The sequence below is a fragment of the Rattus norvegicus genome, chromosome X (genome assembly GCF_021556685.1).
Source record: "Rattus norvegicus strain SHRSP/BbbUtx chromosome X, alternate assembly SHRSP_T2T, whole genome shotgun sequence".
In the NCBI taxonomy this organism is placed as follows: Eukaryota; Metazoa; Chordata; class Mammalia; order Rodentia; family Muridae; genus Rattus; species Rattus norvegicus.
Window position 1 is genome coordinate 141749844 of NC_141554.1, and position 126765 is coordinate 141876608.

The 126765-nt window shown below is 41.0% G+C and overlaps 2 protein-coding genes across 27 annotated transcripts; one reads left to right on the forward strand and one right to left on the reverse strand.

Moving 5' to 3' along the window:
- Positions 1-16486: 16486 nt before the first annotated feature.
- Positions 16487-42434, reverse strand: Pabir2 (PABIR family member 2). 14 transcript variants are annotated; one of them, XM_087600576.1, is made up of 10 exons: positions 42005-42177; positions 39371-39449; positions 34246-34289; positions 34084-34138; positions 33734-33835; positions 33366-33448; positions 32479-32540; positions 27198-27294; positions 19200-19340; positions 16492-18420 (listed from the first exon to the last, which is right to left on the reverse strand). In XM_087600576.1, the coding sequence occupies exons 1-10, from the start codon at positions 42100-42102 to the stop codon at positions 18351-18353; spliced, it is 831 nt and encodes a 276-aa protein (XP_087456702.1). In that variant the 5' UTR covers positions 42103-42177; the 3' UTR covers positions 16492-18350. The 14 variants fall into 14 exon arrangements, with proteins under 14 accessions (NP_001160058.1, XP_087456702.1, XP_087456712.1 ...); XM_087600586.1 differs by lacking the exon at positions 19200-19340 and adding an exon at positions 27015-27090; XM_087600575.1 differs by having other exon boundaries at positions 32479-32543.
- A 5104-nt stretch (positions 42435-47538) lies between these two features.
- On the forward strand, positions 47539-111172 carry Pabir3 (PABIR family member 3). 13 transcript variants are annotated; one of them, XR_015646451.1, is made up of 12 exons: positions 47563-47633; positions 51795-51996; positions 56582-56660; positions 68055-68111; positions 68942-68985; positions 69086-69140; positions 77880-77975; positions 80908-80960; positions 102492-102563; positions 103366-103415; positions 105953-106003; positions 111051-111168. XR_015646451.1 is itself a non-coding variant. In NM_001433117.1 (9 exons), the coding sequence occupies exons 2-8, from the start codon at positions 51812-51814 to the stop codon at positions 80932-80934; spliced, it is 543 nt and encodes a 180-aa protein (NP_001420046.1). In that variant the 5' UTR covers positions 47563-47633; positions 51795-51811; the 3' UTR covers positions 80935-80960; positions 111051-111172. The 13 variants fall into 13 exon arrangements, 5 of the variants coding, with proteins under 5 accessions (NP_001420047.1, NP_001420045.1, NP_001420049.1 ...); NR_197332.1 differs by lacking the exon at positions 105953-106003 and having other exon boundaries at positions 111051-111172; NR_197334.1 differs by lacking the exons at positions 80908-80960; positions 105953-106003 and adding an exon at positions 108016-108108 and having other exon boundaries at positions 111051-111172.
- The last annotated feature ends 15593 nt before the right edge of the window (positions 111173-126765 follow it).

A 126765-nucleotide genomic window follows, 5' to 3' on the forward strand; every position in this document is an offset into this window, starting at 1 on the left:
CAATACAGAACCTCATGTTCTTTAAATCTATTCCCTGAAGAGCAAATTAACTCAGAAATTGCATATTCGATGTTCTTGTGTGCGTGCGTGCGTGCGTGCGTGTGTGTGTGTGTGTTTGTGTGTGTGTGTGTGTGTGAACTTGCGAGTCTATTCCACCCAGTTTTTTATATGAAGAAGACTTCAATGAGATATCAACTGATAGGGAGTGGCCTCTGAACAACTGAAACAGTTTTGCCTTTTAGAATAAAGAATATTATTCTTTATACATTAGAAACATGTTGAGTTCTACTCCTAGCAATTTTAAAACTTCTTTGAAAACTTTGTTTACTTGTGGCCCCTGTACTTACTAAGGCAGCTTGATGTCTTTATTATTATTATCAGGGCTTAAGTGGAGAAACCTTGATATTTTATAACCAGTTGCATTTCTTCTTTTAAATTATTGTTTTATTATTTTATGTGTGTACACATGCTTATGTGTGTGCTAGTGACTTTTCTATTATTGTGACCAATACAACTTATAGAAGAAAGAACTTATCAGGCTTCCGGCTTCAGAGCGTTACTCTATGACCATCATGGTAGAGTGCATGACCAAAGACAGGCAGGCATGGTGCTGGAGCAGTACTGAGAGCTACATCCTGATTCATAAGTACTAGGCATAGAGATTGCTAACTGGGAATGGCCTAGGTTTTTGAAATCTTGACACCCACCCTAGTGACAGACCTCCTCCAACACGGACACGTCCCCTTAATTCTTCCAAAACATCTCTACCAGCTAAGGATCAAACATTCAAATATATGAGTCTATGAGGGTCAATATCATGCAAACCAGCACCGTGTGTGCATGTACGGGCAGGCGAGCATGTGCAAACAGCACGTGCAGAGATTAGACTTTGGAGAGAGCTTGTTCTTTCCACTGTGGGATCTAGGGTTTGAACTGAAGTCAAGCTGTCAATCTTGAATGGCGAGAACTTTTTACCAACGGAGCCATCCTGCTGCCCTGGACTGCTTTTCTTTAAGCATGAAATGACTGGCAAGAAAGGAAATGACTTAGGTCTGATATTGGCAAGTTAAGGAGCCAACATCTGTTTTATTTCCCTTCAATCCTTGGCTGGAATGATAAATAATGGAGAGACCCTGATGCTCTTTTCTGACCACCAGGCTATAGTAAATGAGACGTGTGCTCGGTTTTAATCTGATATTGGAGGAAGTGTTCGAATAAGGATTACTCATAATGGGCTTTTGACATAATTTAGCTACTTCCAAGAGTATGAGGATGCAAAGAAAAATGAGACAAAGCCTAACAGGAAAGCCTAATTAAAAGACTTTTATTTCTTCTGTATTTAAAAATATGAAATTGAGGGCTGGAGAAGTGGCTCAGTGGTTCAGAGCACTGACTGCTCTTCATGAGGACCTGAGTTCAATTCCCAGCAACCGCATGGTGGCTCACAACCCTCTGAAATGAGCTCTGATGCTCTCTTCTGGTGTGTCCAAAGACAGCGACAGTGTACTCACATACATTAAATAAATAAATCTTTAAAAAAATATGAAATCGAGTCAGGCTTAGTGGTGTTGACACATAATCCCAGATACTCAAGAGGGTGAGACAGGAGGACTGAAATTCATGGCCCATAAGGACAACACAGAGTGAATTCAAGAACAGCTTGGCCAGTTCAGTGAGACCGTGTCTTAAGATCAGAAGAGGGCTGGAGATGTAGTCAGTGACAGTACACTTGCCTAGCATGTGTTATGACACTAAGTAGAGAAAACAAGAGAAGGACTGAAGAAATGTTTCTGTTTTTAAAGAAGAAAAAGTTTTAAACTTCGTTATAATTCTTAGGCTTAAAAACAAACCCCTGTAGTTCATAAATTTTTGAAACATACAGAAAATTCTACCTAATTAGTTTCTATATACTCATTCATTTTATTTTTCTTCTGTACAAAAGTACCCATGTCGTAAAAAGTTTCACTTGACCCTGTCTCCCATCCCAAGAACATCTACAAAGGGTATTTGTTAAATGGAAATGGATTTACACTACACTGTACTATAATACTATACTTTTTATGTCTGCATGGAAACCCCTGCCAACACTAATCCCATCACCAGAGATGGGTGGTCACGTAGCCCTAAGCTTTGAGAATAAGAGGTAGGCAATGGAATCTGCCAGGTCACCTTACCTTGACCCTATCAAGGCTTAGATTTACCAGAAAAGAAAAAAAATTAGCTAGGCAATGTTTAAATTATGAAACACAGCTCTTGGAAATACACTTAAGCATAACTTTCTAAGATTAACTACACAATAACCCCCTCTATGTATCCTTTACTTTTCTTTCTTATTTCATAAGAAACTTTCTCTGGAATGAACACCCAATTAGCCTCATATAAATTTGAGTCATGTTGGGCCATAGTTTATGCTGCCAACTTCACATTTATTTCCATCACTGTCCTGTTGTTCTTTATATTGCAAGAGTCTAACTTTCCTCCTGAGTCTCCACCCCAGTCCTCTTCCTCACAACTTGACAATTACATTGATCAAAATTTGAAACTGTGGTCAGAATTCCCCTCCCCAAACCCCAGCAATGAGCATCTTGGGGCACATCTCATCAGGTGAAGTTTTTAAGTTGTACTGTTTGTATATGGGTGGGGAAAATGCATGTGTGGATGTGGAGATCATACTATTCTCATCACAGAAAATTCTACTAAACAACATTGGTTGCTTTGCTTGGTAGGGCTCTCTGATGTCTTATGTCATAGCCTACTGATGATCTTTTTATCCAACACCAATGAGAACCATCGCACAGGGACTGTCCTTCTCTCCTAACCACCAGAGCCTAAGATGCCACCAAAGTTTTGGAATAAGTGCCACTTTCCTTTCTTGGTCTTGCAGGATCTGTCTAGTCTGCAGAAATGGATCTAAGACTCTACAGCATTCTTCACGGGGTTTTTTCAATCATTACCCTCCTAAAATGTCTTCTCTGGTCTGTTCCTGCCACCTCTTGTCTCTTTCACATCACCAATGCTATAGATGTGCTGGTTAAGGCAATATACACTTGCTTCCCAGGTCACTAGGCGCTTTCCTCCCACCTTTCCTCCATCTTCATGGTCTGGTCTTTTGTTCTTCAGTCAGCCCTCCACTTGTGAGCTCACCTTCTCTCCTTTGGCTGTGTCTGCTCATGAATATGAGTTAGCGCTGTCCTATTCAGCAGAGGCAAGATATGAAAGCAGCCTAGATAGCCACAAGCACATGAAAGGCTAACGAAAATGTTATCTATATATATAGTGAAATTTTAAGCAGCCATAAAGAAAAAATAAAATTGATTTTTTTTTTATCCACAGGATCTGATGCCTTCTTCTGACCGCTGCAGTCACCAGGCATACACATTGTGTGGTGCACACACATGCATACAGGCAAATATTCATAAACATAAAAATGTTAAAAAAATCTTTTCCAAGAATTAAAAAAAATAATAAATCTTCAAAAACAAACATATAAAAATAAGTCTCAATCTTACCATTTAAGTGACTAATTCTCACCTATATGACTGGCGTTACAGAAAAAGCACCAAGAGCAAATGTTGTTTATATTACCCGTGAATGGAGCCAGTGATACAGTGAGACTTTTCTCCCCATCCCAGTTCTTTCTGCCGTTGTACCACCATGGGGGACATCTAACTCCGAGCAATGGTCTGTCCTTTCTTTGTGGCTGTGGGGGTGGCTGAAAGAAAACCTGCAAACTAAAAGGCCCAGGACATTCCTAGTCAAAAGGAAGAGAGCTGTGTTACTCTGCCACAGTCCTTTCTTCAGGACAGCATGAAAAATGCCTTCCCCTTTTTCTTGTTTCTCCCTTTTTGAATGAATGGAGGAATGGGTTAACGGCTTCTCTCTTGCTTCTTTCTAGAGAACCCCACAATTGCTGCCGATCGTAATGGAACACCGGTCACTTCACCAGGGCAATACCGTGCCATAAGCCTGAAGCAAATTAGACGTGGGTGTTAGGTGAAGAAAGCTGACAGGGCAGCGCGGGTTCCCTTCTCAAAACGCACACAGAAAGTACACGGCACCGGATGCCGAGAACTAACTGAGAGGGAAGGCTTTTTTCCAGCCTTGCCTCCCTCTGTCGCTTTCAGTACACACATCGCTGTGCTGATTACAAGGCTAAGCACACGGGAGTTAGGAATATACAGCTTACTCGGTTCCGGGAAAATAAAAGAAACACTGACAACGTGGGCCAAGATCCTTGATTTCTCACATGTAACTAAAAGAGCAGGGGTCCCCGGCCAATATCCTTAAAGTGTAAAGTCAATATTACGAACCCTTAAGTGACATTAAGAACACTGGGGGAAAAAAAAAAAACGGGAGAAATTTATGTTGGACACACGTGGGATGTCCCGATACTTCGCGACCTTTTATAGCTGCAAGGTCAAGGGAGTTTTTCACAGTGATTTGCACAGTTTGCTTACAAAAGAAAAACAGATTTAAGAGAGCATTCAGCTACGTACAAAATAATCAGAGTAATAAAAGGTAACTTCCCAAATGAACCCTGACTGAACAATTGAGACAAAAATTCTATAAAAGGCGGATTGCTCGGGCCAGCCGCGCAGCTTTTGTTGCACTGGAAGTAAATCAGTAGGTGAGGAAACTTCTTTACAAATAGAAAAGGGAAAGAGGAGAAAGGAAAGGAGGAAGGCCTCCTGCTTCACATCTGTAACCCCAGCATTTAGAAGGCTGTAGGCAGAGTGACCATCACGAGTTCAAGGGCAGCCTGGATTACATCAGGGTTTGATACCATCCTGGGCTACAGAGTGAGAGACCGTTTCAAAACTATCTAAATTATAAATCAAAACGCACTAAAATAAAAATGAAAAAGAAATGGAAAAATCAATAAATTGATTTTTTTTAAAAGAAACTTACTCTTCCAAAAAGGCTGCCTTCTCTCAGCCTTCTGCCAAACAGATTCTGTTGCTAGGTAAACATAAGCTAGCAACAGTTTATGTACACTCGCGCGCGCACACACACACACACACACACACACACAGACACACACACACATGCACACACACACGTGCGTGCACATACACATATTTATCTCTATTATATATAATTATAGTTAAGAGGAAGCTTATGAGCTTATAAAGCAGATGGTAGATTTGTGTCACAGCCTTGGAATGAATGGTTCTTTTGATATGAGAAGCCAATGCAAGTGTATCTGACAGTTTCCTAGCTGAATAAATGTTCTGGCCATACATGTCTGGAAGATGGATAGAAGGGAGAATCCTGCAGGGCAGAGAAGATGAGCCACAAGCATCGGCGACACTGATATTCTTTTATGGTGGGGATTTGAATTTTCAGCTTTGTGCTCAAACATGTTTTACCAGCAGAAAGTAAACCAACCTGGCTCAGAATGCAACATGGGGCTGGCCATCTGGTTTGGAGTCAAGTTTAATAAACCCAAAGACATTAACTCTACTTGTCTAGCACTACAACTAATCAAAGGAAGGCTGGTCAAAGCATCAGGGATGGGAACAAGAGGACATAATTTATGAATTGTGTAACTAGAGTTTCCATTGCTGTTTAAATTTTGAGAGGGGGGGGGCACGGGGGGGGGCAGGAAGAGGGAGAGGTTGATTGATTTCAGGCACATAAAGGCCGTTGCAGCTCATATTTCTCATCGACAAGGAACTGGTGTTTGTTTACTAAGCAACTGGTTCACAACTGGGCTTCAACTGTCTGAGCACGTCCTGGAACACGCTGTTGAATCACACTCAGACCCACACTGACATCTGCAGGTAATTGAAGCTGGGCTTTCCAGGACTGCATTCGAGACTCTGGATCCTCACTCAGGCCTTTCCGCTTATCCCAGTAGGGTGCTAACCCATAAAACGTCAATATCCTGCATGGCAAGGAGTTTCTTTCCAACAGATTCTCAATGTTTAAGTGCTTCCCTTCAACAAATTAATGCAGCATATAGAAAATGTGCTTGATTTCATAGCAGAGGCCACTGACACGGCTGTTTCCACCTGGTGTGATTCCAGCAACTTTTATTTTCACTTTACACTGTTTCCCCTTCTCGCAAAGTCTCCAAGTGGCCCACAGCACTTTCTCAGTACCTTATGGAACGTTTATTCCCCAAATCTAAACTCAGGTTCGTAGTTATCGTACCTTTAGTTCACATCCATGAAAGTGTTTAAAAACACACACACACACACACACACACACACACACAGAGAGAGAGAGAGAGAGAGAGAGAGAGAGAGAGAGAGAGAGAGAGAGAGAGAGAGATAGCACAATTTACTGTAATAAATCTTTGCTAATCGGCACGTTTATTCCTATAGTCCATTAAAACTCTAAACCACCTTTGCTGCACCATTCTGTCTAAGCATTTAATTTGTCTATAATGCTTTTCAACCTGGCAAAAATGACAAAGTAATGTTTATTAGGTTGATTTATAATTACTGTGTTAGCAACAATAGGATTTGTTGGCAAGAGGCTCCTTTTACAATGACTGTCTTAGGGAAAGCCTGGTTTTCCAGGCTTGTAAAATCAAGTGACTCATTCCACTTCTGAGACAAAAATCTGCATGTAAAGAAGGCCTTATTCTACACGTTGAAAACACAAAATTAAAAAAAAAATTACATCAACAATGCATGAAGGATTTCCAGTGGTAAGAAACCAAGATAACTAGGATGAGCGGGTGTGGTTGTGCACACCCGGAATCCCAGCAGTCAGGAGGTAGATATGGGATGAGTGTGAGGATCAGGCTATCGTAGTCTGTATAAAAACAACCAAGCAAGTTAAAAACATTTATAAAGGCGAGCATGGTAGCTCACACCTTTTAATCTTAGCACCCAAGTGACACGGTTATCTGTGAGTTTGAGGCCAGCCTGACCTACATACTGAGTTCTAGGCAATCAAGGGTGACACAGTAAGACCTTGTCTCAAAAAAATGATTTTAAAAAGAAAGAAAGAAAAGAAAAGAAAAAGAAGGAGAAGGAAGAAATGAAAAAAAAAAACCCAAAACAAAACCATGAGGGTAATTGCTAGCTTGAAGGCTAATTAATACATTCCATCAACAGGCACTCAGAAATAGACAGTTGCCCAGTTTGACAATGTGTTCCATTTCAAATATTTGTTGATATATATATATATTTTTTAATTTTGGGTGCCCAGAATGTATTTTCTTAAAGAAATGAAGTTATAGCGGTTAGAGTTGCAAGTTAATTAGTGAAAGTTAAGATACTGTATGTCTGCAATGAGAGGGTGGGAAACAGTTGTGGCAGTAAGAGGAAACATATGTTGGAATGATTTTAGCCCTGGTTAGTTCTCAGTGTTCTAGTTTGCTCCATGAGGACATCATTACAGAAAGATAAGAAAGCAGGACATTTCAAAGCACTTTATATGCTAGTGTCTGATTTCACTTGAGAATTTCCAACTTTTCTTACTTTTGATGACGGCCCGTAGTTTATGCACATAGGCACCGCTGAAGGTTTTATTTCACAAATGGAAACATAAATTGGGGAGAAAAGATAGAATGGAGATACTGGCATGGAAAGAGAGGAAGTGGGGAGAGAGCTGGAGAAAATATGTATTTAGACTCCAGTCCTGCTCCCACGTGTTCATTATTTCTTCTTTCACCTAATATGTGGTGAGCTGTATTAGTGAGTTTGAGGACCACCTAGTTCCATCATTTATTCATTTAAAAAATGCTAACTGGGTATTAATATTATGCAGGGATTAAAGTATAGCAGCCTGAAGCAGATAGATGAGGTCACTGCCCTCACAGTGGGACAGCTAGCAGCATTAAAGTAAGGAGGCTAAGTCTATCTCTGACTATCTGCTCTTGAAGGCTTCAAAACAAGAACAAAACACTAACAAGCAAAAAAAAAAAAAAGCAAGCAAATAAATGTAAACTGATGCCCGGAATCCCAGGTACTTAGGAGGTTGGAGCAGAAGGATCACCACAAAACAGAGTCAATATAGCAAAATCTAAACCAGCTAGGGCTACACTGTAAACATTTCTCTGTCTCTCTGTCTCTCTTAGTCTGTCTCTCTCCCTCTCTCCCTCTCCCTCTCCCTCTCCCTCTCCCTCTCCCTCTCCCTCTCCCTCTCCCTCTCCCTCTCCCCTCTGTGTGTGTGTGTGTGTGTGTGTGTGTGTGTGTGTGTGTGTGTGCTCACACGCATGTGTTTTTAAAAGTTGAGGACCAGTCTGGGAAGCAAAACTATATCTTCAAAACCAATAAAGAAAAATAAATCAGGGTCAGAGGAGCCAGGCAAGGTAGCACAATCCTGTAATGTAAGCGCTTGGGAAGTGGAGGTAAATAGATCAGGAGTTCAAGGCCAGCCTCAGCTACAAAGTTTGAGGACAATGTGGACTACATAACATCCTGTCTAAACCTAATCCCCACTCCCCCCCACACACACAAAGAAAAGTAAAGAGCAAGTATAAGTGCCAGGAAAGGCGAAGCCAGCCCTCGGCTTGCCTCTTGGCAGCACAGTCACTCGTTTCCACTAGATGGCTAAGGGTAGCAGCCTCAGAATACCAGCTGGAGCCAGGACAGCAGCTGGTCTCCAAGTGACTTAACTGATAAGTTAACAGCAGTCAGGCTGGGCCCTGAACAAAAGAACCATCCAGTTTACACACAGAGCACTGTGGAAAACAAACAGTTGTTAGTAAGTCTCATTTTCAAGGGGTAAGGTAGTCTATTTTATGACAGCTCATCCGGCTGCTCAGGATACATCAGTCCTGTAACCCTAGTGTTTGGGAGGCTGAGACAGCAAGGCTTTTTTAATGAAGAAAATTTTGCTGTGTATCATTTTTAAAATCCATTCTTCCATTATGGCCACTTGAGAGATTTCTTACTTCTTTTTTCCCTACCATAATATTTTTATTGATCATTTAGAAACTTCACATAATATAGCTCAATCACACTCACTTCCCAGTCCTCTCAAATTTGCCCACCTCCCCATGACACACACACACACACACACACACACACACACACACACACACACACACACCAGAAGAAGAAGAAGAAGAAGAAGAAGAAGAAGAAGAAGAAGAAGAAGAAGAAGAAGAAGAAGAAGAAGAAGGAGAAGGAGAAGGAGAAGGAGAAGGAGAAGGAGAAGGAGAAGGAGAAGGAGAAGGAGAAGGAGAAGGAGAAGGAGAAGGAGAAGGAGAGAGAGAGAGAGAAGGAGAAGGAGAAGGAGAAGGAGAAGGAGAAGGAGAAGGAGAAGGAGAAGGAGGAGAAGAAGAAAACAAGGCCAATTTGTGTTGCCCACATACTCACTGGAGCATGGTCAAATTCTCAGTGGTCAGCCCTTTAAAGAAAACTGAGTCCTTCCCCACCCCCACCGTGCCAGAAACCATCAACTGTGAAGAGGTACACAGTCATAGTACCCTGACTAGTGTCTTCTGGTCTCAGAAGCTAAATGGATTGGTCGTGCAGGGTTAGTGCTTGGATAGGAGACAACAGGAGTTTTTAGAGGCCAGCCTGAGCCACATTACAGGCAGGCCATATGAGAGTGAAATTCCTTTTCAAAAATAATGTTCCCCTCCATGCCCAAACAAATAAGCTGCTTATTGTGCAAAATGTTGGAGGGAGAAAAGAATATGTGGATACTTTTTTTTTGTACGTGCAAACTTTCTCTGCCAGTGCGCAGGAGAAATGGAAGACAATTGCTTCTGGGGGAAAGGAGCTACAGTAGATGGGACTGTGGCAGGGAATTCATTTAGAATTTAAAATTTAGAAGCATCTGAATATATTTCCTATGAATGAATGATATCTATTCTTTATACTGGGGTCTTTCTAGAATCCTCAAATAATATCTAGGGGAAACTAGGAAATCATAAACTGGTATAATCTTTGTAGTTCGAAGGCATGGCTTAAGCAGTGCCTATAAAAATATGCAAATATGTATGCAATTCCCAGAGTATTCCTGTGAGAATCTGCCAGAAGCTGTTAGCATTGGTTGCTTTTGAGGGGAGATATATTATACCCTTTTCCCTATATACCCTTTTCACAGTTTGATTTTAATTTTAAAATTTAAAATAAAATGTTTTATTAATTCATTGAGAATTTCATGCATGCAAACAATGTATCTTGATCATATTCCCCTCCACTCAGCCCCTTAAACTCCTTTCAAATTTACCTTCCCACACTATTCACATCCAACTTTGTGCCTTCTTGTTTTTTTCTTTTTTGTACCCACTAAGGTCCAATTTTGTGCTGCCCATATATCTCTGTCCATATATCGACTGTCCACTGGAATGTAGTGGATCTAGTGGGAGCCACACCCTTAAAGAAAACTGAGTCTCCCTCCCCTAGAAGCTATCAATTATTGGTAGTACCATGGCTAGAGGCAGGGGGGGGGCTCATGAGCCCCACCCCCGCCATGCTGGAAACTCACTGGTTTGTTCTGCAAGTTTTGTGCAGCCAAGCACAGAGATTTTAAAATACGTACTAAACTTGCATTGTCTTTCTGGGAGGAAACAAAGTGAAAATGCACATGTCTTTTGACCTAGACATGTTAGTACACAATTGTAATCTCAGCTACTCGACAGGCTGAGGATCAGAAGTTGGAAGTCCAGTCTCTGAGACACAGTGAGAATCCTTGCCTCCCCCAAATGTTTCTTACAGAAATACAAAAAGAAACCAAGATGTAAGATCCTTAAGTTATATACACTAATATGTTACTTAACAAACCATTTAATGGGGCACGTGAGATGAATCAGTGGGTAAGGACATGAGTACAGTCCCCCAAACCACATGGTGTAAGAAAAGAACTGACCCCCTCAGGGTGTCCTCTGACCTCTAATACTGTGGCGTTCTCTACCAGGCCCATACACACGAACAAGTAGGAATTAAATAAATGTAAAGAGAAGTAGAGAACCTAAATGACCATCAATTAAAGATTAATCAAAAATGTAGACTGTTCATAAAAGAGAATACTATAGAGATATGAAAAATGTATCCATAATTCACCACCTTGCTCAACTTGTAATATATTTTTGTTTGTTACAGGGCCTCACTGTGTAGCCCTGACTGTTGTGGAATTCACTCTGTAAACCAGACTGGCCTGGACCTCACAAAACCCACCTACTTCTGCCTCCTGAATACTGGGACTAAAGGTGTGTGCCACCACACCTGGCTAACACAGAATATTCTTGAACTCTCAATGAACACCCCTTCCAGTCATCATTTTCGAGGAACAATCACAAACTTTGTAAACCTTCTTGCCTCAGCATCCCACGTGCCAGGATTGCAAGCACATGCCAACACACATGGCAGAAAGCCTCGAATTCTTGACCCTTCACCAACAAACACTGTCGACTTTTCAAAACTCCACAGGTCCCTGAGGAAGATAAGTGTGTAGAGTGCACACCTCTTAGGTTCAGTGTAATCATCTTGTCATCAGAAGACTTAGGATGAAAATTCTTTGGGCCCAAAGCATTAGGCCTCAGGAACTAAATAAAACTAACTAACTAACTAACCAACCAACCAACCAACCAACTAACTCTATCTGTCTGTCTGTCTGTCTGTCTGTCTGTCTGTCTGTCTGTCCGTCCGTCCATCCATCCATCCATCTATCTATCTATCTATCTATCTATCTATCTATCTATCTATCTATCTATCTATCTGTTTTTATATATAGCAACTACATATGTTGCTATACTCCATATAACAACAAATCTATAATGTTTCAGGATCTATTTTTATATGTATGTGACACTTCAAAAAATTTTAAGCTAGATGTCGTGGCTCAGCCTTGTAATTTCAGCACATAGGGGATGAAGCAAGAGGATCTTGAGAGCAGGTTTGTGGACAACCTGGACCCTGTATGAAGACTCCATCTTCAAAACTTTGAAAAATGTTTTAAAGTGTGTGGGAACCATCTCAAATGTCTTTGTGTGTGCATAGAAGATGGTAATTATGTGTATAAATAAAACAATCAGACTATTTGTAAAAGGTATGTAAGAAAAGGGAAGATTAACTTCAACATTTTCCTGATTTGAACTTTTTCTCCTGATTTTTCCCCTTAACTTAAAAATGAAATAAAATAAATATGGAATAAGAGAATTTTTGAGACAGAGTCTTACTATATAGGCCAGGCTGGCCTCAAACTCTCAATCCTCTTGCATCAGCTTTCCATGTGCTAGGATTACAAGCACATGCCAACACACATGGCTGAAGTCCTAGAATTCTTGATCCTTCACCAACCAACATGGTCCCCTCTCTTTTCAGAACTCCACAGGTCCCTGAGGGAGAAAAGTGTTAGAGTGCAGAGTCACCCCAGTTAGATTCAGTGTAGTCATTTTGTCATCAGAAGAGTAGGGCTGAAAATTCTTTGGGTCCAAAGCATCAGGCCTCAGGAACTTGACCAGACTCTTCTTTCTCTGAGGAATCCATTCGGACCTTAGCTCTCCTTTAATTGGAGAGATAAGAAGTACAGGCCTTGAAGGGCATTTTAAGCCCCGATGCTGTAAGCCTTATGCAAGTTCCCTCTTGTCTTTGAAGACAAGATGGGGTGGTGTTTTAAGAATGTAAGGGCAAGGGTGAGGCAAGCAGACCTTTTTCTTACCATACTTTACAAATAGTAGAATCCCCAAAGGAGAATCCAAAGACCCCCTAAAAGCCTATTCCACAAAGACTAAACAGCTTCTCTTTTCCACACATCAACATGACCCACTGTGTTTCTGTATCAGTGTTCTTATATATATTTATCCCTAAGATTTTGTCCATATCTAAATACTGCTTAGGACCATTGCATCCCTAGTATGGTTTTTTAGGTCAGCCTTTTCTTTGCTATTTATTTTTTAAAACACAGGACCTTAGAAACCTTATTTTCTACATTTAGCTCAATAGAAAACTTCATACTATTCATATAAATGGAAAACGAGGATCAGAATCAAGAGAGAGAAAGAGAATATTAATAAATATTACCTAAGATGGAACTCCTTGTCAAAGGCTCCTCATGCAAGTTCTCCTCAGAGATGTCTGAAAGGAGGGCCCCTAGTACTCCTCCTCCTAAAGGTTATAATGTCTGGGAAATACTCTCCAGGAGATTTAGTTTCAGCTTCTCCTATAGGTTAACATCCCCCTGTGATTTTCTTTTAGCTCCGCCCATAAGTGAGAGTGACATTCTTTCAGCTCCCTCTATAGGTTAGAGTGTGGGATTCTTAGCCAGCACAATTTTATTGAGTGACTATTCTTTTTCAGATACAGCGCTAACTGCTTGAGATACAGGAGAAAAGGGAAGATAAACTGTAATTGAGCCCAGATGGAGAAAGGCAAGCGACAGGGGTGCGGTTAGAAGACATAGGACAGACTAAACACACCAATAGCCTGCATCTTCTGAGCCCATCTATTTAAACTATGACTCAAAGCACACTGGCAGGAATGACTCAGGGACTTTCAAATGATCAGATACAATGTGAAACTATCAGCCCCAATGTTAATTGACCTTAGTAATCACTCCCTCCTTTGCTTCACAGAAGCAGTTGGCTGCAGGGATTTCTCCTAGCTCCCTGCCACCTTCTCTCTTCTTTAACCAGATGCCTAAACGTTGATGGTTCCCAGGATTTTCCCCTTCACCGTCTCCTCTTGATCTTCCTGTTGACGTCTGCACATAGCTTCTACCTACACAGTAAGCTAGATTCCCAGACCCCAAAAGAACACAAAAGTTGTTTCCCTCTCTGTTCAGCCTGTTCCCTAGCTCCATCTACCTAATTCCTGTTTCCATCCCAAGTTTGTTCAAGGGTCAGCCTCAAGCCACTGAGACACATCAACTGTGAGAGCATTTGAATGAAGACCCAGCTCCAGCCTTCACTGTGCCTTCCGAGAAGCCTTCTGGAACTGCAGCCTTTCTTTATATGTTCCAAACACACTCTACTCAGTCCCTTTGCTGGTTATTATCACTATTATTTATTTATTTATTTATTTATTTATTTATTTATTTATTTATTTATTTATTAGAGAAGGTCTGTGTCTAGGCTTGCTGGCACAGACCTGTAATCCAAGCACCTGGGAGGCCAAAAAGCATGAATTCTAGGCCAGTTTGGGCTCCAGGGCTAGAGAAAAAAATCTGTCTCAAAACAAACAAACAAACAAACAACAGAAAGAAAATGTGAGCTGTAAATAGTTAAGTGTAAATAAAAAGGAACTTGGAGGCATATGGGGTTAATCACTGGTGTTTAAAATGAGGTTTTTGTTTTGTTTGCTTATTTGTTCTAGCCTATTTCTTTCCTTCTGTAGGGACACCAATGCAGGGAGCCACAAGGTCAGTCCTACAAGAGGGCTCGTGCTAAAGAAGCCCAGTGATGCCTGGCAGGACACTGGTTACATATCTTATAAAGGAATAAATTATTTTTCAGATAAAGGAATCACATCTTTAACTGCTAGAAAATGGAGTTGCAAAGGTGTTTAGTGAAGACACTGAAATGACGCTTGTGATGGTGAATTGAAATCAGGAGTGCTAGCATGAACTCATAGGGTTTTTATTTTCTTTTATTGAGTCAGGGTCTAAATAGCTAGGCAGTCCTGGAACTCAAGATCCTCCTGCCTTAGTTTTCTGAATGCTGGGATTCCATGTGCATACTATAACAGAACTCATGATCTTCTTTCTTTTTAGTCTTTTTTTTTTTACTTTATGTATATGAGTACACTGTAGGTGTTTTCAGACCCACCAGAAGGGGGCATCAGATCCCATTACAGATGGGTGTGAGTCACTTTGTGGTTGCTGGGAATTGAACTCAGGATCTCTGGAAGAACAGTTAGTGCTCTTAACTGCTTAGCCATCTCCCAGCCCCAGAACTCATGATTTTCAATAAACAGACACTCAGTCTGTGCAAGAACATTTAGGTGGTATAATATGCTTGTTGAGGCCTTTGAACAATTATGCCCTGGTGGCAATAGTGATCATTCCTAGTGCCTTACCTAGTTTTCAACATCACTCTCTATTCAAATGAATCAGAGCCTCTTGAAGAAATGGCTGGTCTCAGAGGCTAGGATACAGAAAGTACGAATCTGTGATATCTTGTAATCAACAGCTTAAGACAAAAACCACACTTATAAACAGCATCCGGTAAAAGGACACAGAAGGGGCTGGAGAGTCTGCCAAGTGCTTGAGAGAATTTGCTGTTCTTCCAAAGGGCCCACGTTATGTTGCTAGCGCCCTACCTTGGGCAGCTCACAACTACCTGTAACTCCAGTTCCAGGGGATCCAATGTTTTCCTTTGGCCTCAGCAGGCACCCATGCACATTCAGTGTACACATACATACACACAAAGGGTGAAGGACACATATTTAGAAAGAGTGATAAAACAGATGTGGTTCAATATTAAGAACTGGGGGTGAGGTGAACATGGAATACTAAGAACTGGGGGTGAGGTGAACATGGAATACTAAGAACTGGGGGTGAGGAATACTAAGAACTGGGGGTGAGGTGAACATGGAATACTAAGAACTGGGGGTGAGGAATACTAAGAACTGGGGGTGAGGTGAACATGGAATACTAAGAACTGGGGGTGAGGTGAACATGGAATATTAAGAACTGGGGGTGAGGTGAACATGGAATACTAAGAACTGGGGGTGAGGTGAACATGGAATATTAAGAACTGGGGGTGAGGTGAACATGGAATACTAAGAACTGGGGGTGAGGTGAACATGGAATATTAAGAACTGGGGGTGAGGTGAACATGGAATACTAAGAACTGGGGGTGAGGTGAACATGGAATATTAAGAACTGGGGGTGAGGTGAACATGGAATACTAAGAACTGGGGGTGAGGTGAACATGGAATATTAAGAACTGGGGGTGAGGTGAACATGGAATACTAAGAACTGGGGGTGAGGTGAACATGGAATACTAAGAACTGGGGGTGAGGTGAACATGGAATACTAAGAACTGGGGGTGAGGTGAACATGGAATACTAAGAACTGGGGGTGAGGTGAACATGGAATACTAAGAACTGGGGGTGAGGTGAACATGGAATACTAAGAACTGGGGGTGAGGTGAACATGGAATATTAAGAACTGGGGGTGAGGTGAACAGTACATGGAAAGTCTGGGTGTTCTTGCACTTCTTGTGGACTTAAGAAATTATTTCACAGTGTAGTCTTTTAAAAGTAAGTTGTCTATTTCTTTTAAAAGTACTGAAAAAAATCAAGTGTTTATAATGTGAAACATGCATTAAAGTCTTTATTTTTGCCTGTTTATAGAGGCTTATAAAGGTTTTCTTTAAAGATAAACTGAAAGCAAGGAAGAAATTACGTCACCCTGGCCAAAGCCATCTAAATTGTTGAATTCGACAAAATACTCTTGAATTGACAGATCGTGCGGAGAGATTTCTACTCCGCTGGGATAGACAGCTTGAACTTGAGGAGAGCTACCTGTTAGTCGTTGCATGCAGCATAATCTTTTACTCAAAACAGAGAATAAGCCCCTGGGATATGGCAACAGAAAACAATATTAACAAGGAATAAGAGCGGCAGACTTGTATGATTCCATCTTTTTATACACGTATATATACTTTATTAAATTCACAATCTCAGGATATACACTAGGTCAACATTTCACAAAACTTTCTATTATTCCAAAAGCAGTTATCATAAAACAGTGATTTATAAGTCATTCAAGCAAAACCAGTATCTATAGGATTTTATTATGGTTTCATTTTTGTAGTAGTTTTCAAATAGAACCTTAAAATATATGATATAATATGAGAATAGGAAGAAAGAATTTTACTTTGTAACAATAACTACATTTCAAATATTAGACTTTATATAAAAATAAAGGGGTACTGTCAACAAAGCTGCTCTGTGGATTAGCATATTACCATTTTTATTTGTTTCAAAACAATCCCTGCACAAATTTAGCTTTCTAGTCCATTTAAACAATAGAAGACAACAATAACAAAAGGTTAGTTCACAAAGGAAAAAACAAGAGTGTGGCAAAGGAATCTGTAGAAAGAAGTGGTGACTGATGAGTAGGAGAGAGATGAGGGAGGGTAGGGAGCAAGAGTGATCAGAATGAACTGGATACGCTTATGGCAAAGAATGAATTTAAAACACTCAGTTAGAATCATTAGTAAAGGAGTTGGTCTAAAACAGTAAACTGAATCCTTCTGCCTCTTTCGCCTCACCACACCATTGGGACGATTTCAATCTCCTGCTTTTACCATCGAATTTTAAACACACCTTCAGATAGCATCACATTTCAACGATTATTTCTTAACAGGCCTAAATTTGGACTCTAAATTTGAACTGCAAAGTGTCCCTTTAAGTCAAATAAAACAGAAGAAGAGTGAAGGCAGACAAATCTCCTGAAAGAAAAACTCATCTCTTATCATTATGAAGGCAAAAGCCTTTCAATATGGTTCATTAACAGAGTGGATACACCAGTGCTATCAAAGAGACGGTTCTTTAAAATAGCACACAAGTGAGTGATTCTTATAACAGCACGTTTATGTTAGGTTTGGAGGATTCTGAGCTTTTCACAGGCTAAAGTAACATGGGAACTCAAGCCAGTAATAGCTGTTATGACAGTGATTACAATGTAAACAGAAGAACAAACCCGATTCTATAATGGAGCTGCAGCAAGCTAAGTGATGTTCTGTGATAATTAGAATAGAGGTTTTGCTTCAAGCACACGAATTTCTAGTCTGTAAATACCATCAAACCACCTCCAACGATTTTAGACTTCAAAAGACTTAGGTTTAACAATTTCTGTTTGTTTCTTACATTCACTTAATATCACGATTCTAATGGGTAAATTAAACAAATAGTCCACCCACCAGGTTGAACATTAAAAGAAATCTAACAACATAAACATTGTACTATTACACTATTACACTATTTCTAGTGTAATACATAATAAATAATGCCACAATAGATCACACTTGGATTTCTTAAATATTTTAGTCAGGAGTTTTCTCTTGTAAAAATGACAGAGTATATGTTACGTCACACTGCATATACACTGCTTAGAGCTCAACAAAACTTCTGGAAGCAGAGGGCACAGGAGCACACTGACCTTTTCAGCTCCTCAAAGCTTCCTTAGAGATATCGAACTGACCTCTATAGGGCAACGAGGACAAGAAGAGGGTTCTGACTCTAGCACAATACAAAACCAGAACACCAGGTCACCACATGACAGAACAAACGCAAGGACAATAAGGAATCGGGAACAAAGCAAACAGAATAGCAGCCACATACAGAAAGCTTCCATTTCCACAAGACCCTACGACACATGTCCCCTACATGACGGCAACGTACCCCAAGGCACCTAAGGCCTCATAATACTACCCAAGACACTGACAGCTTCATGGACGCTTGCTTTTGTACAGTGCTTTGTGTAAATAACTATTCGTTCATTTGTAGATGCTCCACACATCTGGTCAAGGCAGGAATTTCTTCTCCTTGATAACACCACCTAGAAATATCAACAATATTTTACATATTCCTTAAGGCACCAGGTTTGGGGAGAGAAATAACAACTGTGGTAGCAATGTCCTAAGAACCTGGGGTGACTAATGCAGGCATCCTGTGAGTCTAGTCACATTCTCCACTCTACAATCACTCTCCACTGCATACATTCCAATAGCAAAGAAGCAATATGGGTGGTGATGGAAGCGACTATGGGTTTCTTCCCCATGGTGAGAAATGGCAAGGAAGCAGCTCAAACAGGCAAGGGAAACAAAACAATGTCCTTTAAAGCTGATGCAGAAGAAATGAAAATTTGATAGCAATCAAAAACAATTTGAATATTACCATGAAATAAAGAGATGGGAAAGTATGTAGTCAACAGAATTTTTATCAATCTCTCAAGCAAGAGAATTTCTGATCAACTCTGTTTTGCCACTGTGAGGGAAATGAACAATTATAGAAAATATGCATTAGTGTTCCCCTTAAATGTTTGAAAGTAGGTGCTCTTTGAGGCACTAGGGAAAAAAGTCATCCAAGCAATCAAAAATGTGTATTTGAGTTTTAGTCATCAAAGGCAAAATGAGGTCAGCCCAAACAGATGTTAGTAAGGTGACTGCTTGCAAAATTGAACTTTAGAGGAGAGATGCCCAGAAATAGGCGCATCATCGGAATGGTTGCAATCTGCCAAACTTTAATCCCCACTGTGGATCAAAGTTCTCCGCATTCCTCACTGAATGTTTTATGTGGGAAACAGTTAAAACACTCAATCAGAAATGGGTAAGTCACTTGGGTGAGAGATCATCCATCAAGATGAACGAAGAGCATGGATTGGAGCATGCTACTGGAGACTCTGCGGGAGCGCTGCCTGTAGCCAGTGAGTCTGAGGACAAGCCACTGCTGACACTACTGCCATCCAAAATATCTGAACTGAGGACAAAGCAAAAAGAATTATAAGCGAATGCATGTATCAGGGTCAACATAACATGCAATGACATGATTTCAAGGACACACGCATCAGTACAGCATTGGTAACTAAGAAGAAGCATAAAGGCCACAGCGCCGAAATGCATACTGCACTATGTTGAGAGAGCTGTGAAATTCATAAAGCCACAGAAACCCAAAGTGAGACGTGCCGTGCCATCCTGTATTATTTGATTTTCCTTCTGTAGGCACCTGACTGACATATGATAAGTGTTCCTCTGGACGTGCCATGTTTATTATGAAGGGGGTCCTGACCTCTGTCTAAACCATTTCTCTCTTCATATTTATCTTCTTACCTTTCAAGAGCCCTAGCGCAAGAAAAACTGCTGTTCTTAATAGTTACTAAGCTATCTGTTCTCAAACTTGCTGAGTGTGCCTTCAGACATAGCACTGCTATTTGTTGAGGAAAGTCTTTCAACTGCCCCCAAACTGACCATTTTGCTTGCCCACACCCAAGAGGCTTCAAGGCACATATTTTGAATGATTTCCCCCTTTGCTGTTCTCATTTTATGAATCTGTTCTCCTGTTTCCTTTCAGACCCAAAGATCCCCCTGCTCCCCATAAAAGCCTCCTTTTCTTCCAGCTCTCAGCTCCTCTCCAGCTAAGCTTCTGAAATGCTCTGTTCTCACAGTCCCCATCACATCCCTTTAATCTGAACAGCTGGCCTCTGGTCTCCTCTTCTCTCTGAAACTGATGCGGACACCAAGGGCCTCCATAAGCCATCCCAGGAATATGCTTCCCACCCAGCCCAGAGGCTCACTGTTCCCACAATCAACCTTGTCCCACCTTAAAAAATTGGTTTCTTTATACTTTTCATGGAAATGAAAGCCTCTGCCTGACATCGAGCTGCCTTTCTTGCTTCGATTCTCAGAGCTCTATGTTCTGCATTTGCCTTGAATTTACTCACTCACTTATTCTAATATTTACTAAGTGCCCACCAAGTGGAGAAGTTAGGTAGATTTACAGGATAGTAGAGGAGACAGAGATTTAACTATTCAAGTTCATATGAAAATAATTACACTTTGTGACATGAGTAATACACAGAAAAAAGATTCAGGGAGTATAAGAATCTGATCTGATCTAATGTGGAGTAACAGTGAAAGGATTCTCCAAGGTGAGATCTGTGTTCTCATGTGAAAGGTGAGTAGGCATTAAGTCGGGAAGGGTTAGGAAGAAGCAAGGATAGTTCTGGAATTAAAAGCAAGCAAGTACAGAGGCAGGATAGAGTCAAGAGAACATAGTGCGAGCCAAGCTGAAGGAGTAGTCCGGCAGTTTAAGTTTACACAGACTTTTTTATTTTTTGAAATGGAAGAAAAACATAGAATCAGAGAAGGAATTATGACTCAAGGCAATATGGGTTCTAGTCTGCCACTAACTCCTTGGCCAAAGCCCATTTTGTTCTTATAGGGGGGATTGAAATGTTTTGATTTGATAATTTGATATTTGTGTAAGTTTCCAAGTTGATTTCTTTCCATTGTAAAGAAGCTTACAGTACACTTGTAAGTCTCTGGCCTACACTGTCCTTCTGAAAGACGACCTTTCCTCTCCTGCCTTTCTACTCATGCTTTGTGAATGTCATCTCTTTCTTTCATGATTTTACCTGCAGTGCTAAGCATGGGGCCTAGGCCCTCACACATGCTGGGCGAGCATGTTATGAGTGGAGCTACAGCACAGTCCCCTCTGCCATCTCTTTCTGTTGCCTGGGGGTTGTTTTTAGGTGGAGACAGATTACAAATAGGTTTTGGAAGACTAAAATTTAAAAATGGAAATAGTCTACTCCACATTGCCCCTACACTATGTGCATGGCTGTCAAATGCATCATTAATAATACCACTTTTAAGGAAGAAGTCTGGAAAACTAAGTTGGCACTGATATTTGCTAAACTACATGGCCAAATGGTCCAAAAATATGAATTATTCAACAAGTGAAAAAAGTCACACAGATAATCCAAGACACTGGAAAATCAAAAGGACCTTTCTATTTGCCTTTGGAACATATGTGGATTTTCCCCTGCAGCTTTCTGCCTAGACTAATATTAAAATGAATTGACTTTCCTAAGGCACATATTGGCCAAGCAGCACAAGGGCATGCTCTATGCCATTTGGCAGGAAGAAAAAGACTTAGATTAAAATTTGGCCACCAGTTAATCTGAAGATAGAGAAAGAATTCCTTATTGCACACAGCAGAATGACAACAAGCCTAGGATTAGAAGATTTTATGTACCAAGACCTGGTAGCTTAGGTGACTCCTGTATTCATTCCAAAACAAAATAAGACTATGCAGTGAAATGGTTTTCTTAACATTGTTGATTACTTACAAGAAAAAATACTGACAGAGACGTTACCAACTAGAAAAAAAAAACCCTGAACATTTAGAAATGTCTTCTTCACCACTACACCTGAAAGTGTCTATTTTTCTCACTGTTGGAAAAGTGGCATAGCTACACTTTGTCTCCACGATAATTTAGCTTCAAAACATAGTAAAGATTAAAGTAGATATTGCTACTGAACTGAGACCGGGCTTCTGTTCTAGTTAACCTGGCAGAACAATATATGGTCATAGAAGCTGAGACTGCAGGCACATCGCCCACCTCAGGTCATTACTTAGGTCCATGTAGAGCAGGGCTTGTGCAACTGTGTGAAGGTAAATTGGATGGCTCACCACCACATCTTATACCATAGCTTCTAAAAGCAACAGAGTTTGGCCAATTTGAGGTTTTATTTTCTTCCACCACCTCTGATGAGACTGCTAATGGCAATGAACCTTACTTTCACTAATGGCCCAAAGCTAACCAATCATAGGAAAGGAAAGACAATTCAGACTAGACATAGGACTCTCTGAATTGAAAGTGAACTAATTCATTCCAGCCAGGATGGGTGTGGTGAGATGGCTCAGTGGGTAGAGGCACTTGCTACCAAACTTGAGGACCTGAGTTCAAAGGACAGAACAACTCCTGATCTCCACATTTACATGCCCCCACATAAAAAATAAATGATAAATAAATAAATGTAGAAAAACATCTAGTCATGGTGACACATGTCTGCAATCCCAGCATTTCAGAGGCATAGGTAGGACCACCAGGAGCTCAAGGTCATCATCCTTGGCTACATAGTGAGTTTAAGGCTAGCTTAGGATAAAGAGTAAGAATTCTACTCCAAAAAAATTAAAAAATAATAATGATAGCTAGAGTGTGAGAGCTCATGCCTGTAGGCACAGAACTGATGAGGCCAGGGCAGGGAAATCTGAAGTTCAAGGCTAGACTGGGCTACACACTAATTTTCAGACCAGCCTGAGCTATGTAATGAGAAAACTCAAACTATGAGCATAACTCAGAATGTTAAAATTAACCATCACATTAAACACTGATGCACAAGGCACAAAACTCAATATTTTTTTCCACTTATGGGCAAAACAGGGTACCACTTAATCTTTACCACAGGGCCGGGTAGCCTGAAAATACCTTAGTTTGCTCTGCAGTTCTACAGACATATACAGTCTTATTCCCAGTTCAATAAGGAACAAATGGGGAATCTTATTATGAAAAACAAAATAAAACAAAGTACCATACAAGGCATATTCTGAATTATGCTCAAACTCTTGATGTTCACAAATACTAAATGTAAAAAGGTATAATTCTAGCTTTGTAGTAGCAATGTTCCCTGCACTTTGTTGACAGTGACTTTGGGATTTTGTACTTTTAGGGGGGAAACTGAGCTAAAAATTGTTCCCAAATGGACACAAAGCCTAAATGGGTTTACATTCAAAGTTCTAATTTAATTTATATTTCAAAGACGTCAGATTTTAAAGATTATTAAGTAGCACATAAACTTTAAAGACTGTAAAATATATCTTCTCCTTCTCTTTGTGGTATGGGACAGGGAATAAAGAAAAGTTTAAAAAGATGAGATCATGGGCTGGAGAGATGGCTCAGCATTTAAGAGCACTGACTGCTCTTCCAGAGGTCCTGAGTTCAATTCCCAGCAACCCACATGGTGGCTCACAACCATCTGTAATGGGATCTGATGCCCTCTTGTGGTGTGTCTGAAGACGGCTACAGTGTACTCACAGACATAAAATAAAATAAAATCTTTAGAAAAAAAAAGATGAGATCATATCTGCTAGTTATCAGATTTTGAGATACTCTCTAAAAGATAGTAGAATGAGTCCTTACTTATCAAGTATACTGCCACATTTAGCAGCAGAAATAAGGACACAGGTGGTTCTTATCTCTGGACCTATTTCTAAGAATATGGATATCCGATTTTGACCAATTGAACTGCATTAAGAGACAGATGTTTCTGACAATGCAGAATCCAGATTCAATATTAAGAATAACTCACACAAAATCTCCTCACTGTAGACATAAACGTCAGCATCCTTAGTATTTAAGGTGCCCCACAGATCTTAACACAATTTTAAGCTTTAAGATGATTTGAGACTCCACGAATTTAACTAAAAACATTCCTTGAAAGCTAATTAAGTGCTTTTGCAAGGCTTGTGTATGTATTTGTATGTGTAGTGCATTCACGTGTGTGCACATGAATATTCATGTCTATCACTGCTCGTGTAGAGACCAGAGGCCAGAGGATGCTGGATGCAGGGTGGTCTGCTTTATCACTGTGCCTTATCCCTGGAGTTCCCAGTTTCTTGGCTATGCTGGCTAATCAGTAAGCACCAGTGATGCATCTGCTGCTTCCTCTCCCCCAAGCACTGAAGTTATAGTTGTGTGTGGCCATGCCTGGCTTTTATGTAGGTGCCACAGATGCATGCGTGTGTGTGTGTGTGTGTGTGTGTGTGTGTGTGTGTGTGTGTGTGGTGTATGCATGTGTGTGCACAGAGGAAGCCATTGGGTGTCATGCTTTCACAGCAAGTGTTCTGACCCACTGAGCCATCTTTCTAGTCATTGGTTTTTGTTTGGGGGAGGGGAATCTCCCTATGTAACGCGGGCTGAAAACTGTTAGGCTCTAAGATCCTTTCAACTTAGCTTCCTGAGTATCCAGGGCTATAGACATGTGCCACTAGACATGGCTAGCACCTGACAACTTACTTTTTGTGAATTGTGAAAAGTAAGTTTCTGTATTAGTCAGTGCTGAGCCAGGCTTCCACAGTCTATAAATTTTCATGAATTAGGCAGATATCTTTGAGGTGATACTTTTTTCCGTTTTGCTTTTGCTTTGTTTTTGAAATGAGGCAATCATGTTTGAGGCTGGTCTGGAACTCACCATGTAGCTGATGCCACTCATTCACTTTAAGTTTCATTTAACATTAATGTCCATGTCTCCAGGACTTGCACAGCTACTACAGGTTTACTCATGGTTTGCAACAAAGCACTGCCATAGCCAGCTAAGGCTGCTTAGAACATGAGTGCCCGCACAAGGAGTGAGAACCGCAAATAAATACTGTGACTTTCCCTTTTCTTTCTTGTTTCATTTTGGTTTGAATTTTGGTATTGTTGTGGATCAAACTCAGGGCTGCAAGCATGCTAGAGAAGTGTTCTATTATTGGGCTATGCATTCCTGTTTTTCTTTCATATGATACAGACTTACTATATAGCTGAGGCTATCCTGTTTCACTAAGTAGCTTAGGCTGGCCTCCAACATGGCAGCCTGCCTCAGCCTGCACTGTGCTAGGATTACAGGCCTGTGCTACCACAACCAGCTCCCTAGCCTTGCTTTCTAATTTGCATGAACTTCTTTTGCTGTTTTGTGGCAATGTAAAAAAAAGACATAAAAAAATAAATATATATAAATCTCACCATGCATTATTTTGCCATGCTGGAGAGAGAATGCAGAGCCTTATAGAACCTAACACGCAGTCTACCACTGAGTTACACTGGCTCCTCATTATCTTTGTTTTCTGCTTGGCAGAATGCTGTGAACTTTTCCCTCATTGGATCGGTTGATAAACAAGTGGATCTGCAAATCTCTTTATAGTCATGTGCCTATGCTTGCACTTTACCATAACAGCCACATGCAGTCTGCAGCAGGTCAGGTATACAGTTTCATCCACTAGTCCTCCTGAGCAGTTTCAGGAATTGCTCTTTGCAAGCTCTCCATATCTGAGAAGACACTCTGCACCAAAATTAGCACACTGAGCTACCAAGGACACATGGAGACAGTGGAAGATACAAATAGGAATGATCTAGAAGGCATTCCAACAGTACCAGTCAGCAAGTCTCTTGAACGGTAATGAGCTAGGACTTGCTCACCTACAAGTACAAGTTATCTTAAATAAAATAATACACGTGCAATTTAGGAAGAAGGAATTGTCAGCCCTTAGATGAGTGAGTGGCTTTTATACCTTTTCCATTTGGAGAGTACCATTCTATTTTTAAAGTGAGTGCTCCCATGAGTTTTTAAAAAAGGATTCTCATCTTTAAAACCCAGGGAACAGAAAGTCCTAAAAGGTGTTACACAATTGTATATAGAATATGGATACTCAGTGAGGTAACTAGGATATCCTGAAAGATTACAAAACATTACCTAGGAACTGCTACTATGCCTTCCTCCCAGATGTCTGTCGGCTTCCAACTGCTCAACTTCAAGAATAGGAAAAGAAGTCAATTCTCTCATAAAACACTGAAAACCCTTACATTACAGACCTAAACTAGAAGAAGACTATTTAGTCATGTGACCTGAACCATAAGAATAAGTAACTGTTACTAACAAACCTCACATTTAAGCTGGGGTTGATGGGACATGCCCATGGTCCCAGTACTCAGGAGGCTAAAGCAGGAGGGCTATAAGTTCTGGACCAGCCTTGATTACAGTGAGCTTGAGGCGAGCCTGGGTTATAAAGCAAGACTACGTTTTGCAATGTAAAGAGAAACTGCAATCTTTTTTTTTTCTTTTTTTTTTTTTTCGGAGCTGGGGACCGAACCCAGGGCCTTGCGCTTCCTAGGTAAGCGCTCTACCACTGAGCTAAATCCCCAGCCCCGAGAAACTGCAATCTTAATGAGCATTCTGATTGACTACTATAAATTTCCTAAAAAGATGTTACCACATTAGATCACGTTACTTAGCAAATACCACAGGCACAATGTTTTGAATATGAAATGTCTCGAACCAGCTCATGTGTTGAATGCTTGATTGCTTGGGCACTGGCACTATTTTGGGTGGCAGAAACTTTAGGAGGGGGAACCTATTTGGAGCAGGGAATCTACTGGGGGCATGAACATGAAAGTTATACCCTGTCCCTCATCTCTTCCTTCCTGGCTTTTATGAGGACAGTGGCCCCTGCCAGATGTTCCTACTCATGATGACCTGTGTCACCACAGCCTCAGAATCAAGAGAGTCCGACGACATCAGACTGAAACCTCGAAAACCATGAGCTGAAATAAATCTTTCCTCCACTGTTTACACCAAGGGCTTTGTCACAGTGATCCAAAGGTCAACTGATCTACGTCGTGAAGATGTAGCCATCTCTTATAAGTCAACAGCCTGGAGCATGAAGTGCAAGGAAAGCAGCGATGACCAATACATTTTCTCCACAGGAACCCAGAGATTCTTTCTCAGACCAGTCGGTTGATAATACTATATACCACACCACCCCATCATTGAGAAAGGCTGACCTAACAGAAGCTAGGAACAAAATTAAAGGTGGAAAAAAAAGGATACATACACTTCCAAAGTAGTACTTGGGACTTTCAGAGGACCTGGTCATTCAAAAATCACTTACACCTCCGTGGAGACTCCCCCTATGTGAGCATGGATTATATTTTACATTATCTCAATATTCTTTCAATGTGGTTCTTTTTAAATGTGAGTCATCCCCTAATAGGTTTGTTTTTAATTTCATTTTTACCATGAACTGAAATCAGACAATTGTGTAGCATCTGTAGACAGCATGTTGGTTGCTCCTTGGAACGGTCTCTTAGGCTGGCTTTCTATCTCCATTTCCCCTACAACAAAACAAACAATTTTACACACACAGGACTGGTGCTAACTGACGGCAATATTTGCTTAGTCAAATGAGACTACTTTTAGATATTATGTAAAAAGCTCCCGTGAGTGCCAGGTGCCTAGAGTTCCAGACACTAAGACAGAAAGATCGAGAGTTCAAACCTGGGCTACATGGCTACTTCCAGGTCGGCTTGCTCCATATAAAATCACCTCTCAAACCATGCCCCTACAACAGTGACTTTCCCATGTGCTTTAACATAAAAGAAATATACTTCTAGATACTTTGGCCAAATATTAATAACTTTTTATGCATTCTGCACAGCATGTTTTATGCACACACATTTAATAAAAGAAAACAATGATTTTATCAGACAACTTAAATAAAAACTAACCAATGGTAAAGTAGATATTCCCAAACAGTTAAAATGTTCAGCGAATATTTTATGACTAGCAAAGAAGATTTATTTTATATCCTTTAATATCTTAACATTTCTTGAGACAGCAACAAAGTGTATTTTCTGATAGGGTAGAAAATGGAATGTTGAGTTGGAAGATATACTAAACATAGAAATAGAGTTGAAAGCACAGCTTTGAGAAAGCAATGGCAGTAATTCAGATCACACATTTGCAACTATGCTGGTTTACTCAACCCCAGAGGTTTTCACAGAACCAGTAACCACAAAGGGCAGCATCCACAGTAAGAGCGCCTAACACTTGGTTGCTAACTACTGAGCGCTGTTTGCCTCTTCTCCCTGCCCCCACGCTGTTTTATTTCTTTTCTTTCTTTTTTTTTTTTTTTTTTTGGTTCTTTTTTTCGGAGCTGGGACCGAACCCAGGGCCTTGCGCTTCCTAGACAAGCACTCTACCACTGAGCTAAATCCACAACCCCCTTATTTCTTTCTTTCTTTTTTTGGTTCTTTTTTTTTTTCCGGAGCTGGGGACCGAACCCAGGGCCTTGTGCTTCCTAGGCAAGCGCTCTACCACTGAGCTAAATCCCCAACCCGTTTTATTTCAAATGTGAACATTTTAAAAATTTGATGCTGTTTATATGAGCTTAAAAAGAGAATAGAAAATACAATTTAAGATAAATGTGAATATGTGTGCAATCCAGCATTTGGGAGGTAGAGGTAGGAATATAACACCAAGTTTGAGAGCAACTGGGCTACCCAGGAAGTCACTGTAGCATGCACTACAGAGTAAAACCCTGTCTCCAAAGAAGCAAAGAAACAAGCGAAAATTATCAAATCTGTCTACACTTCAGCAGAACCATGGAGCCGGACTGAAAACTATATGAACTACTTATGACAGAAAAAGATCCAAGAAGAACACATGTAGCCTTTATTTTCCCCTATTATGAATGAAATCATATTATTTTTCTTCTGGAGCTACTGTGAAAATTATTAAAGTTCATAAAAGCTATGTTTCTTCACTTGCTTTGTTCAGTGCTTCAATATGCAGCTTTGAAAATACAGGGTCTTAAGCTCCAGCAAAGAATCCCTCCACCTACTGGTAAATACTGGAATAGCTACTAAATAAACACTCATTCCATTAACTTTCTGGACAGATTTGACTTTAATAATAACAATAGATTTAGCTTAAAGTGTACTTTCACCTAATACTCCTGAGAACATTCCTAAGGTTATAAATAATTGCTTGCAAGATTAAATAAAGGAACTTTTATTCGCTAAATACAATTATTGTCACTATCAGGATGTACTTTCCAAAGCACATCATCTTTAATATTTTTTGAGACTTTCATGTATATATAAAATTAAAATGATCATATTTACCCCGAACTCCTCTCTCCTACTCTCCTTAAGTCTTTTACCCACGTCCCCATTCCAATTTCATATCTTCCTTATTTTTTTATAACCTATTAAGTCTAGTTGGTATTTTTATATATGTATGAGTTTGAGGCTGTCTACTGGAATATGGGCAGTTTACTCCACTACATAGTGGTCCTCCTGCCTCTGACTTCCAAATATATGCAACAACATGCTGGGTATATCCTCCCTATACCCTGCCCCTGGGCCTTTGTGTCTTCCCAACCCTCTTTCTTTCATAAACATGCTTTCATGTATCCATCCTAGGCTGGTTTTGAACTTCCCAGTTAGCAGAGAATGACCTCGGCTTCCTGATCCCCCTGCTTCTATCCACCAAGTGCTGTCATTACAGGAATGCACCAACGAGCTGCTTATGCCACAATAGAGAGGAAACTCCGGTTTTCATAATGCTGTATCTGCTACCAATTATGCTATGCCCTCAGTCCTATTTGATTTTTTGAGACTGAGGCTCATGAGGCTGTGATGACCTTGAATAAATCACTAGGAAGAAGAAGAATAATCTTGAACTCTTAGTCCTCCTGTTTCCACTACCCATGTGCTATGATTACACAGTTGTATGGTGCCATAATTCTAAGTTGTCTTAAATACAATACTTCTGAATGTGTGGTGTGTGCTAGGACTAGAAATACTTCACCAAAGCCACATTCCTAGAATTACTTTATTGCTCCTGAAGGTGATCTGAATTGCTTATTTTTGAGGATTTGTAAAGCAGATTTGTTGAGTTTTATATGTGTGAGTGTTTAACCTCCAAATCTGCATGTGCACTAAAAGTGTGCCTGGGGCCTGCAGAGAGTACAAGGTACAAGGGAAAGTATCAGATCCTCTGGAACTAAAACTGAATCCAGGTCTTGCAAGGGCAGTAGTCATCCCAGCCACTGAGCCATCTCTTTAGCCTGCCCTTCCTGCTGTTTAGTTTCTTGACACAGTTTCACTGTGTCCAGATTGGTCTGGAACTCACAATGCCCAGGATAGCCCAAGCCCTAGCAATCCTATTGTCTTAGTCTTCCAAGTGCAGAATTCCAGGCATAAATCTCCACACTAAACTGAACTGCTTTTTTAAAACATTAAAGATTTATTTTGATTATTTTTAACTGTGCATGTTGTCTGCATTCTTGTTGGCGCGTGCACGAGCAGAGGAGGCTTTGGAGGCCAGTGGTACCAGATCCCCCCTGGATCTGAGGTTACAAGTGACTGTGATCCACCTAACGTGGGTGCTGGATACAGAACTCAGGCCCTTTGCAAAAGCAGTGTGCTTCCTTGACCACTGAACCATCTGTTCAGACCCAGAATTACTTTTTTTTCCTTAAGGCAATTGTTAAAAATCTTCTTTAAAATGTCATCTGCTTATACCTGTAGCTTTAAGAGTTTTCCTCTAGCAATTCCAGTATTTCAGGTTTTATATTACAGTCTGTGATCTATTTTGTATTGCTTGTTTGTGCAGGATGAAAGATATGGATCTAGTTTCATTCTTCTGTATATAGATGTCCAGTTTTCCCAGTACCATGTGCTAAAGAGGCTGCTTTTTTTCTCCAATGTATGTTTGGGACACCTTTAAAAAATTAGGTAGATGGGGGCCAGAGAGATGCTCTGTGGTTAAGATTATTTGCAGCAGTAGCAAAGGACCAGGGTTCAGTCCCCAGTACCCAGTGGTAGCTGGCAGCCATCTGTTCAAACTCCAATCCCAGAGGATCCAATACCCTCTCCGTTCTCCACAGGCACTTCATGCATGTGATGCTCATGTATGCAGGCAACACACTTCCACATAAAACTTTTAAAAAACGTTTAAAATTATATAAATAACTAATAGTAAAAATAGTAATTAATTAATAGTAAAATAGTAAAAAATATGTAACTGTGGGTATGTGAGACCTGGAGATCCCAGATTCAATCTTTATATGTGTACATTTATTTTTTTAAAAAAGATTTATTTATTTATTTTATGTATGCGAGTACAATGTAGCTCTCCTCAGACACACCAGAAGAGGGCATTGGACCCCACCACAGATGGTTGTGGGCCACCATGTGGTTGCTGGGATTTGAACTCGGGACCTCTGGAAAGGCACTCGTGCTCTTAACTGCTGAGCCATCTCTCAGCTCCACATGTGTATTTATGTGTGAGTGTGGATGTGGGTATAGAATATGAGACTAGAATAGGTCTAAGAAGAAAAAGGAGGTCTTCAGTGGAAAGGAAAAAGGAAGATCAAAGATACAAATAAGCAAAGCACTAGGAGAGGGGAAGAAAGGGGTGAGGTCAGGAGGGGAGGATCCATGTTACTAAGTTTCTGTAAAACACATAAAGAAACCCATTGTGCTGATCCAAAAAAGAAAAAGAAAACTAGATGGATGTGATTAGCACCCACCTAGAATCACAGTTTGGAGGTAGAAGCAAAATGACCAAGAGTTTCGAGGCCAGTCTTGGTTATTAAGTATATTCATTGCCAGCCGGAGTGAAACCAAACCAAAGCAAACCACTAATAACAAAAAGCAAAATAAAATAGTGCCTGGCACTTCTAATCATACAGTCAAATTGCCAGAAATAATGACTAAACCAGTATCAAATATCTCAGCCATGTTTAAAGAAACAGATGCTATCAAGGGCCTTACATAACCATCTAACACTACTGCTGACTGAGAAAACTTTAGTGCTTTGTGGTTCAAAATAAGCTATCGACACAGCACCGACATACGTAAAAAACTTAAGAGATGTGACTAGTTGGAAACTTTATTTTGCTGACGCGTACTTTGCTGATGGGGAAGTGAATCCCACCTGAGCGAATTCCATATCTACAGATCTATTTGCTATGCCAGGGTAGATTTCTGCACACAAGTCTAATTGTGCATCTCTTGGATTCAGATCACTGAAAAGCAATTAGTTTTAGAATATATTGATAAATATATATATATATTTTATTGGAATATATATTATATATTGAATATAAGAATCTGATTCCTATGTGAATTATAAAAATATAGACAGCATAAAATGGTTAATTTATATAATTTAGAACCCATAGAGCATGTTGAAAATATTTAACATTTCTTTGGGAAAAAAGTAATTCTGTGAATTCATTTCAGACCAGAATTCTAGTTTCTAATACAAGCTTGGCTCAATTCAATGGCAGAAGCGTGATAGATCCTCCCCCCCAATATTGCTAAGGTAAATGTATACAGACTTAGTAAGGTGTGCAGTGTCAGGATCTGGTGCATATACAAATACCTCTATCACCACACCTACTTTACCTTTTACCCGGTGGATGGGAAGCACATTTAGGATCTTCTCTTGCAGTAGTTTTAAAGTATATAATATATATAATACCATCAACCACAGTTACCACATACCTTTTCTCTTAAGAGGACCAAGAACGCTGGGCCTAATGCACTTGACTGGGCTCTGACTCCTCCTGCTTTGACAAATAAACAAACAGGATGACATGAAGTGCTTCCAAGATGAAAAGCAAACAGCATCATAGCTCACATAAGTAACATAAGTCAGAGACGGAAATACAAAGTGCTTTTATTGTGGGGCGATTTGAATTGGCAAGTGGCGATACGAAAAGACATGGCATTTTAAAGCCATTTAAAAAAATTCTGTAAGACAAAATACACACAATTGCTCAAAAAAGTGTCTTATTAAAAATTTATTTGCATCTTGATTTACAATCTTTTATCTTTAAAATGGGTGCTAGTATGTAAGTGTGTGGATGAGTGTGTGTGTTTATGTGTGTGTGCATTTTCTGATCAATATTCTTGCTTCAAGCCTCAGTATCACAATCAATCCATCAATCAGCATTAAGTCTCAAGCACAGACTCTTGTAAAATGTTAATGCCTCAATATAAGTGGTGAACATGTTTGTTCATTATGAAGTTCTAACAATTTTGATGTCTATCTGAAAAATTCCATAATGAAATTAATTGGAGGGAGCTTGCGCATGTTCAAGTTCACATGCTTGTGTGGTAAAGCTATTGCAGGTCAGAGGAAAATGTTCCTCACTCTCCACCTTATTTCTAGGAGATAAGGTCTCTCACTAAATCTGTAGCTAGGCTAAGCATCCAGCAACCTGAGCTATCATCCAGATTCAACCCCTCTAACTGCTGGGGCTACAAGTGTGAGTGGCCTTTCCTATGGGCTCTACAGTCTAATTTCAGATCCTCGTGTTGGCAGAACAAGTGCTTTACCCACTGAGCCATCTTTCTAGTCTTCGCATTTAACATTCAAATTCACATACCTTGAAAAATGTCTTGGATTAGGAACAGAACTTGGTGGCACCTCACTGCTGCCCACAAACATTTGCAAGGATGGCGATGTGCACTGTTAGAGAAAGTACACGCACTGTTACTACAGCCACAGCACTTCTGTTCTCCAAAGGGGCTTTGCTTTTGTTCTGTTGTTTTTCAAAAGGTTCTTTTGAAATATGACAGAAGCAGCATAGCTATGCAAGTGCTTCACACATATGACATTTTTTCAATTTACTGACACAGTTTTTCACTGCTTCTTCAAGTCTGTGGAGACTTGAAGCGAGTTGAATTGTATATGTGTATTAGAATAAACAGCTTGCTGTGAAGAAGACAGTTAATATCTTGTCAACAACCGTACCTTTCCAAATCCTCTGGTTGGGGAAGGCGCTGGAGAAACTGGAGTGAAGTCAATTCTCTTTGGAGAATATAATTTCTCTGGCTTGTCAAAATCACTATCGCTCTGTAAACATAAAGCATTAGCCTCGTTCAGCATATCACAGATCTGAGGAACCACTCCAGTAGCATGCCTAGATTCTGAAGAGTACAAATGGACGCAGTCAAACATTCTGCCGATTAAGCAGAGATCAAAACCAAGAATCACTCAGGAAGCAGGAGGAACATCAGTCTAAGAAAGAATCGAGCAAGTCAGGTGAACAACACAAAGCTTTCTGGAAAATGACAACACAGGCCCACAGCGGGACACTTTACCAGGCTTAAGCTTTCGTCCCATGAGTGGCTTATCTGCATTCCTCCTTGTGGTTCTCTAAAAAAAAAAAAAAAAAAAAAAAAAAGGTAAACATAAAAATAAACGAACTGGAGCTTACAAACAAGGCACATTAGGGGCTAGGCCCTACCTTGTTAACCACTAACCTTTCATTTGCAGTTTCTCTGTTCATCAAATCCAGGCCTTCTTCCTAGAAGGATAAGCATATGTGCTAAATCATACCATTCGCTCATGGGTGTATCATTCCAATAGACCTGAAATAATCCTAGGATCAAAACTACCATCCTTAGATCCGCGGCCGTGCTGGGCCAGGATTTGGAGTGTTTAGAGCTAACTGGAGCTGCATCTTTGATGATTTGTGAGATTTTAGCCTTCAATTTAAGACTGAGCTAGTAAGTTAAAATGACCCTTCAGATTTGATGCAGTCTGCTACTAAGAAGAGGATTAGGTAACGGTGGCAGCAACTGGGAAGGAAATGTAAACATTTACTACTTCTATAACACAAAGCATCAGTTACCATAGTGTAAAACCTCTTCCTACATAATTCTTCATATTCTTAGAAACTTAGCTCTTCGAACCCCTAAACATTAATACACTAGAGGCAATGCATGCAGTCTTTAGAAAGTACACCAGGTGTCCAACCTCAAGGTACCATCTGTCGCTAGACAGGCACTGACTTTAGCACTTTTCCCAAATGACTGGAAAGCTGTGTAAATCTAAGGGAAACAAGTCTGCACCTTGGAAGTATTCATTATTCTACTAATATAAAATAAGAAGCTATGTGAAATGGGAAAGAAAACAGTGCCAATGCTATCAATTTTTATTACTGATGCACTAATGAGTAAAGATAGGCTAACAGACCCAATGTAATAGTTTCTATATGATTAATGGTCTCCAAAATACTTTAAAATGGCAAGAAGGACATTTTGCTTCCATGCTGTAAATCATATCTAAGGTTTTGAGTTCTAATGCTATCACTGTGAGTCATAATAGTTAAAGAGAGAGCAGCTTTAGGAAAGTTTGCCCTGCATGCACGCTGCTCTAAGTTCAATGGAAAAGGCAAGGTTAACTTTCAAAATAACTGCAGCTTTTGCTTACACCATCATTTCTTCTCTTCTAGACAGGGTTCCATCCATGTAGCCCAGGCTGGCTTTGAACTCACTGTTTAGCTGGGGGTGATGTTGCACTTATGATTCTCTAGTCTCCACCTCTTGAATATCTGGGGTGTGGAGGGCTGAGGATAAATAAACCTAGGGCTTTTTACATGCCAGGCAAGGGCTCTAGTAATGGCCTCAAGTCCCCGGTTTAACATCACAAATCTGAAATGATTTGGAAGCCAAATTATGTTCCTTCAAAATAATCACCATCTTGTCACAGAATGTAAGATATAATTCAAGCCAGTGGATCTTACAAGATTGTAACAGTTGTAATGTAAATAATTAGTATTTTCTCCTAAGAAACGCAAATGAACTTGTAAGAGTATAAAATCAAACAAGACAATTATTCTGCTTAAAAAGCTTTATGCTATTACAATTTAAAAAACAATTATAATGTAGCAAGTGGTATAACAATGGGCTTTTTAAGCAACAGCTAATTCAAGTAAAATTATCCACTGAGACATGATTTTACCTTAAAAGATATACTCCCATTACTCACCCCTTTTGTATTTTTCTCTCCTAGTTTTGAAACAAGAAAAATTTTACAAGTAAAATCTTTTGTAATGTTTTGTTGGTGGTGACAGGTTATTTTTTGTTGTTATTTTTTGCATTATGAAAGCAACACAAGCTTACCACTGAACTTTTAATGAGTTCATTGAAAAATTATAAACTACCAGGTAAGGACACAAAACAGGGTTGCTCTAACAGGCTGATGACAGTCTGAGGTGAGAAAGCACACATATGTGGGTCAGTTCAAGAACTAAAGATTGCCAAAAGGTAGTGAAATCATCTGCAGAGCCAAAATGTAGAGGAAGTCAGAATTTCAATGCAACATTGATAAAATATACAACTTCTCAATATTAGACAAGTCTACAAAATGGCTCAGAAACAGAGAGATAGGAACAGAACTATATTTAGAACCAGAAACAAGAATAATTTAAGAGCTGAATTTTTTTCTAATAGCTTTAGGGAGATGCTGGCTAACGGTGTTAAAGAAAGCAAAGAGCTCAAGTGGGATAAGAATGAGCCCCCTGACACTGACACTTAAGTGGGCATTAGTGACATTTTCAAGGACAGCCCTTAATGGAGTTGTGGAGAAGCAGCAAGATTACCAACTAGAAATTAGAAGACAAAGAGCTAAATACAGTCAAGGCTAGATTATTCTTTGACAAAGATCAGAGAAGGGAAAGGAGAGACAGATTTATGTGAAAGAAAGCCACTGTCTCATATAGTATGTGTGAGGAGAAGGTGGGAGCCAAAGATTTGGCAAGGAGGAAACTGAGGGTTTAAGACAGGCGACAACAACTCTGCAGAGTGGCAGGAGCATCAAAACCAAACCAAACCAACAAAACCCAAAAACTGTACTATCAGGGAGAAGCTTCATATGTGAACACAAAGGTGTTTTAAGAACAAGAAAAGTAGTATTATAAAAGACAGGTGTTAGGGCAGGAGAAGCAGCTCAGCAGTGACGAGCCTCTGCTCTGGCAGAGGACCTGGGTTCAATTACCAGTACCCACATGACAGCTCATGACTGCCTGTAACTCCAATTCCAGAGGATCCAACACCCTTTTTGGCCCCCATGAGTGCACTCTGTGTACATATATTCATGCAGTCTCACACACACACTAAGAAATAAGTTTAAAAAACTAAAAGGTGTCTGTTTTATCTGTGAAATCAAAAGTGTCTTTGGCTGGAAGTGAACAGTGGTAAAGCAGGAAGCTGGCAGAGACTAAACAACAACAGATTTGGAGAACAGTGCAGAGGCACTGGGACCTTAGCCCCTGAGAGAGTTAAACTACCCATCCTTTCAGCTTCTCTCCGTGTACTCAAGGCAATACCACTCCCTCCCTGGTCACAGTGGAACAGAATTTCAGTCAGCTGGAGTCCTCCTTCCCCTAGAATTGTTATTTTAAAAAAGTTGTAAGAGTGTAAGGCTGCTTAAGCAGAATAATTGTCTTATTTGGTTTTATACCATTACACATTCATTTGTGTTTCTTATGGAAAATAGTAATTATTTACATTATGACTGCTACAATCCTGTAAAATCCATCGGTTTGAATTATATCTTACATTTTGTGACAGGACTATGATTATTTTGAAGGAATGTGATTTGGACTCCAAATCAACTGCTAGCAAGTATTGGCAGACTTTTTAACCCAAATGTATCCCTTCTGATTTGCTGCCTCTAACAGAGCACTGAGAGGAAGCTTACTATAACTGGGTATAAATGTTCGATGGTTCATATATAGCTAATTGGTTGGCAAATTCTGGAGGTCCTGCCTCTGCTTGTCTTTTTAGCATCTCAGCTCTTCCATTTCATTTGCCAGCATTTTACTCTTTGCTTGTTACTATGGGACACGGGTGAGCACATTAAGATTTATACGGTATGCTGTAATATTAGTATAGAGTGTCATTAATATCATGATGGTGCAGGAACGTGTACAAAGGAGATAGAAGGATTAAACTAGGTTTCAAAGAAGCAGAAATGCTAGAAAGGAGGAGGACGAGGTTGATGGGTAGCATAAGGACCAGTGAATTACCAGGGCCCTTTAGAAAATGAGGCATCCGAGCAAAGGATGGGAAGTGATGACAGATGAGCCTACCCAGAGCGGATAAGCATCTTCACCTCTTAGAAAAGAGCTAAGTGAAGTGGAGAGAGGCAAATTCGTTTTTCCCGTCTTTGCTATGCTGCTCTTATCAGGAGCACAGCTGTATAACACATAAGAACATTTTTCATATATCCAACAAAAATAAGTACTTATATTTTCAAGTATCGTCAGGGAAGTAGGTGAAGCAAATCAAACCTTTAGATAGCTAACATCCACTTTTAGTATTTTTAGCCAGTTCAGTGGAAATCTTCCCAAAATGTGTAATAGTGTTCCCTTTCTCAAACAGGTTACAGCAATCAGAATGGCACTGAAGATCTTTATTCCAGGGCCAGCTCTGCCACGTACTACTGTGTGAGCCTAAGCAAGTCACTTATGTCATTTGAGTCAGTTGCTACAGCTTCTAATTGGGGAAAAAAATACCTTTTGCCTTGTCTCTCCTCTGCTTCATGGAGACTGTTACATGAACCAAATGAGTGAAAGTACTTTGTAACATGTAAAATACCATCGAAGTGTAGATGTTAGTAGAAATTAAGAAAAGGTTAATGACCAGAGATCCTTAAGAACATGACCATATGCTTCTATACTGGTGACACCCTTGGGACTATCAACAGGCTCCCAGCCCTTGTGCCAAACCACAAACTTATTGTGAGGAGGGAAAAAAAACCTGTCTGCTTTCTGTTTCTCCCTTTCCTCTCTTGCTAGCAAGTATTAGCAGACCTTTAACCCAAATGAACCCCTTCTGATTTGCTGCCTCTAACACACCACTGAGTTGGAAGCTTATTATAATTGTGTATAAATTTTAGATGATTCAGAGGTCAGAGAGGCTGTCCTATAAATAAATGGATGAACCTTTGTGCACAGACTATGGAAATCTAGTTCAGCCATTTAGAGGTCTGTGTGCTTACTTCTCAGATGTCTAAAGCTGCCGGCTGAGTGAGCTCTGCATGTGAAGTGCTACTATATAAAAACCTCTTCATAATTTCCCCAGTGCAGCTATCTAATCCAGTGACTCCCAACAGCTCTGGCTACAGAGAAAATACACACTCACCCACTCTTCTGGGAATATAAACACATATTTTACAGGGGTCTTTATTTTAGACAACCAGTGTTATCTGACAGATGCGTGTCAGAAACACTCAGCCACAATTTGATTTTTTTTTACATCCTAGGACAAATAAAGACCACTGTGCTCAGCTATATTTGGAGGTTACTCCTGATTTACCTCACGACTGTGACGCAAGTAGAAATAAATAACAATGAATAATTTTTTTTTACAAATACAAAGCCCTAGAGCAATGAAAGCAATTTTAAACCCTCTCCCTCTCCTCCCCGCTCTCTCTCTGTACCAAAAGCTGAATGGCCCTGGCAAAACTAGTAAGCAAGATGTGTAAATTAAGTCTTTTTTTCAAAAAACAATTGTGCCCAGCACATAATTTCCCAGAAAGAGCTATATTTGAGAGTATTTTCCAGTGTAAATCACCCCACATACTTACTTTGACACTTACCAAGCTATGATGGCTCATAACTGTCGCACTGTTCCTCCCAGTTCTAAGTGGATATGGCTCAAAAACCTGGGAAAGGTCACTGCAAAGGAAAAATATAAAATAAAAGGATTAGCGTCTTCTAAAGGAAGCTATCATTCAACTGAACTCAACACCCTCTAGTCTGTATTTAACAATGGAATCTTCAATGGCTCCTCATTTCCTACCGACTACGAACTCCTTACCTTCCACTTGGCTGAGCCAGGCTGGTATGCTGCAGATTCAGCTTTTGCTAGATACTTATCTCCTCAGTGGTTGGGGGACAGCTCTGAGAGGTATAGGGCGGAGCTCTAGACTGGTTCATTCCAGCTGCTTCAGGTCAGAACTACACCCCCAAACCAGTTCCTGTTAGATGTGAACAGCTCGTCTCTTTACCCCAGAGAACCATGAGGATTACTTTTTGCTCCACATGGCCTACCAACTGAGAAGAGCTGGGGAGTTCTTAAGACTGAAGTCTGACCAACATGTCTGCCCTAAGCACTGGAAATACTGTTCTACCTCGGACTCCCGATGTCCAAGTGAATAGATGGAACTGAAGAGGTTTGCATTTTTTCTTTCTATTCATGTTTCCCTCTGACCTCACATGCTGTCCTTCTTACTATCATCTGTGAAAATCCTTTCTCTCCCTCCACACCTACCCTAAGAGCCTTACGTCCATGAAAGCATAGCACAAATTTCTCTTTATTCTTATTCTACAAACGTAATGCAACCATTGCCCATTTTGAACTCAGAGAAACTGGGAGATGGTAAGCTTCATAAGACGGCTCCTGGCTTTTCAAAGATGTGTCATCCGGGCTTGTTTTTGAACTCCTGGGCTCAGGTGTACACCATCACAGTCGGGTAAACATTCTTTTTAATTTTGTCTTCAGGACTAGAGATAGAATCAAGAACCTTGTATATCCCCATCTAAAGCTCTACCTCGAGCTATGCCACCAGTACGATACGCATGTCTGTATGTTCCTGTGGATGAAGCCATGGCTTTACACATGCTAAGCAGACAAGCACTGCCAAACGGCTATATTCTGAGCTCACCTTCTATTAAAAAAAGGGAACCCCAGCATAACAACAAAAGTAGAAAGGGGATAAAAGGAAAGAAATAGAAAATAAGTGTAAATGCATATTAAGTTACTTGGGAGAGGCGCTTTATTCATCTTCGTATAATATCACTAAGTGTCTAGCAGTCTGTTCTGCACATGATAAGAATTCAAGAATTTTCAAAATTGAGCTGTGCTGGGCTCTAAGAGATCACTGGCAATACCTATTTCAGCTATTCTCATTTTAAAAAGAGAAAACAGACATGAAAAGGTTAAATAACTCACCCATTAGCACAGCTAGTTGGTGACAATTGAGACCAGGCCTGGTCTCTTCTCCTCTTGTCTGTCACATCATGCTATCTTCCAAGTAATTACTTAAATTGTGGTTCACAAAACAGTGGGCTTTTCCTCAATTGTCTAAATGCAGGTCAGTGGGACAGCCCAAGGCCTTAGCAATTGCTTGCTTACCAGACTTTCACAAGACAAGGAGAGGGAAGGTGGGGTAGCAATGAGACAAAGGACACAGTTTCCCCTTGTATATCCCAGAATCCCTTGATAATGCCAAGGATAACATTAGAAATGTAACTATCACTTCATCATTCCCCCAGTTTCAAAATTGTATTTAAATCTAGAAAGAACGTGCTTGCCTCTCTGTTAAATACAGATGTTATAATCAGTTCAATTGAAGGCAAAGCATTATGAAGTCTTCAACTGTGCTTGAAGAAAGGTTTGGGGCTAATATTACTTCCATCCTCTGTTCTGTCCTGAAGTAATGTCCTCTCTGTGGGGCCTCAAAATTTACCTCAGATGAATTGTCTACTTACAAAGGGGAATTCGAGAGTTTCCTTTAGGTAAGCCAACTAGCCTTCACAATCTCAAGCTTTTACTTTAAACTCCTTGGTGTTTGTTCACACGAAAAGACAACATCCTGTCAGTAAAATTAAAGGAGTGATTGTTCGCATTATTTTCTCAAACCTGTGTTTTACTGACTTAAGCTATAAACCTTCTCCCTCTCTTTTTTCTTTTGATCCATTGCAATGCATTTCAGTCAGCTTCAAAAACTATAAACACTGTAACAAATCCAAATCACTTAATAGGATATGACCACACCATGTAATCCCAAGTTATTAGATAAACTGTGATTTCTTAAAGCAAACCTCTGTTAATGCCAGGGTTCCTAAACTCAGCTTAGAAACAGCACCTCTTAGAGACAGGCATCAAGTTACAAGCCTAATTCAGGGGATTCAGCTTGACTTGCCCTGATGGAAATAAGCCAGAGCAAGCAACCTGTCAGCAGACCCAGAAGGTTTCTACATACGCTCTCTTTTAGAACTGCACAACACAGCCCCCCAGGTACAGGGAGGGCCCCTTTCTCAGACATGGCCAGAGTGTGAGGTCAAACTTTCCCTCCATCCAGGGAACCAAGTCACTATGAAGAAAATAAGACCTCGACTCTTCAGTTTGGAGTCAAGATGAACTCGAACTAGCACTTTCGGGAGGGAAGACTTCTTGCCCAGGGACAAACCTCTGAACCCCACACTCCGTCCTCCCCAATCCAGCTCACCTGAGCACATGGATCAGGGGAGCACTGTTGGACCGTCTCAGGGTGCCCCCCTCAGATGTGTCAGCCTCAAAATCCAGCTCCATTTTCTCCTGAGCCATTCGGAGACTTGCTAGCCAGCACAGCCGGCAGTGCTCTCAGCTCCTGGTGCTTTGCTATGGACTCACTGCAGGACTGAGCTGCTGGGGACTGGCAGCTGGGGGCGGGGGCTAATGGGCGGAGGCTTGGGCGCGAGGGCGGAGAAAAGTAGGAGAGGAGGATGCAGATGAGGAAGGATGTGGGGGGCGGGCGGAGGAGGATGTAGAGCTGGTGTTGCGAGGGTGACAGGATGAAAAAGAGGAGGGAGGAGAGACAAAGGTGGGAGAAGGAAAAAGAGGCACAGGGGTTGATAAAGGATAACTGGAAATGCAGGGCATAATGGAAGAGGATAAAAGTGGGAAAGGAGGACAAGGGTCAGGGTAAAGGGGCACAGGGATGGGAAAAGGAAGAGGAAGGGGAATGTGGAGAGGAAAGCACAGAAAAAAAAGAAAGAGGAGGAAACTAGGTAGCAGCAGAACTCATGCTGTCATTTTTCCCGCCTAGGACCGCAAGCGCGGCTCGGCTACATTTACAGTCGCTGCCTTTGCAGCGCTAGCAACGAGGACTTGACAGCTGGCCAGGCGGCCTCGGCTGCTCCACCTCCACATGCTCAGGGTCTCTGTCCAGTCCGCCATGCTCTGGGCCCCGGTCCCCGGGGCCCCTCAGCGCAGGGATGGCGCTTTTCACTCCCTGGTCCCTGCCCGCCTTCAGGAATTAGAAGAGGGATAGGCCCTCTGCGCCACCGAGGCTCTGCTTCTCTCTCTTATTGGCTCTAATGACCCGTGGGACCCTCTGGAGCTCAAACTGATTTCTATAACCTGCCGCCTCTTTTTGCCTCCCACGCTTCAGAAATGGGAGCCTCCGAGGGGCCAGCTCTTCCGCATCTTGTCGCTCATTGGGCATTGCGCATGCGCCTTACAGCTGCTCCAATGGGCCTGCGGCCAACGCGCAGGCGTAGTAGCCTCTCTCCGCAAACCGCCTTCAAAGGGGAGGGGCGTATCTAGGGGGGCCCAAAATCTTCCTGCGTGGCATTGGTCCGGGAACCCTGGCGCCCTATTTCGAAAAGAGCCAATAGTTTGGAGACTGAAGCTTCAGTTTTTAGTAGTTTGGACTAATAGTCAAGTAAAAGCGATTTTCACGTTATTTCACTCCAAATTTGTACTCTGACCTTTGTGATCCACAGTCTTTAAAAAAAAAACTTATGTGAAAGTCTGCGTGAGTATGTGCGTGAGCGTGCATGCGTGCATTCCCATGGAGGTCAGAGAGGTCGTTGGATTGCCTGGAGCCGCAGTTGAAGACCATTGTGTGCTGCTAAACATGGGTGCTGGAATTGGAACTCAAGTCCCCAACAACAGCAGCAAGCACCCTTAACCTCTGAACCATATCTTCAGCCCCCCTTATTTGTTAAATTCCTTGGTTGTGTTGGTTTTCTGTTTACCAAGGTTTGATTTTTTTTCCAGATCATCTGCTTCAGCTCCATTAGACAAAAATAAAAGCTTGGTTTTCTTTCCAAGGCTCATGGAGATTCTAGCAATCATAATATGATGCATGTGCCAGCCGGAATTGTTTTAAAAACACATACATGGCTCTTACTACATGCAAGGAAGTATTATAACAACTGAGAAAATATTAAATCATCTAATCTTAACTGCCTGAATATCCCTTCTGAGATACTACATCTTTTCAATCATCCAAACGTACAAAGTATGGGAGATATAATAGTTGTGAAATTGGTTTGAAAATTAGCAAAACAGGGCTAGAGAGATGGCTAGAGAGTGGGTGAGAGCTCTTATCGCTCCTCCAGAAGACCTGAGTTGAGTTCTCAGCATCCCTCTCAAGCAGCTTCTTAAGCTCCTATAAGTGGTTAAGAGCATTTGCTGCTCTTGCAAAGAACAGTTAAGTTTTCACCATCCAAGTCTGGTGGCTCGCAACCACCTTTAATTTCAGCTCAAAGGGATCCAATGTTATATTTTAGCACACACACACACACAGAGAGAGAGAGAGAGAGAGAGAGAGAGAGAGAGAGAGAGACAGAGAGACAGAGAGACAGAGAGACAGAGAGACAGAGATAGAGACAGAGACAATTGGGTGATCTATATTAAAATTATCTTACACAATTGTCATTTTACAACTCAACATTTATGCTTTCTAATTATAAAATGTGAATTGATGTATTTATTTGTTGGTTTTGTGTATATGTGTGCTATGGCCCACATCTGAAGCTAAGAAGATAATTGGAGGAAGCCAATCTACTCTTTTCACCATTTAGGTAGGTCCCATGGGTTGAACTCATGTTGTCAGGCTTCTCAGCAAGCTCCCTTATCCTTGTGATCCATCTTGTACTAGAGTCCTAGAACATTGAGCCAATTTTGTATATATTTTTAATCTCAAAGTTTCAACAATGCTCATTCCTCTTGCTAAATAGTTTCCTTCCCAATACCTACCAAGACATCTTTGTTGATCATATTTACTAGCTCTAGCTGTGACAAGTAAAACAACTGTTAAAATGGTCTCTGAACATATAGTCTTTAGTAGAATGCCTAACTTTTAAGAGTTTAACAATTTAGAAAAAGTTTAAGTATGTGTGAGAAAAAGGGTGCTATTTTGGACATCATTTCTAGGTTTACTTGGGTTTTTTTAAGTTTTATTTGTTTTACAATTATTTATTTTGCATTGTCTTTCTGTGATCATGGACATGCTATAAAGCACACATGGAGGTCAAGAAACAACTTGTGGGAATTGGGACACTCCTTTCACCACATGAGTTCCAGGGACTGAAATCAGTGTGTCAAAGTTGGGCAGTGCCTTTATTCACTGAGCCATCTTGCCAGCCCATTTCCAGGTTTTATATATTATTGATAGAAAATGTCATGCATTGAATGGGTAGCCTCTCAGGGCTACATCCCTGAAGAAAACTGACTCTCGTTCTCCCAACTGCCCTGTTGTGTTCAGCAAGCATTTTTGCTGTAGTCATCCACAACTTTGTCTTTTATAATATTTCCACTTCCTCTTCTGAGATAATCCCTGAGTTTTGGGATACAAAATTGTGATATAAATGTCCCATTTAGGGCTGAACACTGCAATCTATAATTTTCTGTACATTGATCAGTTGTGGATCTCTGGACACCAACATCTGCTACAAGAAAAAGCTTCTCTGATGAGGGTTTAGAGGTGAACTTATCTCGACAGGTATAGTCTTTAAAACTTGGTTTACCACTATACCCTCTTGGCAGAATAATAGCAGTAGGTTCTCCATTAGGACCTATGATCTAGTTCTTCTGTTAATGTTACCAGGCACGAATTTTGTCTTTTGGACTAGGCCTTAAATAGAATCAGAAAGCAGTTGGTTCCTGTCTTTGTTTTCTATTGCTATGAAAAAACACTGTGACCAAGGCAACTTGTAAAAAAATTTAATTGGGATTACAGTTCCAGAGAGTTAGAGTTTATGATGGTGGAGCTACTATATGCTAATAAATTAATGAACTAATCTCCTTGGTGGAGGAGATTTCAAGACAGCTCAATATTTCCTCTGTCACATGGTTATTAGTAATCATTCATATGCTGGTCATATGAGCAAGTCAGAGAAAATGTACAGCTTGAAGAGAAAAGGAGCGCTGGGAAATTTGATGTTGGAGTCAACGCCCTGTGCTCAAAGAGATAAGGAGATCCAGGTGAGGCCTGATCTGTCTTGGGATAAAGTGAGAAGTGACCTCAGGGCAAGATCCTACCCAGATAATCTCAAGACTTTGAAAAGAAAATGCCTAAGAATTTTTCTGTTTCTAAAAAGCAACAACAAACCAAAGCTGTGGTTCAAGGGATTCAGGGTTCACCTTGGCAGTCTTGGCCACACGCTTCTGAACTTAGCGTCATGACAGATGCATGAGTAAAGGGATTATGGAATCATCCTGCACAGTTTAGGAGAACTTCTGAGGCCAAGCATATGTCAAGGAAGTCTTAGCATGGAGACCTTTAAGGGCCATTGCGTAAAGCTAAAAGTAAAGCACGGAATATGTTGGAGACCACAAGATGTTGTAGATGTCAGAAGTCATAGGATGTCTGCCACGGAGAGCTCCATATAAAAAGTTGAATCAGCCTAAGAAAGAAAAGTCTATTGCAGTCATCAAAGTCAGAAGGATAGAGCCATCTAAGGACTTAGAGTTTTCTGCTTTAGTTCAGTATTTTCTCATTATGATACCAATTCCTTCCTTTTAGGATGGTATTGGTTATTCTGTGCCATTGTATGTTAAAAGTATATAATCTGCTTTTTGATTATATATGGGTTGCAATGAAGAGGTTGCCTTGAGTTTCAGAGAGACTTTGACCTTTAGACTATTAAACAGTATTGAGACAGAAAGACTATTGGGACTTTTGAAGTTAGACTAAATGCATTTTGAATTATGATATGACCATGAGCCAATGAAGGATGGGAAGAAGAATGTGACAGTTTGACTGACAATGACTTTGGCTTTTTAAATACTGTAGCCATTCCCAGTGTGCCCTCTGTCTCCTTTCAGATCAAGGTGTGAGCTCTCGGTTCTTCCTGTGGCCGCGTTTTTGTTCTACCATCATTGATGCTAATTCTCTGTAACTATAAGCCCAATTAAATGCTTTCGTTCATAATTTGTCTATATACTGTGGTGTTTGGGCCCAACAATAGTAAAGTAACTAAGACAGTGAAAGTCTTTTGAAGACTCAAAGCCTTCCATTACCTCTAACAAGGGTTACACCTTGTAATCCTTCCCAAATACTTCCACTAACTGAAGACCAAGAATTCAACATTTGATCCTATGAAGACTATTCTCATTCAAACTGCACATGTACAATTCTATTGTACCAGTGAGCATATCTTGCCAGGCAGAACATTACTGTACTCCACATGGTTCTCTGTTGGGTAGAAATAATGATTATATTTCTCTCCTAGTAATCTTCATAGCACCTTTCAGCACTATGAAAACTTGTACCAGATCGACTGCCCCATGTTATTTGATTCTAGTATGTAGTTTTTTTCAAAATTAGGATCTTACCATCAAGTTCTGGAGAGTAAGTAGGAGTGAGCAATGGCAATAGTTTATAATGTTTGAGATTTAGTGTGTGTGTGTGTGTGTGTGTGTGTGTGTGTGTGTGTGTGTGTTTTCATGTGTCTGAGAAGGCCAGAGATATCTGTTCCCTCAGGGCTTAAGCTACAGATAGTTGTGACCAGCCTGATGTCAGTGTTAGGAACTGAACTTAGAGCAGTACAGGCTTTTAACAGCTGAGACTTCTCTCTAGTCCCCATGTCCAGTTTTATTCATACCATCAGTGTCTACCTAATTTTTGTTGCCTTTCATGTGAATCGTTTAAGAGGTATGGGTTATTTGTGGTTGGTGACCAAGGATTTACTTGGCTTGCTCTTGTGGGAGCTAAAGGTTGAAATGTTACTTTAAGGTTGCTGTGACAACCCACCAAATAAAGAGCTGTTTATGACACGTCTGTGGGACAGCTTTATCAGATGAGGCAATTGGCATATGGGCAGCAGACTGGGACATACGAAGAAAAAGATAGTATAAGTTTTAAGGTAAAGGTCCAAGCAAATCATTGATCTGAGACCATGGCCTATTGTAGAAGAGAAACCACTGAGGGCGAGGATACTAATGTGTAGGCAGAGGTGTAAAGAAGTAAGACTAATCTCTTTAAATATTTTTGTTGGCTGTAATAGGGTACTGTGTTTCTTTGGCTTTGTAGTACTTGATCCTTTTGATAGTCTCACCTGAGGATGTACTGGGGCCTGTTTGTGTCTTTATAGGCTTTCAATTTCTAACGTGAAAATCTTCTCTTGAGAAAGAGAATTCTTCTTTTGAGTAATAGAATTAATGTCTTCTCATATAGTCAGTCATTTTCTATTTCTTTGCCATCCCTTTCTTTTTCTATTTTTAAGCATAATGTCTTTTTATTATTTGAGAATTTCATACATATATAAAATGTACTTTTATTATTCTCATACCCTAATCCTTCCCCCAACTCTTTTCATGTCTTCCATACCACTTCAGCTTCCCACCTCCTATCCCCTTCAACTTCACTTTCTTAATTTTTAAAACCTATAGAGTCCAGTTCAGACTCTGGTGTGGGGCCAACCACTAATGTATGGCCAATCTACTAGGGATCACATCCCTAAAGACAATGGACTCTCCCTCAGCCACCAACTGTCAGTAGCTTTTCAGTTAGGAGTAGGTGATTGCTATCCCTTCCCTCCTGCTGGAATGTGGACTGGCTCAATCTTTAGGTAGGCAATCACATCTGCTTAATTTCAAAAGTCTATCAATCCTGTCCTGTCTAGGAAACACTTTCACTCAAGCCCTTCCAAGGTGCTGGTACTTAAAACTGCCACACCTCTTTCCCAATGTTCTTTAAGGCTTGGGTTGAGGGGTACGGTATAGATGTCCACTTTATGTCTGAGCACTTAAAAAACACTTAAATCTCTACATTTGGACCAGTTGCAAGTTTCCACATTAATTGTTGTTCACTGTACAAAAATGTTTCTCTAATGAGAATGGAGAGTACTGATTACATACCAAGAAACCATATTTAATGGGTAGTTTATTTAATTAAATATAGCAAGTTCACCCCTGACATCTATGAGCTCCACAGACATGGGTTCTTGGTCAGAATTACAACATATGGCATGGATTTCCTCTTGCAGAATGGGCCTTAAATCCAATTAGAAAGGAATGGGTAATACCCACAGCATTCATGCCACTATTGTACCCAGGAGCATATCTTGACAGACCAAACATTACTGTGGGTCATACCATTCACAGTTAGGTAAGAGTGTTCATGACTTTTATTTTTTAAACCTTAGCAGTCTATATAGCATGTTCTAGCACTATGAAGCCTACCCAGTGGGCCTGAAGCTTCTCAGTCAGGATCAGCTTCATTCCTCTATGTACTGTGACAGAGGGTGTGGTATTTTCATCAACAGGGTCTTAACATCAAGTTCTGGTAGGAAAGAAGAAGCAATGTGTACAACACCTTTTTTTCATAGAAACATAGTTTCTGTTACATTTTCCTTGTTGTTGCTTCATGTTTGTTTCTTAGTGTTATTGAATTTAGATATTTAAAAACTGTGAAATGCAAAGGTATATGAAATTTTGTCTATTTATTCAAAATACAGTCATTAAAACATATTAACTCCAAGGATATTAATATACAACACGAAAATTAAGATAGAGGCAGAAACTTTTGTTCATAGTTTGGTTACACAGTTTTATCTTGACCTATTCTGTCTTTAAGCACCACACTTTTCCTATAATCTCTGATTACTCATTTTTTTGTTTTTTATTCTTTTTTTAAGATTTATTTATTTATATGTATATGAGTACACTGTAGCTGTCTTCAGACACACCAGAAGAGGGCATCAGATCTCATTACAGATGGTTGTGAGCCACCATGTGGTTGCTGGGAATTGAACTCAGGACCTCTGGAAGAGCGGTCAGTGCTCTTAACCTCTGAGCCATCTCTCCAGCCCTCATTACTCAACTTTAAATAATCATTTTTTTACAAACTTTCCAAATACTCTGGGAATTTTCACAATGCCTTTCAGATCATGAGTGGTAAACCGGATTTTACTGGTTTAATCTTTTGGGATCTGAATGAACTGTTAAAAAGTAGTAGTGCATATGTTTTGCAAGACAACTATGAAGCATAGATTATTTAAATTTGCATGTATGTATTCATATAACAACTTAATAAATATGTATTGAATGCTTATTAGTATAGAAATCCTGTTTAGACAAACATTCAGAGGTGCCTCGTCTATGTTTTTACCTTACCAGAAAGGCACAAGAATCTTGTCTTTGCTACTCAGTAATTGGAATTTGAATAACCTCTCTGATCTTTGGCTTCCTCCTTTGAAATATAGGCATTGCAATGGTGCCTACCTCACAGAATTATTGTAAGCTTTAAATGTGACCACATATTTAAAGTGATTAGGATAGTACCAGGCACATAAGTGCCCAATAAATGGTAGCTATTATTAACCTGTCTTACATCAGGAGTGGAGACTCCAAATCATCCTCATGTCTGGGATTTAGATAATTTAATTCTGCTGAACATAATCAAGTTTTTCTTCTTCTATTCCCAGAATGAATGAAAAATAAGAGATTATGATCTTACATGTCATAACTTTTCACAAACTATCTCAAGACAATTCCATTAGTTTAAACTCACCACTGATTAGCTGAGCAAGGCTGATGACTGAACCAATTGAGACATATGAAAACATTTTATAAACTCTAAAATGATATTCAAATATTACAGCTATTTTAATTTTTAAAAAATCCCATTTCACTAGGTTTATTTACTTTTTTGGCCAATTCTGTTTATGTTTCCTAAAATGTGCAGCTATATATTATTAACATGCTGAAGTTATACCTTAGCAGTGAAGCCTTTTCCTAGTGTCATGCTCTAGGTTCAGTCCCCAGTATTCCCTCCTTATCCACACACACTCAAACACAGAATTAATTGTGGACATGGTGGCTTACGCTGCTAAACACTCTTGAGGCTAAGTAGGAGCATTGCTACAAGTTCAGGATCAGCCTGTGCTACAGGGTAAATCCCCAGTGAAATTGGGCTACAGTGTGAGACACTGTCTCGATAATCAAAGAAACTTCCCCTAATATTACTAGCATGAAGTTAGGATTTTAGCACTGGATAGGAGTCATTACATGATGCTGAACAAGTCTAGATGAAAAGTTAAATGTGAGATGCAGAAGCAATGCTGAAATGAACACAGCATCAATAATACATAAAATGAAACACTGATTTCGATGTATTCTGAGATTTTTGTTTTAAGAAAAAAAATAAGCTTCGCTATGTTATATCTGTAAATCAGCCGAGGACTTGGGCCAACAGTCAGTTCTAATACACTGTAAATATTCATATCAGATTATTGTAAAAAAAATAGTTACAAAACGATGATTTATCTGCACATTTGGTTCACTTGGTAAAGCAATTTATCAAAGCCATAAACACTTAGCATTTTGCTCTTTTCTCTTTCTGGACTTGAGTTGTGCTTTCTAATTACAGAGGTGTAGTTTGTTATAGGAAACACACATGCATGTCATTAAGCAAGTTTGTTGGTTTCAGAAAGGTAAGAGATCAGTCCTGGAAAAACTGAAATATGGGGCAAAAAGCAAAGAATTCTTCATAACACACACCTCTGAACTCTTTCCTGAATGCCATAGTCAGCATGGGAACAGATAAATGACCTTAGCACAGCACTAGGAAGAACACAGAAGAAAGGAGTCATGGACGGACTGTTCCTAGACTGCACATGTGCTACTCTGCTACTCTGGTCTTGAGCCATAAAGGATGGTAATTGCTTTCGTAGATAGTGTGTATCATCTTGTATCATCTGACTTGACAACAGACATTGGTGGAGGCAAAACTGCCCTGTTTCCTCAGGACGGTAAATCTGTAGGGTTTTTTTTTTTTTTTTGACAGTTACTTGTTGCCATGGCTTAGAAAAGGGAGAATTTACTCAGTCATTTGTATTAGTGATTTAGACTTTTTTGGCAATTAGGGGTTCAGGTGAGAACTAGGAGATTTTAAGGGGGTTCTGTCCAGATTTATGTCCATCGGTATAAGGGACACCAGGGCTTCAAAGGTGAGTGGCCCTACTCACCTAATGGCTTCTGCCACAATTTTCTCACTCTTCTGCCATTGGTTATTTTCTTTACAGCGTCTTACCACCAAGACATGTCCTTAAATGAGCAGGAACCAGATACCATCCAAAATTTCCAACTTGGCAGAGGCTTTATCCTCAACACTGATGTGACTCAGGAGACTATGGAAGTGGATTTAGGCCTGGTACCAGCTTCCAGCACCGTAGAAAACATTCACCTTAGAAGATCCACTAGCATCCCTTTGGTCAACGGATTTGGGTGAGCATTATGTACCCGAGGGCAAAGGTGGGGGGTGCTGGATACAATGACATCCAATAGAATTTCCTCCCATATCCCTGGTGTCTAAAGACCCCACCTCAGCCTAGTAGAGGAGAGGGTGTGGATGGGGCAAACTGAGGGGCAGCATTCACCCCATCTTTACCCATCCTTAGCTTAACACATGTCTGAACCTCACCATTCTCTTTTGATGGGTCTATATGGACCCAACTGTAGACACCAGTTGGTGTGGAACACTACATTCTCGAGATTTCACTTTATCCCTCAGCTACTCCTCTGAAGAAGCTGACCAACCCTCCACTCACACTGCTTTTTCATTCTCTCAGCTCACTTGTTACCTTTGTTTGACCTTCACCTCCTGCACACTGAAGATGGAAATTGTTGTCAAGAAAATAAACCTGGACGTTTTTAAATACCTAGCTGTTTTTTTTTTAAATTTAGATCCTACAGAAAGTTGACCTCTTAAATTACGCAATCTCAGTGGGTAATACCCCCCGTGCATGCGCGCATGAAGCACAGGTATACATGTGATATATGAGCAGATAAGCAGCACATAGGTTGTTGTCTTAGTTCTTTCCTATTGCTGGGATAAAGCACCATGACCACGGCAACTTAAAAAGGAAACATTTGAGGCTGGCTGTTTCATATTTGAGAGTCCATGACTATCCTCTCAGGAATCGTGCCAGCAGCCAGGCAAGCCTGACACTGGAGCAGAGCTGAAAGCTCACATGGAGACATTCCCCAAAGCAGAATGAAAGAGACACTGGGGATTGCTCCAGCCTTGACACCTCAAAACTGGCCTGCAGCAACACATCTCCTTCAACAAAGCAGTATCTCTTAGTCCTCCCCAAACAATCCCACCAACTAGGTACTAAGTGTCCAAACTAGTAGCCTGTGGGGCCATGCTCATTCAAACCATCACAAGGTCATTAAAGTTTTCTCTCAGGGCTGGAAAGATAGTTCAATGGGTAAACTGCTTGGTACACAGACATGAAGATCTGAGTTCAGATCTCCAGAGCCCACAATAAAAGCCAGGCTTGGCACTTAGACCCTGTAATGCTAGCTAGCACTTAGGGTCCATAAACAGGTAGATCCCAGGGACTTGCTAGCCAAGCAGACAGATTAGCTTAAATGATAAGCTTTGTAGCTTTAATTCTTACTAGATAAATTGCCATTAACTCAATTTTCTATACAAATGTTACTTCATGCAATAAGACCTTGAGTGATGGAATTTATCTCAAATTGCATATTGATATTAAATAAAACCCTTTAATCCTGTGCATGACAAAGGAGACTATGGAGAAATACCCCCCCTCTCTTTGTGTATGTGTGTGTGTGTGTGTGTGTGTGTGTGTGTGTGTGTGTGTGTGTGTGTGTGTGTGTGTGTTGGTGTTGGATATCTTGCTCTATCTCTCTCCACTTTGCTTTTTAAAACAGGGCCTCTCACTGAATTGGGAGCTCGCCATTTCACTTAGCCAAAACTTTTGACCTTGGTATTTTTACTAATAAATGATGTTCATAAAGCATGGCAGGATGTTTGACTTGTTTGTTTTGAGAGTCCCAGGAATGAAAACTAGAGCCTGTAACATACTAGGTAAACTCAATACCACTGAACAATTTCCTCAGCCCAGGAAATTCGCTTCTGTAAATAATGCTTCCAGAAAGATATACTTTTCTATAAACAGAATTCGATGCAAAATTAGACAATCACTTGGAATCCATGTGGCAGTGTTGAGCAAACTGAAGATAGAATTGTTCACTGTTAGGTGTAGCTTAGAGAGTAGGAGGACACTAAGAATTTGAGGCATGAGTAAAGGAATATAGTGCATATGCAACTGGAAATCTAAGACAGGGAAATGAATTTGACTAAGGCTCAGTACGGTCCTGCTTTAGACCAATTGTCCCTTCAGAGTAAGACTCTGACTTCACCCTAGTTCATAAATATGCCATAAACAACAAAAAGTCCTCACGTAAGCAAGTCTCTGACTTCGTGCATGTCAGACGTGATTCTTATGGTGTGTCAAATGCTTTGGTAGCTGAGTGAGGTGTCTCATACTTGTATTCCCACACTTGGAAGGCTGGGGCAGAAGGATCCTCATGAGTTCTTTATACCTTCAATCTCCACTTACTTAATTTCTAATGTCAAAACTTTGGGCAGAGTGTTACAGAACAGGCTGTGTTTAAACTGATGATCTATTCCCTCCACCACCTAAGTGTTGGGATTAGAGATAAACACCCCCATACCCAGCAGATAAGGTAGTTTTTCAACACTACACTTAAGGTGGCTTTTCAATACTATATTGGAAAGTAAGGTTTTTAAATAACCTCTTTTCTGGCCCTTATTTTAAAGCTTAGACGGTCGGAGAGGGGAATGACTCCCCAGCAGAGTACTCACCTAGCATGTATGAGAACCTGGGATCGACTGCCAGGATTACACACAGGCAAACGAAAACACAAACCTACCCAAGCTGCAAAGTGAGGCCAAACCAGCCCAGGCAACTCAGGGAATAGAAAGAGGGCTGAAAATAGAGCTCAACAGTAGATCCCTTGGCTAGCATGTTCTAGGTACTGGGTTCAATCCCACAATCTAAGTATAATAATAAATAATTAAACTTGTGGTCAATAATATTTAAAAGAATTAATTACTATTAATTGTACATATTTGTTGGCTACAAAATCATTCAATATTTGTGGATGATATGTAATAATCAAATCAAGGTAGTTGCTATTTGTATTTCCTTAAAAATTTTAAGTTTAGATTAACACAAATAATTGCATTTTCAGACTATATATATGTATATGTATATATGTATGTATATTATGTGTGTGTGCTGGTCAAATAAGACTAATATTCTGCACTCTTGGCTACTTTGTGTCTGTAGCCTCTAAGCTCCTCTCTTGTAGTTGGTTCAAAACTACAGACTAGGTGGTTGTGAACTCTGCTCACTTCACTGTGCTATACCCGGCAAAAGAAAAACAGAGAATCTATGTTTATGTCTACATTTTGTTCGGAAATTCTCCTAGCCCCTGAAATCCTGAAGTCTGTAGCCAGAGTGTGGAGGGCTTTGAAAGTCATAATAAAGACCTGAGTGTGGCAGATAATAGCCACTGGAAATTGTGAGCTAGAGAGCAAGCTGTTCTTTAGGAAGGTGACCCTGGCAGTCTGCTAAATAGCTTGGAATAGGGAAAGAACAGAGGTGAGGAGGCCAAAGAGACTATTGTGCAGTTTGTGTATAAGGAAAAATGTTTTGAAGTGTTTTTGGCTACAATCCTAAAAAAGAATAAGATGGATAGAAAATAGAGTTTATGGGTACGGCGTAAAAGACACTTGATTGGATATAAACAGCAAGCAGGAAGTGTTACAGTTTTTGTTTTTTTGGTTTTTGTTTTCTTTTTTGGGGGGGAGAGAGAGGCAGAGAGACAGAGACAGACAGACAGACAGACAGACAGACAGACAGACAGACAGAGACTGAGACAGAGACAGAGAAGGTTTCATGTAGGTTCAAATTCAGTATGTAGCTGAGACTGGCATTGGATTACTGATTCTTACTGATTCTCCTGCCTTTACTTCCCAAGTGCTGGGATTATAGGCATGTATTACCAGTCCTGGCTAAAGACTAAATTATTTGTAGTCAGTGGAGAAACCTGGATAAAGAGTACATGGGAACCATCTGTATTCTTTTGTGACTTCTTTGGAGTTAAACTGAAAAGCTATGATAAAAAAGAAACATAAAAAGTAAAAGATGACTTCTTCGGGGTGACAGGGTCAAATAGGATTGAGGCCACCTGTGAAGGCAACAGTCAAGCTGGGAACATAGGCTCCATTTTCAGTGGGCAGTAGTTGGCTGCTCAACTTGTCTGCTCTTGTTTGCAGTGTGGGAATGTGGCCCGGGGTTGAACAAACTTGCAAATTTTCTATTGAAGACAGAGATATTGAGTCTGGATTTTTTCATGTGAAATCTTTTAGAGTACACAATGAATTTAAAACCATTTTAATACCCTAGGGCAAAGTTTACCTGCAGACAATGGCAGACCCTGTGAGCCCTGCTATTGGTTATGGTTCTTTTTTGGAACAGTTCAGATATTAAGAGAGAATTTGTGCTTGTACATTGTAGCACTGATCATAAAATTAAATCAGTTACAGGTTTACACACACACACACACACACACACACACAAATGACATATTTCCAAGGTTACAGTAAATTATGCTTATTCTCAGGAGAACAATTAGAGGTAAAATGGCATCTCTGAGAAATTCTTACCTTACAAGGAAACTTGTTTAAGCTTAGCTGAATAAGTCCCTTCTCTCCTCTCTCTCTCTCTCTCTCTCTCTCTCTCTCTCTCTCTCTCTCTCTCTCTCTCTCTTCTCTCTCTCTCTCTCTCTCTCTCTCTCTCTCTCTCTCTCTCTCTCTCTCTGTGTGTGTGTGTGTGTGTGTGAACATCTGCACAGCTATCTCCACCAAGATGTCATTTACAGTCATAGTGTTCCTCTTTAATTATAAGATATACTTGTTTAAAACATTGGTAATGGACTTTATATAGCAAAATGTTTTCTTTTGTCTTAGTGATAATTCACAGGGACTCCTTCTTAACCCCACAAGAATGAGAAGGAACAGCTCACCATTTGCGAATCAGCATAGTTTGGTAAGAAAATGCTTACTATCCCTAAGTAAGACACACCTCTTGGTCTTCAGTGGTGGCTCTCAGACTTGAGTGTAGAATATGGAAGGCTAGATCTCACCCTGCAAAGTTTGTGACTTACAATGTCTAGGATGAAGCCCGAGAATGTACCAGAATGTTCTAGAAAATTTTGGCTTTGAGAAACAACTTCTCTCAACATTACTAAGGGAAAGCAAACACATTCAATATACTTATATTATATAAAAATATATTGGGCTGGAGAGATGGCTCAGCGGTTAAGAGCACTGGCTGCTCTTCCAGAGGTCCTGAGTTCAATTCCCAGCAACCACATGGTGGCTCACAACCATCTGTCATGGGATCTGATGCCCTCTTCTGGTGTGTCTGAAGACAGCGACAGTGTACTCACATACATAAAATAAATAAATCTTTAAAAAAAAATATAATTATTTTTCTGCAGCTGCAACTGAATTAGCTTTTAAATTCCTTATGTAAATCCATCTAGTTTCCACCTCAGGCTCTCTTAAAAGTTGTTTTTAGTCCTTTTTAGTTCAACTTCTCTCTCACATTCATCTGAGATTGTAGTTAAAAATTCCAATTTGTGGTGTTACCATACAATCTCTAAATTATAACTCCTTTTCTGATAATTAAAGCTAGGAAAATAGAAAACATTCTTATAGGTCACTAAGTCAAAAGAATAAATGATTCATCATATAAAAAAATTCTAGATGATGTAAATTGTTGTTCACACAACACTCAATGAGCTATTTTAGGGAAGCTGTGAGCCATTCAGTGCATTCACCCTGTGTTTGAATCACCCTCTCTCTAGTTTCAACAAGTGCATATCTTTGTCTCACTGATGGAATGGTGGGCGGCCTTTTAGTATTCCACCCTGGACTAATCTATGAAGGGCCTTTGTCATGCTAAGGAAGTTCCCGGCTACTCCCACCTGTTTGAATTGTTGTACTTTTTCTGCATCATTTGAAATAATTGTGTGTTCTTCCCCTTTGTGCTATTAATAGGGTATCTTATGCAGATTATCTCATATTGAATCACCTTGAGATTCCTGGGATAAATCTTCTGTCATTAGTCTACAGTTTTCTTTTCCCCCTTCCCCCTCCCCCTACAGTTTTCTTGTGATAGTTCTACTGGTTGGGGTATCTCAGGAATGCTAGCCTCATAAAACATTGGCAAGCTAGTGATTCTTCTTTGCTTTTCCTAGACCCCTAATGCCCCATCCCCCCTCTCATCTCCTCTTCCCTTTCCTCCACATATGCCTTCGTCACTTACCTCCTCTTCCTTGCTCTTTTGCTCTCTCCTACCCTTCTTCTCTTTTCACTCTTCCTTTCCTCGTCCTCTTCTGCATCCTAAAACCTCCTATTCCCCTCCTCATTTCCTTTCTCCTCACTTTCCTTCCTGGTCTCCACTCTTCACCCTCCTCTCCTTCCAATGCCCATCCACTCTCCTTCCTCTCACTTTTCCTTCCTTTCTAGCCTACCTCCTCTCTTCCTCATCCCATCCCTTCTCCATGTTCCTCTCCTTTCTGCTTCTTCCCCTCATCTCCTCTCCCCACTTCTCCATTCCCCCTCCTCTTTTCCAGTCCCCAACCCACCCCTCCTGTTCTCTCTCTCTCTGCCCCCCTGTTCTTCCCAATTCTACACTCCCTGATCTTCTACATCCTCCCCTTTCTCCTCCTTCATCCTTTTATCTCTCCTCCTTCCTTCCCTTTCCTCTCTTTGCTTTCCCATTCTCTAGTACACCTCTCCTCCCCCTCTTTCTCCCTTTTTCGTTCACTCTCCTGTCCCCATTTTCCCTCCCCTTTTCTCTGGCCCCATCCCATCTCCTCCTTTTCCTCCACCTTTCCTCATTTTTCTCTTGATTTCTTCCTTCCCCTCACCATCTCCCTTTCTGTCATCCTCTCTCCCATCTCCCTTGTTTTTCCCACTCAACTTCTCCCTCCTTTCCCTTCTCCTCCGTATACCCTCCTCCCCTTCTCCTCTCCTCCCTGGCTCCCTCTCTTTCTGCTCCTCAACCTCTCCCCCCTGCTTCTCCATACCTCTTCCACTCTGCTTCTTCTTTTCCCTTCCCCTTTCCCTGATTCTCCTCACCTTTTCCCCTCATCCCCTTTGTCTTTCTCTCCCCTACCCACTTCTACCCTACACCTCTTGTCTTTTCTCTTTCCCCTCCACTCCGCTCTATTTCTTCTTTCTACTCTCTTCTCTCCCCCCTCGCTCTTCCTATCTCCCCTCATCTTCTCCCCTTCCCTCCCCTTCTGCTTCCTTCCCTTTCTACTTCCCTAGTCTCTTAGTCTCCAGAGTCTGTCATCCTGCGACCCTAGGACTGAGGAAGGGCAGAACTGACTCTGAAAGTTTTTCTTTGACCTTAAGATTCTTGTGCAATGGGATACACCCACACACATACACAAATAACAAATTAACAATTAACCATTGAAGAAATAGAGGCCATGAATTTGAAAGAGAGTAAGGGCATATATGAGAAAAATTGGAGGGAAGAAGGGAAAGAGAAAAACAATGTAATTATATTTTAATTTCCAAAAAGAAAATATTTAAAAAATTACGAAAAAGGAAAAAAGCGTATTTGGTGAGCTAGAAGTAAAATATGTGGAGACAAGAGCATATGAACAGCTTTGGAAAGAGTACTCTGTAGGTAGAACGCCTGGAAGGTGGGAAGACATGGGAACCAGTAGACTTAGCATAAGATCTTATAGATTGAGGTGTGGTAGCACATGCCTGGAATTCCAGTTTGTCGGTGCCTAAAGTAGAAAGATTGGGAGTTTAAGGGCAAACTGGGATCTATAGCAAGGTCAAGCTGAATTATACTGTAAGATTTTGTCTTAAAACACACACACATGCATGCATGCATACATGCACACATACTTCTAACCAACAAAACGACAACACAGGACCTTTTTGTTGCATTGCACTCTAAATATTCTATATCTTATTTTATGCTCAATGAGAAATCATTGAAAAGTTCTATGATCAAATTCGCAATTAAAAACCTCACCCTGGGGGCTGGGTGGTGGTACACACCTTTAATTCCTGCAATGGGGAAGCAGATCCAGGTGGGTCTCTGAATTCCAAGCAGGCTTGGTCTACAGAGCAAATTCCAGGACAACTAAGGCTCCAAAGGCAAACTGTCTCAACACAACAAACAGACAAACCAAAATTCTCCTGGGGGCTGGATAGAGATAGCTTGGAGGTTAAGAGAACTTGCTGCTCTTTCAGAGGATTGAAGTTCCTAGTACCCATATTTCATTCCCAACACAACTCCTGTTCTTGGGGGTCTAACATCTTCTGGCCTCAAATGGGGAACTATACTGACATGCACAAGCACACACACACACACACACACACACACACACACACACACACACACACAGAGAGAGAGAGAGAGAGACAGAGAGACAGAGAGACAGAGAGAGACAGAGACAGAGAGACAGGGAGAGAGAGAGAGAGAGAGAGAGAGAGGTTGGAGGTATAGAGTGCTAGCCCAGCACATACATAGCCCTCAGTTTGATCCTCAGCACCCTATAAACTGGGTATCATGATTCCTACCTGGAATCACAAAGCTTGGGAGGTGAAGCAGAAAGATCAGAAGCTCCAAGTCTTCAGTCATGTGCTCAGCAAGTTCAATGCTAGTGCAGACTGCATGAGATTCTTCCTCAAAATAAGTAACATATATTAAAAAAATGTTTAAATTACCTTGCCTTTAGACTCAAAGGTAGAGTAGAAGGCAGCAAAGATAGATGGGAGCATATCTAGCATCTTCAATAGGAGGGCACTTCTATAGTAACTATGGCAAGCTGGTTGATGGTGAGGCTCGAGAGATGTCTCAGTGGTTAAGAGCACTTGCTGTCTGGCAGAGGACCTGGGTTTAGTTGGGAAATCAATTTCATTGCAGAAAAGTGTGAGATTCAATGAAGACAGATTGGATTCTGTTGAAGGATGGAAAGTAAGGACACAAATAACACTGACTGGGTAGTGGTGGCATATGCCTTTAAGCCCTGCCCTTGGGCGGCAAAGGCAAGCAGATCTGTAAGTTCAAGGCCAGTTTGCTCTATGGGGTGAGTTCTAAGACAACCAAGGCTGCACAGAGAAACTGTCTCTAAAAACCAAACCAATCAAACAAACAAACAAATAACTCTATGCATATGAACTCAGTTCAACTGTTTGGGGTCAAATTACCTTTTCTAAGCCTTAATTACATCATCTATAAGATGAGAATATGACAACATTGACATTATAGGCTTTCTGATAATTACATCGAACTTAACAAAGCATTTTGCATAGCACTCGCACATACTGAAAAGTCAATAAGTATTAGACGGTGTTTGTGTTTACAAGGGTGCATGTATAGGTGCATGTACTAGTGTGTATACATAATTGGGGAGGGCAATGTTTGATATCAGTTGCCTTCCTCAATCCTTCTTCACCCTCTTTATGGGAGACATGATCTCTTGCTGAACCTGGAGCTCACCAAGTCAGTTAGAATGGCTGACAAGCATGTTCCAGGGATCTCTCTGCCTCTGTCTTTCCAGCTCTGGGATGACAGGTGCACACTATCACTCCGGACTCTAGCCACCATGTGGTCGCTGGGAATTGAACTCAGGACCTCTGGAAGAGCAGTGAGTGCTCTTAACTGCTGAGCCATCTCTCCAGCCCATCACTCCGGACTCTAATGCACAGGCTAAGGAACTGTACTCATGCTTCTATAGAAAATACTACAAATTGATCCATCTTTTCAGTCCCAAGATGTTTTTACTGGTTTACTGGTAGTGTGTGTAGACAGTCACCATGTGGCCAACATTTTAATGCAAATCCGTAGGGATTATAGATTCTTAATTTACATAAGGTTCAGCTTAATATAATGTGCATTTAAAATAAACCATCGTATATAATGGATCCTCATTGCAAAGAATTAAAGTCATCTAACTTATTTAATGATGGGGATTTCAAGGCTGATGGATTTAGCTTGCTATGATAACACAAGGCATATGTTTTTATTGTGTCAAGGTATCAATTCATTATTAGTATAAGACATATGCAAGTATATGTTTACATTAGTACAGAAATGCTGTTATCTAAGAGAATGACATGATTAATTACAGGGCTATAGGCAGAAGCAGCAAAATCCAATTAGAAGAGGCTTAGCCTATAAGATGTCAGATGATAGAAGAGGTTCCAGGATTGGCTAATTCAATCGTTCAGTGATGTCATTAGAGACCACATTCCTTCCATCTCTGCACTCTCCTTTCCTCAGTAGTCTCACTAACAATCTATATCTCCAGCACTTAGACCCTGGCTCAAGATTGTATATAACAAAGGGTTGGGGATTTAGCTCAGTGGTAGAGCGCTTGCCTAGGAAGCGCAAGGCCCTGGGTTCGGTCCCCAGCTCCGAAAAAAAAAAAAGGAAAAAGAAAAAAAAAAAGAAAAGATTGTATATAACATGATCATATATGTGTTTATCAAACTGTTCTTAGTAGCTGTCTCTGGAACATACCATCAAAAGACAAATTTAACTTCTACTTTCTACATTTCTATAGTATCTAAATGTTTTATCTGCCTTTTCCCAGACTCTCACAACCCTATTCTTTCCATGTTCATGGATTCTCACTATGTAGCCTAAGATGGCTTCCAACTTGTGATCCTTCTGCCTCTGCCTCACTAATTTTTTTATTTCCTCTGATAAAACATAGGTCTAATGTGTGACTAGACATTTTGTAGAGACCTTCAAACTTTGGGGTTGCGGATTTAGCTCAGTGGTATTGCGCTTGCCTAGGAAGCGCAAGGCCCTCGGTTCGGTCCCCAGCTCCGGAAAAAAAAAAAAAAAAAAAAGAACAACAAACTTTGGTCATAGACCTAAAATCTCCTGGTTTCACAGTATAACAAACCCTTTGTGAAATGAGCATGATTTTCTAATCATCCTATCCATTTTCTTCTTCTTTTCTTTTTTCCCATTTTTGTCTTCAAACTTGAGATCTTTGGGCAAATGTTGGAATTGCAGGCTTGTGCTACAAGAGAGGACTCAAACATTTTAACTATATGATCCTTAATACCTATCTGATCATCAGCTTTATACATTGGTGGCCACAAGTTCCAAATCGGTTTATGCCCCCTTAATAGCAAGTGCACCATGCCATTTCTACCAGCATTCTGTGTTCTGTCTATCCAGCCTACATTACTTCCTGTACAAGCTGTCTTGAGTCATCATTTCTGGAACCAGGCAGAGTGATCTTAAGCATAGCCCACAAACAATCCTTCCTTCAGGATTATCTAAGCATTTCATCTGTGACAACTGTAATAGGAAATGGGTTAAAAATCGTGAAACTAGAATATTTCTAAATTAATTAATTTTTAAAATATCCATTCACTTTAGGTTTTATTTTCCATCTATATTTCTTATTTCCATGTATAGGATGAACTCAAAGTCAAGACCCTGCCCCAACCTCTAGAGTGCTGGGATTCATAGGCCATCATATCCAGCTGTGCTTTTCAGAAAACAAATCCAGACTTCCTTAATTTCTCCAGTGAAATGCACTCTTTGGGAATGAGTTTTAACTAGCACATCCTCCAATCCCTTCCCCCTCCACTTCCCTTAAACATCCATAAGCATGCACATACTCCGCCCTCCTGACCTCATTTCTTGGCACTGGAACTCTTGCTTCCTTCCAAGGACTAGGAGAAAAAGACACAGTAAGAATTTACACAAAAGACACTCCGGAAGTCAATCAATATCTCAGATAATGACTGAAAACTGAACTTAGAGCCCTGAGCATGCTAACCAAGACTTCTTAACCACTGAGCTTCACAGCCCAGTTCTGTTCCGACTTCTGTTCCACATAAGAAAACACAAAGCACTTTCCTTGCCAACATCACCAGCAGTTTCTTTGAGGGAAACTTGCTCCCACCCCGCCCCGCTGGAAGTAAGAAAATCTCTGGTTTTCCACTACTAAAAGAAGCTGCCAATCAAATAATTGAGCTACATGTATCCAATTTAAAAGTCTTCCAGTGGCTTATGGTTCTGTAAGTCTACTTTAGTCCCACTCAACACAGTGGGATTCATTTCAGTCGCACTGTCCTCTCATGATTTCCTGGACAACATTTTCCAATAGGAAATTTTAGATCTTTGTCTCAAACAAAACTGTCTCTTCACCACCTATTTGGTATCAATTTAAAATATGCAATTGAAAAAATTTGCATAATGACTTTAGAACATTTTGCCACCTCACTCACTCAATCACTCACACATACTAACATGTAATGAAAACTCAGCTAATGCAAAGTTTTCTAAATAGAAAATATGTATATATTTACGTTCATGTTACCACAACTTTTCAATTTGATTATAAATATCATAAACATTAATGTTTCACTCTATATATTGAGAACTGTGTTATAATTTGAATTACAAAAACATGACTGTGTGTAAGCTTTTTGTAAAATTGGGCATCAGGAAACTAGCAAATGGGCCACTAAGATGACTGAGGAGGTAAAAACCAGGCTTAACAGTGCATGCATATAATCTCAGCACTCAGAAAGCAGAAGGTAAATCTCTGCGAGGTCAAGGCCAGCCTGATCCCTTTAATAAGTTCCAGGCTACCTAGTGAGAACTATTTCCAAAAATCTGTCTCGGTCTCTGCCTCTCTGGTCTCTTTGTCTCTCTGTGTCTCTCCTCCTCTGTATGTCTCTCTTTTTCTTCCACACACACACACAAACACACACACACACACACACACACACACACACACACACACACACACACACACACACACTAACAATGTTGTTGAAACATCAGGCCAAAACCAAGACTAAAAAAGACTGGCCCTCTGGCTAGAAACTATAGCCTGCTCAGAGCTGACCCTCTGCTCATGTTCATCCCAAAGCCAATAAGGAGTGCTTCTGGATATAACCTGCTGCTTGCTCCTGTCCTGTATTTACCGGACTCAATCATTTTTCTGCACATAAAAATCTGAGTGCAACTTATAAACTCTCCATCTTCTTAAACTCTTTTGGCATCAGAGCCTTGTCTTCTTTCCCTCCCTTCCTGGATGCACAACGGGTTAGTAGTCTTACCTAAAATAGAGCAAACACTTTCACATTTCTGTGGGCTATGCTACCAAATTCCTAACTCCACAAGGCCCAACTCAAATCAAATACTACCTTAAGCCGTTCTCCCTGTCTCCTACTCTGCTGCACATCCTCTCACCTTTGTGTGTTCTCTTATCCCATTCTGCTTCCCTTACATTTGACATTTACTTCTTGTCTCTTTTTGTTCTTTTTGTGTGTGTAAATGTTTTTTGATGTATGTGTTTTTTAAACATTTACTTTACTTTTTTAAGTGTGTGTGTGCCTGTGTGTGTGTGTGTGTGTGTGTGCGTGTGTGTGCACATGTTTGTGAATACTCAAGGGGTTCAGAAAACAGTGTTGAATCCCCTGGATCTGGAGTTGCAGGCAGTTGTGAACCATATATCCTGGGTGCTGGGAACTGAACTCAGGTCCTCAGCAAGAGCAGTGCACACTCATGACTGCTGAACTCTCTCTCCTGTCTCATTCTAAATGACTCTATTTGAAGAAAGTATTTGCACTGGGTAAGACTTTATTTTCTTCACTCCAAAAGAAAACAGCACGATGGGAACAAACTTTGTTTCAGATGGAGTTCTATATTTCCCCAGGGTCCTACTGTGTGTTCCAGGTTATTCTGAAACTCGCATCCTCCTGCTTTAGGTGCCGAGTTGGTGATGCAGGTGTACATCATCATGGCCAATAGTCCTTGTGGTTTTGTTTTTTGTTTGTTTGTTTGTTTGTTTGTTTGTAGTATTTGCTTCCATTGTTGGTTTCCTAAAGGAATCATAAGGTTAATATCTATAGCTTATAAGCTGCTGTTTTAATCTCTTCTCTTTCTTTCCGATAAGAAACACAACTCCTTAAATATAATAAGGGTATGACAAATACTAAAATGTATGAGTTAGCCATACTTGTACAATGGAGCACTATGGTGAAACAGTGATGCTAATCTTCACATGTAATTTCGGTGGGAACTCAAAAGAGTTCCCTTTAAAAGAAAAAATTCTTGGTGAGACAGGGTTTCTCTGTATAGCCCTGGCTGTCCTGGAACTCACTCTGTAGATCAGGCTAGCCTTGAACTCAGAGATCCTCCTGCCTCTACCTCCCAAGTGCTGGGACTAAAGGGATGTGCCACCACATCTGGTATCACCAGAAATTTCTATGTTTTGAATTTGCAATTCATATATGACTGTTGTGTTGTCGTTTTTAACACTGTTCTTCCAGCTTTGGACAAATTACCACTAAGTGAAGTAATGTGCTCCTGCAAAGGTCACATGGTAACATTTGAAAACCTAGTAAAACATGAAATCATCTTTCATAAAAGCATACATTTATTTGACACGTATTCATCTTCCCTCTTTTTCTTGGCCACAGTATGCCTATGATTTTCCACTTTGAGCCTTCGGCTGATCTCATCATTCCAACCCATTCCTGTCATCCCAAGACCCCTTTTTAACATTTAGACCACGGACAATTTTTTTAGATCCTTCTTCTTTCACACGAAGCTTTCCCCACATACTGCTGCTACCTTTTTCTCTCACCTTTCACAGCACACAGAACCCGTTCATCTTAAAGACCGATAAGATTTAGGAATGCTGACAAGCCTATACTTTCTTTTCTATTGAGAACAAAGGCTAAATTCCAAAATTTAAATTACAATTCAATTTCAGCCACTTTTCATCTAATTTATTTTCTGCCAACTCCTCCCAGTATGTTTTCAATACCTTAAGCTTGTCTGGGTCTTAGACACGGACCTCGACCTGACTTGTTTTCCCAGTCACTGGAATACCTTCTGTACACAGTAAGAATTCCTACCCCAGGCTGCAGTGTTGCTGCAGTGGTTAAGAGCAGTTGCTTCTCTTGCCCCCACATGGGGGCTTGCAGCTTCTGACCTTGAAGGGCACCAGGCACACGTGTAGACTCATATACACATGCAGATGAAACATTCAGACAGAAGTAATAAATCTAAAGACAAAAAGAATTTCTGTCTACTCTGTGAGGCTCTGACACTTACCTGGCCTTATTTATTGTTGTTGTTTGTTTGAGAGCCTCCGGTCCTAGCAAGTGCTGGAACACATAGTAGGTTCTCACTAAGTATTTTTTAAGTGCTCCACTTAATATATGTTCTTAATATATGCATACATATACTTAATATATGTATATGTACATATATTGTCTACATACTTAATATATGTTATTACTATATAATGAGGCTGGGTTGTAGCTCAGTGGTAGGACACATGTCTATCTTACACAAAACCTTAGGTTTGAGTCTCCAGCACTACAGATAAAATCAGAATGTGAAAGCCAGATATGATAAATTCAGTCGCAAGCATTTCAGGAAACAGCCAGGCTTGTTATCTAGTCTAGATAAATTCCTAGGGTAATTTAAGCTTTGTGTCCATACTTAGCTTTAAATCCCCTCATTGTTTCATTCTCCTCTTACACGGGCTTTCATAAGCTTTGAGACAAGACAAAAAAGGAGAAAGTAGCTCTGAAAAAGAGAAAGGACCTAGGCAACAAGTATCTTAGCAACGAAGAGGAAAATGTTGTAAACTACTTGAAAGTGTTTGCCTTAAGTCAACCCATATTATGAAAATTAGTTGTCACCGGCAACCTTCTAAGATATTTGATGAAATTATTCTGTTCATGTTTTCTTTGTATGTGAGGCAGCCTGGCTGCTGATTTAATAACTGTTTGAGCTTTTTGCTCTGGTAACACCTCTCAGTAAGCTTTAGTGCTTGGCTAAAACCTGCAGGAAAACTGAGGTCTAGTATCTTAGGAAAGGAAAGTTGGGGATGGGGCTGGATGGGGTAGTGTACTTGAGATCCAGGCATGCAGGAGTGGAGGGGCTTCCCTGTATAAGGAATTTGAGGCCAGCCTGGTCTACATGAGACTCTATGTCAAAAACAGATTAACTTCAGAGGTAAATAAAACATTGTATTGATGATTTGTCTCGTGTTTCTTCTGTTACCAAGTGTAATTTATTCATTTATTCGTTTATTTTTGATTTTGGTTGTGGTTTTCTGAGACAGTTTCTCTGTATAGCTCTAGCTATCCTGAAATTCTCTATATAAACCAACCTGGCCTTGAACTCACAGAGATCCACCCACCTTTGCCCCTCCAAGTACTGGCATTAAAGGCATGTGCCACTGTTGCCAAAACCCAATTTTAGTTTTGGAAGCTTTGAAGTTAGCAGATGCCATTGCTGCTGTACACTCAATAAGTATTTTAGACAGTATAACATAACTTCCTATTTTAAATTATTAATCAAAAACATTACCATAAATCTGACTCATATTTCAATTTTTAGTTGTTTCTACCTTCCCGCAGTCGTACATCTGCCAACCGGATTTTCCAAATCAAACAGGTTAGATAATTTTCAAAATTAAGTTGCCCATTTTAAATTAAGTTTGTGTGGATTTATTTATTTATTGGAATGTGTGTATGCATGCATAAGTGTGTGTGTTTGTGTGTGTGTGTGTTTGTGTGTGTGTTTGTGTGTGTGTGTGTTTGTGTGTGTGTGTTTGTGTGTGTGTGTGTTTGTGTGTGTGTGTGTTTGTGTGTGTGTGTGTGTGTGTGTTTGTGTGTGTGTGTTTGTGTGTGTGTGTGTGTGTGTGTGTGTGTGGGTGTGTGTGTGCATGCCATGGCATGTGTGTGACTATCAGAAGACAACATGTAGAACCTAATAGTCTCCTTCCTCTTTGTACTTCCTGACAATCAAATAGGTCATCATCAGGAGGCTTGGAGCCAAGCATCTTCCACCAATGCACCAGCTCACCAGCCCCACTATTACTATTGTTGTTGTTATTATTATTATCATTATCATTATCATTATTGTTATTATATCTGTTTTTATAATGCATTACTACTTTTTTTGGGGGAAAGTAGCTACGGTGTGGGAAAAAATAATAAATAAAAAACAAAGTTTTCTTTAAGCTAAAAAGAAGAGCAACATGTAAGTGTGTCAGATAAATCAAGGACAAAGAAATAATAATGTGGAGCACTTTGTAGGGTAACAAAGAGAGACAGACACTTGTATAAAGGTTTGTTTATAAGGAAACAATGTAGCTCTTCCATAGCCTGGAGAATTACAATAAAGTGCATTTTAGTGGAAATCTGAAACTCCCAACCCAAGTGCAATTTCGTAGAACAGTAGTCGATTGGCACTTGGTTTACTATGTTTTCCCTGCCTTCTAGGAAGAAGGGATGGATATAGCCATCAGAGAAGCAATGCATGAACGGTGAGCACTATACCTTCAGTTACTATTTTCATCATTTGTATATTCAGTTTCATGTTTTCCTTCAGATGGGCTGACTACTGTATTAATTTCTCTTCTTCAGGGACATGCACACTGCAATGCAGATAAGTCAGAGTTGGGAAGAGTGTCTAAATCTGGTACAGTATTCACATTTTATTTTATTTTATTTTTTTTATTAACTTGAGTATTTCTTATATACATTTCGAGTGTTATTCCCTTTCCCGGTTTCCGGGCAAACATCCCCCTCCCCCCTCCCCTTCCTTATGGGTGTTCCCCTCCCAACCCTCCCCCCATTGCCGCCCTCCCCCCATAGACTAGTTCACTGTGGGTTCAGTCTTAGCAGGACCCAGGGCTTCCCCTTCCACTGGTGCTCTTACTAGGATATTCATTGCTACCTATGGGGTCAGAGTCCAGGGTCAGTCCATGTATAGTCTTTAGGTAGTGGCTTAGTCCCTGGAAGCTCTGGTTGCTTGGCATTGTTGTACTTTTGGGGTCTCGAGCCCCTTCAAGCTCTTCCAGTTCTTTCTCTGATTCCTTCAATAGGGGACCTATTCTCAGTTCAGTGGTTTGCTGCTGGCATTCGCCTCTATATTTGCTGTATTCTGGCTGTGTCTCTCAGGAGCGATCTACATCCGGCTCCTGTCGGTCTGCACTTCTTTGCTTCATCCATCTTGTCTAATTGGGTGGCTGTATATGTATGGGCCACATGTGGGGCAGGCTCTGAATGGGTGTTCCTTCAGTCTCTGTTTTAATCTTTGCCTCTCCCTTCCCTGCCAAGGGTATTCTTTTTCCTCATTTAAAGAAGGAGTGAAGCATTCACATTTTGATCATCCGTCTTGAGTTTCGTTTGTTCTAGGGATCTAGGGTAATTCAAGCATTTGGGCTAATAGCCACTTATCAATGAGTGCATACCATGTATGTCTTTCTGTGATTGGGTTAGCTCACTCAGGATGATATTTTCCAGTTCCAACCATTTGCCTACGAATTTCATAAACTCGTTGTTTTTGATAGCTGAGTAATATTCCATTGTGTAGATGTACCACATTTTCTGTATCCATTCCTCTGTTGAAGGGCATCTGGGTTCTTTCCAGCTTCTGGCTATTATAAATAAGGCTGCGATGAACATAGTGGAGCACGTGTCTCTTTTATATGTTGAGGCATCTTTTGGGTATATGCCCAAGAGAGGTATAGCTGGATCCTCAGGCAGTTCAATGTCCAATTTTCTGAGGAACCTCCAGACTGATTTCCAGAATGGTTTTACCAGTCTGCAATCCCACCAACAATGGAGGAGTGTTCCTCTTTCTCCACATCCTCGCCAGCATCTGCTGTCACCTGAGTTTTTGATCTTAGCCAATCGCACTGGTGTGAGGTGAAATCTCAGGGTTGTTTTGATTTGCATTTCCCTTATGACTAAAGATGTTGAACATTTCTTTAGGTGTTTCTCAGCCATTCGGCATTCCTCAGCTGTGAATTCTTTGTTTAGCTCTGAACCCCATTTTTTAATAGGGTTATTTGTTTCCCTGCGGTCTAACTTCTTGAGTTCTTTGTATATTTTGGAAATAAGGCCTCTATCTGTTGTAGGATTGGTAAAGATCTTTTCCCAATCTGTTGGTTGCCGTTTTGTCCTAACCACAGTGTCCTTTGCCTTACAGAAGCTTTGCAGTTTTATGAGATCCCATTTGTCGATTCTTGATCTTAGAGCATAAGCCATTGGTGTTTTGTTCAGGAAATTTTTTCCAGTGCCCATGTGTTCCAGATGCTTCCCTAGTTTTTCTTCTATTAGTTTGAGTGTGTCTGGTTTGATGTGGAGGTCCTTGATCCACTTGGACTTAAGCTTTGTACAGGGTGATAAGGATGGATCGATCTGCATTCTTCTACATGTTGCCCTCCAGTTGAACCAGCACCATTTGCTGAAAATACTATCTTTTTTCCATTGGATGGTTTTGGCTCCTTTGTCAAAAATCAAGTGACCATAGGTGTGTGGGTTCATTTCTGGGTCTTCAATTCTATTCCATTGGTCTATCTGTCTGTCTCTGTACCAATACCATGCAGTTTTTATCACTATTGCTCTGTAATACTGCTTGAGTTCAGGGATAGTGATTCCCCCTGAAGTCCTTTTATTGTTGAGGATAGCTTTAGCTATCCTAGGTTTTTTGTTATTCCAGATGAATTTGCAAATTGTTCTGTCTAACTCTTTGAAGAATTGGATTGGTATTTTGATGGGGATTGCATTGAATCTGTAGATTGCTTTTGGTAAAATGGCCATTTTTACCATATTAATCCTGCCAATCCATGAGCATGGGAGATCTTTCCATCTTCTGAGGTCTTCTTCAATTTCTTTCCTCAGTGTCTTGAAGTTCTTATTGTACAGATCTTTTACTTGCTTGGTTAAAGTCACACCGAGGTACTTTATATTATTTGGGTCTATTATGAAGGGTGTCGTTTCCCTAATTTCTTTCTCGGCTTGTTTCTCTTTTGTATAGAGGAAGGCAACTGATTTATTTGAGTTAATTTTATACCCAGCCACTTTGCTGAAGTTGTTTATCAGCTTTAGTAGTTCTCTGGTGGAACTTTTGGGATCACTTAAATATACTATCATGTCATCTGCAAATAGTGATATTTTGACCTCTTCTTTTCCGATCTGTATCCCTTTGATCTCCTTTTGTTGTCTGATTGCTCTGGCTAGAACTTCAAGAACTATATTGAATAAGTAGGGAGAGAGTGGGCAGCCTTGTCTAGTCCCTGATTTTAGTGGGATTGCTTCAAGTTTCTCTCCATTTAGTTTAATGTTAGCAACTGGTTTGCTGTATATGGCTTTTACTATGTTTAGGTATGGGCCTTGAATTCCTATTCTTTCCAGGACTTTTATCATGAAGGGGTGTTGAATTTTGTCAAATGCTTTCTCAGCATCTAATGAAATGATCATGTGGTTCTGTTCTTTCAGTTTGTTTATATAATGGATCACGTTGATGGTTTTCCGTATATTAAACCATCCCTGCATGCCTGGGATGAAGCCTACTTGATCATGGTGGATGATTGTTTTGATGTGCTCTTGAATTCGGTTTGCCAGAATTTTATTGAGTATTTTTGCGTCGATATTCATAAGGGAAATTGGTCTGAAGTTCTCTTTCTTTGTTGTGTCTTTGTGTGGTTTAGGTATAAGAGTAATTGTGGCTTCATAGAAGGAATTCGGTAGGGCTCCATCTGTTTCAATTTTGTGGAATAGTTTGGATAATATTGGTATGAGGTCTTCTATGAAGGTTTGATAGAATTCTGCACTAAACCCGTCTGGACCTGGGCTCTTTTTGGTTGGGAGACCTTTAATGACTGCTTCTATTTCCTTAGGAGTTATGGGGTTGTTTAACTGGTTTATCTGTTCCTGATTTAACTTCGATACCTGGTATCTGTCTAGGAAATTGTCCATTTCCTGAAGATTTTCAAATTTTGTTGAATATAGGTTTTTATAGTAAGATCTGATGATTTTTTGAATTTCCTCCGAATCTGTAGTTATGTCTCCCTTTTCATTTCTGATTTTGTTAATTTGGACACACTCTCTGTGTCCTCTCGTTAGTCTGGCTAAGGGTTTATCTATCCTGTTGATTTTCTCAAAGAACCAACTTTTGGTTCTGTTGATTCTTTCTATGGTCCTTTTTGTTTCTACTTGGTTGATTTCAGCTCTGAGTTTGATTATTTCCTGCCTTCTACTCCTCCTGGGTGTATTTGCTTCTTTTTGTTCTAGAGCTTTTAGGTGTGCTGTCAAGCTGCTGACATATGCTCTTTCCTGTTTCTTTCTGCAGGCACTCAGCGCTATGAGTTTTCCTCTTAGCACAGCTTTCATTGTGTCCCATAAGTTTGAGTATGTTGTATCTTCATTTTCATTAAATTGTAAAAAGTTTTTAATTTCTTTCTTTATTTCTTCCTTGACCAGGTTATCATTGAGTAGAGCATTGTTCAATTTCCACGTATATGTGGGCATTCTTCCCTTATTGTTATTGAAGACCAGTTTTAGGCCGTGGTGGTCCGATAGCACGCATGGGATTATTTCTATCTTTCTGTACCTTTTGAGGCCCGTTTTTTGACCAATTATATGGTCAATTTTGGAGAAAGTACCATGAGGAGCTGAGAAGAAGGTATATCCTTTTGCTTTAGGATAGAATGTTCTATAAATATCCGTTAAGTCCATTTGGCTCATGACTTCTCTTAGTCTGTCTACATCACTGTTTAATTTCTGTTTCCATGATCTGTCCATTGATGAGAGTGGGGTGTTGAAATCTCCCACTATTATTGTGTGAGGTGCAATGTGTGTTTTGAGCTTTAGTAAGGTTTCTTTTACATATGTAGGTGCCCTTGTATTTGGGGCATAGATATTTAGGATTGAGAATTCATCTTGGTGGATTTTTCCTTTGATGAATATGAAGTGTCCTTCCTTATCTTTTTTGATGACTTTTAGTTGGAAATTGATTTTATTTGATATTAGAATGGCTACTCCAGCTTGCTTCTTCTGACCATTTGCTTGGAAAGTTGTTTTCCAGCCTTTCACTCTGAGGTAGTGTCTGTCTTTGTCTCTGAGGTGTGTTTCCTGTAGGCAGCAGAATGCAGGGTCCTCGTTGCGTATCCAGTTTGTTAATCTATGTCTTTTTATTGGGGAGTTGAGGCCATTGATATTGAGAGATATTAAGGAATAGTGATTATTGCTTCCCGTTATATTCATATTTGATGTGAGGTTATGTTTGTGTGCTTTCATTCTCTTTGTTTTGTTGCCAAGACGATTAGTTTCTTGCTTCTTCTAGGGTATAGCTTGCCTCCTTATGTTGGGCTTTACCATTTATTATCCTTTGTAGTGCTGGATTTGTAGAAAGATATTGTGTAAATTTGGTTTTGTCATGGAATATCTTGGTTTCTCCATCAATGTTAATTGAGAGTTTTGCTGGATACAGTAATCTGGGCTGGCATTTGTGTTCTCTTAGGGTCTGTATAACATCAGTCCAGGATCTTCTGGCCTTCATAGTTTCTGGCGAGAAGTCTGGTGTGATTCTGATAGGTCTCCCTTTATATGTTACTTGACCTTTTTCCCTTACTGCTTTTAATATTCTTTCTTTATTTTGTGCGTTTGGTGTTTTGACAATTATGTGACGGGAGGTGTTTCTTTTCTGGTCCAATCTATTTGGAGTTCTGTAGGCTTCCTGTATGTCTATGGGTATCTCTTTTTTTAGGTTAGGGAAGTTTTCTTCTATGATTTTGTTGAAGATATTTACTGGTCCTTTGAGCTGGGAGTCTTCACTCTCTTCTATACCTATTATCCTTAGGTTTGATCTTCTCATTGAGTCCTGGATTTCCTGTATGTTTTGGACCAGTAGCTTTTTCTGCTTTACATTATCTTTGACAGTTGAGTCAATGATTTCTATGGAATCTTCTGCTCCTGAGATTCTCTCTTCCATCTCTTGTATTCTGTTGGTGAAGCTTGTATCTACAGCTCCTTGTCTCTTCTTTTGGTTTTCTATATCCAGGGTTGTTTCCATGTGTTCTTTCTTGATTGCTTCTATTTCCATTTTTAATTCCTTCAACTGTTTGATTGTGTTTTCCTGGAATTCTTTCAGGGATTTTTGCGATTCCTCTCTGTAGGCTTTTACTTGTTTATTAATGTTTTCCTGTGCTTCCCTAAGTGTGTTCAGGTCTTTCCTGAAGTCCTCCAGCATCATGATCAAATATGATTTTGAAACTAGATCTTGCTTTTCTGGTGTGTTTGGATATTCCATGTTTGTTTTGGTGGGAGAATTGGGCTCCGATGATGGCATGTAGTCTTGGTTTCTGTTGCTTGGGTTCCTGCGCTTGCCTCTCGCCATCAGATTATCTCTAGTGTTACTTTGTTCTGCTATTTCTGACAGTGGCTAGACTGTCCTATAAGCCTGTGTGTCAGGAGTGCTGTAGACCTGTTTTCCTCTCTTTCAGTCAGTTATGGGGACAGAGTGTTCTGCTTTCGGGCGTGTAGTTTTTCCTCTCTACAGGTCTTCAGCTGTTCCTGTGGGCCTGTGTCTTGAGTTCACCAGGCAGCTTTCTTGCAGCAGAAAATTTGGCCTTACCTGTGGTCCCGAGGCTCAGGTTTGCTCGTGGGGTGCTGTCCAGGGGCTCTCTGCAGCGGCAGCAACCAGGAAGACCTGTGCCGCCGTTTCCGGGAGCTTCAGTGCACCAGGGTTCCAGATGGTCTTTGGCTTTTTCCTCTGGCGTCCGAGATGTGTGTGTAGAGAGCAGTCTCTTCTGGTTTCCCAGGCTTGTCTGCCTCTCTGAAGGTTCAGCTCTCCCTCCCACGGGATTTGGGTGCAGAGAACTGTTTATCCGGTCTGTTTCCTTCTGGTTCTGGTGGTGTCTTAGGCACAGGGGTCCTGCCGCTCCTGGGCCCTCCCCCACGGGAGCCCAGAGGCCTTATACAGTTTCCTCTTGGGCCAGGGATGTGGGCAGGGGTGAGCAGTGTTGGTGGTCTCTTCCGCTCTGCAGCCTCAGGAGTGCCCACCTGACCAGGCGGTTGGGTCTCTCTCTCACCGGGTCTGGGAGCAGAGAGCTGCTGCGGGCCGGGATCCGCGGGTGTGGGACTTCCGGTAAACACAGAACGTGCCCGGTTCTAGAGAAATTCTGCTTCCGTGTGTCCCAAGCTCACCAGGCAGCTTTCTTGCAGCAGAAAATTTGGTCTTACCTGTGGTCCCGAGGCTCAAGTTCGCTCGTGGGGTGCTGCCCAGGGGCTCTCTGCAGCGGCAGCAACCAGGAAGCAGTATTCACATTTTAATTTGGTAGAAAATTGTTATTTTCACAAACATAGTGTTGTGCTAACAGCACCCACATGGCAGCATACAACCTCCCGTGATGGCAGTCCAGTGGCTCTGTCACCTTCTGACCTCTCTGGGTTCTTGCACACATGTGATTCACAGAAACTCACTCAGGCTTCCACAAATACACATTTTAAAAAGATATTTAAAAAGAAACAGTTTGTGATTTCACCATAAAAACAAAATGTCACTATGTGAAAGAGGGGTTGAAATAACATGGTTTTCTGACCCTACGTTATAGATGTTCCTGGGAATTATAAAGTGCCTCGATAGATGTAGTCGACAGTGGAAAAGCAGAGACAGAAGGATTCCTTGAGCTTAGAAATAGCAGGCCAGCAGACAGCATAGTAGGAGGGAGAGAAGAGGGATGGAGGGAGGAGACAGGGAGGGGGTGGGGAGATCCAAGGCCCGAGAGATACACAGATGACACAGAGAGATCCAGAGACACAAAGACAGAGAGACACAGAGAGGAACAGAGTCAGAGAGATTGATTGAGGTTAATTCTGTTGTGGACCAGTGGACCAACTTGCTCTCTGTTCTGGCTAACCTAAGAAAAGTTCAGTTGTTGCCAACACTGGGTAGGTAAAGACTGGAGGATCAGGAGTTCAAGGTTATCCTTGACTATAAATTTGAAGCTAGCCTGGATACATGAGGCTCTATTTTGTTCAGAAACTATAGATTAGCACGTTAAGGGGTAGATTTACTGGGCTTTATTCAATAATTTAGAATTTTTCCACTAATATTTTGATGTTTAGGCTATAGGTATAGCCTTACTTTATGTTTTTAAATGTCTGCAAACATTATGGTTACTTAGTTGTGATTGTTACATGACTTTTACTCTTCTTTTCTGTGAACATCTGTGATCAAACAAGAGTTACTCTAAAATTTGAATGGGATTGATTCCGGCTAATGTCAACAACGTCTAGATTTGGGAGTCAGTAGATGCGGAAATATGTTGTTGGCAGAAGACATCATTTCCTTTCAAAGATGTGTCAGATGGGCACCTGGCCCTCATTTCAGGGTAGCCTTTGAAGACAGTGAGTTGCATGTTGTTCAGAGCTAGATCATATAGTATAGTCAGGCTTTGGAGCAGGGAAATAGCTACTGTGTGGGAAAATGATAAATAAAAAACAAGGTTTTTCTTTAAGCTAAAAAGAAGAGCAACATGTGTGTCAGATAAGTCAAGGACAAGCAATAATAATGTGAACCCTGTGAGCCCTGACTTTCATTGCCATTTATAGCCACAAGGAGAAGACAGCCTGTCCTTATGTCCCTTGACTTTATCTAACTGAGCTCTGTGGGAACTGAAAACAAAACAAAGCAAAAACAAACAAACAAAACAACAGCAGCAACAACCTCCCCAAACCAAAAACCAAAACAAAATAAAAAAAACAAACAAACAAAAACCAAACAAACCCGGAGTCTGGGTCCTTCTCAGACTTCACAGTAATTTAGTTAGTGGATTCTGTTAAGAGTTCTTTAATGGAGCAGATTCTAATTACTTCAGGGATTGGTCTGAATGAGTAAGAGAACCTGAATGTTGGGTTGGGGGAGTGGAAGAGAACACATACTGTACAAGTATAAGTTTACCCTAGATGGAAAAGAATATATTTTAAAATGTTGAGGCATGGGAGTAATTCTTTGCAGGAAAGGACCAAAAAATATTAGCTAAGATATAAGAACTAAGATATAAATGAAATATTGGAAGTAAATGTGTTTATTACCTTATAGTTTTCAGTAGTATAGAAGTAAGTACAACCATAGGAAAACACTAATTTAGAGCCTGAGTATATTATATATATTGCTCAGTATTGACTGTTCACAATGTCTTTCTGGGGCACTAGGTAAACACCACATAGTTCTCACTTTTAGAAGACCAAGTGTGCCATTGTTTTATCTACATGAACCTTGTCCCCCCCACTTGCTTCATAGCAAGACATCCTCACTGTAGCACTGTGATCCTGTACTATTTCCCTGTTCATCCAGAGCTATTGGCCCCTAGTCCTTGATTAGTATACAGCTAGTGCTGCAACTGGACACTTCTTTCTCTTTACATAGAATGATGACAACAACACCATGACGTCATCCACTAAAAGGAACACCAATCTAAATCCAGTTTCCCCAGCGGCTTCTCTCGCCAAGAAACCTGGGAAGGTAAGAAAGGAGTGCCTAAAAGTCTATGTTTCTTGTAATGTTAAAGTATATTAATAGTCACCCACTCAAGTCTTTAGGGGAATATATTTGACTATTGTATATCTGAGTCTTTGCGATGGATTCCTGGTGACACTGCCTATAGTCTCAGAAAACTGCCTGTAAACTTGAAAAGTTGAAGCCTGAGAGTCTCAAGTATGAAGCCACATTGGGTTACATAGTGAGACTGTTTCAAAAACAAACATAAAATGACTCATGAAACTTTCTTTTTCTTTTTCTTTTTTTCTTTTTTCTTTTTTTTTTTTCTTTTTTTCGGAGCTGGGGACCGAACCCGGGACCTTGCGCTTGCTAGGCAAGCGCTCTACCACTGAGCTAAATCCCCAACCCCTCAGGAAACTTTCAATTCCAGTTCTTAAACATGTTATGCACAACCAACTAAATTCAGCAGCTTTTAAATGTATAATTAAATTAATTTTGGAATAATGTACATGTCTGTGGCTATAACCATAGTAAAGGTATAGAGCAGTTCTCATGCTAATTTGTTGCAGGATATTTGATCACAGTGTGAACCCCAACATTGTGATATTAACTGAAAAAAACTTTTTCTGATTGTGGTATGGCTCAGCCCTTAACACACATCTCTATCCCTCTGGTTGAAATTTAGACACACGCTTAGTACATACATTTAATCCCAAATGATGAAGGTAAATTTAGTTTGTAGAAGGAAGTACCAGGGTTTGAAAGTGCCGTCTAATTGAATGGCAGACGAAGTGATGAATCAGGGAAATATTTGACAGAATAGGATATGCCCCACTCTCATGAGAAGGGAGAGGAAAGGAACACTACTTGAGGGGCAGTGCAGAGAGAAGGAGGCAGGCATTTTTACTGGGAGGGTTGTACAGAGACAGGTTTTAGAGAGAGAGAACAAGCTAGACACACGTGAAGACAGAACAAGGCAGAAAATGAGAAAGAGACAGAAGATTAGAACAGATTGCTAGAATTAGTTTGAGGCCAAGTGGAGCAATTCAGCTAGAAGGTGAGAGAATCCAGATTGAATCAGTCAGCTTGGAGGGCAGTTTAAGCCAGAACGGCTGTGTTGACCAGCCAGATAGAGATCAGAAAGAACTAAAAAGGGGTAAGTTTATTCAGCAGTAAATCCCAGAGGCTAAAAACATTCTAGGCCTAGATAAGATTGTAGAGAGGCTAGAAGCTTCCAGGAATAGGCCTAGGTTAGCAAACTGAGGCAGAAAGCATCCAAGACGACAATTACATCAGGAGAAAAACAAATTTTCTTTACACTAATTCCCTTTGGATGTTTGGTATTCAGTCTTCTCCCATCATACCTGCATGCCCTAGGAAGCCACTAATTTGTTTTCTGAGAAAAATATTGATTTTAAAATATCTATTCCATTTGGTTTTAACAGTGATTTTTCGCCATCCTTACAAATGTGTGGGAATTGCAGTGGTTTGCCTTCAAGCCTCATTCACAGGTCCATGTGACAATTTTAGCTTTTTTGTTATTGTTATTGTTACTGTTATTGTTATTGCTTGTTTATTCAAAGTCTTTCTTTCTAGACAGGACTTGAACTTGTGGTGATCCTCCAGCCTCGGCCTCCCAAGTGCTGACTCATATATGGCCATTTCTTTTATTTTCTCTCTTCTGCAATGTTTTTATTTTTCCTTTTCTTCCTTCCTTTTTCTTTCTCTTTCTCTTTCTCTCTCTCTCTCTCTCTCTCTCTCTCTCTCTCTCTCTCTCTCCTTCCCTTCCTTTCTTTCTTTCTTTCTCTCTTTCTTTCTTTTTCCTTTCCTTCGTAGAGATGGAACTCAGGGCCCTTGTGCATTCTAGTTCAGCAATCGCCCAGTAAGCTATACCCTTAGAATTTATTTTACTTTTTATTTTGAGACAGTATGTTGCTAAGTCACCCAGGGTGGCCCTGAACTCACTCTGTATGTCATACTGGCCTTTAATCTGTCATCTCCTTGGCTTGATCTCCTGAACAGTTAGAATTGTACAGTTATCAGGCTAAGTGACCATGACAATGTTCAATTTAAGTTTATGTTGTCTGAAAATACTAAATTGCTTGTAGAGTAAATTTCTTTTTCAATGCTAGGGATAAAAGTCAGGCTATTGTGCAGACAGGGCAAGCACTCTAGCACTGAATTTACCTCTGGCCTCCAAGTATTTTGGTGGCTTAACAGAAAGCACAGCTCAACGTTCTGTAAAAACAAGTCATTTCGCTTTAGTTAAATTAAAATGCCATTTGTTTCCAGTTATCATTTCAATTATACTGAAAAGAAGCATCAAGTGATCAACAATATGTGATGAATTCAGTAATTCCTTAACCCTGGTTTGACCATAGTCATCTCTAACAGAATTTGAATTTGTTCTTAAGCATCGACTATCAATAGCTCCTTTTTTATTTTCTTTTAAAACAGGATCTCATATAGTCCATGTTATATCATCAAGCCTAATAGGGTAACGGGAAAAACCTTTAATTTCTGATCATTCAACCTCCACCTCCTAAATCCTGGGATTAAGGGCATGCACTACCATATCTAGTTTATATAGTGCTGAGGATCAAACCCAGAGCATTTACCATGCTGGCTAAACACTCTACCAAGTCACCTATAGCCCCAGCTTTCTAAAGCACTTAACAGAAAAATCCCTGGGGATCTGTAGCTTAGTGGTAGTACTCTGAAGTGGTTGCCTATCATGAGCGAAATCATGGGTTCCATCTCCAGAACTGCAAGAACCTTTTCATCTGTGTTTTTTTTTATCTTATTTCATATTAATGTTTAGAGAAAGGCAACACAGAGATGTGATATTGTATAATACACATAGTTCTCACTCGTAAATAGATTCAATTGTTTATAATGAGTTGATTGATTTTCTTTAAAAGTTTTCTTATAATAATTATGATGGTTTTATTTTTAGAATTCACACGATCGTCAGACCTTTTAGATCAAGTATCCTGGAAACATCAAAAAGTAATGGTACCTTTACATTCTGGCAGATATAACTTTAAATTATATTGTACAATTAGCTAATATTAAATATTATTCATTTTTGTTTTTATTTGGTTATTGTTTTTTGTTCTTTTAGAGTCTGGGTGGTCTGGAACTTATTATGTAGACTAGGCTGGCATCAGACTCATGGAGATCCACCTGCCTTTGCCTCCCAAATTAAAAGCCACCACACCTGGCTAAAAACTTCCTTCTTTCCTTCCTTCTTTCCTTCCTTCCGTCCTTTCTTTACTTACTTAAAATGTTTAATTTTGCAAAAGTTCATACGTGAATACCATATTTACATACTTTCCATCCCTTCCTCTCATGTATATATCCATGGGTGGCTATATGCATGTCTGCAGCTGTCCTCAGAGGCAAGAAGAAAATGTTAGATCTCTTGGAGTTACAGGTGGTTGTAAGCTGCCTGGTGTGGGTGCTGGAACTGAACTGGGGCCTTTGCAACAGCAGTTGTGCTCTCAAACGCCAAGCATCTCTTGAGCCTTCACAAAATTATTTTAAAAGACATCTTTCACTTTATTCCAATAGAAATAATTTTAAAGGGGTTGGAGAGATGACTCAGTGGTGAAGAGCACTGACTGCTCTCCCAGAGGTGCTGAGTTCAATTCCCAGCAACCACATGGTGGCTCACAACCATCTGCAATGGGATCCAATGCCCTCTTCTGGTGTGTCTGACAGCTACAGTGTTCTCATATACATAAAATAAAAATAAATCTTAGAAGTACTTTTAAAGACACATTGACAACTATAGAATTCTATATAACTATGAATTGGAAAATTTAGTATTCATCAGCACACACCACACTCTCCATGCATGACATGAAGCTATGTTCTTCTTCCTTTATAAATATGACTACTGAACTGTGGACTTAGTACAACGTTCAACTACTGTTGAGAGGAGAAAGGGTAAATAGGAAGGAAATTAAAATTGTGTTTGAGAACACTAAATTATGGGAGGGAAAGAGAAGAAAAATATAGGAAAAAGATTGGTACATCTCTCAATAGTTTCTGTATTTTAGATTAATTAATGACATTCTTCCTGACACTGTGTCTCATTTGGGCTTTTTATATTCTAAGAAATAGGTAAAATTGGGCTGTGCATGGTGCCTCACACCCATAATTCCAGCTACTGGGAAGTAGAACCAGAAGGATCTGGATATCAAGGTCATCAATAGCTAGACAGCAAATTTGATGCCAGCTTCGGCTACTGCATGAGACATTGTCTCAAAAAGAAAGGACTAGATAAATTTTGGAAACTGATTCAAATATATAAGCAGTGTAAGAGCTGTAAGTTAAAGTCATTTGTATATTTAAGAGTAAGGAACCGGGGAGTGTGGAGAATTTGGTAAAGTACCTGCCTAGTGTGCAAGAAGCTCTGAGTTCAGTTCCTATCACTGCGAAGACCAAATATGGTAGTGCATGCCTGGGTCCCAGCATAATGGAGGTAGAGGCAAGATCGGAAGTTTAAGGTCTTCTTTGACTATATAGAGACTTTAACGCAATCCTGGGCAACAAATATCATTAATTAATAATTAATTAAAAATAGGCTGTGTCTCAGTAGTGAAGTGCTTCTCTAGCATGCTTCTGGCTCTGGTTTAATTAAATAAATAAACCAATGATGTGTTTAAATTAGAGGCGATTTACTGCATTAGAGTTGGTTTTCCTTTTGCTACAGTTACATACAAAATATCTTATTACATGGTGACATTTTCTTAGAATGTATAAATTAAATTTTTTCTTTGGGTTTGATAGTGTGACTGAGTTGTAGATTCTGGCCCAGCATGCATGAGGCCCTGTGTTCAATCCTTGGCACTGCTTATAACTTTTTATCATTCAGTTTTGGCATAAAAAGCGTGGTCTCTTCCTGGTGACATGCCCTCCTCCTCCCCCTCCTCTACCTCTTCTCCTTCCTCCACCCCTCCTCCTCCCTCTCTCTGTCTCTCTCCCTGTCTGTCTCTCTGTGTCTCTCTCTGTCTGTCTCTCTGTCTCTCACTCACACACAGACACACACACAGACACACACAGACACACACACACACACACACACACACACACACACACACACACACCTGGGTTTCAGCTATCTAGAAGACAGCTGCCTTATTTGTATATCCGTAAGGCAATTCCAAAGTGAATTCTCTGTATACCACTCTCCCTGGCATATCCTATACAAATTTGATAAGAATTCATTGGATCATTAGTGATCAAACTCAATAGCAGGTGAGTTGAAATCTAATCTCATTTAAGTATTTTGGAATATTAACATTCACCTGGGAAACGACCTCTTTCCTATTTGGAGTCCATTAACACAAATGAAAATCAGAGAACAATGGTATAAAAGTAAAAATGAAGATTCTGGTCAGGAAAACTGTTCAAAAGATTGAGGACTCAGAAAACTTTGGGAATATGAAATGAAGATTAGCCTCTCAAGTGTGTGTGATAAGGAGCAATTCAGTCCCGTAGGATAATCAAGAGCTGATGAGGCTTCAATTGGCCAGTCCAAGACATTTGAAGATGCCAGACAGCTGTAAAATACTATCTTTAAACCAATACTAGGATTATCAAAGCATATTTCAAAGTTTCTTTTATAAGGAATGCATTTTTGTTTTTCACGTTTTAATTTTAAATGAAAAGGGGAAAATGGGTCATTTTTTTCTAATAGCAGTCTAAGCTTCATCTGGCAAGGGATGGAGTGCACTGTGTAAGCCATGCTTTTATTATAAGAAGAGCTAGTGAATCTATCTCTTGGGCCCTTTTGTTGTTGTGTTGCTGAGAACTGAACTCATGGCCTTTTCACATGCTAGGCAAATACCATGGAACTACCTACCGCTCCAGGCCTTGGATGATTTTTAAATGGTAGCCCTGATCATTCATCATTCACATATACTCTACTTGAGTATCAGGTTTTTCCCCATGGGCAGCTAGTATTATAAGATGTAAATGGCAAGCATTAATACTTTCATCAAGGTAATGACTATAGCAATTCTGCCTTTACATATATACAACTAGGATTAAACCCAGGGCCTCAGCTCTCCTAGGCTCACAGTGCTGGTTTTTCACAGGCAAATGTTTCTGGTCGGTATTTTGAAATGTGTTTATACAGTTCATTGCGTGCTGTAAGAGAATTTATCTCTTTGGTTATAAATATATGTTTATAACTAATATGTTTAGAAAAATAAAGCTAAGTATAGTGACACGTGTTGATAGATAGATAGATAGATAGATAGATAGATAGATAGATAGATAGATAGATAGATAAAATGTCACATTATGGAATTTGGTTAATAGTAAAAATGGTAGTTTCTTAAAGATAATTCACTTTATTCTAATTAACTCACAAATAGAAAGCATACAGCTAGTTTAAGGTAGCTACTTAAAATACCTGCCTGGTCCCAAATTCTACACATAGAGTTAAAATGGCCATTCTGAAGCAATGGAGTTGTGCTTTAGAATTCACATTTTTCACTATCAAGTATCTACAGGGTAGAGGGGGGGATTTGAAGAGGGGACTATGATTGAGTTGAAACTTTAAATAAAAACCTAGATTTATATCCATTTTCACAACTCGTGTATCCAGAGTTCACATGTTCGATTCCTGGGTGTGCCCTTAACTTCCTTGCAGTAATACTTAATAAATCTCTGCTGAAGATCCAGTTATACACCTTGCAGGCACGAATACCTAGACAATATTTCACTTTCATTTTTTGTCTGTTTGATGCAAAGTCTCGTGTAGCCCAGGCTGGCCTTCATGATCCTCCTGCCTCCACCTCCCAGTTGCTGTGATTACAGGTATGTCCCAACACTACCCCTTGATTTTTTCTTGTTTTATCTGATTTTGTGTGGTTGGAGACAGAGTCCAAGCTTTTGCACCTGCTAGGCAGTAACTCTACTAATGGGCCACATTCTCAGTGCCTTCTTCTGGTTTAAGAACTGAGATCTGGATTTACATATAGGAAGAAATCAATGAAATTATTAAACATAAGACCATAGATTTTTAATGAAGTATAATTGTTCAATTAACCACCAAGGAATATAATATTAAAGTTGCATGCTTAGATCTGGAAGTGCAGCTCAGTGGTAAAGCACTTGCCTAACATGCCTGAGGACCTGTGTTTGATCTCCAGTACTGTAAAAAAAAGATTCTTAATGTCCACACCTGTTTTAAATAATGCTATCAGTAATTGCTAGTTTCCACATAGGATGGAAATGTCATCTATCAAAGCAGTTATGAAAACCAATGCACTTAGTTATCCGCAGATGCAAGGATTGCTTATTTTGCACAGGAATCCTTGGGTGTTTAATTTGTAGGGAAGGTGTAAATAGAGAAACAGCAAGATGAATAAAGCTAATTGAATAGAAAGAAAATCATAAGTAATTGGGGCTTCACTGACCTTGTGTTCAACTGATTAGCCCTGATCAACTTTACATTCTAATTAAGTGTGGGGGGAAAAAAGAAAACATCAACAAACTGTAGCCTTTTACATTTTTATGAATTTTCTTTTGCTCATTTTCATGACTGTCACCAAACTTGATTGAATACACGTTAACTCTATTAGGATTTTTGAAACAAACACAAAACAAAAAAACCAAAAGAACCCCTCATATTTATAGGTGTTCATTAATGGTTTTGTGATTTTTAAACCTCACTTACTTTCTTTAAAAAAAAACCTTAACAATTTGTAAATAGGAAAAACATCATGTTAAAAAATTTAAATCGAAAGTAAATGCTTTAAGTAACTTGATGACAATATTAGCACTTTGAACAGTAGAAATGTACCACCATGAAATGAAGCTGAGAATTTGTTTAAATTGCCCTAGCATATGAAATAGAGAATTGCTTAAAACATTAATGAAAAATGATTTATCTTTAAATGTAATCGAATGATGAAAATCTAATGTAGGCCTGAGGAAATGATTGTGCTGTTGTTTTTGTTTGTTTATTGTTATTTGAGACACCTTCTCACTGTGTTGTGATGGCCTTGAACTCACAACAGATCCACCTGTCTCACCATCCCAAGTGCTAGGATTCTAGGTATTAGCCACCAGGCCTCTTCTGAGAAAATTAAAAAAAAAAAAAAAACAGTGGCCCTGATACATATGAGTATGTTCATCTGTGACACAACTGAATTTTGAAACTTGAATCAAGGGTTTTGCACAAACTAGGCAAGTACTCTACCACTGAACTACATTCCCAGCCTTTTGATTGAGTATGAATGAGGTATGAGACATGATAGTCCCCTGAAATGAGACAGGATCTTATAAATTGGTGAAGGACAAGTGACCAAAATATTTTCTTTGTTACTCAACTTCATTGCTTGCCACATCTTTCATGCACTACTTAAGAACATATGAGGGGATCTTCAAGGAATGAGGTCTGTTTGCCATGGTGTTTCTTCCTAAACAACACACATAAAGGTTCACCCATGCCATTGGCCATTTAGCCCCAAAGAATTTTGTACTATAAAGGATGATAAGTTCAAGTATAAAGACTAGTGCTAAAGGTAAGTAATGGGGACTGACAAGTCAAGCTTGGTGGCATTTACCTGTAATCCTAGGATTTAGGAGCTGAAGGCAGCTTGACGAAGAGTTCAATACCATTCTAAGTTTAAGGTCAGTCTAGACTACATGAGATCTGGTTTCATAACACACAGCTAGGATACAAGGACAACCTGGCTAAGGCCATGCCATTGAGTGCTAGGGCGTATCCAAATAATCTGGCTAGCTAGGTGTGTGTACCCGTCCCTCACTTCTCCTATATTGCACTACTGAAACTATGTGTTTGGACAAAGTATGGAATTCCCCTACAGAGGAGGAGAGGAGGATATAGTCTTTAATCATGGATCCATGCAGCTGTGTTCCCCTGCCATACAACTCTCTCTCTCTCTCTCTCTCTCTCTCTCTCTCTCTCTCTCTCTCTCTCTCTCAAAGAGACTAAGAAATGCACAGAGAGACAGAGAGATGCTGGGCTATGAGACCACTTCTGAGTTAGATAAAGTACTTGTCTTGCCAGCAAATAACTATCTCATTCACTTTTATTTCCACTTCCGGCAGATACACTATAACTGTTCCATTCCTTTGGGGGTTTGGTTTAATTTTTGGATCTTTTGAGGCTGATTTTGCTATGTAGCCTTGAACTCTTGAGTCTCTCACTTTAGCATAAGTAATAGGAACATAGTCTTGTGACACATAGCTAGCCAGTTCTGACTGGTTTAGTTAGTTGTACACAAGAATGCCACAACTCATTCTGATATGCTAAGAATCAAAGATAACATGGTGTTTCATGCTCTTTGTACATGGGAAATATTTATTTTCTCTTCCTTTGCTATCCTCTCATTTGTTTTTTCTTTAAATCCTTTTAAATTATTTTAGAGACAGGGTCTCATGTTGCAAAGGTTGACCCCAAACTCACTATGTAGTTGAGGCTTGCCTTGAGTTCCTGTTCCTTCTACCTGCACCTTCTCAAGTGTTAGAATTACTTAACTTCCATTCTTTAAATGATTTTTTTGTTGTTGTTGATTTTCACCTTACAGCAATTGTAATTTTTTCATGATTTGTCTTTTAGTTTTCTTATTTTTAAAAATTGTGCTAAAGCTGTATTTTGTCATCTTAACTGAAATCTTTGTCATCCCAAGAATTGTCATGTTAGTTTTTCACAGTGACCTGTCCCTAGAGATAGTTTGACAATGCACTAGAAGCTAGTTGGCTGTAAATCATGCAAATGAGGGGGACAAGAAGCTAATAAAGGGGATGGATATTATCAAGATGCACTCCACACATGTATGAACATGTTACAATAAAACCTACTATTTTGTGAAGTTAATACATGCTAGTAAAAATGTCTAAAATGGACTGGGAATGTAGCTCAGCCTAACTCAAATATTTCAAAGCATAATGTTTAAGCCTAATATATCATCACATTCTTATCTTACTCATGACTTTATAAATGGATTCCAATCTGTACTTACTCGAGTAACTCGTTGAGATTAAACTAGGAAACTCACTTTATTAAGTTGAATTGCTGGATCAGAAAAAAAAAAAACAGAGTTCTTAAAAAATGTATGATCTCTAGCCAGTCATGCTGGTGCATACCTGGGATCCCAACACTTGGGAGCTAGAAGCAGGAAGATCAGAAGTCAAGCTCATCCTTGGCTATGTATGAAGTTTGAGGATAGTCTAAGCTACCAGAAACCCTGCCTCACAACAAGAACAAACTTTATGATAATTAAACCAAGCAAAGCAGAAATTTGAAGAATTTTCAACAAATACCTGATGATTTTCTGTGAATAATTTTTATACTAAAAATTGTATGATATACAAGGAAGCTTGAGATACTATCCCTATCTTCAGGTAATAAGTATCAATTATTAAGGACATAGGGCATTCTTTAATAACATAAGCTCAAACACATGAATGAAAGCTCTTTATACTTTAAAGGCAGCATAGAAGGGAAATATGAGAGTCCAGCATGTGGTGCTCCCCTGTAATTCTAGCACTCAAGAGACTAAAGCTGTAACGTTGCAAGTTCAAGGTCAGCCTGGGCTATAGAGTGAGACCCAGTCTTGAAAACAAACACAAATGACAAAGCAGAAGAGGAAAGATACAATGGTGATATAACTCATTTCTAGAAAGCTAGAACTGTTTGCATAGACTTTGCAAGGGCTAATAGGAGGGTGGAAGTTATTAGATTATTGAACTCATAAACTCTTTAGAATCTAATTCTTTCTTTATGTAGTTTTCAGTCAGAGTTCCACAATCCTCCTGCCTCCAGCTACTCTTAAAATGGAAGGACTTTGGAAGTGTTTTTAACCAATGTCTCAACAAAGTAAATTTGTAAAAATTCCAGGGAGATACCTAGAACTCAGAGGTCTAAAGAGTGAAGCAGGAGGATAGAGAGTTCCAGGTCAGCCTAAGAAACAGAAGACCTGCATTTAAGGAAAACAAAAACAAAACCAAGCCACAGCAGTAACACATGCTGTTATCCCAGCACTCTAGAGGTGGGCTAAGGATAAGGACTTTCCTCGTTACATAGTAAGTTTGAGGCTAGCCTGGGCTATGTGAGGCTGTCTTCAAAACAAAAGCAACAAAACAAACACAAAAGGAAAGCCAAATTAAATAACATCATCATCATCATCATCAACAACAACAACAACAACAACAACAATCCAATGGATTCCAGAAAGATCCTCTTTCAGCCACAGTTTGAAATCTTCTTATGAGCCAGCTGTCACAGCAGTTAGTTCTCTTGTTAAGCAGCTCTCACAATTAGAAATCTCCAATTTTAAAAACTAGGGATTGGTTTAGGTTTAAAGTTTTGGCTGGGTGGCTTGTTTCATTGGCTCCTTAGTGCCAAGGTAAATCAAGTAAGCTATTAAAAGCACACACGTTAGGATTCTAATCTGCATTAATCTTTGTCCCTGCTCTTTGAATTATTTGTACTCCCACAACAGGATATATTTAATCTCATCGCCTAAATGAAAAATTTTAATTCACCTAGAAGCAACTATATATAAATGCATGATGAAAATGCATCTATGTTATTGGATATCTATGGGGGAAACTAATTATGATTCCCCTCAAGTGTTTTAAATTACTTTAGAATCTTAGAACTTGTGCTTGAAAATTCTATTATACAGATAAATTTTGTTGTCACATAGTTGAAATTGTGCATTTAGAAAAGACCGGGAAGTCATATGAATGCCCCCCCCCCAAAGATAACTTATTTCCTTGATAGTCTATGATTTAAAAGAAATCCAGGCATTGGTAGTAAAGACCTGTAAGCCCAGCCCAGTGGAGGCTGAGGCAGGAGAATGTTCAAGATCAAAGGTCAGCTTGCCCTACACAATGAGTCCTGGTCCTCATAGAAAGATTCTGTCTTAGACAAAGTAAACAACCGATTTCCAAAAGCCTGCAATATGTAAGTACAGAGATTCATCATCCATCATATAGGAATCTCGGAAGTGTGCTCAGCCCCTTTAATAGTAGGAGACTTAATGACCCTGGTCCCTCAGAAACAAAGCATTAAGTGAGTGATGTTACTAGTTGGATCCTTAATGAATTGACCAATAGCTACTTGTATACAAGTTGGAAATCCCTGTGGACTTACTGATGTAAAGGAAACTGGTGACAAAGATCCTATAATCCTTTTGCTGGGAGCGTCCAGCCTGTAACTTTTTGAGATGGGGTCTCAATATCTAGCCCTGGCTAACATAAAACTTGCTTTATAGACAAGGTTGACCTTAAACTCAGGCGCCTGTTTCTTCTGCTTCCTAGGAGCTTGGATTAAAAGCATGCATCTCCATACTCAGTCCAGACTTCTTTTTTTTAATTTTTTGTTTCTTAGTGATTTGCCTGCATGTCTGTATATGCCCCAAATGCATGCTTGGTGCCTCAGGAAGCCAGAAGGCATAGAGTTTCCTGGAACTGGAGTTACAAGTGGTTTCTGGGCCATCATGTAGGTACTAGGATGTGAACCCAGGTCTTCTGCAACAGCAGCAAGTACTCTTAACCTCTGAGCCAACTTTTGCCTCCAGATTATTCTTAAGAAATACAGGAGTCCTGACTTTAGGAGCTCAAGTTCTGCTTGGGGTTCTGAGTGACTTTGAATAGGGTCACCTCAGGTCCCTGGACTTCAGGTGTTTGATCTGTAAAATAGAGTTGGACTGGACATTTATAAGGTCCCTTCTGCCTCTTAAATTTTTATTGAGTCTGTGAAAAATATCTTCCTCCATCTTTGCTAGGATGATAATAAAAGTTGTGATGGGATGAAATTTCAGGACACTTAAAAATATTTAGGAAATTGGACAGCTTTGTTGCGAATGTTTTTATTCTTCTTGGCAACAAGAAACTAATTTTGTTCAGCCTCATCAATAGTCTCCTCTATTCCCTAAATTATGCATGATTTATGATGAAATACAGAAAGCTAATTTCCCCCTGGTTTCTTGTTTTGTGTGAATAAATGGTCCTCTCAGGCTTTCCTTATTAATAACAAGTTCCAATGGACAGAGCACTCGCCATAAAATTTTCTTTGTACTGTAACTACAGCTTGAGACAAAACAAAATAAGAGTTATGTTTGGTACATTTGTTCCAGAGAATCAAGAAAGACATGCCCAAAGTGCCATCAAGTATAAAAATGCTGTCCTGGGAAGCACTAAAGAGGAAGCTAGCAGCAAATGAGCCTTTCCTTCTTCCTCAATAATGACTCTATGGCTAGAAGATAAGCCCTCAAAGGTTAATTTAGTTTATTTCTTGGCATGGGCCTTTGCTTGGTAAGTCTCCATTAAACATGAATAAAAAAGGACACACTTGAAAGTTGCAAACAGCTGGCTTGTGACCGTGCTGAGGGAGGAAATACTTAAAAATGTCATTATCCAGCAGAGGAACCTAATTATACTTTCCATTTCTAGTCCTGCTCTTCTGAAAGGAAGGGTTTGGTGTGCTTCCTTAACTAGACTTGTAGGAAGCTCCTCCTAGCTTTATGTCAAGCCCTGTCCTTGGGTTCTCTTCCCGGAAGAGTGACAGCTTGGAAAAGGCAAAGTACAGGGGCCAGCAAGTCAAAGGCGGTTCAGCTAACACTCCCTTTGGTTAGCTTTGGACTCTACTTCCATGCCCTGTTAATTAGCAGAATTTGTGTTGGTTCATTTTGTTCTGTTTTTAATGTTAAGTAAATGCAAAGCTGTTGGTAATATGGGGAAGGTGCTGCTCAAATTTAGTATGCTGGATTCCTAATGATCTTGCTGGTAGAAGTTTGATATTGCTCAAAACTCTTCAAGCAGTGAACTATTTTTTAACAGTTTCTTCACCACCTCTTCTTCCTTCTCCATAAGCCCTCCTTCCTCATTTCCTCCTTCTCCATAGCTCCTCCTTCATTCACTGCCTATGCTTCTTCTGCTGGTGCTGACAATAAACCTCTGGGATGCCCACACACTAGGAAAGCATTCTACACAATATACAATAGTCCCACTCTTCACTCTCCAATACAGCAAATATAGATCTCTTAGGGAAAAATAAGACTGAGGCTGAGGCTGTAGCTTAGTTGGCAGAGTCCTTGCCTAGCATACAGGAGTCTTGGGTTTGATCTTTGGCACTACATAAACAGAGTGTGGTTGGTGGTCCAACGCTCTAATTCTAGCACTTGGGAGGTGACATAAGAGAAACAGAAATTCAAGGTCATTCTTGGCTATGTATTGAGTTTGAGACCAGCCTGGAATACATGAGAAGCTGTATAAAAAAAGAAAATCATTATAATATTCTTTGTAAATGTGAAAAATTTGAAGATTATTGCCTTCAATGTAAGATGTTGGGTCTCTGGTATACATTGTCTTGGGCTGTTAATCAAAAAGTTGGTGGTTGGAGGCCACCCAGGAATGGCAGCATTCCTTTCCTTCAATCTTTCCATGGGTTCATTTTTTAAATTGTGACCTGGAGATCTTTTAGCTGGCTATGGTGGCCCATGTAGCAGTTGGACGGTGTGAAGGCAAGAAGATTAGGAATTCAAAGTTATCCTTATTACACAGCAAGTTCGAGGCCAGGCTGGAGTTTCATGAGCCCCAGAACACAAAACAAAATACAAACCAACTAAAAAAATCTATATTCAAATAATGATGGTAGGTCATGCAAGCTAATTAAGTGTTGATATAGATGACAACATTGATGAGTCTTGAAACAGTATGTTAAGGAAGATAAAACAGACATAAAGGACCAATATTATATAATTTTAATCATATTAAATAATTCCAAAAACATTAATAATAGCAGAAGGTAGATTACATTAGAGGTCACCAGTGGCTGGGAAGGGGATATGGGACATTATTCTCAATAAACATAGTTTCTGCTTGGGGATAATAAAAACGTTTCAGAAGTAGATAGTACTGGTGATCATCCAATGTTGTAAATGCAATTAGTGTCAGACCTTAAATGGTTAATTAGTTTTAGGTGAAAACACAAAATGAAAACTCCCAATACCTAACACCAGCATCTACTGTCAGTCTAACATTTCTCTAGGTATTTTATAAAACACAAATAAGTCAATATCCTAACAAATTAAGAAGCCACCTATAGGGAGTCTGGGGTCAAGACAGTTCATTCAAGTCAGTTAAACTCACCTCTCTCTGTTTTCTTAACAGAAAGAAAAATGAGTTTAGTACACCACAGACAGGGCAGCTTGGCAGTAACAAAAGTACTGCCTGCAGCCTACACTCCTTTTTGTCATCATGAAAACCTGAGAAAGGGGATGTGGTGTGGAGCATGTTCCAAGTGTCTAACCTATGTCCTTGTTTCTGAGCACCCATTTTCTGGCATCAGTACTACATAGCACACACTTTGCGAAACACCGGGCTAAATAAAGTGCATTTCGTAGAAATCTCCACACATCCTAAGAACGATGCTGCCATCACATACCACTTGTTATAGAAAGAAACTTTGACATGAGAGGATGTTTGTGACTGCAATGTTGCCAAAACACTGTGTCTAATGGAATCTTTTGTTTTAAAAAAAAAGTATATGGATATACTGTATTTTTCCATATTGTGTATAGATAAATATATATGAATGTTTTATGGATGAGGGTGATGACTTTTCTCGAGCTTCCACAAATAGGCTTTCAGACCTCTAGCAATCTGTATCAAATCTATTTTCCTGTGGCTTTGCTACTCCCACTACCATTTCTTTGTGTGTGTGTGCATGTGAGTTCAGGTGCCATAGAGGCCAGAAAGAGGTGTCAGATTCCCTGGGGCTGAAGCTGCAGGTGGTGGTGAGTTGCCCAACATGGCCCCCTGTCATTTTTCTTTGAGACGTCTTCTCTAATAGCTACTTTATTGATATTCTTAAAGTGTGGCACTCATAAATTACCATACTACTCCATGCATTTTGCAAGAAACTACTACCCTTTGTTCTTACAATTCATGTTATATATAAAATTATATATAAGACAATTTGGTACCAATTGTTTTAACCAAGTCTTGCAAAGCATATGTCTGGCTCCACACTTATTTCTGCATTGCCTTTGAATTTCATATCGAGCCCCTTAATGATCTAGTACAATCTAATTCAGCATTTTCTATATAACTATTCTGAATGCTACCCTATGATTATTTGAAAGACATTTGTATATTCACCTTATTTTTCCTCCTTGAGACAGAATTTTGTTATGTAGCCCAGGCTAGCCTCAAACTCCTTACTTCAGTCTCCCTAGTGCTTGGATTAAAGGCATATTACACCACACTCATTATCTACCATTTTTTATTTCTAAAGTTGGTCAACATGTTCCAGCTCCTAACATATTCCCAGTCCAATTCCCTGCATTTACTAAAGTGTTATGAGAATTTTTGTTTTTTTTCAATTGGATATTTTATGTATTTATATTTCAAATGTTATCTCCTTTCCCCTCCCCCTTCTCGCTCCCCCCTCCTCTGCTTTTATGAAGATGCCCCCCCAAAAACAAATTTTAAGACAGAGTCTCACTGTGCAGCCTTGGCTAATTTGGAAAACACAAGATCTGCCTACCTCTGCTTCCAGAGTGCTGGAATTAAAACTTGTGAACTAGCACACTGGGCCCTATGTTATTAGAACTCTTTACCAAACACTGAAAGAAAAGGCAGCTTCCATACTGATGGGGAAGGCAAGGGACTCCCTGCAGCTTGGCCATAGAATTTGGAGTACCTCTTGCCACACACCACTTTGTACTTATTGGTCCTGTCATTGCTATTGGTTTTGTTTGACGTTGGTTCCCACGGAGTTGTTAGATAAAGGCAGGGTACCTAAGGGCAGGCTGTCTTCTCCTTGTGGCTGTATGGGAACGCCAGTGATGGGCAGGGGCAGGGCCACAGTGCTCTGTATTATTATTTCTTGTCCTTGACTTATCTGACACGCTTACATGTTGCTCTTCTTTTTAGCTTAAAGAAAACTTTGTGGTTTTTTTTATTTCTGTTATCATTCTTCCCATACAGTAGCTCCCTGTCCCCTAAAAACCTGTTAAAACTATATGACCTATCTTTAAACGGCGCACAACTCGGGTACTCCCACTAACCCTGTGCACTGAGCTTTTCCAGAGTAGCTGCTTCCTTACGGAAATATGTTTGAATCTTCAACTCCTTAAGTTTTCCAAGCATGCATAGTGGCACATGTTTGTAAATAGAGATCCTGGGAGATGAGGTCACAAGCATCAGGAGTTCAGTTATCCCTGGCTGCACAGTTTGAGGCCAGCCTGGACTCCATGAGAACCTGCCTCAAATAATACAGCGAAACAATTGCGCCAATTTGAAGCTTGCAATCAAAAATGCAGGCCGTTTCCATGGCTACGTAACATGTTCTCTTGGGTTTATCCTCCTGCTTGTCCAGCACTGGCTCTAGGCAACCACTTATCTCTTTTTCATCATGTAGGATCTAATGTATGCAATCATAGTGTATCATTTTTGTATCTGGTTATTTTTATTCAGAATAATAGCCCTGGAATCCATCTGTGTTGCTTCCTGTATCAGTTGCTCGTTATTGTTATTACTGAATCTATGTAGGGTACAATTGGTCTCCATCCAATTTAGAGCTATTACTAGGAGAGCTGCTGTGAACACTGGTATTCAAACCTTTATATGGTTTGAGCTTTTTAAAAAATATTTTTTGCTGTGTGTACCTGTGTATGAGGAAGCAGGGTATTTCTGCAGCAAGGCATGTGCGGAGAGGTCAGAGGAAAACTTGCGGGAGTCATTTTTCTCTATCTACCCTTGTGGTCCCAGGAATTGAACTCAGATCATGAGACTTGGCAGCTTTTACTTACTGAGCCCGATCGCCAGCCCAAGGAAGTATCTTTTGCTTTTTCTTGAGTAAATATGTAGCAGAATGATTATCTGATGAATGTATGTCTAACCTTATAAGGAATTGCCAGTCGATTGTTTTCAATATGATTTTACTGTGCTTTGTTTCCAGCGACAGTGAATGGTCTTTAATATAGTTCATATTGTTTAAACAACAGATTATTATTTTTTTTTTTTTGGTTTTCGTTCGCTTGTTTTGATGTTGTTGTTTTCTTTTATTTTGTTTGGGTATTTTAGAGAGAGTCTTCGTGTGTATTCCTGGCTTGCCTGTAATTCCAGGCTGGCCTCAAACTCCCAGGAACTCTTGCCTTCATCTCCTCAGTGTTAGAATTAGAAGCATTTGCTGGCTAAACAACATTTTTATTCTGAGGTCTAAATTTTAAAAGTTGTTGTGTCCAATATTACTTGGAACTAGAAAATTATCAATGATGACAGAAAAATAGGTTCCAATATATTTACCAGAATTGTTAATCTAATTATATTTTTGGTCAAATTATTTAACTCGCATGCAGTAGGTTTTAGTATTGGGATAAACATAGTTATCCATCACTGCTCCAAAGGACTGGCTAAAGAGCTTTTGGAGTTCATTTGGTTTGGTTTGGGGTTTTGGTTTTATGAGACATAGTATCTCAGGCAGGACTCAAATTGTTGGTTCTTCTGCCTCAGCCTTCCAGATTTAGAATGATTAGCATGTGCCACAGCATACCTGGTTGTATGTTTTTGCTTCTTTGGGGTTTTGGCATGGGATTTTACTATCTACTCTAGGCTGGTTTAAACCTCCCCAATTCTAGGATGACACAATTGCTGCTGAGAGCATACTTACTTCTAAAATCAAAATCCAAGCTGGGGACAATAGGGTTCACTTGTCACTTTAGCACGAGGGAGGCTGAGGCAGGAGAATTGTAAGGTTAAGGCCAGTCTGTGCTACATAAAAGCCCATTTCAAAACAAAAGCGGAAATGCAAGGTAGGTCACATCTAATTAACGAGGACTCAGGACTTGTTGAAGTCCCAGTAACATATTCAGTGTGCACGTGGCTTTCTGAACTCTCTAATTTCCTGGCAAGAAGAGAATCTGACTTCATAGAAAGATACTTGCGAGTGTCTCATTGGTTATCTGGAAAGCTATCAAGTCTAGTATTACCATTTGGGTCTCAGGGACGAGAAGAAAATAAAAGCCAATTAAAACAGTAGATGCACTTGCTCCGTGTTGACCATAGCAAAGATCTAAGGGAACACATGGGACCGAGTGACAAGCCTCTTTTAATCTTGCCTTGCAAATAGAAATGATAACGTAAGTGCCAGGAATGGCTGAGTCTTGTCTGGAGCAGTGCTGAGCAGGAAAAAGAAGCCATTTATGTTCTGGATGGTGTAGTCATGCTCTCAGCAGGTTGGTAACTAAAGGAATCGTGGCCTAGCCTCACTCATATGATGAAATCAGTCTTTGGAGATTTTGATCATAAACTTGTTTTTTTTTCTGTGGTGATATAGGGCCCAGATCATATGCCACATCTGTGGCCGTTAGGCAATACCTCCTCTACCAGAGATTAACCCTTCTACTTTTAGCTTTTCTATTTCAATGGGAAGCTTTTGTTTAGTCTCTTGTTTCATCTGAGCAATTTAAAAATATTTAATCTATGCAAAGGATATCTTTCCCTTTATAAACGGACTGTTGAAGGACTGCATTGAAAATCCCATTTCAGGTTTCCTCCCTTGCATTGAACTTTGGTTGGGAACCTTTAATGAACTCTGGGTGACTCTGGAATTCTAATTATGCAGTGATATGTGGAACCAGGGGGAAACGTACCTCTAGTTAAGAGTCTTTGCTTCAGTGTGGCAAAATCTAATATTAATTTCATGAATGAAAATGACCTTCCTGTAAGATGTTGAACCCATGCCTGTAATCCCAGCACTTGGGAGGTAAAAGTGGGAAGATCAGGAGTTCGAGGCTGGTCGTAGCTGCATAGTAAGTTTAGGGCCAGCCTAGGCACTCATGTAACCTTTAAAAAAGAAAGGGAACTTCTATAAAAATACCCAATAACGAATGATGCACACCATTAAGACCAGCATTTCATGAAACCGATACAGGCAAATCTCTATGAATTCAAGGCCAGCCAGGGATACATAGTGAAATCTTATCTCAAAACAAATGAACTGCCAAAATCTACTAAATGGGGAGGTAGAGACAGGAACGTCGAGAGTTCATGGCCAGTTTCTGCCATATAGTGAGTTCAAGGCCAGCTTGCAGTACGTGAAACCTATCAACAAACAAACTACTCTCCCTCAAAATGAATCTCCTTTTTACCATATCAGGCTGAATTCTCAGGAAATTGAAGAGCAGTACTTAAGCCTTGTGAGAATCATCAGGTAAACAGGACCTCATTCGTGCCTATTTGTCCTCAAAGAACTTGAATTAGAAACAAATGAACAGGACAGTTTATCTTCGGCTTCTCCCTCCCTTCTTCTTTGTTGTTTCTTTCCTTCCAGCCACTCACCCTCCTCCTCAACCAACTAGTATTTATCCCAATCTGGCCTCTCCTCAAAGGAGCCCATGTCTTTCTTCTTCTAATCAAACACCCCATCTAACAAGACTGACATCAGTTTGGACATTCCAAGTAGCCTATTCAAAGGACAATTAAAATGAACAACAAATGTAACTCTATGGGGCGGCATTTGCACTTTCAAGCCATATTCTGGCTCAAATCTCAGCCACTGGGAGACTCAGCGGTTGGATGCAGCAAGTCTCTGTCGTCTACCTCCCCCAGCCCCCACCCTAGAAAGCTTCCCTTAAGCTTGAAAATGGGGCAGGCACTGGCTTCTTCCCTCGATTTTCATTACTATTTCTGTTTGTTTGTTGGAAACAGTAGCAAGGGAAGGTTAAATACAAGCCAGGTTTCTTCCTAAGAAAGCGGGAACAATGAATGATGTTACCTATTTCGTAGGTTATTGTAAAGATGGATTCACGGTCTGTGTGTAAAACAGTAGGCTGCCCAGGACATAATAAACATGCAATTTAGGACGCGTCTGGGATTTACAAAGTGCTCGCCGAGAGGAAGACAATAGACAGCTACCAAGTGTCTCTCCTTGTGTCCCTTCCTAGGCTTTCTTTCATGGCTTATAATTCTAGGTTTTGATTCATGTGACTGTGACGAAGTTCCCTTTAAAATAAATTATGGTAGGAAATTAAAATCTTTAGGTACTAGTATCCAGTCCTATGTACACAGGTTAAAAGATAATAAACGTAAGCAAATGATTATCTGTTTCCTCTTGGAGAATGTGTTCAAATTATGGGTATCGCTCACTGGTACAGATTTGTCTAACAGTGACAAGTCCTTGGTCCTTGGTCCCAGCACACACACATACACACGATCACACATACATGCACACACACAGACAGACAGAGACAGAGACAGAGACAGAGGATGAAATTGTCACAATGATCCTGATCCTGACAGGCACTGTTTGTACTATATTGTCCCTTGCCTGTCACCACTTTCATCCCTGTCTCTACTCTCATTGCTTTTTGTTTGTTTGCTTGTTTGTTTTTGTTACTGTAGTTATTGTTTATTTATGTTTTATTTTGAGTCAGGGTCTCATACTTCATCCCAAGCTGGTCTGGAATTCTATGCAGACATGACCTCAGGCTTATGTCCATTCCCCTGCACATGTGGGAACCAGAGGTTGACACGACATATCATGGTTAATCGCTCTCCACCTTATTTCTTTTAGACAGGACCTTTTAGTGAACAGGGAATCTCATCAATTTGGCTAAGCTGGCTGGACGGTGAGTTCCAGGAATCCATCTGTACCCCACACCCAAAAGTGGGGTTACAGGTGCCTGCCAACATGTCCAGTTTGAGTTTGAGTCTAGCCTGAAGTACATTTTGACTTCCAAAATAGCCTTGGTTACAGGCAAAATAGTATATCAACAACAACATTAAAACTGCAAATACTCATTGATTTTTGTGGTGTTTTTAGACCTTTGCAGCCCACTCATATGCTTGCCCGTGGGCCAAGCTTAAGTCAGAGAATGTGTTGGAGAGTTGCTGCGGTAGCTTTAATCTCTTGTTAGATATCACAAGGACAGGACTCATTATGTGTAGTGAGTACTATTTGCTGTGGAAGGCCATGTAGCTAATATCAATCCAACTTTTTAGATGTCAGGTAGTGTAATTTGTTTTATTTTATCTAATTTTCATAAAACCTGATAAAGAAGTTACTATACCAAATAGTTAATGTTTAGCAGAAAAGAAACTGGACTCAGTCAGAGAAGTTAATTTTCTTAATTTAAGCCAGACAATAAGTAGCAAGGCTTCAATATTCTAAAATGTATTACGACAAAGACTTTGCATATATGATCTAATTTGTAATATATATATATACATATATATAAAATGTGTATATGAGCATAAAAAAACAGAAGAAAACGTGTTTGATTGATGAATGATTGATTAGTTGATGTGGTCGTGGTTTTGTTTTTTTTCTTCTATTTTATGTATTTGTTATCATTTTCTGAGATGGAATCTTACCATGTGCCCAGGCTGACTTTAAACTTCCAATCCTCCTGCACACACCTCACCAATGCTGAGCTTACCATGCCTGGTCTGGTTTCTGAGTTTTGTAGCAAACAGGAAGAGGAAGTGAAGCCAGGAAGCAGATGAGTTACTTGTGTAATTTTAAAGATTGCTAAATCTGAAAAGTCTGGTGGCAAAGTGGTAATTGTTCTTAAGTAAAGAGGAAAAAAGATAGTGGAGAGTGAAGGCTAATCCAGAGGGAAGGGAGATAGATTCTGGAGTTGAGTAAGGGGAAAGCGAAGGAACCTAGTGCCAAAGCTGTAAGGGGCAGGGGTCAACTTGAGCCTCAAATATCCACTTCAGGGAGGCTGGAGGTGGAAAGGTGAAAGGCACAGGTGAGTGGGCAAATGAAAAAGGCCATGACCTAATGACCTGTCTGTTCATTAAAATCCAAAGCTAGGTGCTGGACAGAGGGCTCTGAGGCAAGAGTCAGGTAGTGGATATGAGAAGATAGAAAGAATTTGGAACAATCACTGAGAGAAATGTGATATCGATGTATAAAAGGACCGCCTCGTAGCCCTTGGGGCCCAGCGGGGGCTGGCCGGTCAGGCTTTGTAGTGCAGCCAACTTCCTGACCTTCTCCAGCAATAGCAGGCTGCCTGGGAGAGGGTGATGGCAAGAATGCACACTGTGCTAGGGTTTTCACAAGGCTGGGGATTGGCAGAGCAGGTGCTGCTCAGAGGGGGGAGAGCTAAAATGGCTGGCCATGGGCTGAATTGGAAGTTGCTGAAAGGAAGCCAGGAAGCTACTTATGGCTTCTGGGAAAGGAGAGGAGAGGAAGGGTGGAGTGCTAGCTATGAGGGCCGACCTAGGAGCAGGGGGGTGGAGTTGGGGGTGGCAATAGAAGGCTAAACTCACAGAAACAAGTGTCTCTGAGGTTCAGATGTTGATGTGGGCCACTACAGGACCCCGATAGTAAGTGTGAAGAAACAGGGACAAGGAAGCTTAGGCAGAATTCAAACAAGACTTACCTGAGCGAGGATAACATAGCATTATTTATCAGGATTACACACATTCCATCCATTCAGCAACTCTGCCACAAGGAGCTTTGTCTTACCCACTTGCTTCTGTGCAGGAGGACTGCATAAGAAGAGAAAGACACTGCACCATTGTCTGTAACTGCATCTGATGAGAAACGTCCTGAAGCACAATTGTAGTGCGCTACGTTTAGTCCATAAAGTGGAACACTATATGATGGTAGAAAGGGGTGCATTTTGTGGGCTGAAACAATGGTTGGGTAGTGAGCAGGAGAAGCAAGGCACAGCTGCGTGTGAGTAGTGTGCAGTGCCTTTGACAGTATCGGCATCCAACAGTTGCAGAAGGAGAGACAAATTAATAGTGGTTTCTCCAAAGACGGCTGTTGACAAATGGACTGGAGCTGGGAACTTTGGCCTGGGGACATAGAGGGAATGGGACCTGACACACAGTTAAGAAAAACAAAAAAGCCAGGGGTTTATTATGTAATCATGGCTAGCCTAGGACTGACTCTATAGGCCATGTTGGCAGATCTGTCTGCCCCTGCCTCTTGAGGTTGGGGCGAAAGGTTTGCACCTTTATGTCTGGCTCTTTTTGTAAAGTTATAAAAATTGTGTGTGCATGCTTGCATGTGTGTGTGTGTGTGTGTGTGTGTGTGTGTGTGTGTGTGTGTGTGAACAAACACTACTGAGTATATACCATAGTATATACTTGGAAGGCGAAGGGTAACTTGTGGAACTTGTTGTCTTCTTCGAAATCAGGTCATCAGCCTGGTGAGCAAGCTTTTTTATTCACAGAGCCATTGCATAAAGCCTTCCTTTTCCCTACTTTCTCCTACCTTTTGTATTTTGAGTTCTGTGGATATATTACTTGCTGAGAAAACAATTTAAAACAGATGAATTTAATCCTTCAACTTCAGTTTTATGTACGTAAGTAATTTGTATCTACTTTATAGATATAAATCATTAGAATAAAGGTACAACAAAAACATCCACTAGAATTTTGCTTCAAACCAGTCATTTTGCCAGGATATGTGGTCAGGGTTTGGATGAAATAAAACTGACCATGTGTTGAAGTTAAGCGATGAATACATGGGGATTTATTTTCATTTGAAATATGAAATTGCTTTTTTTTTTTACACAGAGTCTCACTCTGTAGCCCAGACTGGAACTCAAAGGTGGCTTCAAACTCACCTGCCAAGTGCTTTGATAGCAGGTAGGACCTGCTAAAATGGCCATGTTTTGAGAGAGACAGGGTCTCACTATGTAGTCCTGACTGACCTGCTACTCACAGAGATTTGCCGGCCTCTAGCTCCCAAGTACAAGGAAAAACTTAAAGCGGAACAGCAAAATGGTTCAGTGGATAAAGATGCTAAGCCTGGGGGGTTGGGGATTTAGCTCAGTGGTAGAGCGCTTGCCTAGCAAGCGCAAGGCCCTGGGTTCGGTCCCCAGCTCCGGAAAAAAAAGAAAAGGGAAAAAAAAAAAGATGCTAAGCCTGCCAACCTGAGTTCTGTCCCCAGAACCCTCATGGTAGAAGGAGAGAAGCTATTCCCAAAAGTTGTCCTTTGGCCTCCTCAAGTGCACCATGGCACTTTCCTGTGTACACACACACGCGCACACACACACACACACACAAATACAAGTTAAAAAAAAAGAAAACCCTTCCTATCAGGCTCATTCCACAAACATTCATGTCTGATAATTGAATGGAAATTCCCATCCCCCGTTGACTTCTGAGTCAGCATCATTACCTGGCTGATTTCCCTTTATTATGGGGCCTGCTACTGTTCTCAGGATTTTTCCTATTAATCACAATCTCTCCCCATTCTGTTGGGTGTTAATTGGCTACTACCTTATTCTTATTGCTTGCAAAGCTCATCTTGTTCTTGAAAAATCACTTCATTAGTTTTTTCTTTAATGACCACTTGACATTCTCTTTCTGCCCCAGTTTATTATTAGCTAGTCTAACTAATTTATGGTCATTCCCCTAACCTGGTTACCAATATTTATCAATCTAGGGGCTGATATATCTTTGGCATTCAGTTACACATCACAGCAAAGGTCATAGGTAAGCACGCTTGTATTCAATCTTTCAACCTCAAGTTGTTTTGCTTATGACTACCCTTCTTAAGTTACCTCAGAGACCACAGGGCCTCAGCCTGGCTGCTCACAATTTGCTAATCCTTGCCTTGTCTGTCCTCAAGAAGCAAGTGGCTTTCGTCCTCTGCAGGCTCAAGTGTCATCCCTATATCCTAATAGGCCAGTCACCTCTGCACGCATGTCTCACCAGCGCCCAAACCCTTCACAAGCTTTGCCACCTGTTACGGTTTGAGTCCCGAGTGCCCTCCTCCCCCACTCATATTTTGAATGCTTGTTTCCCAGCCGGTGACACTATTTTGGGAGGAGGCTGCTGAAATTTTAAAAGGCGGAGCCAACTAGCAGAAATAGGTCAGTAGGGGTGAGCCTTTAAAAGTGATGTTCTGGCCCTTGGTCCATGGCTCACCATGATGTGAATAGCCTGTTCATCATACTCCTCACAGATGGCACAGAGCTGCCCTGCCTTCCTCTCTGTGCCTGATGGAAATCCTGTCTTACGTTCTTTCTCTCAGGTACTTAGTCATGGAGATGCAAAAATGACTTTTTTTAAAAAGATTTATTTATTATATGTAAGTACACTGTCACTGTCTTCAGACACACCAGAAGAGGGCATCAGATTCTATGACAGAAGGTTGTGAGCCACCATGTGGTTGCTGGGATTTGAACTCAGGACCTCTGGAAGAGCAGTTGGTGCTCTTAACCACTGAGCCATCTCTCCAGCCCCAAAAATGACTTCTGCAGCCAACATAAGCCTCCTCTCTTATTTGTCAATCTTTTTGTTTTAGATGGGGATCCTACTGTGTAGCCCAGGCTCTCTCGGATTTCATGAGATCCTCATTGTCTCTGCCTCCTGTGTGCTGAGATTACAGGGGTGTTCCACCATGCCTGGCCCAAGCTCCCTCCTTATATCTCCTGTAAAGAGCTCCCCTGACGGGGTTGGGGATTTAGCTCAGTGTCAGAGCGCTTGCCTAGGAAGCGCAAGGCCCTGGGTTTGGTCCCCAGCTCCGAAAAAAAAGAACCAAAAAAAAAAAAAAGAGCTCCCCTGACTCCTTTCCCCCAGAAATCTGAGCTTAGCATGCATCCTCAGACTCTCCCATAAGTCTGTACCACATGGTACATACCTGCAGGAGGATACCATGTTTGAGGCCAACCTGAACAACAGAGCAATGACATCACTCAAAAACAATAGAGGAAAGTAAAAAGAAAAGAAGCAATACATTGTATACAACCCAATTTCGTATTCAAATTTTACATGTCTGGTGACCTATATCACTACATCACATATATAGTTGTGTTTCTTTTCATAATACTTCTTAAACCTGGAATGGTCCTCCCCCTGATATTGCCATTTTGGCTGAGTCTAGGCGAATTATTTTGGAGAATGTGCTTCAGTTTGGGGTTGTCTGTTCTGCCCTCCTCATGAGTCAGGCTATTCACATTTGGCAGGAATGGAACACTACAAGGCTGTTGATACTGACGTTCATTCCTTGCCCCAAACTCAGTCTTTTAGGCTGGAAGAGGCAGAGTCTCTTCCAGAACCTTTTCATCTGAGCTCTAAGCAAGCTCCAGCCACTTACCTATCTCCAGCCCTCTTAGACTTGGCATTTCAGGGATGGGCAGCTTGTTTTGAGGGTGTTGTGATCTGAATGCTGGCCCTCACAATTATGACAGGAGCTACTAGTTGCTGAGACAGCTCTCCAGCCCCGGTCTTAATATTTCCTATCAAATTTGAGAGCAGAGAAAGGAATGGAAGACACTCTTGCCTTTCCATTATATGGGGATAAGGAATAGGAAGCAGCCCAGTGTGGAAGCAGATGGCTGAAATCTTAGTACTAGGGATGTTGAAACAGGAGGGTCAAGGGGGTCTGGGCTACATAATGAAGCCCTGTCTCAGAGGAAAAAGGTTCAAGCAAAACTATGAGATTTTTGTTGTTGTTTGATGGGATTGGTGGTGGTGGTGGTTTTTGGGTTTTTAGATGTGAGATGAAGTTCGGGGTTCTTTCTAAGCATTTCTGCTGTTCAGAAGACCACATTAATTAGATCAAAGCACAGTTCTCATGGTGTACTTATGGGCAGGAGGAGAAAAAGGCACCATAACTACACTGAGGGCAGAGGGAAGTATGTGGTAGGGATTGTGTTCTTCCCTGGAATTGCTGTCGCACAGCACTATAATTCCAGTCTTTTTTTAAAAAGATTTATTTATTTACTTACTTACTTACTTACTTATTTATTTTATATGAGTACACTGTAGCTGTTTTCAGACACACCAGAAGGGGGCATCAGATCCCATTACAGATGGATGTGAGCCACCATGTAGTTGCTGGGATTTGAACTCAGGACCTCTGGAAGAACAGTCAGTGCTCTTAACCGCTGAGCCATCTCTCCAGCCCCACACAGCACTATAAACAACAGATATTTATTGGTTCCTATATTTAGAAGCTAGAATATGAAGTGAGCATGTTGGCAGGGCCATACTCTGCATGTTATAAAGGAATTATCCTTTTCCAGCTCCAGGAAGCTCCAGTTGCTCATTCACTAGAAGCTGCACAACTCCAATCTGTGAGTCCATTTGCATGTGACCGCCATCCTTTCTCACTTTATATTATTGTTTGTGGGGTGGCAGTCCTAAATGACTTTTTATACACAGGCTAGGTAACAGATAAGAGCCACCCTAATGACCTTTTCTAACCTTGTCACACTGTCTACATCTGTTGCACTAGTAATTGAACTACTTGTGAATTCTGCATGGTAAGCACTCCATCACTGAATTACACACCCACCTCCTTATTTTTCTTTTAAGAGAGAATCTCATTACATTGTCTAGCCTGCCTTCGAAGTCTCCCTATATCTGAGTAGGCCCTTCACCTTCAACTTGTGATCCTCTTGCCTCAGCCTTCCAAGTACCTGGGTTTATGGGCAGGGACTACCACACCCAGTTTGTAATAGTAATTTTACAGTGGAAAGTCCTTACATGAGTAGATTTCCCCACAGGACTTCGAGCTGTCTTTTAGGGGGAATATTATCCAGTGCATTTGAGAACACAAGTGGAGCTCTGGTCTCTAGAACGCTTAGAGCACTGTAGAAGAAAACTCTAGCTCTGTGTCACATTTAGTCTAGCATACCAGAATTTTTTCTTTCCCACTCATTCTAGTTTTGGTTGGCTTTCCCACAAGTAAAGAAGAAAAACAGTCGGAATATATCTGGTGTACTTGAAATAGACTTAGGACATACATTTCAAATGACAATAGCAGCTATTCACACACCTATTACACAGAGGGCAATCATACAGAACACCCAGAGTCTGCAGAGGTCTCACCCCTGTGGTCCTTCCTATGATTCTAATAATTGTTTTAGAATATAAATAAATGTGTCACCTTTTCACAGATGACATGAGTTCCAGGGACAGAGTGACTTCTTGTAGGCTATACAACTACTGACAGTAAATTGCATGCAAGAGAAGGGACATGTCTGGAGGTTATCAAATATAGTATAGTCATTCACTTATTCAGCCAAGAATATGGACTGAGGCCTGCCACCTCTAGCCAGATGAATGGATAACCAGATTGAATGAATGGATCACTGAAACTTGATCTACACCTCTTGCCTTCATTTCCTGACCCATTCCTCTAGCCACTGTACCTCATGATTGACCATAGGCTAAAGTAAGGGATGCTGAAGTACCAGGGCAAAGGACAGAACATTGGTGGAACTGGATCCATTTGAGATTCTCTTGCTCTATTTGCTAACATCCATCATGACAGTCTTTGAGTTGATTCTCATTCTTGTTCTGTGCCTGTTGAACTGAGCAAGAAGCCATTGTTGTCGAGATATTAAAAATTCTTTGGTTTATGGTTTTATTTGACACATAACATTTGTCTGAAATATCTTTGGACAAAAGGCAGGCTTTATCACATGAACAGTTCTGTCATGACAGTGTATCAAGGAAGCAAAGAATTAAATCTGTTGACTGCAGATGTGGATCAGAGATAGAATGCTCGCCTAGTATTCCTTGGGTTCAATCCCTAGAGCAACAAAAATAAATTAAATATTGAAATAAAATAATTCAGTATGTTCCCTTCATATGTCTGAGATGGGATGTTGGCATCTGTATTAGTTATTTTTCTATTGCTGGGATAAAACACTGTGACCAAGGCAATTTATAGAAGGAAGTGCTTATTTGGGTGTACAGTCCCACAGGGTTGGAGTTTATTGTCATCATGCTGGGGAAGCACAGCAGCAAAGAGGCCGAGAGATTAGCGCAGGAGGCTAAGAGTACATATCTTAAACAGCAGCAGCAAGCAGAGAGAATGGTGTCTTTAGACTCTAAAAGCCCACCTCCAAAGACACACTCCCTCCCGCAAGGTCGCACCTCCTAAGTCCCCCCACACAGTGCCACCAACTGTTGACCAAATATTCAAATGCTGAGAGTATGGGAGACATGTTGTTCAAACTACGACAGCATCCCCTCCTGCATATTCTAGGTTTCCATCAGCAACACTAGAAGGTCCTGTGCATTTTAGCCTTACCAACAAGGCCACAGCAACAAGCTACTGTCTTGGGTTTGATTCTAGGTAACTGGACGACAAAGAATAGAAGCTTCTAGAGGAAAGAGTAATGTGACATCCATTAAAAAAAAAAAAACAGAGAACTGAGCAAGGAGGAAGGTAAATTAGCAACTGTTAGTGCCAAACACTTTGTAAATCCTGTAAGGGCAGGAGTTCCCCTCATTCAACATCTGATGGATAAGCAAAGTGAGGAGCGCAGAGTTTTAAGTCAGAGCTTCTTAATCTTTTACTATGTGGGACTCTTTTTCATCTGAAAAATTTTACAGGAACCTAGGTATATAAAATAAGTATACAAATTAAACATTTCCTGATAATAAATCACAAAGAAAGTGTTTTAAATAATCCCTTGGTAAATATATCATTTTACCATTTATTAAAAAAGAAGGCAAATTTGCATACTAATAAGATGGATGCCTTTGTTTATTTTTACATAAAGAATTAAATCTTGCCTCAATATTTAATATAGTAAGGCATAGAGCATCTTTGGTGTAATAGATGGTTTGATTTTATAATCATCAGTCCTGAGAGAACAAGTTCCCACAAATACATAGAAGTGGCAGAAGTACACTTATGGCAATTTTAGAAGCTGTCCTAGGCTCAGTGGATAGAACTTTTGCCATGCAAACACCACGACCTGAGTTCAAATCCCCGAATTTACATAGAGGTGAAAGGAGAGAACTAACTCCATAAAGCAGTTCTCTGACCTCCACGGATGCATATATGCTCCACTGTCACACACACAAGCATGTCTACACATTCATGTCACACACACACACACACACATTTTAAAAATGTCTTTATTTTAAGAAGTCTGTCCTAATCCCAAGTCAGAAATTCATTTAATTTTTTAAAATATATAGCTCAAGCCAGCAACTCAACCAGCACTTTTTATTTTTATTTATTTAATATTTATTTCTTGCATGTGTGTGTATGTGTATGTATCTTCACATGTGTACAGGTGCACTCAGATGCCAGAATCCTGTTGGATCCCCTGGAGTCAGTTGTGAGATATTTAACTGGGTGCTAGGAACTGAACTCTGGTCTTTCGAAAGAGTGACAAGCACTTTTAGCCAATGAGCCATTTCTCCAGCTCTTCAGACAATTTTAAAACTTAAACATTCTAACATAATTCAATCCAAAAATTTATTAATATGATACTTATATGCTGAAGAATGGTGGAAGAAAATATTTATAGGCGTTTTTCATAATTAAACAAATATCTCCAGTTAAGTGTGGTAGCACTCAGGAGGCAGAAGCAGGCAGAACTCTTGTGAATTCAAAGCTAGTCTGGTCTACACAGTGAGTTTCGTGACAACATAGTGAGACTCTGTCTCAAGAAAACAAAGCTGGGGTTGGGGATTTAGCTCAGTGGTAGAGCGCTTGCCTAGCAAGCGAAAAGGCCCTGGGTTCGGTCCCCAGCTCCGGAAGAAAAACAAAAAACAAAAAAACCCCAAGAAAACAAAGCTGCTATTTTTCTGTAAGAAAATGTATTTAGTAAATCCACAGCAGTCCATAGCTTATAATAGTGTTAGATCAGAGCTAAGGTGTTTCAAGCAGCAGCCAGTGGTGTTGTCTGGAAAGACAGCATACATCTAGCAAAGTGTGCCCTTTGTACACACAGACAGAAGCAAGATTCAGGGAAGTTGCTGATGCAATATAGACAAGTGTTTCCAGACAACTCGAACTCATGGTATGTTTGATTTTGAGCTTGTTTTTCTGTAGAGCCAGGTCTCATGTATCCAAGGATGGCCTCAAATTGTCTGTGTAGCCAAAGATGCCTTTAAACCTCTGCTTCTCCTCCTTTCACCTGGCTATAGTGTTAGGGTTACAGGCCAGTGTCACTGGATCTTATTTTTTAATTAATTTATTACTTACTTTACACCCAAAGCATAGTTTCCTGTACCTCCTCTTTTTCTTCCACCCCCCCCCCACCTTTCCTTCCCCAACATATCTACTCTTGTCTTGCTCTGTTTCTCTTCAGAAAAGGGGAGGCCTCCCAGGGATATTAACCTGCCTTGGTATATCAAGTTGGAGTAGGCACATCCTCTCTTATGGAGGCTAGATAAAGCATTCCAGCAGGAGGATAACGGTCCCAAAAGCAGTTGTCAGAGTCAGAGGCAGCCCCTGTCCCCACTGTTAGGAGTCCCACAAGAAGATCAAGCTATGCAATGGTTACATGTTTGCACAGGGCCTAGGTCAGTCTCATGTAGGTTCCCTGGTTGCACTATGCCTCACTTTATGCAGTGCTGGGATCAAAGCCAGGGTTTGTTCTTGGTAGGCGAGCACTCTACCATCTGAGCAGCATTCTGAGCCCCTGGATTCGGATTTTGACAGTTGTATGTTCAGAACCTTTTTACTGTTGCTATTTTCTCCCAAGGCTCACCTTGGGCCATGACTAAGAGTTTAAGAGACCATGGTTTAGACAACTTCTCTAAAACCATACAACTAACAAATGGCAGAATTACTCACATTACCTAAATATGGTACCAGAATATGGCAGAGACAACTTCTATCAACTTCTGGGTTACATCAACCAGGTAAGAGGTGTGGAAGACATTTCAGGGAGGTACATGCAGTGTAGAATATCAAGATGGGGCCTCTGAACGGTAGGGTGTGCCTGGAATCTCACAGCCTGTGACACACATTCCCACTCTACACTCTTTCTAACCTGCACAGTACAACTGAAAGGTTTGGAGACTGTCCATGTCTTCTGGTACACTTGAGGAACTGACCTAGAAAAATAGTTTTGGATTTCTGGCTTCTCCTCAAACTACGTCCTTTTGAGGCTAGATGAGCTGGTATTACTCCAACAGCATTATTTCTGGAGGCAGTCTCCCATGGATCTTGACCTCCCGAACACAGCTGCCTCTGGGCCCAGCTGAACTCCAGGCTTTGCATGGTGGCCTGGTGCGAGTCATCTCAGGACCCTAAGGCTTCCCAGTTCCCTGGCCTGCCCCCTTTTTCCTACCTTATGCTTCTTTTCAGATTGAAGTATTGAAGGAATTTAACCTCTTTCTGCTCTTTTTTTTCTGCCATGGCAGGGAGAAGAGTTGTCTTAATCAGATACAGAATCTTCCCAGTCTGTTCAAGTCACCATCAGCGGATAGTTCCAAACTAAACCACACATTCATAGATTACAATAAAAGAAAGACGCATGCATTCACTGACTGCCCCTTCCCTAGTTCCGGTTTGGGAATTTTGTTTTGTTTTGTGGTATTGGGGGCTGAACACAAGGCATGATATACAAGCACATTAGAACTGTCCCAGTTTCATCTCTGTTGGAGTGATAAAATACTCTGAAAAGAAGCTGAAGTTGGCTCTCTGGTTATGAAACTGGTTACTCCTCCAGAGGACCCATGTTAGATTCTCAGGACCCACATGGTGGTTTTCATCTATCCATAACTCATGTTCCAGGGATCCAACTTCCTTTTTTGGCCTCCAAAGGCACAGTGCATAGACAGACATGCAGGCAAAACATCCATACTGTACTATAAAAGAAACATAAATCTTTAAAAATTAACCAAAAATACTCAGATAAAAGCAACTAAGGAGAGAAAACGTTTACATGTTACAATTTCAGGTTATATCCTGTCACAGTAGGGAAGTTAAGGCAGGAACTTTAAACAGCTGGTCACATCACACCACAATTGAGAGCATAAGGAAATGAATACACACATGCTCACTTGCTTACTTGCTTAGGTTCAGCTTGACTTTTCCACTCATACATTTTATAATTTCCTACCTAGGGAGTGGTGCTGCCTATAGTGGGCTGGGTCTTCCTATATCAATTAACTGAATTAAGATAACTCCCAACAGACACACCCACAGGCCAACCAAGGTTTTCTTTCCGGATGATCTAAGCTAACTATTATACTCCACCTCCTTGTCAAGTCAACAAACAAATAAACCGTAGCCAAAGTCATAGCCTTTCGCTCCTTGTCTCTAGAGTGTCTTTTTCATAATGTAAAATACAGTCCAATATTAAAAGTCCCAAGTGTTTTTTAAAACCACACGTTTCTTAACAGCGAACTCCTATAAAATAAAGTTAAAAGCTATAGACTTACAACATATGCATCTTGAACTCGGAGATCTGCATGCTTCTGTCCCCTGAGTGCTGGAATTGAAGGCATGAACCACCACACCTGGACCTAAGTGGGTTTTTTAACCTTTTCACAAGATCTTTACAAGTTCTGCCTTGCTGCATTGTAGTTCATTACAGATATAGTCAAGTTGACAACCAAGAAGAGCCATCCTAATGCATCCTTTGTCAATTTGACATACAATCATATCTCCTCATGTCCAAATATAAAAAATAAGCAGATCAACACCTAACATAATATAAACTATCCCTTGCTCAACGGCAAACACGTAAACAATAAGTTGGGTCGGGACTTGCCCTGAGGTCACCACTCCCTTCCACACACAAATTTCCCCAACTTCCCTGCAGCTTCCCAAAACCTACTCAGGGCTACACTCTGCCTCCAACAGGGCCGCACCTACTCCAACAAGGCTCCATCACCTAATAATGCAACTTCCCATGGGCCAAGCATATTCAAATCACCACAGACTTCCAACACATAATGGCAACGAGCAATTACACTTGTTTAAAAGTGAAAAGTTAGAGCAACTCAAGAAATGGTCAGATCAAAACAAAGCCAAAGTCTAGCAAGGAAAATACCAAATCGTGTAGCTCTAATGTCCAGCATTTGGGACTCATAATGCAATCTCATCACCAAATGACTTGGATAGCCCCACCCCTCCATATCTACCATGAGCAGTGTACATAGCTTCTCTCTCGGGCTTAAGCTGGCTTCACTTTACACCTGAAGCTTCCCTTAGTGGACATCCCATGACCTGACTTTATCATCTCCAATATCCTGAGTTCTCCAATGAAACTGAGATTTTACCTTTTCAGCCCCCTTCAATAGCTTCTTAAGGCCCTCTCCACAAAGACTCTGACCAGGTCACAGGGTCCAAGGCCTCAAATGTTTTCCACAAGCTCCTCAATCTTGCATCTCTCATGTCTTTAAAACCAGTAACATGTAGACAGTGCTTACATTGCTATGTTCTGCCGCCAGCTTGAGATGGAACCCAGCTTCCTTAGACAACAGTTTCATGAGCTTCTGGATGCTGGTCCTGAGAAAACACGTTTCTGTAGTCCCAGTACTGGAGGTTTCACTTCAGGGATGCTGATCTTCTTGACAATTGCAGCTGTTTATTCATCCCCAGTACACAGAACGTTGGCCAAATTATTGCACAAATAGCCTCTCTTCTTATCCAGACAGGTTACAGACTTAACCCTAAATCCTAGCACTCAGGAGGCAAAAACAAATAGATCTCTGAATTTGAAGCCAGCCCGCCCTACAGAGTGAGTTCCAGGTAAGTCAGGGTTTATGTGCTGACTGTGTTTTGTGTGTATGTGTGTGTGTTATCCATGTGCATCTATCTGTGTGCGCACAGGTTAAACTCATTGATGTGGGTGCATGTGGAAGGCAGAGTTTGATGTCAGGATGTCCTCCTCAATCATATCTTCACTTTATTATTTTTCTTAAATATTTATTTTCATATTTTAATTGCATGTGTTCATGTGTGAGCACAAATGCCCAAAGAATACAAAAGGGGTCACTAGACCCCCTGGAGCTGGATTTGCAATAGCTTGGGAGCCACCCAATGTGGCTGCCAGGAAATAACTCAGCGCCTCTGCTCTTTAAAGTCTGAGTCACCTCTCCGTCCCTTTACCTTAGTTTTTGAGACAGGCCGTGTGACTTAACCTAGAGCTGAAGTGTCTGGCCAGCAAGCTCCCGGTATCCACTGAGCCATCATCCTGCATCCTCTTCTTAACATTTAATCTTGAAATAAAGCATGGATTTCCCAGAAGTTGCCCTTTAACCAGTCTTCCTCATTAAATCCATTGCTCATAATGATGCACACTAAAAATGATAGAACATTTGCCATCGACACAATATGTATCCACTTCTGTCCCATCTTCTTATTACACGTATGCTTTTGTGGACCTACCAATGTAATCAAAATATTAAGCTATTCCCTCACCACAAGGATGTCCCTCATGTCCCTTTATAGCCTTCCCCCACCTTACCTCCATTATCCCAAATTCCTGCTACTACTTTATTCTCAATTTCTACACTTTTGGTACTTTAAAGTAAATTTTCTAGTGAGTTTATACATACCTATCACCCTAGCACTCAGGCTGAACTAGGAGTACAATAAATTTAAGGACAGCATGGGCTACATAATGATATCCTGTTTCAAAACCCCCCTCCTCCCCACACACAAAAATTTAGGTTTCCAAATAATATGGATCAACATACCTAGTTTTACCAGAATCTCAGGATCTCAGGATCTCAGGCTCGGCCTTTCCAGCTATGCACCCAGCCCTTCTGCAATGTACGTGCTGAATGCATAGCCAGCTGCATACACAAATTGCAAGTGTCCTGTCAAGGGAGATGGTCTAAAGAGAAAAACTTCTCTCTCTCTCTCTCTCTCTCTCTCTCTCTCTCTCTCTCTCTCTCTCTCTGTGTGTGTGTGTGTGTGTGTGTGTCAGAGAGAGAGAGAGACAGACAGACAGAGAGAGAGACAGAGAGAGAGACAGAGACAGAGACAGAGACAGAGACAGAGACAGAGAGAATGCAAATTCTCCCAGGAATTTCAGATTTCATGTTAGAATAAAATAATGGATAAGACTTGGGTGCCACCTAGGAAGGGATTTCACACAGTTCTGACAACTTATTCAACCAAAACAGACTGGGGAGAGTCAGCCGAGACAATGAATGAACATTGAACAGGACTACACCTTGATCAAGACTGCTTAATTAGGAATATGTCTTGTCTGGGATTAAACCTAAGCCTTGCATCAGTGCCTTTGAAATCAAGGCTTGTTATTTGTCCTTCTTTCCAGTGTGAGCATACTGAATACATCTTGTTCTGCTTTTCAATATTATTTCTACCTTGAATTGGCATGTTGGGGAAGGGTGACCAAGACTAGTTGGCTGAAGTTAGCATTACCTAGACCTTTACCCTAAAAGCTCTACTTAAAAGCCAGAGCCTGCTCTAACATTCTAGAGTTGTTGGTGAGTTTCACCAAATGTTTAGAGCAAGAACAATCTTCCCGTTCATTTCCTCTGTAATTAGCAAAACCCTTATCTTTATTTAGCTTAACTGTTACAAATGCCTTCCCACATGCCAATACCCTCATCTCACAGAGGCCTGTTGGAACTGGAGTTTAGAGGGACAAAAGCCTGGGATCTGCTAAGCCTCTCCCTTGAAAAACAAACTGGATACAGCCAAGCATCCACAATATGCAAACTAAAGAGATGGGGCATGATGAAAAGTACAGAAAGGGTATTATTCAGGATGGATTAGAAGGAGGAACAGATAAAGGAGTCTAGTGATTTCCAAGCCTGTCTTTGGGGTGGGGTAGGGGGATGTGAGCTTTCAGTTTCCGTAGAGAGCAAAGTGGGACAGGGGGCATGTGGAAGTGAGCTGTCCCAGTCAGGCTGAAGTCTGGTTGATCATTGTCTCAGTTCTGATTCTCCAAGGTGCTCAAAACTCCTACTGCAATCTTGGCTTGAGGGCAGCAATCTGGTCCTTCTGCCCCAGAAGCTCACATCATCAGTAAGAACTGTCCCTAACTACGCAGAGGTCTGTTCTGTAAGTACCGTTTCCTTCTAGAATCCAGAGTCATTAGAGATTTAAGACAAAGCTTTATCTCTGTGACTTCAGCCTGACAGAAACAAAATGAAGGAAGAGGTATCAGGCTTTTATCCAGTATTTGGTTCCCTGTGAGGCTCTCTGAGGAGTGAATGGTGTTTGTTAGTTTGTTTGTAACTTAGTTTCATGTACGTCAAGTTGGCCTGGAACTTAACTATGTAGTCAATGATGACTTGAACTATTGATCCGCCTGCCACCTCCTCCCAGGTGCTAGAGTGGTAGATTTCAGAGTGGGTGTCTGTCAAACAAACGTCATGTCTCCTTTTTCTGTTCCTTTTACCTAGTAGGAAGGTTTGAAGATCAGGAAGCCTGGAAGGCTCACAGGAAATTCCAGAATTCTTTCAAAAAACAGGTAAACTAATCTGGCCTCCAGCAACTGGAGTTTTCCAGAATGACTGACTGTGATACCTGAGGTGACTTGAATTCCCACGTATACTGCTAGCATACTGTCTACCTGACACATACGTACAAGAGTCATCCTCTGAGGTAATCGAAGTAGAACAGCACCTTGTAAGGAATTGTCTGAGTAGGACAGTTTACAGGACACTCTGGAACCCACTGTATCAAAACCAGGAACAGAGCCCAAGTCACGCAAAGATGAGAAGGAGAAGGCCAAAGGGAAGCCCTGGCTGTCCCATGTTTGGAATGAATTTGGATTAACTATCTGCTCTCTCTTGCTTGGGTTTTGTTTTGTTTGTTTGTTTAACATCATTACAGTTAGCCCTACTTTATCTTTCTCATCACAAAGAACTCCAAGGGCACCTTACCTTAACAGCAGTACATACACAAAGCCAGACTCAGAACCTTTAAGATGTGCTGTCCTGGGCTGGAGAAATGGCTCAGTGGTTAGAGCACAGCTGCTCTTCCAAAGGATCTGTTAGCCAGCACTAACATGGTGGCTCTCAGCTGTCTAGACCTCCAATTCCAATGGATCTGACTCCATCTTCTGGCATGTGCTAGTGCTATAGACATGTGCTCACAGAGAGACATAGCTGTAGGCAAAGTGTTAATACACATAGTAAATTTTAAAAATTAAAAAATAAAAGTGGTAGCCTTTAGAAAAAAATGACTCCAGACTAATGGCTCCCTCCACAGCCAGGACCAGAGGTAGAGGAGCCAGTCTCTGCTTCAGAGGAGACTTCGGTCCTGGCCCTCAGGCCCAGTTCCCCACTTTCTCATTAAGAACTCCCTTGCCTTCCAGAACAATGCTTATTTCCTATATCCTTAGCTGCCTTGGTTTATTTGGGATCCCTTGTGTGGCCCTTCCTGTGCTGACATTATAGCCAGTATTACTAGCATGGTCAGCTTGCTGCTGTTGGCTTTGTCCTGCACTTGCTGTGAGGCCCTCTTGTGGAGAGCCAGTGGTATGAATTCTTAGAGCCTTGGTTTCCTTACTTCCAACGATGACAGACATTAACTGCCTTTCTGTCTTTACAAAGATAATCATTATGATTAAAGGGGGAACTTACAACGTCAGTGTAAAGGTTTCAAAGAGAAAATACTGTGATCAGGGCATTGTTAAAATACAATGTTCACAATACTTGGTTTGTAAAGATTTGTTTTAGTTTTAAATGTGGTGCTGTGTGTGCTGTGTGTGTGTGTGCTGTGTGTGTGCTGTGTGTGTGTGTGCTGTGTGTGTGTGTGTGCTGTGTGTGTGTGCTGTGTGTGCTGTGTGCTGTGTGTGTGTGCTGTGTGTGTGCTGTGTGTGTGTGTGCTGTGTGCTGTGTGTGTGTGTGCGCTTGTGTGCTGTGTGTGTGTGTGCTGTGTGTGTGTGTGTGCTGTGTGCTGTGTGTGTGTGTGCGCTGTGTGTGCTGTGTGTGCTGTGTGTGTGTGCTGTGTGTGCTGTGTGCTGTGTGTGTGTGTGCGCTGCGTGTGCTGTGTGTGCTGTGTGTGTGTGCTGTGTGTGCTGTGTGCTGTGTGTGTGTGTGCGCTGTGTGTGCTGTGTGTGTGTGTGTGCGCTGTGTGTGCTGTGTGTGTGTGCTGTGTGTGTGTGTGCTGTGTGTGCTGTGTGCTGGGTGTGTGTGCTGTGTGTGCTGTGTGCTGTGTGTGTGTGTGCGCTGTGTGCTGTGTGCTGTGTGTGTGTGCTGTGTGTGCTGTGTGTTGTGTGTGTGTGCTGTGTGTGCTGTGTGCTGTGTGTGTGTGTGCTGTGTGTGTGTGTGCTGTGTGTGCTGTGTGCTGTGTGTGCTGTGTGCTGTGTGTGTGTGTGTGTGCTGTGTGCTGTGTGTGTGTGTGTGCTGTGTGTGCTGTGTGCTGTGTGTGTGTGCTGTGTGCTGTGTGTGTGTGCTGTGTATGTGTGCTGTGTGTGCTGTGTGTGCTGTGTGTGTGTGTGCTGTGTGCTGTGTGTGTGTGTGTGCTGTGTGCTGTGTGTGTGTGCGCTGTGTGTGCTGTGTGTGTGTGTGCTGTGTGTGTGTGTACTGTGTGCTGTGTGTGTGTGCTGTGTGTGTGTGCTGTGTGTGTGTGCTGTGTGTGCTGTGTGTGTGTGTGCTGTGTGCTGTGTGTGTGTGTGCTGTGTGCTGTGTGTGTGTGTGTGCGCTGTGTGTGCTGTGTGTGTGTGTGCTGTGTGTGTGTGTGTGCTGTGTGCTGTGTGTGTGTGTGCGCTGTGTGTGCTGTGTGTGCTGTGTGTGCTGTGTGCTGTGTGTGTGTGTGTGCGCTGCGTGTGCTGTGTGTGCTGTGTGTGCTGTGTGTGCTGTGTGCTGTGTGTGTGTGCGCTGTGTGTGCTGTGTGTGTGTGTGTGCGCTGTGTGTGCTGTGTGTGTGTGCTGTGTGTGTGTGTGCTGTGTGTGCTGTGTGCTGTGTGTGCTGTGTGCTGTGTGTGTGTGTGCGCTGTGTGCTGTGTGCTGTGTGTGTGTGCTGTGTGTGCTGTGTGTTGTGTGTGTGTGCTGTGTGTGCTGTGTGCTGTGTGTGTGTGCTGTGTGTGTGTGTGCTGTGTGTGCTGTGTGCTGTGTGTGCTGTGTGTTGTGTGTGTGTGTGCTGTGTGTGCTGTGTGCTGTGTGTGTGTGTGTGCTGTGTGTGCTGTGTGCTGTGTGTGTGTGCTGTGTGTGTGTGTGCTGTGTGTGCTGTGTGTGCTGTGTGTGTGTGTGCTGTGTGCTGTGTGTGTGTGTGCTGTGTGCTGTGTGTGTGTGTGCTGTGTGCTGTGTGTGTGTGCGCTGTGTGTGCTGTGTGTGTGTGTGCTGTGTGTGTGTGTGTACTGTGTGCTGTGTGTGTGTGCTGTGTGTGTGTGCTGTGTGTGCTGTGTGTGTGTACTGTGTGCTGTGTGTGTGTGTGCTGTGTGCTGTGTGTGTGTGTGTGCGCTGTGTGTGCTGTGTGTGTGTGTGCTGTGTGTGTGTGTGTGCTGTGTGCTGTGTGTGTGTGTGTGTGCTGTGTGTGTGTGCTGTGTGTGCTGTGTGCTGTGTGTGTGTGCTGTGTGTGTGTGCTGTGTGTGTGTGTGCTGTGTGCTGTGTGTGTGTGTGTGCGCTTGTGTGCTGTGTGTGTGTGTGCTGTGTGTGTGTGTGTGCTGTGTGCTGTGTGTGTGTGTGCGCTGTGTGTGCTGTGTGTGCTGTGTGTGTGTGCTGTGTGTGCTGTGTGCTGTGTGTGTGTGTGCGCTGCGTGTGCTGTGTGTGCTGTGTGTGTGTGCTGTGTGTGCTGTGTGCTGTGTGTGTGTGTGCGCTGTGTGTGCTGTGTGTGTGTGTGTGTGCGCTGTGTGTGCTGTGTGTGTGTGCTGTGTGTGTGTGTGCTGTGTGTGCTGTGTGCTGTGTGTGTGTGCTGTGTGTGCTGTGTGCTGTGTGTGTGTGTGCGCTGTGTGCTGTGTGCTGTGTGTGTGTGCTGTGTGTGCTGTGTGTTGTGTGTGTGTGCTGTGTGTGCTGTGTGCTGTGTGTGTGTGTGCTGTGTGTGTGTGTGCTGTGTGTGCTGTGTGCTGTGTGTGCTGTGTGCTGTGTGTGTGTGTGTGTGCTGTGTGCTGTGTGTGTGTGTGCTGTGTGTGCTGTGTGCTGTGTGTGTGTGCTGTGTGCTGTGTGTGTGTGCTGTGTATGTGTGCTGTGTGTGCTGTGTGTGCTGTGTGTGTGTGTGCTGTGTGCTGTGTGTGCTGTGTGTGCTGTGTGCTGTGTGTGTGTGCGCTGTGTGTGCTGTGTGTGTGTGCTGTGTGTGTGTGTACTGTGTGCTGTGTGTGTGTGCTGTGTGTGTGTGCTGTGTGTGTGTGCTGTGTGTGCTGTGTGTGTGTGTGCTGTGTGCTGTGTGTGTGTGTGCTGTGTGCTGTGTGTGTGTGTGTGCGCTGTGTGTGCTGTGTGTGTGTGTGCTGTGTGTGTGTGTGCTGTGTGCTGTGTGTGTGTGTGCGCTGTGTGTGCTGTGTGTGCTGTGTGTGCTGTGTGCTGTGTGTGTGTGTGTGCGCTGCGTGTGCTGTGTGTGCTGTGTGTGCTGTGTGTGCTGTGTGCTGTGTGTGTGTGCGCTGTGTGTGCTGTGTGTGTGTGTGTGCGCTGTGTGTGCTGTGTGTGTGTGCTGTGTGTGTGTGTGCTGTGTGTGCTGTGTGCTGTGTGTGCTGTGTGCTGTGTGTGTGTGTGCGCTGTGTGCTGTGTGCTGTGTGTGTGTGCTGTGTGTGCTGTGTGTTGTGTGTGTGTGCTGTGTGTGCTGTGTGCTGTGTGTGTGTGCTGTGTGTGTGTGTGCTGTGTGTGCTGTGTGCTGTGTGTGCTGTGTGCTGTGTGTGTGTGTGCTGTGTGTGCTGTGTGCTGTGTGTGTGTGTGTGCTGTGTGTGCTGTGTGCTGTGTGTGTGTGCTGTGTGTGTGTGTGCTGTGTGTGCTGTGTGTGCTGTGTGTGTGTGTGCTGTGTGCTGTGTGTGTGTGTGCTGTGTGCTGTGTGTGTGTGTGCTGTGTGCTGTGTGTGTGTGCGCTGTGTGTGCTGTGTGTGTGTGTGCTGTGTGTGTGTGTGTACTGTGTGCTGTGTGTGTGTGCTGTGTGTGTGTGCTGTGTGTGCTGTGTGTGTGTACTGTGTGCTGTGTGTGTGTGTGCTGTGTGCTGTGTGTGTGTGTGTGCGCTGTGTGTGCTGTGTGTGTGTGTGCTGTGTGTGTGTGTGTGCTGTGTGCTGTGTGTGTGTGTGCTGTGTGTGCTGTGTGTGTGTGTGCTGTGTGCTGTGTGTGTGTGTGCGCGCTGTGTGTGTGTGTGCTGTGTGCTGTGTGTGTGTGCTGTGTGTGTGTGTGTGCATGTGTGTGTGTGCACACGCGCACGCTCACGTGCATGCACTCACATACACAAGCACCAAAGGCGTCAAAGGAGACCAGAAGAAGGTATTATATCCCCTGGAGCTGGACTGACAAGCAGATGTGAGCTGTCCGATGTGGGGGCTGGGCCACAATGCAGTCCCTTACCAAGAACAGAAAGTACTCTTTTTTTCTCCATGTTTGGCTTCTTGGATTTTTAATTAATTAATTTTGAGATCAAGTCTCATCATGTGGCAGTGAACTCAATTCGTAGACCAGGTTGGCTTTGGACTAGCAGAGACCTACCTGCCTCTGACTCCGGATTGCTGGGATTAAAGGTGTTTAGATATTTCACCCTGCCTGAACTTTTATTTAAAAACATGTACTTAATTATTATGTGTGAGTGTCTTGTCTGCATATGCCTGTGTACTGTGTGCATGTCTGGTGCTCACAAAGGCCTGAAGAACGCATTGGATCCCCTGGAACTGGAATTTAAGAATGTCATGGGTTACCGTGGGTAGAAACCCAGCCCTAAGAACAATTAATTACTTTTAATTGCTGAGCCATCTCTCCAGAATTAATAATATACTGAAAAGTAATTCTTCCAGGCCCCTCTGACCTGCGGCCCCTGGGCCACATGCATCCCAGGATAGCTCTGAATCTGGCGCAAAACAATTTAGATGACGCTGGCATACAATAAAAGAGCTGACACTATTTCATTTCGTTTTGTTTTTCTCTGATACAAAGACTCATTCTAGCCCAAGTCCACCTGGAATTCACCATGTAAACAAGTCTGACTTCAAACTAAGGATGCTCTTCTGCCTAAGCCTCCCAAGTGCTTCTGGGAATATCAGCTTGCACCAGCACTCTTACGAAGGCTGCAGTATTTTACCTTAAGGAGTTCTTTGTTGTTAATTTGATTTCATTTGGTTTTGGTGTCCTTTTTCTAGTATGTTGACTTAATTTTTAGTATTGTTCATTATATTTTGAAGTACAGGGAAAAGGCCATACGATATTAATAAATGGATTAAAATGTGGCATCAAATTGTCCAAATAGCCATTTAAATCGCAAAAAGGATACATTAAGAATTTAATTTTGGGCCAGCCAGATGGCTTAGCAAGTACCTGCTGCAAGCCTGACAACCAAAGTTCCGTGTTCAGGACCCACACCTCGGAAGGAGACAATTTGTCCCTGCATGTTGGTCTCTGAGCTCAATACCCATGCATAGGCATGTGTATATGTGCATGGATGTACTCACATGAATATGAACATGCACATACCAAATAATTATAATTTAAAAATAGAATTTCATCTCATGTTGGGAAGAATATCGTGGGTAGAATGCATAGCTAGCATTCAAACAGGACTGAGTTTAATTGCCAGCCATGCATAAAACAAATATGGTGACTTGTGCTTAGTCACAGTGCTAGAGACACAGACATGTAAATGCAGGAAAATAAGGAGTTCCTCGTCAGCCTTAATTCATAGCAAGTTCAAGGCCAGCCTGAACTACATGAGAACCTGTCTTAAAAGGGAAAAAGGAACAGAATCTTATCTCCTTCGTAAGGACACCTAAGCAAGGTGTGGTGTTAAGTTTAAACTATGTAGTGAGACTCTGATGTCTCAAACAAAGTAGGATTCTGGTTTCACAGTCTTAAATTATGTCCAGATTATTTGATTGTAAAAGTCAGAACTGTAAAAGTCAGAACTCTAGTGGTGGCTGGCCTATTACCAGTCCAATTTTCAGAGTTCATCACACAACCAAGCACATGAGAGTGAGTCTGTGTGTGTGTGTGTGTGTGTGTGTGTGTGTGTGTGTGTGTGTGTCCATTCACGCACAAAAGCTGGGATGCTTTTTGAGGGCAGACCACCCGTACTGGGTCCCTTGGGCAGAGAGGTGATGACATCAGAATCCTGCTATAATGTCATTAATAATCACATCAGCTCATTGCAAAATCAAGTGGCCATGCTGATGCACTAATACAGGCCTCCCATGTCATTAGGCATCAAAAGAGAAGGCCCAATCTCCTCCTATGACTAGAAGAGAAAGGTTTCCTGAGATCTAATGAGTTCTTAACCTGGAAGTATGTTCCTAACTCAGTACTTTTTCTGCCTTTTCCAATATATAAATATCCTCCGGACAAATAAAAGGGCCCATTGTTTTGGCTATCCAGGTGGAAGCCTTTCAAATACTCTTCTCCCTATAAAGCAATTTTCAACTGGTTGGAAAACACTGCCATTCAACACATGCCCTTCCTGCCTGTATGATGGCAAATCAGCCTCATAGCCTTTTAAATGCATTTACCAATTATTTAAGTCTATAGCAAATCTTCTCTTTCTTCCTGGAGAGCATGTAGTTGGCAGTTTGATTCATGTTTGGTCAACAGTCACTGGTAAGAGGGACTAACTTTCACAATTGCTCCATTTTTTTTCCTGACCACTGAAATATTTAGCTGTCTACAGGGTCCCATAATAACTGTGCAAAGGCTTCTCAGCAAAGCAAGTGATTGGCAGCCCAATAGCCAATAGTTCAGTTTTCCTCCATTGTGGCTGAGCAGACTGGCTGTTGAGTAGATGTGTTATCATTTTGGTTTCTTTTTTAGAGTTGGCACTGAATTTAACTCACTAACTGGGAGAGGCACGTCATAAATCCTCCATGGGTAGGGTAGACAGATCTAAATTTGTCAACTGTGGGATCCTAGGAAAGTCAAATACTATGTCTCAATGCTAGTCAACATGTTTAATTGTTGGATTTAAATTTATGTAACAGTGTGGGCCTTGAATTGACTATAGCCAAGGATGGCCTTGAACTCTCAAACTGGTGACCTTCTTGCTTCCACACAGCAAGTATTCATTTATATGTGGGCAAATGTCTACGTTGTAGAGTTGCTGCAAGGTTTTTAAAAGACTATGCAGTGTGTGTACTCTGAGAGACAGATGGTGCTTCTCAACTTCTACCACACATCCAAATCCCTTTGGGATGTAGGTGAGATTCTGACTCTGAATGAGATGGTTTAGGAGATCCCCATTGTTAAGTTGCTAGGCAATACACGTGCTGCTGGGACCACACTTGGAATAGCAAGAGTCTTCTTACTTGCTTGTTTCCTTGTTTGCTTGCTTTAAGAGACTGTCTCGTGTAGTCCAGGCTGGTCCTGAACTTGGTATGTAGGAGGATGACCTTGATCTCCCAACCTCCTGCCTCCACTTTCTAGGTGCTAGGATTGTAGGCATGCACAAGCACTCCCAACCCTAGGTAGGTCCTTGTTATCGTTTGAAAGCACCTAACACAGTTAGTGCTTAATAGGCACCACAAAATATTTCAAGCCCACACTTTATTTTTCCAGTGTCTTTCTGCGTATCCTTGGCGACTAGGAACTTACTATTTAGGTTAGATTTACCATGATTTTTCTTTAACCATCCTGTCTTTGATTCCATCTTAAAATTATATTTCCTATGTAGGATTGTTTTGCTAACACGTATACCTGTGTACGATGGATGCAGTACCCACGGAGGCCAGAAGAGGGCACTGTGTCTCCCAGAACTGAAGTTACACATGCTCGCTGGCCACTGTATGAGTACTGAGAATAAACTCGGGTACTTCGGGAAAGCGGCCAGTGCTCTTAATGGCTAAGCTATGTCTCTGCCCCCGTCCCCTTCCCCCAAGCCCATGCTGTTGCCTCTTGTGTCCTGGGATGATAGGTGTTTGCCACAGGTTAAATCACTCATTTGAAAAGTAGCAAGAAGAGAGAGATAAGAGGGTCACTTGAGCCCAGGTGTTCAAGACTGGCTGGAATAGTACAGTGAGGATTTCTATCTCAAAAAAAAAGTAACATGTTTTGTTGTTTGGTTTAAATTTATGAAACAGAGTCGGCCTTGAATTGACTCTATAGCCAAGGATGTCCTTGAACCCTCAAACTCTTGATCTTCTTGCTTCCCCTTCCCCCTCCACCAAGTATAGGTGTGTGCTGCTCTGCCTGGTTTCAAAAACATATTCTTTCAAAAAAGAGTTGTCTCAACATCTGAAAAAAAATCATTCCTAACTCTGATTCCTGAACATAATTTATTGTGGACTTTCATTTGCATGTGTCTGTCTCTGTGTGTGTGTCTCTGTATCTGTGTGTGTGTGTGTGTGTGTGTGTATTCACCTGCACAATTTTGCCATCTATGTTTCATGTCAAGACTTAGCAGTTTCCTCACACATTGGCACAATTTACACTGGGCAGAACTATACTGCCTTTCCCTAACTCAATGAACTACAATCTGCTCACCTCATGAAATAATTTCTTTTCACTTTATTGAAACCCGCCTGTCTGCCATCTACCATGATCACATCCCAAACGCCTGCCACCTCATGTGTTCATTAAGGAGTGAATCACAAAGCAATTACCCAGCTAATTAGAAAATGCATTTAGTGAGCTGGACATTCCCCAAAGCCGCCTCCTTTCCAGTGGGCAGCTTCTATTAAGCACCGAAGCTGTCATAACTCCAAGTAGGTGACTCTTTAATATGTTGAAAATCTTTTGACTAAACAAGCAATCAGCCAATCAGACAAAAATTAAATGAACAAAACAAGGGACACAAGCAGACTTCTAGGGTCCCTTAGACCAGTGTTGTAGCTAATTCCATCTTTCTCTGCCTGTGGCTGACTTAAGGTGCCATTGATAGTGTAACTGGACAAGGTGTCGTCTTAATGTCCCATAGCTGGGTCTACGTCCATGCTGTTTAGTACTTCTCGTGGAGCGTCATGTTCTGCTCTGACATGTTGTTTACCACTCCCAGATTATAGGCGTATCAAATAGCTTCTTAAAGCAATAATCCTAACTTGGCATTCAGTAACTGGAATGCAGCAGCAGCAGCAGCAGCAGCAGCAGCAGCAGCAGCAGCAGCAGCGAGGCTCTGGTGGACTCCTCCATTTTGAATCTTGTATCACAGTCGCACAGTCACAGCACCTCCCCCAACTTTCTTCAGCTCTCTCTAAATGTCAGGGCATTTGGTGCCACTTGCAATCTTCAGTCTTTTTCATAATGGCGATTTCTAAATCCCAGCGCCTGGCTCCATGTGCGCACTCAGGCACCACTATCTCCTCAGAAGCTGCTACCGTCTTCCCACTTCATCGCTTGCTTAAATGAAAACATCTACACCTTGTCCCCAGAATCCTTCTAGAAATCCCAAACTTTATATGCTCACCTTGCACAGTTCATTTTGAAGTGAACTCGGATGACAGGATTCTGCTGGCCTAACAATTCTGAGGTGGCAGACACACCCGCAGTGACAGATAATTGCGAGCACTGCCCTGTGTCATGTTGCAGGTTTCCTGTTTGGTAGCTCCTTTCAGGATGAATCACACTTGTTTTGCCAATGGCGGCTTAGGCTCTTCCTTCACTGAACTTCAGAAACATAAGGCCCCTTGTCTGGCGGGGCCTTGTGCTCACTACTTCATATTCACCTCAAGTCCCTGATGATGAAGCTTTCTTCATAGCACACTGGAATAGTTCACGCATCAGTCTCAACTATCTCCCTAGACAACGTTGCAAAACAACTTCTCAGAGGTTGTGGTGCTCAGCCTGGCCCTTTCTGTGAACCCTTCTCTGTAACCAGACTTAGGCATACAAGACTGGCTGAGGTCCCACTTCTTTGAACACACAATTCTTAATTTTTACCCCAAAACACTAATCTATGTTTTTATTTTTTAAGCATTTTTTTACTCCAGTGCCAGGGGACCCAACCCCCTCTTCTCCATACGCATGCAGATCTGTCTGTTTCTCTCACACACCCACACATAAAAATGTCTGCTTTTACAGAAGACATAGGTTCAATTCCCACATAGCAATTCACAACCATTTGTAACTCTAGTTCCAGGGCAT

Coding starts and splice junctions, on each gene's coding strand:
- Pabir2 (XM_087600574.1), bottom strand. CDS start 42,102: ATGGCTCAGGAGAAAATGGAGCTGGATTTTGAGGCTGACACATCTGAG. Junction 32,541..33,365: donor AATCCAAGACATTTTTCAAG/GTATGTGAATTT, acceptor TTGTCAAAGCAG/GAGGAGTCAGAGCCCAGTCA. Junction 19,341..27,197: donor TTGTCTGATTTCAGTTCATG/GTAAAAATGAAA, acceptor CTTTGTCCTCAG/TTCAGATATTTTGGATGGCA.
- Pabir3 (NM_001433118.1), top strand. CDS start 51,812: ATGTCCTTAAATGAGCAGGAACCAGATACCATCCAAAATTTCCAACTT. Junction 69,141..77,879: donor GGGAAGAGTGTCTAAATCTG/GTACAGTATTCA, acceptor CTCTTTACATAG/AATGATGACAACAACACCAT. Junction 77,976..80,907: donor TCGCCAAGAAACCTGGGAAG/GTAAGAAAGGAG, acceptor TTTTATTTTTAG/AATTCACACGATCGTCAGAC.